Below are 144,179 nucleotides of genomic sequence, written 5' to 3' on the forward strand. Positions count from 1 at the left end.
CAAAAATATTTAGGAATTTCATAAAAATTTTGGTGTTTTATTTAACTTTTGTACACCTGTGGTGTTCCCGGTCAAAAATGACCGGTCATTCAAAAAATGGGTAAAACAAAGATTTTTTTAAATAAAATGTTGTTCAGGCACACATCCATACAACAAATGGACACACTTAACCTCCCAGACCCAATATGCATTTGTGTTTGAGTACATATATGCACACACATACATACACACACAGAATATGATCCAGACGAAGAGACAACCGATGTTGAACAATCTAGTGATGAGGAAGAGGGCCCTGGTGAGGTGGTTGTGACATTCCTGTTCAAGAATGGGAGTTTGTGGTTTGTTCTTCATCACCACTTGAGTGGAGAAGTCGACTGTCGACTGAAAATGACACAAGGATGACCCCAGGGCCAACCAGATATGCCATCTCCCGGGTTGGTGACATAAAATCCTGCTTCAAACTGTTCCTGACAGAATCCATTGAAACCATAGTCATAAACATGACTAACTTGGAGGGTAGATGTGTTTACAAAGACAACTGGAAGGAGATAGACCTGACCAACATCCAAACGTACATATTCAAAATAATCCATATATTATGCTTCTTTCACTCAAAAATGAGCTGCATACAATTGTATCAATGAGGCCTACAGGCCATAAATGGCAAACATAGGTTTAAAACTTGTAATGTTTGCAAGAACTTAAGTTGCTAAAAAGATGTAATACAACATTAGTTGATAATATATGTATTATTATGGAATTATAGTCAGCTATAATGGGGCGGTCACTTTTGACCGGGAACACAAAAGTAGTAACAATAAACAAACACAACAGGAGGGTTAACATTGTCCAATTTGCACTTACCAGGATTTACTGTTGATCTACTTATTAGGAGGTGATTCTTATTCAAAATGCAGCAGAGACTTGGTATTCTCATGTTTTTGTTTATAAATGGGCATTGTCCAAGGTATTCCAGAACAGTTCTTTGAACAGATGTACCTTTAAGATTTAGAACAAAGCCATGGTGACTGGGAGAGAGCACTACACAGTAACAACTTTAAAGGAGTAAAGGGCATGATTGCACAGTTTTTCTTAGTCAGGCTGTTTCAAAGGAAGACAGCATCAGTTCAATATTTTGTGAGTGTTCCCTCCAGTGTTTTCCATCACATTACGCTCATGGCTGTAACCCATGGGACTAGGATGGACTTCAAACGGCATAACAGAGCCACTGTGAAGGTCAATCCTTTGCCACTGAGGTTCTTTTTCATACAATATTCATCAAGGCCTAATAACTGATGAAAAGACATGACATAAAGTTCTTAGTGTAGGGAATGTCAAATATGAGCCCATGAACAAAAACGTTTCCCCAGGGGACATCGTGTCGTGGGTTGTACTCCTCAGGGCTATGTAGTATATACACACCAAGTCTTAGTCTGAAAGAATTGTGTTTTAATCTCCCAGACTGAGAACATGGGCTCTTTTTCTATGTATTGTTTCAATCAGAACAGATTTCTTGTACTGTTTTCTAGAATAACACATATTCAACATCAAACAGCCCCTCCTTTATATATCTTGTATGAGTATACATTGGCAAAAATAATACAGTCTTAGTTATGTTAGTATACAGATTATGACTGCTCTGAAGTCTCATTTTATGTTTGGGTTTTGTGTGTCTACCAGTACAGTTCTTAGGATCTGGAAGTCTGAATACATTCTTCATAGCTAACATTGCTGAAAAACAAGATAGTTTGTCTCCTGCAGACCTACTGATTTGGAATATCAAGACATTGCCATGTCTTAGTGACGTCTTTCCCCCTTTGTTCATGACCTCTTCTTTGAGGAAATGCATGAAGAAAAAGATTGCTATGTCACAACTGATACAGCACAGCGCATGACATTCATCCCATGTACACATAACGTTTTTAGAAGCTGATGTGACATTACAGAAGCTTATACTGAGGGAAATAGTAAATCATCACCCTTCAGTTGTAATAACTGGGTTCTTTAAACCCAGTGGAATATGGTGAGAATGTAAAAAGAAGGCTGTCAGGCCTGATTTTAATTTCTTGTTCGAAGTTGGGTAGTGCATTTAGACTAAAGTAAATACCCTATGGTCCTGAGCCATTCAAGCTCTGATGAGCACATTTCCTCTCCGAGCTAATATTCAGTGGTATAGAAAGGTTATTTTGCAAATGAAATTTTCCCAGTGCGTAAGGTGCTGGCTGTCGAGAGAGATTGAGGTAATTTTGAGCTGTGATTGCAAAGGTGGATGAAATGCTGTACATTTTCATTTTTTCCCATTAATATTTACAGTCAATCTCGAAGGACTAAACACTACAGATCAACATGGTGAGTGCCTTACCTCATGTTTACCAGACAGCCTCTGCCTTGATTCTGATTGCCTCAAAGCGGCCAGCTGGTGGCCCTGTTGATCATCTGCAGTTGTCAAAATACCTGTTTGGTGCTAAAGGAAGCGTCCATGATAGATCCCCTTTCATTTAATATAGACAATGTTGTGTTGCCAATCCAATGCATTCTCAACCCCAAATCAATGCAGACGGACCACAAATAATCAGACCACTCTTAGTTGTCAGTCCTCATTTGAAATGTGAAAGCCAAAAAGACCAGTGAGTGCATTAGAGAGGAAGCAGCAGAGCAAGAGGTGCGTATTCAACCCTTTGTGTTGCTGTGGAGCACTGTGTGCGGCGCCTCGCTCACTGACGCAACTGTCTCCACATTCGCTGCTTTTGAGACAGATAAAGAATGACCTGAGAGCTGAGTCAGGAGATCTGACCGTATGAAATTCAGGTATTCAAATGTTACGGCAGCCATTTCAGTGTGTGTCTGGTGTCAGGCTTTCGCCTCCTTTCCTATTTATTCTCGCATTACTTTCACAGGTGCTGAATCAAGCTTTTGCATTGAGAACGACCTTCTGTGTGAATGAGAAGAGGAATCTTCGATGGCACACCTGCAGCTTAAAAAGTTTTGAGCAAAATGTAGCAGCGTTTTTACATTTTTTTAAGCAAAAAGTTAACCATTTACTGACTATGCCCCCATATTACTTAGTGAGAGACCATGGACAGGACTCAGGAGGGGCCATGTGTGATATGATCCTATAGTAAAGGATGTTATAATCTTCAAAAAAATATGTTTTAACAGCGTTGGGTACAAATAGGAGCATATGGAGACAGACAAGGACATTCGGTCTTCACTTTAACATTGCAAAAGCCTCCATTTTGTTTCCTCCCTGAAGACTGCTGGGAATCAGAGGGAGAAACAGCCTCTACACACTCACTCTGCAGAGTTCATTAATTGTTGCTTTGCCAAAGGCAGTTGTATCACATTCTAAATTTCTAATTTGGTTTAGCCTTTCCAACTGCTCTTAGCCAGTCTTCTCCTCCTGTTTCCAAATCGAATTTAAGTTGGCAAAGAAATTAGCAAATGTAATAATCTGAGGCATCAGGATAAGAATAAGAATGCAAATGTGCAGATCAATCTCTAGGCATGTTCAGAGTACCTTGTTTCTTGTGTTAGTCAGGTACGAAAAATCACCCACATTTTGTTGAATATAAATAGTTACACACTTGTGATATTACTTTTGTTTTACAATATGAATCACATTCCTATTGAGCATGCTGTCTCACACCACTCTTGAGGAGTGGGTAATGCAGCTCCAACAATAAAATACTCTGACCTGTAAAGAGCTCAGTGTTTTGGTGTATACTATATTATAAATGTATTAAATCTTCAGTAAGGTACTGGACTGTACCATGAACTTTCAGCTGTGAAGCACATTCCCCAAGCGGGACTGTGAGGATTGTAGTATTGCTGCCACAGTGAAGCAATGTAAAAGTAGGTCTTTGAAAAGTAAGATGTGAAAGTGCTAGGAAGTTAGAAAGTGAGCACTCGCGAGAATAACTGGTTCACTGAATTCAGTATTGTATATTCAGAGCTATTGCTCTACTGGGGCTCTGCCAATATAAATGACAGCCATCCCTTTGCTGTCAGCTATCATTCTGCCTTCATGAGAATGGCATACAGCATGGTGTTAAACCTTGGGGCACTTCATTATGAGCCATAACACTGTCATGATTCTATGTGAGACTCTGTCTAATCTGTATATTACCAATGTAATTTGCTACAACCATAATTTTACTCACATTAATTATCAGCCATTGCTGGTGTTAGTGTTATTACAGGATCAGCTAAATAAGTGCTAACAACAAGGTCTGAGGACAAATATATATATATATATATTTGTTGTTTGAAAAATGACTCGTTATTGGATAATAAGGAGTCATTTTCCAAACATTCACTTCTTGTAGGAGGGATGAAGTCAAAATGGATCAACTCCAAGAAGAGAAACTCTCACCTCCTGTTGGAGATATGAAGTAGGACCAGATCAATCCAAGACAGAAAAACTCTCATGTCAGAAGACAACAAAGTTCTTTTGCCAGGGGGAATGTTAATTACAAAGGGAACCATCGACATAAAACACTTGTATTATTTTGTTGGATCTCTCAGTATCTCTCTTCTTCCACCGAATGCTGATTAAATTCCTCTGGGAAATAGATCCACCCAATGGCCTACAGATGAGACTAAACAACACACTGCTTTGTTCCAATGTCAGTGTCCCCTAGAGAGAGAGACGGGATGGAGGAGAGATAGGGGAATGTAATGGAGCCATAGAGTTTGTTGTAATTAAACCAGACAATGATTGAAGTTGTTAATCAGGCAGATGAGTGCCTCTCTCTGCTCTCACTGCCTGTCTGCCAGGATGGCTGCTTCACAACACACTCTCCAGGGTTAACAGGTGAGATATGTCTGTACAGTACTCGGGCTATTGCTGTTTCTTGCATGGGCAGTGGGTATTCGTCACACAGCGTGGTTGCTTTTAGCATTTTTTTCTACTTCAAAGGAACATATATGAGATACTTACTGGCAAGGCTTTACATTAAGGTTACATTATTGACTAAGTAACAATACCAATAATAACCACATAGTAGTTACACAGGAAATGCTATTTAGTTACACTTCATTAGAGTTTAGAGGTATTACGCAAGTGAAACTTGATATGTAGGAGGCAACACAACCTTCAACTTTAAATTGTCAACGTCCACTCACCTCTTACACCCTACCTCATACTGTGCCTTCTTACACTTTTGAAACAACCTGTACTGCTAAGACTTAAGACTATTTGATGCCCATGTTTGTACAATATTATTACTATAGGTCTCACTATGTAGTTACACAGTACTGTCATTAATGCAACCGTAATGTTGCCTTTATTTATATGTATATTTACAAAGAATATACGTGTCTTTAAATGACTAAGTCTACAGGCAAGAAAATAATTAACAGTCGTGTTTCTGTATATATTCTCCTAAAAGATCTATTATATGCCAGTGAACATGTGTGACAAGCTAATTTGATATTTTTCTTTGATACCTTATGTGTGTCTGAAGGGCTAATGATTATCTGTCTGAAAGAGACTCATGGTGTCCTTTTGGCTAAGTTCGCCAAACAAATGAGGGCTGAGAGTGTTGTTAGAGAGATGGCTTAATTAGAACAGGAGCAGGAGAGGGAGTCAAATGGTAATCCATTTCATCAACACTGGCTACGCAGATTGCCCAGTGAGTGGTCTCTCCACTCAGGTTATTGATGCCTTTGCCCTTTCCAATGCCCACCCTTTCATGATGTCATATCCGGTTGACATCCCTATAAGACATCTCCATCATGCATTGGCAACAACAGTGTTGAACGGCAAACTGAACAATTTTAAGTTCTAAGTTGACACAAGAAAATGTCTCTCCCCCTTGTATATACACAAACACTCATGGAGAGAATATGAAATAATTTGAAGAAGCCCTGATAGGGGCGAGAGAGAAGAATGAAAAGAAGAGAGAGAGGGGGAGTGAGAAAGAGAGAGAGAGAGAGAGAGAGAGAGAGAGAGAGAGAGAGAGAGAGAGAGAGAGAAAGAGAGAGAGAGAGAGAGAGAGAGAGAGAGAGAAGGAGAGAGAGAGAGAGAGAGAGAGAGAGAGAGAGAGAGAGAGAGAGAGAGAGAGAGAGAGAGAGAGAGAGAGAGAGAGAGAGAGAGAGAGGCATCTAGTGATCAACGTGCAGGTCACATCCTCATCCCTCCGGATCCATGTTTTTTAATCTAATTAGTTGGGCAGGGCTTTGTGTTGACTGTCAATCAAGAGCAGGCTGCCTGAAGGTCAAATCCTTCTTCAGAGGTCTAGCTAGCAGATTGACAAGCGTAAACACAACTCCTGTTGCTATTAAATTACAGCTTAGCCTGCCCCTCACCCTGTAACTCACACCCCCCTGACAAGTCCCCCAACAGAAAACCCTATGGAGTTTACTTATGCATTGGCAACACTAAGACACTGTTATGTGTCATTTCTTTCAGCTACAGACCTATGTTTCATAATGTAATATGTGTTTCAGGCCAGGTGATGTAGCTGCCAATAATTAAATGCAATTGGCATTTGTCAGGGAAGAATTCACTGGGTATTGGTGTGCATTAACTGAACATGATGAAAATTAATGTTTCTGTCCACTCTATACTGTGGCTAATTGATAGATAGACTAATTGATTGGTTAAATCATTGATTGACAGACATATTGACCAGTTGGATACAGCATATTCAGGTTAAAGACATATTATTATTATTATTAGTTATTTTATTTTTACTAAAATTATGACAAGAAAATAACACAGGTAGCTGTGTAGAAGGTGAATGATGTAAATATGACAAACTGTACAGGAAACATCCCAGGGATTAGAAACTCCTCAAAAAAAGTAGGAAACATTATTTCAGTCGATTATTCCTCCCCTTCAATAATACCAATTGGTATTGTATTTTATATCGTTGGAAAGCCTAATTAGTCACCTTTACAACGAGGTACAACTTGTAAGGATCGTGCATTCAGGGAATGAGCAACACAGCTACTAACTGTGTGGGTAGTGTCCCAAAACAAAGTGCCAAAATCCCCTGCAATATTCTTCTGTTGGTATTCACTCTCGTTTCGAGCTTCAAGTGGGATCAGCTTGGGCGTGCTGTATGTCCCAGAGTGACCAACGCAAACATGTTGGCTGACTTGCAACAAATCCTGGTTGAGGAATGGGATGCCATCCCACAGCAGTGTGTGACCAGGTTAGTGACCAGCATGAGGAGGAGGTGCCAAGCTGTTGTGGCTGCGTATGGATCTTCCACACGCTACTGAGGTCCTTGACAATGTAAAATGAATTAAGTGCAAAAACAATACCAATTGGTATTATTGAAGTGGAGGAATAATCGACCGAAATAACGTTTACAAACATTTTTTGAGGAGTTTATTTACTGTCACTGCTCAATTGGTGTAAACAGCCCTCCTCAAGTCCCAAAGCCATCTTGTTTCATAATGAAACCAGGGGAAACACAATGTTTATGCACACATGCAACAAGCTTTTGGCTTGACAGTGGTGTGGACTGCAGCTCTGCTGGCAGGGGGCCAGCACAGAAGACAGCTGTACTGTAGGAAAGAGACAGACAGAGAGACAAAGACAGAGAGGGAGAGAGATAAAGAAAAGACAGAGTGAAACAGAGAGAGAAAAAGAGAGCAAGCGAGAGAGAGTCAGGTCACCACATTACACAGAAATATCTCTTCAAATCCCTGTTCAGTCTCCTCTCTGCAGACCAAGGCAGCGTAAACAACAGGATGAAATGGATTCTCATTTAGCAGCTCCTCCAGGAAAGACCTCAATGATAGCTAGCCGCTCAGCCTGGCTTAGTCTGCTGTCCACTGCTCCCGTCTCAAACTGTACAACCGTCCTGACCACCTCAGAAGAATCCTGTAGCTCTCATAATCTCACCACTCTCATAATGGTGTATTGTACCATGTCAGGAACATGTTTTTACATGTTTAGAAGATTTGTTGAAATGTGAAGGTAACTAGATCCTGAGCAGCTGGTATAGTGTAGATGCCCAGCTGGGTACCTATTGACAGAAAGGAAATAGTTTATCAATTTTCTAGCTTTCTGATTGCATTAAAGAAAATGAAAGAAAGTGGAGGTAGGTCAGGGAATCTTCTGACTCATAACCTTGGAAAGCAGAGGAAGCTACAATGCTATAGGCACTGACATGCCTGATTATAAAGACGTCCTCTTCTAAAGCTTTATTCTAAAATGTTTAGAAACACACATGCTCCTAGAGTTAGACTAGGGTGAATGGATACCTTCAGTGTGCTAGGCCATAACCTAGGCATTTTTGGTGTGTTGAAATATGGAAGATCTCAACTTTTGGCCAGGTTCATGATATTTGATTAAATATATATGGGAATTCGTTTGAAGGCATATTTCTTGAGTAGCAGTTTTAAGGTTATTTTCTCAGGTTAACTTGGTTATAATCTCAATGTCCTTTCAGAATATTTACAAAGAAGAAATGTGTGATTATGTTTTAATTAGGTTGCAAAATGTGATTAACAAAAATCCTTATTTTTAATTGTCGTTAGAGTTGAGAACTGTCATCATCTATTTAATCATGGGTAATGTATATGACTAAATTAGCCTCACAGGAGTCTTCGTAATACATGCAAAAAAAATCTGGCCATTGCCACATTCTGTAATAAGTCCTGAAAACACAGGCTGTCATTCCAGACACATATATCTAATAGTCAAACAACCTTCATGTACTAACATGTCCGTTTGGTTTCTACATTTCCACAATTACATCACAAATCAATAAAGGACCCTGCAAACACAGACAGAGCTTCATTGAGGATGCTGTTAGTATTGCTGAATGCACACTAAGCATAATAATATGTGATGTCTAAGACTATAGGCACACCATAGGGATAGCCATTCTTAACAGAACAATAGGTCCTTGAGAACTGTACTAAAGACAATGTTCATTTAACAGTCCTCTCATTTTGCACAGTTCAGTCTTGCATTTTATTTCACACATCATATCTTATCCCTACTGTTAAATATAATTTTTAAAGAAAAAATAAGCCTTAATCTCATTTCACCACATCAGTATTCTCTGTTGTTGCGCTGATGTTGTGTAATGTTGCAAAGTGTCCTACACGTACTCTTGCAAAACAAATGAATTGCATTACAATTATAATCAAATTCTCCCATTTGGGAGATGAGTGAAATATTGGGGAAAGTCGATGTCCCAAACAGGTAGCATCGGCTTCATTTGAATGCTACAGGCATGAAGCGGTTCACACATCACTGCATTTCTTAATTAGTGTCTCAGTCGAATCACTGTGCTTCCACTCTCTAAAGGATCAGATCAGTGTGCTATTACCAGCCAAGCCAGCCAGTCTGGAACCACACGACGAATCTCACTTAGTTGGCCCTGCGATAATTGCTCAAAAACTTTTCTTTTTCACTAGTTGATAGTACATAATGCATATTCATTATACATTATTTTAGACGCAAGGATATTCTAACAAGTTGTAATGTTCTGTAATTGTAAAATCTATTTAACTGAGCGGCCATCTATAGGCAACTCTACAGGACTGCAATCCGGTATGAACATTACTGATGTTGAGGTACTCAACAGGACCACTTAAAGTTTCAAAAACCTTTATTGCACATTGATGTCTTTATTAATATCTTAAGCCAACCATTACACCAAAAGCTTGTAGCCATCCCTATTTTCAGCTACCATTATGTTTTATTCATTTCACACTATGAAGTCGTACTGTTTCAGAATATTCCTATTAAGATAAAATTGTTGGTTCATCCAATTAAACATTAAACCAGTATTGGCTAAAAATGAGCGTACTGAAAAAGGATAAGGAATTCCAGTACACAGGTTTACACTATGCATTGTAATGAATAAATTATCCATACCTTCTTGGACTTCACATCTGCTGTTTTTTTCCTCAGTACTGGTCACAGTTATCTGTCAAAGCAGTGGAGACTCACTTTTGCTAATGCATACAGGTAGTACTCATCACTGAAATGTGGAACAGCCGACAAATTTCAAAATAGATGCAGACTCCTTTATGATGGGATTTTTTTACACAGAACTTCACTTTCATTCACAGTAACCTTTAGTTTGGTGGTTACAAGCCAGAAAGGGTAATTGAAAAGTATGTACATTCACCCGATCAGTCTTAAAAATTTAAAGAAGTTGTGAAGGGATTCCATTATGCGAATCCAATAAAGCTCATCTGTCCTCATGTGACCGATATTAATGGGATGTAACAGGGGATTTGTTCAATTCACATTTGCTCCCTGACAGGCTTTCATCAGCAATAATAACCAACATTCATCAATAGTTTCCTGCCTTTCACCCCTCACATTTGTCCCAGGGGATCCATTAAGGCTAAAACCATTAGACAGTTTCAACAAATAGCTCTGTCACGGATGTGCTAGCAAATCAACATTGCATTGCATTTGGAGAAAAAAATGAACAGCTTGTCAATGTAAGAAGCAGAAGCTTCTAATGCTATGATGAGGAAGTTCCTTGATTTGAATGTGAACAGACACACAACGACAACTCACAATGCCCCCATGTGGAGAGAAAATCACGAGGACATGTGCCATGCCATCTCACATCCTCATTCTGCCATGATAAAGTCTTTCTGACATCCTGAAGCATTGCTCAGTTGTCCCACTATCTGGCAAAGCCCATAGTTCTAGGTCAGACCGTGCTGCTGTTCAAGGTATTAGTCATTTGGGGGCCTGTGTCCTTCAGCCAGCAAGGAAAACACACAGGAGAGTAGCACCACATGGAGTGGCACTTCCCTGGACTATTTACTATAGGAGCGGGCTGGGAGTTGGTCCCATGCACTACCCTGGACTCTCTGGGATTGGAGAGGAGCGGGCTGGGAGTTGGTCCCATGCACTACCCTGGACTCTCTGGGATTGGAGAGGAGCGGGCTGGGAGTTGGTCCCATGCACTACCCTGGACTCTCTGGGATTGGAGAGGAGCGGGCTGGGAGTTGGTCCCATGCACTACCCTGGACTCTCTGAGAGTGGAGAGGAGCGGGCTGAGTTGGTCCCATGCATGTCACGCCGGGGGAGCGTGAGCTCCCCAGAACAGGAGCTCCAAAGAAGGAAGTCTCCGTCTGTTTCCTATTGGAAGCTCAAACTGCCAACGAAACATGAAATTAAATTAGCATCTGCTAAGGAAGAATTCGAGTGGCACTGTGTAGATCTGAATAGTCAAGGGATATGGTTTTAATACAATTTATTAGACTATACAATTACATAAACAAAGCTTTGTTGATCAGTCTCAACGAAGGAGGTGCCATCCACACAGGTCGTTCGCAGGAGTGATGCCAACCGTCACACATGCACTGCCTTATATAAACTTAAGATCAAATGGCATTCTATAAGGTCAATCAATCAATGTAGCAAACTCTGTGATTGGCTAACTCAACTTAGTGACAGTTTGAAACAATACATCTCCGGTGTGTCCCAAAGTTCTTTGATGTCACAGCTCTCTCCAGAGCAGTAGATAATAAAGCCACAGGGGTTGACCAGTCAAATGGTCAACTGTCCTTTGTGTGACCATCTTCAAACAATACTTTTAATTAACACAAACAATGAAACAGGACACAGTCCTTCTAGCCAAAGTTAGGAGCAACTGTCTCATTGACCCCTTACAGTAACCAGAGGACAGAAGGCCATATAAGATGCTTCACCCATCCCCCAGGGCAAGCTGCCCACAGAGCCATCAGCACCTCACATTCCTTTGAACTCAACTTAATTATCTTCCCTTCCTGTCTCTTACCAATGAACATAGAAGATTATAGATTTCATACACATACATCTATGCATATGACCAAAATTTCCACTACACATCTAAGGTTCTGTGATTCCGAGGGCATGTCTACCCACTAAGAAGCAGGCTTTTCTTTCCCAATGTCTCTAATAAAATGCTTTTGTTATATATTTATTAGTCAAGAGTCTTTATTTCGTAGACATATCCACTCCTCCATGCTCCAATTTTGGACTGTTCAAGTCTTTTATTTGTCAGGTGCACAGAGCAACACAAGGTTAGACTGGGCACTGAAATTCTTAAGACAAGACAACGCAAGCACTTGGCATAACATAACATATAAGTACACAGAACAAATTTACATATATGCTGAGCTTAGATAAGTGAACTTCCTAAATATACAGATAGCAATAAATAAACGACTATACTAACCCTAACACTAAAACTTCCTAAATTACAGATAACAATAAATAGTACGCTATACTAACCCTAATACACAAAATTTGCAAATTTACAGATCAGTGACTTTGTCAATGACCAAACAGGAGCCTGGTGGCGAGGTACAGTAGTGCAATGTTACTGAAGAGCAACCAGTAGCTGAAAGTAACAGTGTATAAGTGACTAGTGTGCAGTAAAAATGTCCATATCAGTGTCCATTGAGAAGCCTGATGACCCTTGGGTAGAAACTGTTGTCCAGTCTGCGTGTGCGCGACCGGATGCTGCGGTAACGCCTGCCAGAAGGCAACGGGGTAAAGAGACTGAAGGATGGGTGGGAACAGTCTCTTAGAATCCTGCTGGCTTTCCTAAGGCAACGTGTGTGGTAGGTGTCCTGTAGGGCTGGGAGCTTCCTGCCGATGATGAACTCAGCAGAACGGACCACACTTCGTAGGGCCTTGCGGTCCCGGTCTGTGCAGCTCCCATACCACACTGTGATACAACCAGTCAGAATGCTTTCTATAGTGCATCTGTAAAAGTTAGTAAGGATGACTGAGTCCATACCAAACTTCTTCAGTCTCCTCAGGAAGAAGAGGCGCTTACGGGCCGTTTTGACCACCTTGTCCGTGTGAACAGACCAGGTGAGGTCATTGCTGATGTTCACCCCGAGGAACTTGAAGCAGCTGACCTTCTCCACTTCCGATCCATTGATGAATAGGGGTGCATGCTCCTCCTCCTGCCGCCTCCTAAAGTCCACAATCATCTCCTTGGTCTTGCTGATGTTAAGAGAGAGGTTGTTGTCCTGACACCATGATGTCAGGGTGTCAACCTCCTCTCTGTAGGCTGACTCGTCACTGTCAGAGATGAGGCCCACGATGGTTGTGTCGTCAGCAAACTTAACGAGGAGGTTGGAGCTGTGCGTAGCCGCACAGTCGTGGGTGAACAAGGAGAACAGGAGAGGGCTGAGCACACAGCCCTGGGGGGTGCCTGTGTTGGTGATCAGTACAGATGAAGTGCGGTCACCGATTCTCACCACCTGTGGCCTCCCCGTCAGGAAGTGGAAGATCCACTTGCAGAGGGAGGTGCTTAGTCCCAGGTCCACAAGCTTGGAGACCAGTCTGGAGGGGATGATGGTGTTGAATGCAGAGCTGTAGTCAATGAACAGCATCCTCACATATGTATTCCCCTTGTCCAGGTGGGAGAGAGCGGAGTGCATGGTCAGAGCGATGGCATCGTCTGTAGACCTATGTAAACTGCATGCAAACTATGCAAACTGCATAGGGTCCAGTGTGGGGGGCAGCGAGGAGCAGATGAATGATTTGACTAGCCGCTCGAAGCACTTCATGATGATAGAGGTCAGTGCTATTGGGCGATAGTCATTCAGACATGTGACCTTGGTGTTCTTGGGCACAGGGATGATGGTGGTCCTCTTGAAGCAGGTGGGGAGTACAGACAGGTTAAGGGAGAGGTTGAAGATGTCACTGAAGACCCCTGCCAGCTGGTCAGCGCAGCCCCTAAGGGCCCTACCTGATATGCCGTCTGGGCCAGGTGCCTTGCGAGGGTTGATCTTCTTAAAGCATAACCTCACCTCAGCTACAGTTAGTGTAGGCACACCACTGGCTTGGCCTTCAGGTAGCTCCACTGCAGGGGGTTCACTGTCCCTCTCAAAGCGAGCGTAGAAGGAGTTCAGCTCGTCTGGCAGTAGGACAGAAGACTGGGTCTCATTGTAGCCTCTCCCTTTGTAGTCTGTAATGGCTTTAAGTCCACTCCACATGCGCCTGGGGTCAGAGCCATGGTAGCTGGACTCCACCTTGGTCCTGTAGGCCCTTTTCGCTGCTTTGATGGCCTTCAGAAGGTCGTATCTGGCCTTCCTGTACTCATCAGGGTCCCCAGAATTAAAGGCGACAGTACGGGCTCTCAGCTTGGCCCGGACCGCGGCATCAACCCAGGGCTTCTGATTTGGGAAAGACCGGACAACCTTCTTGGGGACAACGTCATCAATGCAGTGCTGGATGTAGCTGGAGACAGTGTCTGAGTATTCGTTAATGTCCCCATCTGCTGCGTCCCTGAACATCAGCCAGTCAGTGGTGTCAAAGCAGTCCTGGAGGGTCGCCACACACTCGTCACTCCATAGGTGAACTGACCTCTCAACCGGTCTGACCTGTTTGAGCTTTTGTTCATATGCGGGGAGAAGAAGAATGGAGGTGTGATCAGCCTTCCCAAAGGCAGGGCGGGGGAGGGGTTTGTAACTGCCCTTGAATGTTGTATAACAATGGTCAAGGATCTGGTCTCCACGTGTGAAGAAGTCAATGTGCTGATAGTATTTGGGCAGGACTTTCTTCATGTTAGCTCTGTTGAAATCACCAACAACAATGAAGGCTGCCTCTGGGTGCACATTTTCCAGACCATTGATAATCCCATACAGTTCATCCAAAGCAGCGGCCTTGTCTACCTGGGGGGGGATGTAGACTGCACTCATGACGACCGCAGTGAATTCCCGAGGTAGATAGAAGGGTCTGATTTTTACAGTTAGCAGCTCAAGGACCGGAGAGCAGTGAGATGCTAATACCGCTACATCCGTAGCCCAGAGAGAGTTAACCATAACACAGACCCCTCCGCCCCTGCACTTCCCTGAGTCAGCTGTTCTGTCCTGGCGGTATATGGTGAATCCCGACGGGGTAACCGCTGCGTCGGAGATCTCCGGAGACAGCCAGGTCTCAACGAACGCCAGTACACAGCAGTTCCTGATGTCCCGTTGGAATTTGACACGAGCGTTAAGTTCATCCATTTTGTTGTCGATGGACTGAACGTTAGCTAGTAAGATGGTTGGAAGAGCAGGTTTGAAGCATCGTTTCCGAGTTCGAACAAGGACTCCAGCACGCCGGCCACGTTTCTTCTTTCTCCGTCTAGCGGGTAAACAGAACGGCGAAACAGCAAAGGGCCAGCTGCAGTCCGAGCTCGCACTCCGAGAGACTGCTGCACTAGATTACATAACACAGCACAGATTGGAGAGTGCAAGATCATTATTATTATAATTATAGATATATGTTGTACAGTAATATTATGCAACCCCCATTTGTGCAACAGTATAAAAAAATACAAAGGATAGGTGGTGTAGATTTTTAAATTTTGATTCATCTATGCTACAGAATAGGATAGCATGCTTTCCTGATGTACAACTAAGTATTGTGTGCTTGTTTGTATGTATGTTTCTCCTGATACTGGTATGGGGTGAATCTCTACTAAATTGTGACTTGTCCATTTGAACACCTTACTACTTAATTCCAGCCAGACAGATTTTGGTGCCCTCTTTGAAGTTATTTGGGGTCTCTATGGACACTTTCTTGATGACTTATCAAGATTTTGCATTATTGATGAAGCTTATCTATATGAGGCTATGAAAGACAAAATAACACTTTGAAATAAATGGTAAGAAAGCATCATCAAAAGAATGTGATTTATAAATCCTCACTTAATGTTCATAAATGCAGAAACACGTGTTGTGCATCCCAAATCAGATGAGCGCAGATGCTAAAATCCTCTTAAGAGGATCTTCACAATTTGTTTTTCTTAGGTAGAATTTCAGTGTGAGGAGGGAAATCAATTCCGCTCCATGTCTACGAAACAAATTAGATGAGATACACAAGTTGGAAAAGTTAAACTAGGATTTGAATCATTACTACAGTATATTGTCACAGATTTTTCATGCATTTATTTTTTGAAATTCCAGAGTTGTTGCCAAGAATGGAATAGGCTAATGGCAAATGCCCAAGATTTGTGATTGCACAACCCCCACACAAGTGTGCACACGTACATGCTCACACACACGCACACAAACACACAGAAACAAACACACGTACACGTGCACGCACAAATACGCGCATGTATCTTAAGTGATAGTGAGGAATCACTGATGGACAGTACTGTAAAATTAAATTAGGTTCTTTCAAAATAATTTATAGAGAGTGCATTGTACTGTACAATATACTTGTCTTACCTGAGTTGCTTGTTGGTCAAGGTCATTTATCTAATTGTCACTTGTCAGGCCTCATCTTGACCTGCATTCACACTATGTACAGTTGTTCATTTGTAATGAATTTCTGGTTAATGCAGTGTGACTGCCTCGACTGGCCTCAAAGGACCCAAAGACTAATTGGATGACCTTTCCAGGCCAGGGTCATATGACTATTAAAAAGTCATGCAAGTTTGTGAAGGTGTCATTTATAAATTAATTATTGCTACACAATGACACTATCCAATCTAATAAAAACTAAAAATAAGCATCGCTTATTTCTAAATATGGCAAAATATATTTGAGATTAGAACCATGAGTTACGTAACCAGTGAGAATGACCTTACTCTGGAAATGTGCCTTCAAAAGAATCCTCATACATATTTTATCAAATATCATGAACCTTTTCAAAAGTTGGAAGAGTTCAATATTTCATACCACCAAAAATGCATGACTGTGAGACATGTTGCCTCTTTGCTTTGAGCTTTGGGGTGGAAGTCCGTTTCGAAGCAGTAATTTTTCCCTTTCTTTGCGAGCAGGTTACCCATAACCTGCCTGTCAGATTGCTAGGAAATCCTCAGCAGGGGATTGCTGGCTGTAAAATGTGCATTAAATAGATCTATCACTGAGGACGATCACTCCCTGGAGCTGACAGGGCCTGATTCTATACAATCTCCTTTCTCCCCTTTTAACACACGTTCTTGCTGGCTTTTAAGTGTCAGACAAACCTGAATGGTGTTTTGGAGCAAAAATAATTTTCTCAGAGATGGGAAGTAACAACGTACAAAGACTTTGTTAATGTACTCAAGTAAATCTTCAAAAAATTTCTGACATCTTTTTACTAAAACACTGAAACAGGTAGGAGTAATGATGACTTTTTACTTAAGTATGTGTCAGAGGCCATCCTTCTTTACTCTAATTACTACTTGAGTGAAGGATGTGTGTACTTTCAACATACTTTATTGAGACATAGCATTACTGTTGGAATTTGAGCTAGCAGTAAATACATTTAGTCAGATGTAGAAGTGTCACAATTTCAAGGCTACTGTGTACTTTGCACCAGTGTATCCTCAATAAAGTCATGTAAGTCATATAGCCAGAAGAAAAAACAATGCAGATATGTGAAAAGTTCAAAGGCTTTATAAACAGCATGCTGACTCACCCTTGGTATTGAGACTCTTCTAGTTTTTTGTCAATAATGAATGGAGTGTGTTGTGATACTAATAATAATAATAAAAACACCTTTTCAAGGTGAAGATACTCTTCTTCAACATCCTCATGGAAGGTGGGAGTGGGGGGGGGGATGTTAGTGCTTCTCCAGGAGAAAGACAGATGAAATGTCAAGAACAGATTGCTTGGGAAGGGATATCCTAATTAACTGGCACCAGGGTGAATTCGTTTCCGTGCCGTGTGTGTCTGATCTTTTATCTACTTCCACCACCTCAGCTCCAACAGTACAAGAAGAAGTCGTCTCTCATAAAGTCAATGAGGACATGCCTGGCTGGCTGGGGGTGGTGGGGTATGGTGCAATGCAAAGGTCAGAACATTTTTGAATTGAGTGGTGGTTTGTCCCTGAGGGCTAGTCCTAACAGAGGTGCTTTTACCGCAAAATTTAATTTTCTGGGACAAAATCCCAAGCACTGACAGGTCAAAAAACGCCTCAACACCGTTGTTGTGTCTGTTGTGTTGTGCCTTGCAGGGAGTATGTGATATGGTGTTTGGTGTAAAATCTGAGGCCTGTGGTGAGTGTTTCTCCAAGGTTTGGACCACAGGCTGCCTGGAGGGGGGGGGGCTTCTTATCACGACCCCTGGGGGGAATCTGAAAGATGGATTGGCTCTCTAGCAACCCCCTGCAGTGTTCAAGGATCAAAGCAACCAATTATACGAGTACCCACTCTTTTTTTGGATTTTGATCAAGATGAATACAATGATTTGAATATAGGGCCTTTTGCCTTGCTAGGGTTCTGTCTTAATGTTGACAAGTACTTTAACATGAGCTGTCAATTCAACAAACCCATCGAAATCTTCAGAGCACAGTATACTGAGGCAATGAGTATTGACTTGCAGTATTTATAAAGGTCAACTGTTCGATTAGACGCATTGAGATCAGAAGAAGTTATCCATCAGCCGTTCTGTGTGTGACATGTATGTTCATATGAACACATGCCATCCATCATGCCATGAGGAAAGTTTATTGATGATATGGTATGTCTGCATATTCTTGTAAAAACACTTCACTTATAGAGCTCATTTAAATACATCAATGCGTCATTGCACATATGTCATTGCTTCGTTTCACACAAATGCCTTAATCATAGAGACTCAAGGTATTGTCTTTATTTATTTGTATGTCCTATTACCAAACTGCAATGATGTTGTTGTTATGGTGTAGGTTGGTCTTTAGAAACTGCAGGCCATTAAAAAAAAGAAAAAAAAACTGGTCAGATAAAGCACAGCCTGTCTTATTGTAGCTTCAAGGAGCACTTGATTCAATGAGACCCTCTCTCCAACTATAATAAGGTTTCTATCTGATGTTTATCATTCAACATATGAACCCTTAAAGTCAGACAGGGGAGGGAATGGTTTTACATTATTTGATTTAGTGATTGGACCATGTATTTCCCTGACTTTAAAATTGCATTTCCTGTAACCAAGAATACTTCATCAAACTCTTGTCATTCAATTTACGTCAAAGCCCACTGTTCTGTTAAATAAATTCTCCAAATCTGCAATTTTCTCTCAAATCTGAAGTAGCAGGATGTTAGGCCCTCTGTAAATAAACACCACATGTGTGCTGGGAGGATATGGGTTGTAAGGACTGCTTTGGATTCATATCAGACTCAGTAGAGACAGCTGTTTTTGTAGATTTATGGCTTCAATGGATGTGCGTCACTTTCCTCAATTACTGTATTTCCTCACAAACTGCAATTTTAATACAGTTAGACACATTAGCTTTCTGCTCACTGGTTCTATACTTCATTGCACATATATTGTTTCACCCTGTTATGTAGGTACAGTAGAAAGTGTTTGTATACAACAACCACATGTTCTGTGGTGAGGAAAATCTGGGAGACCGCTTACATTTCAGACAAACATTTGGTGGATTACCATAAGCCCATACTGTATCCGCATCCAGGCTCTTTGAAGGATTCACAAGCAGGATGTACAGCACAAACGGCAATTCCACATTATAGATGTAAAAAAAATGCAAATAGTACCAAGTGTAAAAGCAGCGAGAACTCTGAGTTCACTGAGGTGAAGATCCCACTGTATGAACTCTATGCCCCATTTTACGCAATCCTTGCCTCTTCTCCGTCATTCGACAGAACCTGTCTAAGCTTACCTGCTTACCTGTCTTCATCTCCGCTCCACTTTTTAATCTCAGCTGGGGGTCCCCGGCTTCAAAATCTGCACTGAGAAACTTAGATATCATTGTTTTCTCAGACAATTCACTCCTACCTTTCATCTCTCTCCCTGCGTTTTATCATGACGGAAGTCTTCCTGTGCTGCTGTGAGGGAGAGGTGAGGTGTTTTTGTATTCTACAGATTTTGAAAAAAATTTCATGGCCACCTAACATCTGATGTCATTGGAGGCAGAGGATTGTGTGCAGTTGCACACATCCATGCTATTCTGGGAAACCGCAAGATCCTTTTGACCACCATCTATGTCTCGATGGCGATGATTAGATTTGCATCTATAGCTTTTTTCCAGCCACCCGTGACATCATAAATGGAGCCCTTAAAGGATGAGATATGTGTGCTTATCATACAGGGATTAGTGTCAGGATCATGGGGATAGGAAATCTTAACAAATCTAAACAAAACAATCTCTTCTTGAAAGCGAATGGGAGAAAATAATGGAAAACCTTCAAAGCTAAAACTTTATTTGAGGATTCCTGGATCCATGTACAGGAGCTTATAATCTTTTCATCGATAGGTAATATCGTAATTCATGCTCAACTAACATGCCTGTATTATCAAAGTGTTTTAAGGCTAACATTGATTTGTATCTGTTTATTCTCTCCCCCACAACCTGCCCTTACTATGTAATTAAATATCATCATCAGACCAGGAAAGTATTCATAACTGGGAGTTCGACTGAGAGTATAGACAGAGTATGTGCTAGGGTGTTTGAGGAGAAGGTCAAAAATATGGCCACCAGGTAATTGAGCAAAAGACAAGGGAAGATTTCTCAGCACCACAGTGGTTGTATACTTTTCTCTTTCTAACAAGCAGGAGAAAGTATTTCACTGTGTACATGTTGTAGTGGCTCTTCTGCTTAGAACCATCTGAGCCAGCCTGTCCCTATGAGGACTCTGTGAAGTCTTTCCATCACATATCCACCATACAAGAAAACTGAGGCAATTTTTCCCCAACAGATGTTACTGTAGATCTGATATCCTGCTAGCCTGATCCAGAGCTCTTTCTGCACCAAGCCGATTATCTTTCCTTCACAAACTGGGAGAGTGGTGCATACATGTCCAGTAAACCCCAGTCTCCAAGGGTGCAGTGTTACACCGAGTTGCTCTAGTAAATCCAGCATCAACAAGTCAACAGAAGTCCTTGTGAAAGTGACATTTTTTGACACAAGACATGGTGTTGACAAGCTGTAAGCAGGGCTCCATAGAGCTGTCAGTGGAGCCAAGGCTGTCCAAAGGCCCCCCCAGTCATGACCCTGTCACTGCCCTTTCTGGCTCATCTCAAAACAGAGGGTGCGATAACAGAGACCTTTGCTTTGAAGTGCGTGTAAACGTCTATCTCTGCTGCACACTTCTTGGTCTACTGTATCTCCAAGAACAACATGTATATTCATGACACGAGTACACTCTGTGGCACATCAAGAGGCAGCCTGAGCAAGAGTGACATGGCGATATGAATTACCATGCAGACAACATGTCAGACTCACGGGCAGAGGAATAAGTGTCTGAATTCAACTGTTCAACAGAGCTGCGGTTTGTGATTTGAAAAACAGACCCGAGACGTAACACTGTTTTCTGGCTCACAAACAAACCAGGTGCTGGATTGAAAGCTGAGAGAAAAACAAACTTGAGATTTCCTCCCTCATGTGGTCCAGAGATATCCGCTCAACGGCCAGATGGGAAAAATGCAGATTGAGGTGACGAGTCACTGGGAATTAACTCACAAAAGTCAATACCAAAAAAGATCAAAGTACTGAAGCCTCACAGTTAATACCTGGTGCTTGTCAGTATTTTTATGGGAATTGAATCTGGGCCCACAGACTAACAAACACACGTAACCACGTCCTTATTCCATAAAAAGACTGTTGATTGAGAGTGCAAGTGGGCGGTATTTATACTGGCAGCCAAGTCAACTTGGCTCATAGAGCTAAAGTTTATCTATGACTGTTTTGACTGTTTAGGTTACCTTCTCTCTAATGTGCAAAAAGAGACTGGAGAATTAACTGTAGGAAATGAAACCATCTCAGACAAACTTGTGAGCGTGCTTCCATGTGACTCACAGAAGCCGTTGCCTCACCCCCCTTCACTGCTATGTTGGTCCTACGTTGGAACATAAAGCACTGTGGAAATGGAGCTTCAGAAACGGTAATGGGCCTAAGGTTATACATCTTGAATAAGTCATATGGAGAAAGGAACACCAGCCAGCTTAGGGGGGGAGCCTCTTAGGAGCCTATATATATATTATTCACTTAACTGTGAGGACAAAACACAGATTCCTTTACTGCAAAAGGTGCTGTCAGTTTGCTGCATGCCATTCATTTAAAGTTAACTTTGTGATCTGAGGAGTAAGGAGAATGTGTATTCTCTTTACGAAAAAAGACAGTTATGTTGCATTTCTATTGACCAGAAAGAAGAAAGTTTAGTACGACAGACAAAGGCAGTGAGAATTTGAGGAGGCGCTTTGCCCTGTAGGCAGATGGCAAGATTTGAGTGTTTGACATACAGTACAGCTGCAATCACAATAAATCGTATCATAGCCATGTCTTTTTACCGTTGTTTAAATCTTTGTCTGAATCTAAACATAATCTTAAATACACACACCCACACAAAGTACAAACCGATATGGAGTTAACAATTGAAAATACTGGAGGATGTTAAGCGGTTTGAATTTAAAGCTTTGTTCCCCCTTATGGGTATATCACCTATAAAATAAAGATATCTTTTTTTGGGAATGACATTTTTACTGCATGTAGAGGAAATAATATGTAATAAATGCTTTCAAGCAAGTTGGGAAATGATGTGTTTGGAAAATCTTGCTGTTAATGGTCTATAGATTTAAAAAAAAAGAAATCCATCCAAAGGCATATGTGGAAAGTCGGCTCACGACTCAGGCAGGTCAATCACTGTTCTGTACTTATCACCTAATTGCACTCGAGGACTGACATCTTCATCATCACTCACACCGCGCATAAACTAATTGGGACTTAATTCTTACATCAAATATACATCTTCCAAATCTAAAAGCCATTATGGGCAAGCTGTTTAACATATTATCACATTTCCATGATTAGTCTGTCTCCTAATTTAAACTCAACCAGTGAAACAGGCCGCTGTCAAATGCTCACACTGTGCTCACACACATTTGATTTAAACCTTGGATTCACTGTACAAACCACTAAGGGACTGCCTGAGTGTTTTTGTATGTATTGACAGAATACTTGATGGACTGCGCTGTAAGTATATCGCATCCTTCTCTTACTTGACTTTGCAAACACGTATGGAAGGTTTGAATTGAATTTTTTCACAAACAGCATGTGAAACAAGATAAAATAATGTGTGTGTGGACAAACAATTCCCCTCAAATACACTGAGAAACAATATCCGTAACTTTAAGGGGAAAAATTATGTACAGGATAATATCTCCAAATCATGCCCACTAAACCTGTTATGATAGGCTATAATACTTTATCTCCATTACTATTGAATAAAATGGAATACACATTATTGTCCTGTCTTATCAGAATTTAGTACCGTCCTCCACTAAAACACCCTTTGCCAAAGTTGCTATGGCAACAAGTTGCATAATTTCCTCCATGAGACTTTGGAGGAGTAGAATACTAATCAGAATTCACAAGTAACAAGCTTAATGTCAGTGCTCATGAAATGTTGGATAAACATTTGATTTTGGGTTAATTAACGGACATATGGTCAGGTTGTACGGAGGGAAAAAAACACAACAACAACCTTAGATTCTCCCGGGATCTGCTGACGGGCTGTTATACAAGAGCAGCACACAAGTGACTGTGGGGACAGAAATCAACATGTTCTTGTCACTCTGTAGGAGGTATGAAACAGGACTTGTCAGAGCAACACAAGGACACTAAATCTGAACTTGTGTGCTGAAATGCTAAACAGTCACTAACATGTTAGTGCTGTGTGAGCAAAGAAACTAGATCTTCAGAAAATGGATAAGTGATGGATTACCTGCAGTTTAGTTCATTCTGTTCTTTGTGGCTTTTTGTATGTATTTGTATGTATTTATGTGAGTTCCCAGCATGAAATGTGACGCCGTGATGGTTTGTAGGAACTGAGCTATGAGAACCTGAATAACAAGTCCAACTCAGTCTGAGAGGAAGCAGCTTAGAACAATAACGCCCCCCCCCCCCCGCCCCCCCATCCCCACACACAAACTCCATCCCCCAGTACATCTGTGAGGCCTGGGGAACAGGCCAGGACATGAGATGATGACTCACCACATGTTGCAAGCTTCTACCTCCTTTTCCCACGTCCCCCAAAACGGAGTTCAGGCTCCTGTCAGATCTGCGGCCGAGGGCTGATTGACAGACCATCGCAGAGCGCTGGGCCTGTGAGGGTTCCAGCCGTGGGATTGGAGGAAAGTTGCCCCCGTGCATTCCAATGAGCCTGGCTACTACAGAGGACTATGACTCCCAGCAGCCCAAGGTTAATCTAGATGTCAACACCTGCTGACAGTGCAGCACATTGCTCCGGGGTGACATCCCCTCTTCGATTCCCTCCTGAAAACTTAATGCAGCAGTTGATTCCATCCTCCCTCGAGGAGATCAAGCAGGGTTAGCGTTTTTGGTGAGGTCGTGCATGACTGTCCCTCAAAGCACTCTGTCTGCTCACTCACTCACTCGCTCCCCAATTTTCTAGAATCCTCCTACAGTCTCAGTCATGTTCATGAAAGCAGCTCCATCAATGTACTGCCTGCTGCTGTGCACGAGATGGATCTTGTTCTCATGTCAAAATGAAAGCCAAACTCAGACACACACAACCTTTTAAGCAAAAATAGACAGATCCAGTTCTGTTCCAAGATCCTGTTCAAGATCTTTATCTTATAGTAGTAGTGCCATTGCATTGGACCATTTGATGCAGTCAAAGGTTCAATTGTTAATAGTTATTGTATTGCAATGAGGCAATAGGCAAACATCTAACCCTCACCAAGGAGTACCAGCCTTTATAACCTTCACCAATTACCAAGACGGCCCATCACATTTAGAAGAAACCTGAAGCTTAGAAAACTCATTTCAGAGGCAATTTTCACCCATTCTCAAACAGTGGAGTCACTTAACCCACAGAAACCTTTTGAATCACATTTTCTCCCCACTGTCACAATCTCTTTTGTTTAATACTCCAACTTCCCACCTCTTCTAAATTCTTTTGTCAAAATTCATTTATTGTTCTTGCAAATTGACCTAATTGAGAGAAAAGGTTTCCACGAAAATACATCTTTATTGCTGTCACCATTAATATTATATTCTTAATCTGGGTCATTGAGCACTGATTGGCTGCATGGTAAATGAAGTGGAAATTCACAATTTTGTTGGCCTTTCAAATTTCAAGCACATCCCCACCAGGGAATTAGTGTGCATATTCGAAGAGGTAAACAGTTATAACTGGTCTGTTTGCAAAACACCTTGTTCTTCTGGAGACGCGCAGAGAAAAACGGTACGTATAAATAGCATCGGGCAAAGATAAAGGTTATACTGGCTTTCAGGAACTGGAGGCTCAATTCCATCACAACAGATAACTATGCCTGGGGGGATAAATCGGAAGCGCTCCTCGTGTGCGGACAAGAATTCATGTTCAGAATCAGGTACACAACATAAAGTATGTTTACCAAGCAAAACTCTAACTACAGCTGAAGTTTTAAAAAGTAAAGGAAGAAATAGAGAAAGTAAGTCATTCAAACCTGTCAAACCAACTGTAAGGAAATAACTTTTTTCTTGAAATATTGGATTGGAGGAGCTCAGAGGAACGTTTTAGGAATGAACAAACAACACATTTTGTTCTTCTGTCCTTGGATGAGAAAATACCCATGCATGCTGTTACGTAACAAGCCTCCTCTTCAATTTCATCCCTCTCTTTTTCTTTCTCTCTCTACCTTTTTCTCTCCAGTCTCTCAAACACAACGTGTGCTCTTGTCCTCCTCATTTCTGCATCAAAGAACAAAGCCACAGAGAGTACCCTCTGCCTACACACTTGCGCTATTCACATATCCTGCAAAGTCACTTCATCATCCCTATTACCTGTTATGAAAAGTTTACTTGATGAGGCCCGGACCCCTGTTTATAATTTTGACAGTTTTTTGGGGGTCTCATACTTTATATATATATCGTTTGAGTCATGCAGCACTATAGCAGGTCAAGTCCCTTCATACTTTGTTGGAAATAATGTCAAAATACGTCTTGATACACTGTTTCTAAGAGTTTGGATGTCTGGTTTCTGACACCGTTTTGTGATACTTAAGCTTAGCACATAACAATTACATTATTTTCTATGTGACTGTGTCTAAACAAATTATTGTTTATACAAATATCTAATATCTCAGGGGAGGCTTTGAGCTTAGGGTCGGGCTGGGTGGTCTCTCTTCAATTAGCACCTAATTCACCATGAAGACAGTCTAACCAAATCTAGTCAAGCGTGCAATAAAAAGACCTACATTTGGAGCTATAACAATCAGTGATCATCTTGTTAAAGGCTATCCCTGTAATTTTCTCTCCACATTATTTAGTGAAGCCAAGCATGGACAACAGGTTAGGTCAAGCCTGGTAAACTTTGACCATCTCCAAATATATCTTTGCACTGGAGACTACATACTGGATGTGAGTGGGCCCATTTTCCTACAGATTAACACGTACACACAAACTCATGCAACATCATAAAAATAAATATCATGCGTCCGCTGTATGAAGCTGAAGGTGTGTGGGTGGGTGAGTATTTACTATATGTAAAGTACACAGTACATAATTAACTGGAATTTTCACCTGCTGTTGAAATGGTTACCTATTGCTGGAATGGTTGTCCTCATTTGTGTACAATGACTGTGTGTTTCCTGTCAGTGAAAGGTCATTGTAGAGTATGGATTGCTCAGGACTATGTTTTACAATTGATGGTATTTGCATGGTTATTTCAGTGTACAGAGAAAGGTGTTTGTACTTTAAAAGAGAAACAATTGTAAGGGTTGTAGTGACTGAGTACATCGTGATGTTGCATATATTACATGTTGCAATACAATTTGTAAGAGAGAGATTAGGATAAGACAGGGTTTCTCAAACTCACACATTTTTATAACACAAGACAAAGTGAAAAACAAGATGATCTGATTGTTTGAAGACATTTTCTTAAGAGTCACATTAATACAAAGATCTATCATGTAATACCAGTCTTTTTATATACTGCATTTTTATACCACGTTTTATATACTGTACGTAACATGTGTACATGATAATATGTCAATTTTGTTTCAAAACGGAGAAAGAAAGTGTTCAGTTAGTTCATCCAAGAAAAGAAAATAAGCACAATTAACTTTTGAAACAATATTCAATTCACTGTGATGAAATGATTACAATACCCTGGAGATATTGTCTGTCATTGTCAGAATGTCCTATATTCTTTACCACAGGGAATTTTACAAAACTCTTTAATTTGGGTAACTCAATGACAAAAAGTTTGTTTAAAGGCAGAGTAGGTAAGTTTTGCAAACCCAACAGTTGTAGCTTGAGTTTGAAAGGATTCAGTGACCCTCCCTACAAAGCCACTCCTCCTTCAAAGCGCACTTCCTGACTACTGCTGGGAGGTAGGTAAGTAGACAGACAAGTAGCCTGTCCAATCGTTGCCTTCGGTCCGAATGCCATCCAATCATTAGTGCCGGTCCGACTATAATTAATGGTTGTGTTTATTACAGTCCCACAACACCCACAGATTTCGGATTTAGTTTATTTTACTCTCAAACCTTTAGATGTATTGGTTTTTATCAGGATGTGAAGTTTATTTCATCAAACATGACAAAAAGTGGTTTTCAACAACATTACCTACCCCGCCTTTAAGCTTTGCCTTTGACACTATACAACTCATCACTGTAGCATGTTCATTTGGCATGTAACTTATAATTGCAGAGTAACTCAGTATTAGGCATATGAATTATGGAACTGTAATCAGTGTATAAGCCTTACCATACCACAGATTTTTTATGCACAAAACAGAACAAAACTAAACTAAACTTATAGGGTAAAAAGCTTAAATTAACCTCCAATTAGGTGAACATGCAAAGGTCACGGGAACAGGATGAGCGTTCGAGGGGAAGAGAGTCAGACATTCAAATTATTAAATTATTAATAAATATAAATGAGAAATACTTTGGAATAAAAAATCATGTATCCGATCAAAAAACAAGCATCCAATACAGCTCATACTGGATGAAGATTAGGTCATGTGAGACTGTGAAAAAGTTTATCTAAAATGACAGTATCTATTTTTCCCTACAGTATTGTGAGTCTTTATGCTGTGTAAGTTACACATGTCTAAAATTCATCATTAATATTCTCTGATACGAAATGTATTTTCTTAAGAATTGATCTGGGGTGCGTTTCCCAATAACGATGGATCGTAGCTGTTACGAGGGTTCTCTACATGAAAATAACGATCCATCGTTATTTCTTACGTGCGTTTCCCGAACATGCTCGTAAGGAGAACCATCGTACGTATCTCTTAAGTTGCACTTAACAAGACGCTGTCCATTGTACTGAAATGTGATTCTTCTGACGCAACTTGAAGACTTTAAAATTAAAACGTTAACCAAAATATTTGACAAATTACGGTACACAAAAAAATATTTTCTGTAGCTACAGAAAACTTTACATTTATTATAGGCTACTTATTTGAGTACTTTTCAATGTGATGCTATATGAAGGTAAAGACAATAAGGTGAACGTGCAAACGATGCTGCATCTGAGTTTTACACCGGTGTTAGGACCTTGCAATCAGTGACACAGGATGCTAAATACCAATAAGAGGCCTTGAAATTAAGTGGGCTTGTCTCCAAATTGAGGTGAGGAAACTTTTGTTTGAAGAGATGAAGTTCACAAGGCCCTCCATTTATGTGCCTATTCTTCTGCCCAATCAACAAGGTAGTGTCACATTTAGGTTACCTTATAGCCTAAAGCATACAATGTTTATTTAAATTAAGTAAAGGCTGAATTGTGTATTGTATCATATATTCGGTGTTGCCTGTCCAATCCTTACATGTTTACCTTATAGATCCATGTGAGGAGCAGGAGCAGGGAGAACAAACTCCCAACTATTTCTCAAATTACTTGTGCCTTGGTTTTTAACTCTTCTTGGTACTCCACTTTCCATAGGCATATATATATGAGTCCTATATTTACTACTTGATTGAACTACAAGGTTAAAAACCATGCATATGAATGGTATCACACATGGCATGTCCCAGCTAGCATCCTAAACAATTCAATGTACAAATACAAGCATCTCAATCCAACATATTTACTGTCTTATTTTCTAGTGCTGACTATATCTACAATCTTGCATAGGCCAACAGCTTCCCAAGACCATGTTTGCAATCTCATAATTATCACATATTGGCCAGAAATGACATTGTGACAAATGACAAACACATAAGTAATGAATACCCCATGTCTTCAACAAGGAAATCATTGTTTCTGACATGAATAATCAACTCTACTTTAATTGATGGTTGATCAATTATACTCATTATGAGTGTAAGATATGTCAGATGACATCATGATATCATGATGCTCCTGAACCACATAGAAGCAGACCTGCAGAGGCTAACAAGGAGGTCCTTTGCACTGACCCCTGTAACCCAACTACTGGCAGTGTTAAGGTTCTATGCCATTGGCAGTTTTCTGGAGGTTATTGGAGATGGACATGGGCTCGCCAAGGCCTCAGTGTCAAGATCTGTGCAGGCTGTCACAACTGCATTACTTTGCCACATCTCAGACCACATCCAATTCCCCATATCAGAGGGGACAAGTCTGCAGTGCAGGACTTAGGCTATCTTCAATGGCTTTTATGATTTTCGTACGAGTTTTCACTCCCTCCCAGCCCCTTCACCCTGTGTGACTTCCTAGTCAACCCTGTGGAGTCTTTCCATTTCCTGGGCGCCACCATCTCCTAACATCAGGCTCGGCTCTGCCACCAGCCTCTTCATCCACCGGGCTTGGCGTGCTACCAGCCCTATAATTCTAATAAACATTTTCAATGTTCAATTGTTGTTGTGTTATTGTACTCGTAAAAGCGTTACGTTAATGCATTTCTAGTTTCTATTGCACATTACAACAGCCATATTTCAATGTTATAGAATTTTGAATAAGACTGACATTTGTTTTTTAAATACCTTCATTGCATGCGCCAAACCCACTAAATCAAATTATTTTGTGTAACCTAAATTTACTTGAGGATAAACCGGATTCTGATATTTTTTCGGCAGTTAAACTTGTATGGTTCACTAAGAAATATCCCAGTTCCAGCGTAACTGGTGTAAAAAGAGGACCAAAAAAATCTTATTTTCCATCGGAATTAACTTTCAGCATGAGTTTAATGTAGTTTTCATGGTCGGCCTACGCGTGTCTCCACTGAGTCTCTGTGCTACGATGCACTTAGCGATCTACGACTGGTCTGGAGCTCTCGTTGATCTACGACAATTTTCAAGTGCCTCTTTAGCTACGATGGTTTCGGGAAACGGCCCGTACAACTAAGATCCATCGTACGATGGACTCTACGATCAACTTAGGCTTACGATGCTTTCGGGAAACGCACCCCTGGACAGTTTTACACTACATAGCATGGAAATCACAACAACAAAAAATCTAGGTGTGTATGTATGTTTGGAGGTGCAGCATGAGTAGGGATGGGATGAAAGACAGTACTTATCATCGCATTATTCTAGTCATAAAAAGCAAATGAACTGGAAAGTTAATATAAGATTTTATCACCTCTTGGCAAAACATAATTTGGAGTAAAGGCTCGGCATACTCCACACTCTACAAAGTCTCTCTGTCGTACGTCCTCCACTGTAATTATAATTCTCTGTGTAAGTTACACAGTGACAAAAACTATCAACATTAACATATATTCTCCCTTTTTCATGATTTAAAACATATATTTCATATAATATTTAGAAAACCAAGTCCATGTTCCCCACTGTGTCAGTAAAATAACTAAAATAACCCCAAAATAAAATAAGTTAACATAACACACATTGAAATTTACATTATGTACATTCATTTAAATTAAAATCGATTTGTTGACTGATTGGGTGGTTTCACAATTGTTTTACTGATTCCTTTTTAACCATCCAATGTTTGTCCTTCATCAGCATAATAGATTGGTCTCAGCCAATCAAACAGCAGTAAGGCTTTCTTCATCAAGTCCCTGCCAGCCATTTGTCATTATTAGAGGGCATTCCTCACACAGGGGCAAGCCCTTATCGACAGACATGGCAGACTTTTTGACACCTTGAAAAAGAACTAAATAAATAGAAAATATACTGTATGTAATATCTATGTATATTTATAAAATGAAATACAGGAAATATTCTTCCCCTGTCGTGCTGTCGCCATACCAAGAGCAAACATCACTGTGTCTTCCCTTTTTTTACATTTACATTTTTAGTTTATTTTTTGCAGTTTTTCAGAAACTGTATAACTATACATCATATATGTAAGTAAACAAAATGTAAAAGTGCGTCTTTTTGATACTTTTTATCCAGTATATCGAAAAGTGTTGCAGGCACTTAAGTCCTTCCCAAACTTGTAGGTGTTTTGACAGTGGCGCAGTAAGGTACAGGTTGTTTGGTTATTCCTGGTTTGTGTTTGTCAGTCAGTCAGTGTGTCTGTCTGTCTGGCGAGGAACAAACAAGTCTGACTAGTGTTAGCCAAGGATATCCAGATAGACAGGTGTGGCTTTGCCCATGGCGAAGAGGACCTTCTGAATGTCCTTTATATTAAGTCGCTGTTGGGGTTCCCTCTGCCAGCACCCTAGCATGATGTCATACACCTCCTTGGGACAAACACGAGGTCTCTCCAGGACACGACCCTGTGTTATACACTCAATTACCTGGGAAACAGAAGGGACATAGGTCAGGTCATGTAGCAATTTTTAAGCACAAATACAGTCTGTAGCTGTATGGATAACAATAAAAATGCCACAAAATTAATAGATTTTCTTTTTCTGATGAATGAACAAATACAGAAGCAATCACACAAAATCACAATTTCAGCAAAGCTAGTCTGGAATATACAAACACTTCACCTATGCTACTGTCATATACAGTATTTTTGAGGGGCACTATGGAAATTGGTACATTTCTATTTCTGTCAAGATCAAGAGACGATCGATGTTTCAATTGCATGAATTACGAATGTGATGCGTGCCACTTGCCAGGTTATTTTTTAAGGTCAATTTAATTTTCTTAATACGCTTGCTTTACAAGAGTAATCCTAATTGAATCCCATTGATTCTGTCCCACCCCATCCAATGAAAAAGCAAACCAATCATGGAAATTATGTAATAGTGCATCATCTCATGGCACAGCATCAATACATCATCCCAGTGGGTTGGACTGGTTCAGGAATAAGTGAGAAGCGATAGCTAGCTTTAGATTAAGTCCTAAATAACCAGTTTTGATCAAAAGTGCCTCGACAATATTTATTGTATTACAGTTGCTTAGCGGCATCTGCCAGATTCCTCACCCCTCCTGCTGAAACACAAAGGCGCCAACACTTCCTTGTCTTAAGATGTGATTTACTGTATTAGGGTAAAAGGTAGTCGGAAAAATTCGAAGAAAACATCAAAATACCAGACAGTCCTACCAATCCACTCAATCGATAGAAGGAGCATACCTCGTTGTTGGCCAGCTGAAACCAAGGCTGCTTTCCGTAGGTGAAGATCTCCCACATGATGACCCCAAAACTCCACACATCACTCTCTGTGGTGAACTTCCGGTACATGATGCTTTCAGGAGGCATCCAGCGGATGGGTAGCATGGTGTGTCCTCCCACCTGTCAGAGATAAACCCATCAGGACAACTCAGAGGATGATTATCCCTCTACCTGGAACTTATATTACACTTAGCTTAAATGTCCATTGTACTATCAGAACTGGCATTAATAAAATGCAGAACCCCACTTTATCCTGACTGGCACCTGTCCCTGTAGGGTTATGCATGCTCCTTCTGGTTGAATGACAGTAACAAACATGGCCTAATACAACTGAAAAAACATATACAGAACAATTGAAATATCAACAAAGTATCTCAGTATGAAAGACCAAGACACTGTTCCCACACATGGTCAGTCAGTACAAAAACAACGTTATTGGCTTACTGAACTTTAAGTTAACTGGTTTGACAAGTGTATCAGTGTCCAGAGGGAGATTTTTAGTATGGGAGCTATCAATTCTGTGATAGTTGACATCTTTAAACCAAGCTGTGCCTGTAATGAAGTCTCTTTCACTGCAAATCTTCCGAAGCTAGATATTAATCGATTAAACAATCAACCATTAATCATCCCAGCTCTCAGCTTTCATTAGCCGGGATTATTTTAAAATCTATTTCCTATTCATGTCAATGGCTCTGCTTTAATCATACCCATGACAGACTGAACAAGACTGATGTTGCAGTGAGCTGCAGGATATTGCAACTCTCCTCTGCAAGAGAGTGCTAACCAGCACCCTGTATTAATTACAAGGCTCATTGTGCAGTATACACCTGGGGTCAAAGTACAGTATTGACCGAAAATTTAAATAATAATACTTTTTATTTCACACACCGCTAGAGACACAGCCTATTTAGAAACTGTATTTAGCTTGAAGCTTTTTTGAGGAAATATGGACCAATGGGGGGATAGTGAATCCATTAGCCTTATGTTGCCTTTTAGCGGTGGCCTTGTCAACAGCAGACAGATCACTCTTAGCTACAGCATATATACCTCAGCCCGAAATGATATTTTTGGCTGTATAAAAGAGTAAATAAATCCATAAACGCTCCCAATTGCACAGGGAAGTCTATTGTCTGTTTTTGAGGACAAACCTATTTACTAAGGTTTATGGACAAAACAGGCCTCAACCATGAATACAGCTATTATCACTATAAAACCTAAATAAATAGCAGCATTCAGTCTTAAGTTGCTCGTCTTTCTACACTCTTGGCAACACTGCAATCGTGTTCATTTATAGTCATAAGTTCTATTCCCCGATTCCACTGAACAGCTTTGGCATCTGTGTGAGTGTTGTATAGCATTTTAAGTACCACAAAAAGATCAGCTCAAGTCTTGCTAATTACCTCCCAGTCTCATAGCACATTTCCTTTGAATGTCAAACACATCCCCCTCTCAATCTGACACAGGGTGTAAAGAATCTGTATGTTTTAAAGAAACATTAGTTTTGTCAATCTGCCAACAGCAACTCCTCCCTTGAATGTAAAATATAAATGCCCTCCAATTTTTTGCTTAAATTAAACCTGCTAATTCCCAGATCTTGATGGTTTATAAAAGTGAGAATTTGGTAGGTAACACAAAGTGTTACATGATGTAATATTTATGCACAAGGCCTGAAGGTCAACCTTTTCGCCAGTATTCACCAGTGTGCCTCTTACACAGCCATAGATTGCATATAGCCTGCTATAATTGTTATAAAACATAGCCGTTTTACTATCAATTTCTCCATAGTATTCACATAGCCTGACTGCATGAATAGGGTCTTTAGATTTGCCATGGAGAGAAAAACATTTGTGACAAACAAAGTCCAAATCGATGTCAAGGTGGAACTATCAAATTGGTGCACAGCAGTTGCAGGAGCATCTCCTTCCCCATGTTAAACCTCCCTTCCACCTTACACACCCTAGCCTTGCCAAAATGAACACCAAATTAGCTAGATGCATCTCAGATAGCCATGAATGGGAGGCCAGTGGCTTAGTCCTCAAGCAGTGGGGAGATAAGAAGACATGGCGGCAATCAAGGCAAACCTAAATGAGGGACATGATGTTCTGTATCTCAGAATCTAGATCCTTATAACACTCTAGTCAGTCTTTATGTCAATGGCACAGCTCTTGTCCTTCAAGTCATTTAAAGCAATTGCATTTTGCTAGCTGTTCGTTGTATTTCTTATATGGCCAATCAACTTCATTTCCCAGGATGCACCTGAATGCTTATGGTCATAGTGGCGCTGTTTGACTTAAGCATCACCTGGACTCATTTAACACAAGACGTTTTAGTATTGTACACATCATTAGGCTAATGCTGACATTAAAAGCACTGTGGGTTACGTGTTAAAATCACTGGGCCGAAGTCAAGACCGATAGGTGGGCTTAAAAGAGGTGATTGAGCTGGCATGGGCTGTATACCCATGCGTCCCCTTGTGAAGGTTTAGAAAGATTAAGCAAATTAATTAAGTTCCTGTTAGTCTAAATGACTTATCTGAGGTCTACACTGCCCACTAAACGCAAGGGTAAACCTCCACAGATGCATGCAAATGATCCCAACGCCTCTGCGGGAAGGTGGGAATTAAAATTGGAGGTGCATCCTCCCTGAGAAAGACACCGCACCTTGGGCTTTGTGGCAAGGCCGTAGCAATTAACCAGCGTGGTGAAGGGGAAAAATGTAATAAATACATTATAAAAATATAATAATTGCCCCCTTAATTATCCACACATTTCCCATTCAATGTCATATCTCTCGCCATGCACGCCCCTTGGGGAGAGAGGGAGGAGTCAGGCCGTTTTTTTTGTGGTGTGCAAACTGGATTAGTGGCCTGCCTGTCCCACCGTGGCAGGGAAATGATTGGATTAGCAGCGCGGAGAGCAGAGCGCCATGGCAGGGGATGGATTACGGGCCCAGTAGGACTCCTTCACTGGGCGCTTTACAGCCCACAGAGAGCCCAGGAGGAGCCTGTAGATATCTTAAGGGCCACCGATAACCATCTATACACTCTCACTCTTTCTATCCCTCTCCCTCTCTCTTTCAACCCTCCATACACCGAATATCTCCAAGCTCAGACGTTTGCAAACACAAATTCACTTTTAGAGTCTATGAGGCCCATTAGGGTAGAACCTGCTGAGTTGCTGCCAGGAGCAGATAAAGTGGGACTGTAGCTGCACCACACTACGGAAGTGTGTTGCTAAACTTTCCATGGTATTTTCTTCTTTTTTCTATTGGTCGACAGTAAATAAATGTAGTCTGTGTGCTAGTCAGCACAGAGTTTTTCCCAGCCCTGTTCCTGTTGGTGTAATAAATTATGCAGGGGGATGCTTGAGCTACAGTAGTTTAGTGTCTACTGGAAAATCTGCCACCTCTTATCTTCAAAGGGAAACATAAGTTAAAGGATCTGAGATACTAAAAGCATCTGAGATGCTAGCAAAGGACATCATGCTCTTATTTTTTTTATTGCTGCAGTGACTATGGGATTTTCAGTTTGTAAATAATCAAGTTAGTTTGCATGAAAACCTACTCTGGTATTCACAGAAATGTCTGTTAAATCGTTGGGTAACAAACTGATATAAGTAAGGCACTTGGACATGTTTCATTAATACTGTAGATATAAATAACACAATCTGGCTTCCATTTCATGTTGACAGAAAGCAGTTTCTCATTGACAACACACCACGCCAGAGATATCTGATAGAATGAAGACACACCTGTCCCCTTACAAACAGATTCCATAAGAGATTGGCAGTTGGTGAAATGTCTTGAATCTCATCTCATCTCCGTTTTTCAGTACTCTCCTCTGATGAGACAGTGTCTCCGGAGCCCCAGAGTACAGCAGACGTCAATATGACTAGTCAGCGATGTGAGGATTGTGTAGTTGGCATGGTCTTCTCTTCATAATCACTCCACACAGGGAATGTGTCCAATACTGTTAGGGCCTTCTAATCTCTGGACTCAGTCAATATTCCTCTCTGTGTAGTCTAGCAGAGATGCTATCAGAACCCTACCCTACCCGGCCCTCCCCTGCCTGGCAAACACCCCCACATCCAACTGCCATCAGGGACAGACATAGTCGGTACTTAGCTTCCTCTGCTAAGATCTCTCTTCTGTTTGTTTGTTGTTTGTCTGGACAATAGTAACTCTAAAGTTTTAGAAAGTGTTTGAATTTGGCCCAAATTAATACTTGTTTATGTATATATGAATAAAACTATATACAAAAACTACTGTTCCATTTCATCCAACATCAGTGTGAAAGTTTAGATGAATGTGAAAATGGACTGTTATCATGAAATAGTTCAATAGAAGCCATTGAAACACATATTGTGGATTCAATGCAGTTCGGAGCACGGTTGCATGTGAGAACAGAAATGCTGTAATATGATTATAATGATGATCATTACCTTGTTTGGGGAACAATCCACTTGTTTGATTTATGCATTTTGAGTAATTTATTAAAGAAAGAGAGAACGTCAAACAATATTGTCTTCGTTCTTCCTGGATTTGATTACCTTTTCACCATCCTGATGCATTTAAAGGATGAAATGGGCAAAAGTTTTTCAGGTGCCAACAGAGTATACATTTCAAAAAATACTATTTTATCTCAACTCCCTCACTGTGTGATGGGTTGGCATGTAAACATTTACAAATCATCCAATGCATGTGCATATTGAAGTGTATACACATTATGTATTTATTTGACCATGCAGAAAAAAAACACAGAAATACGAAATAAACAGACCTGGGTTCAAACACCATTTGTTGTCCCTCAACTACTTTAGGTACGCTTAATTTCGCTTACACAGCACTTACCCAGCCAGTGGCATAATGTCCAAATCTGCCCACCTGTCACACCAGGCAAACCAAATCAAAGACACCTAAAGCAACTGACTGATCACAAATAGCATTTCCCCCCAGGCCTTTAACCCAACATTCCTATTTCCAGCCTTACCCGGTAGTAGTCAGTGCTGTAGATATCTCTGGACATCCCAAAGTCTCCAATCTTCACCAGCAAACCGTTGCCCACCAGACAGTTGCGCGTGGCCAGGTCCCGGTGGACGAAGTGCTGGGAGGCCAAGTACACCATCCCGGAGGCAATCTGTGTCCCGATGTGAAGCATCTGAGAGAGGCCCAGCTCCCCATTGGACTGCAGCGGCTGGCCGTCCACCAGGATCATGGCGTCAGGCCCATGAGCTCTGCAACAGGAAACCCCCAATCACAAATCACAAACATTCACCTTTTATTGGGGATGCTCACTTGGTCCCCTATAGGGTTGTTTATAAAAGATAAAATAATACTAGATTATGTACAGAAGTTTCTATTCACCACAGTTCACAAACTGTTAACCATCCAGGTAAAATGTTACCTAAGTTATTTTTCATAACATAAACTAATCTTATCTGAATGAGTACATGGTTCAAGCAGAAAAAAACTGTTGTTAGCCATGCTTGGATAAGCTTTAGATCAAAACACTTAGTCACTAGTCCACTTCTAGTAGCTGGAAAGCAATCATTTCAACGTTTTAAAATAACCGTATTGGAATATCAAAAAATCTCTGTACCACTTTCACATACTTTTCTCTCTGTTCATGGATGAAAACAAGATTTCTCTCAGGAATTACACACAAGTACTTTTTTTGTCCTCATCAACACTGAGAGAATAGAGCCTTTGGCTGATTGCAGAAGTGGCACCATGGGGGGACTGCTCGCTAGTTTGCTCTATCCCCTCTTTCTTTCTATCCTTTCTCTCTTTATTTCTTCCATTTTCCTTTTCTCTCAATTTCTCTCTCCACCTCTACCTCTCTCACTGCTGGGTGTCTCACTTCATGCATTCTCTCTGTGTCTTTCTCTCTTTGTACATAAACACACAAATATATTATATGTATCAATGTATCTATCTATCTTTCTATCTTAATATCTCTATATCTAGAGGCACTATTATTGTGTATTGAGGTAAAATAATCAAGAGTAAAAATGACATGTCAAATACATCATCACAATTAAGGTGTTGAGACTGGACTGATTTTTCTGCATATGGATTAATTGGAGTCCGGGATCAACAAAATAAGATTATAAGAGACCAGAAAAGAAAGATTAGTGGCGTCTTGCTCGTTTAATGAAATGATTTCATCATTCAAGGGATTGCTTTTCAATTCAGAAAAGATTCATAAAACATTTATAAATACAATTTAAATAAATAAATAACAAAAAATTATATAAAAGTATCGCAGTAAGGGACACACAAACTCAATCATAACATCAGTCTTCTTTTAAATTATTTCCATCACAGACATCAAACCCCAAACCCCCAAAGACTTAAGTAGTGTATTCTGATCCTAGCAAATACCAGCAAATTCACTCTTTTATCTGTCACTTGTACTGACTATTATGTTAGATAACAAGTAACAAATAGCTCTATGTTAAGGAACCATTCAAGTATTTTAGTAATTCTGAGTGTGTGTACGTGTGTACAGTTACCTCAAGAACTTGTTAAGGTCTCCGTGCTTCATGTACTCAAACACCATGATGAGCGGGTCTCCATCCACACACACGCCGTAGAACTTAACGATGTGCTCGTGTTGCAGGTTGGTAAGGAGCTCCGCCTCCCTCTGGAAGTCCTTCCTGGCTGACAGGTTGGGATCTTTCAGGGTCTAAAAGGAAGGAAGCATTTTGTTGTATTCATGTACTCTATTCACTTGTCTTGTTCCATGCATGGACTGTACAGTACTGTATTTAGTGGAATTTGGTGACAGTGACTGTAAAATTGTACGTGCTGTATGATTTGACAGATTATAAATCAATTACCTTTTATCCTTAGCCTTGACTGGGTATTGTAGTATGTAGATATACTATATACCTCCAGCATAACATGAGTAAGACAATAAATGATTTAAGAAGAATATACTACAGGAGTTGTAATTCCTGGGATTTATGGTACTGAAGGTGCAATCTTAATAGTCCTGTCATATACTATCTAGTCACACATCACCGCCATCTGCCTGAAGGCAGGACAGTCACAACGCTCCAGTATAAATAAATAAAAAAGACCTTGACTTGATTCGTAATAGGATAAAGCAGATAGAGCATGTATCCCTTTGAAGTGGAGTACATTTAAAATGTAAAATCCTGATGGGTTGTCATCATTGCCTGCCTGCACCACAGTGTCCCCAGCAGAACGTCCAAAAATTATAATAACATGATAATAACATGTTTGATTCTCCATGAAAAACTCTTGACACTTTGTCACGGAACAAAAAATACATAAGTTCTCTCACTTGATCTTTTCTGCCCTTGACTTCCACTCTCTTTAGATCCCACTTTCATTACTATTGGGCTTGGCCTTCTGAAATGCCTTTACTTTACAGTATACATGCTCTTCCTCTGCATCTCTCAAGGATACTAGTGATAAACAGTACTGTAAGTAAAAGCTCATAAAATTCTATTATAAAAATCGACTGGGAGTCAAACGAAATGTTTCATCTCTGGGCGCTACTCCAAAATAATAACTCCGAGTGCTCCACCAAAGAAAATTGGAGGAGCACTGATGACTCTTTTTCTCTTCACTGACCTTAAGAATGTATTCCGTGCACACCCTCTGAGAAGATGCACACGGATATGGAAAGGTTAGAAAGCAAGCACAAACAGAATCTTAAATTGAGAGAGAGAGAAAAGGAGCAAGAGAGTGAGAGAGAGAGAGAGAGAGAGAGAGAGAGAGAGAGAGAGAGAGAGAGAGAGAGAGAGAGAGAGAAGAGAGGGAGGGAGAGAGAGAGAGAGAGAGAGAGAGAGAGAGAGTGAGAGAGAGAGAGAGAGAGAGAGAGAGAGAGAGAGAGAGAGAGAGAGAGAGAGAGAGAGAGAGAGAGAGAGAAAAGAAAGGATGTCCAACGTTTACTTGGTAGTTGTGAGGTAGACTCAACCTCTGCAAAACTTGCAGATATGAAGAGCAGAAAGGAATTGAAGTGACTTTACCTTGAGGGTTTCATTGTGTGATATGATGAAAGTATGATGAGATCTGCATGGTCGAACACACAATGCCCTCCATAGATACTGCACACACTCAGTACACAGACTCCCATCATGGCTGTTTTGAACTGAGACATTCACAGCTTGGTCTATGAAAGTAAAGGTCAAGGTTGTAGCTTTCCTACTATTAAGAATGTGGATGATCCACAAATCGCATATTATCTCCACCCCAAAACCGTGTGTGACCTTTTCATGCCCGTTATGTCACGGTGGGCTTTCAAGAGACTGTTACAGCTTTTACTGTATAATGATGTCCGAGCAGCATGTGGTCTTCTCCCTTCCTAATTACACCAGCCGGCCCAGGATCCTTCCTTTGAACCACATGATCCATCATCACTGGGGGGGTCTGGTCATGGCGGGGGGATCCACCACCTCTGGGGGGGGATGGGCATAGCTGAGGGATCCACCACTAGGGGGGTGGGGGGTTTAGACAGATGGACAAGTCTGGAGGGGTGCAACCCCTAGAAGGTTGTGTATACGTGCCCACCCTCTTCAGCCAACTTCTCTTGTGGTGGATGCTAGATCTCCATTCCCTAGAGACCTTGACAACACCACCTGACGTGAGGAATTCCCCTCCCGCCAACATTTGCAGTTGTGCACGCACTGATGAAGAGGGATGATGTGCATGATGGTGGTGCCATCATGATGAAGAGAATCTTAATTTGTCATGAATGTGAACCAATACTCTTTAGACACAGCTCTTGAAATACTATTTGTCACAGAACGTATCAATGGTCAAAAAAGCTTCCCGAGGAGTGATGGTTCACCATTCAACCTTCCTGAAGTATTGCAACTTGATAGTCACTCTCACAGACATTTCTCAAGCTATCTCTCCTGAGAATTTGACGCATGTTTTGCGGTACAATGCCCCATTAGGAGTTATCTACTTTCTGAGATAAGGGTGAACACATGGTGAAAGGCAGACCTGTAAAGACACTACTGTGTCTAATTGAGGGATCATCATTTCACTTGACATCCACCAAAATCATGTCCGGAAAAGAGAGGAGGGGAGGGGAGAGGGGAGGAGAGGAAAGAACAAGAAAAGCAGAGTAGAGGAGAGAATAGAAGAGTAAAAGAGGAGGACAATAAAGGAGGAGGTCCATCTCTATTACCTTGACAGCCACCAGCATCTTGTCCTTGGTTGGGCTCAGGTTGTAGCACTCCGCCAGGAAGACCTTCCCGAACGCCCCCTCTCCCAACTCACGCTTCAGGATGATGTCACGTCGTTTTATGTGCTGTACGTCTGCAGTGGAGAGAGAGATGGGGGGACCAGCACAGATGGAGAGAGTGGTAGGGGGAAAAGAGAGAGAGGGAAGGACGGAGGTGCAGAGGAGGGTGGAGAAAAGAAAGTCAAAGGGAGAGAGAAAGTGAGTGGGAGAGAGAGACAGAGAGAGGGACAGGGGCAGGGGAGGGGATAGACAGACACGGGACACAGGGTTTGAATATGAGCCACCAGAGAATGTGTTTACTTCTGTTCAAGGACATCTAAGAGGATGCTGTGAAATCCATTGGAATGGAACAGCCAGGCCACGTTTGCCCAGATGGGACACTGACAAGATGGGCCCGATGCTGGAGCATGTAATGATCGTTGTTGTCTCAATTGCCTTATTGATACAGAGAGGGCCTAGGGACTCTTGCCCAAAACACTGCAGCTAGATAAGACACCCATGGACTTTTTGTAAAGATTGAAACTAAAAGAGATAGGCTGAGAGGTATTGCAAAATGTTTTTGTTTTTTTTATGAGATTGAGTCTCTGGCACACAGTTGGTGTAATTGCGATCTGGGCTTTGCCACATTGCATTTATGTGCTTTTGAAAAATCCACCAGATAATTGAATGGATGGAGAATAACGTGAAAGGACATAGGGAAGGTAAATAATCAGTTTGCTCAGCACCTGTTCAGAATTCCTGCTAGCATTGATTTGGGAAGAGTATGTTCCATATGGCTAGCTGGCATTCTAAGAGGCAGCTAGTACTGGTGAGAACTCTCGTTGAGGCCTCTTTGAGGTTTCTTCACTGACCGCTGTCCTGTTACCTGATTTATTACCTAGATAATTCTCAGTACATTCTCATCTGAGTTTGTTAGCCAGTCATTCACTTGCCTCCAAAGATTCAAACTTGAAGCATCTTGCATTATGATTACACAACTTTCGTATTTCTGATTAATTAATTGTTGCGGTTTAGCATGTACACATTTTCGGTGTTTAGTTTAGTGTCTGAGGATGCACTGAAAGTTAGTTGCTTCTTACCCACCTGCTTGGATCTCTTAACACTTATCATTTGGCCTTTGAGTAAAATATTTTTACTGGACAAAAATGGAAGCTTGTGACTCCTTAAAATGCAGTGCTAGCTCAAGAAACAAAAGTTCACTTCAACAGCTGGTGAGGGCTAGGTGGGTGGGTGAGAAAGTAACTAGCTACAGTACACTGTAAGTACCTCATTTCTCCCAGAACTAAAAACATGACAGGTGGTGCATTTAACATGGGTAGAATCAGTGAAAAAGTAGGGAGCTGAATGTTTTTCCAATTTAAGTTTGTTGGATATACATTATTTTATGATGACTACACTTCTGTCTTTATCGATTTTTTCAATTATAGCACAGATTATTTATGAAATAAACAGTGCCTCTATATGAAAGAAGTTAAAGTACAACATAGTGTATTTCTTTTTCATGCTGACTCAAGAGGTATTTGAAAAGCTGCACAGCACATATACAGTGCCCTCCAAAAGTATTGGAACAGTGAGGCCAATTCCTTTATTTTTGCTGTAGACTGAAAACATTTGGGCTTGACATCAAACGATGAATGTGAAACCAGAGATCAACGTTTCAGCTTTTATTTCCAGGTATTTACATCAGGATCTGATGCACAAATTAGAAAATATCACCTTTTTGTTCGAACCCACCCATTTGTCACGTGAGCAAAAGTATTGGAACATGTGACTGACAGGTGTGTTTTGTTGCCCAGGTGTGTCCTATTACATACATTATTCAATCAATAAATACCACTGAATGTCTACACTCAGGTTCAGATTGGGTAAGATAGGTTTTGTCTATGCAGACTGTATTCAGAGGTGAAAACAACATGAAAACCAGAGCGCTGTCTTTGGGTGAAAAACAAGCAATTGTGAGTCTTAGAGAAGATGGAAAATCAATCAGAGCCATTGCAGAAACATTGGCCATAGCCAGTACAACCATTTGGAATGTCCTGAAGAAGAAGAAAACTACTGGTGTACTAAGTAACAGACGTCGAACAGGTAGACCAAGGAAAACATCAGCAGTTGATGACAGAAACATTGTGAGAGCTGTAAAGAAAGACCCTAAAACAACTGTTAGTGAGATCAGCAACAACCTCCAGATGGCAGGAGTGAAGGTATCACTATCTACTGTTCGCAGAAGACTTCATGAACAAAAGTACAAGGGCTACACCAGAAGATGCAAACCACTCATTAGCAAGAAGAATAGGAAGGCCAGGCTGGAATTTGCCAAAAAGTACAGAGATGAACCTCAAAAATTCTGGGACAAAGTTTTATGGACTGATGAGACAAAGATTAACTTTTACCAAAGTGATGGAAAGGCTAAAGTTTGGAGAAAGAAAGGAACTGCTCATGATCCCAAACACACAAGCTCATCTGTGAAACACGGTGGAGGTAATGTCATGGCTTGGGCTTGCATGGCTTCTTCTGGGACGGGCTCATTAATCTTCATTGAGGATGTAACACATGATGGCAGCAGCAAAATGAACTCGGAAGTCTACAGAAACATTTTGTCTGCCAATTTAAGGAAAGATGCAACCAAACTGATTGGCAGAGCCTTCATCATGCAGCAAGATAACGACCCAAAACACACTGCCAAAACAACAAAGGAGTTCATCAGGGGCAAGAAATGGAAGGTATTAGACTGGCCAAGTCAATCTCCAGACTTAAACCTTATAGAGCATGCATTTTACCTGCTTAAGAGGAGACTGAAGGGAGGAACCCCACAAAACAAACAACAACTGAAAGAGGCTGCAGTGAAAGCCTGGGAAAGCATCAAAAAGGAAGAATGCAAAAGTTTGGTGACGTCAATGGGTCACAGACTTGCTGCAGTTATTGAAAGCAAAGGATTTGCAACTAAATATTAAGTCTTATTCACTTAAATATGTTTTAAGTATATCTGTTCCAATACTTTTGCTCACATGACAAATGGGTGGATTCAAACAAAATGTGATATTTTCTTAGTTGTGCATCAGATCCTGATGTAAATACCTGGAAATAAAAGCTGAAACGTTGATCTCTGGTCTCACGTTCATTATTTGATGTCAAGCCCAAATGTTTTCAGTCTACAGCAAAAATAAAGGAATTCGCCTCACTGTTCCAATACTTTTGGAGGGCACTGTACCTCATGATTAAACTACAGTATGAAGACTTGTTACAAGATGCAATAACAAAAGTGAGGACTGCCCACTCTGTGCAGAGGAAACAGCTAGGGGACCACCTAGCTAGGGATACAGCCCTCTCAATCAGCATGCACCCTGCAGACAAACACACGCACACCTCCATACTCTCAAACACACACACACACACACACAGACGCACACACACATACCTACGTAGACGTACGTACCCCTGAGCACAAGCGCACACACACTCCAGCACACCTCCACGCGCACTTAGCATACTCCCACCACTCTCTCGACTCAGGTGTTCCAGGTCTCCATCAAATACAAATAACAATAATGCAAATGTGATTCCTATCCAAAAGCCCTCCTTTGTCTGCATGCCATCTGTGAGGGACCCACCTGGGGCCACAGTCCCCACCCCCTCCCCCCACGCTTCATCTTTTTTTTTTCATTTAATCCACAGCCACTATCGTGCATCCCAAGCAGAAGGATCGGTCCCCGTAGACACAGACAGCTGATAAACAATAGTCAGCGAGCGCTGGTGCATTGAGCCATGGGTGGCTGTTGAAGGGGGAGACGATTTGGCGGATTCAGGCAATTATCCATTGAAAAGAGGTGTGTGGATGAAAAGGTTAGGGGTAATAAGTCTAATTAAATCATTCAGCATGTACATTTGTAGCACAACACTCAGTCAATGGAATTATTGAGAAAAGAAAGTTTAATGAGACCTTCTGACAACCTTCATACTGTACTGTTTGCACTATATACGATTGCTCTACAGCAAAGTCATGCTATGTTAACTATGTTGTGGGTATGTTCCATGGCAAACTCCTAAAAATGATGTCAACTACTTGCATCATCTGAGCGTAGACATGGCCTCCATATTCTGATGTCCAGTGCCATCCTGACTCAGCCCCAGAGCATCAGCATCAGATCTAACACCCTCAGCATGACCTTCCGCCAAGAGGCAGCAGGCCCAGCTGCTCTGCTGGGGACCCCAGCCTCTCTTGGTTTAAACATCTCATCTATATTCACTTATTCTGTCCACTAAGTGGTGTGTGGCTCTGTTTTTTCCTGCCATCTCTCTGGTCCCTCAGACAGCCATTACAGGTTGAGCTGCCGTCGTAGACTAGGACATGCTACTCTAACCTTCAGCTTCCCTCTGCAGGCCCTCTCAAGCTGCATCCAGCAACCTATTTACACAGAGCGGCTGGGTAGAAAGCCCTGAGATTAAAGCCACTGTCCCCGGGCTCATTCATTTATCCTCCCTCACCTGAGACCCCCCTTCCCCTCCCCCTCGTACTCCCCAGTGGCTTAGAGGGGAAATAAAAGGACGTGCGGGTGAGATTTACACAGGTGATCAGGTTAGTGTGTATTCGTGTGTGTGTGTATATGTGTGTGTGTGCATGTGTGCGTGTCTGTCTACGTACACTACTGTATTCCTGAAGGAGAGAGTGTGTGTGTGTGTGTGTGTTAGCTACCGTCTGTGAGACCAGATTGATGCACAGAAGCCCATCCTGTCTCTGAATGTGAGAGTGTAACTGTGTGGGTTGGGGGGATGGCTGGGGGAAGATGTTGAGAGCGCTTTGTGCCCTGTCTCCTCTCATACGCCGTCATTGACAACATGCCAGGGTCGTCTGCAATGCTGCAGACGGCAGTGACCCCTGGCCACAGATAAGCTAGCTATGAGGATCTTCTAGGTCATTTCATTCTAGCCACTACCGGTAATGTCGAATAATTGGACTTGTATTGTGCACCAAGAGACACTGACATCAAAGCTCAAAATATTCTATTGCCTCCCTGTTCTAAGATATTCATAAGATCCCACTTCTAGCAAAAGCCTTTCAAACGCGTAGAGCCCTCATACATTTGAATTGTCAAATGAGTCACTGGTGCCTCTGTAGGAAACATTTTCATCTTCAAAATATTACCTTGAGGTTCATTAAGGTTCCATCATTTAAGGCAGAGTGGACAAAGAAAGGTCTGTACTGGCCACGCCTGCATATCACTACTCAGGCTATTAACATGCGTATAATGGAAAGGGCTTGCTCTCTCCTCCAACATCAAAAGGTATTGTTTAATTCCGCCTAGCGGGACGTGACAAATCCATAATTAAAATTGCAGAGTGAGTGATAAAACAAAAGAAAGTTGCTCGGAGACAGAAGAGTTAGTTTGATAGGGATCTGTCATTAGGGCTGAGGAATTGTCCTCTGCCATTCTCTCCTTATCTTCTTAATAAGGCTACAATTCTCTGGGTTTGGCCCGTTAACTTTCACTTGGGGGGAAAAAACCTCTGCTGATTCCACACGTTATTTTAATCAGGCAGGATTTCCTGTTTACAGATTTGTGGCATATAGGAATCTGGTTCACCCAGAGTTCCTCTTTCGGACGACAGGCTTGTTTTCTAGCATACGGCATGTTTTCACATCCACGTAGCAAGAATGACTGTTTTTACTTTTTACATCTGGCAGCTTGGCCGAGTCCAGCTTTGACAGAACGAATCTGTTATGAAACTCACATTTGTGTGTTCGAGGATATGTCAGAATTCCTCTCTGATTCATATTTTAATGAGCACCCTGGCTTCAACAATAGCAGTCAAGACATGTGTACCTTGGGCCTTTTCAGGGACCTACACTATGCTACCTAATGGGAGGATCCCTAATGGTGTGGATGCAGCCCAGCAGTGTACAGGGTCAGGGGCAAGGTCCAAGGACATTAGAATTGTAGATTGCTGGCCCTCAACAGAGACATTTGGCCTGACTGAGAGAGCCTGTCATGTGTGAGCTTCTCTTCCCCCTTATGTGGTCCCCTACTCCCACAAGGCTCTGAGGATACTTTATTTGAGTGACACCCTGCATTCTGTGGAATGCTGATGTGCTAAACTGTGATGGACATAAGTAATGTCCAGGGCATGTTGTGGGGGTGGTGGGGGATGGAGTATGGAGTGTGTACGTGTGTGTGTGTACGTGTGTGTGTGCGTGCACCCCCATGGAGGGTTGAGAGCACATGCATTTCCGACCCCTCAGCACAAGCCCTCCAGGCAACAGGATAAGAAGCTTTCAAGTAAATGAATGAATAAATTATAGATCCATGGCCCAACATCAATAATTAAACCATATTTTACCATTTGAGCGGCTAAAAAAGGTTGCAGTTTGACACAGAGCATTGTCCATGGAGGTCTGGAACTATCATGGGGGGTGAGTGGCAGGTGTGGGGGCTGGGAGGCAGCAGGACAGGCCTCCGGTAGTGGCCAAGGCCCCAAGGCATGCCCTTAGGCAGTGTAAGTGAAGTGATTTATCAAACGGAAAGTAGAGTAGAGCCAGAAGGCTGGCCAGCGTGCCCTGTTCTCCATGTCATCTCCCCTCGAAGCCCTCACAAGCACCTTGGGGGGTGAGGAGGGCTCCCAGGTCCATATTTCATGTGCAGCAAAACGGACACGTGCTAGAGGCCACGGCTGGGGCCGTTTGATTTTCACCCTTACAGGATGTTGTTCTTGACAACTTGACCTTGTGCTCCACCCAATGATGAGATCAGAGGTCAAGTTATTTACCGTTCCCTAAATATCTGGATGTGCATGTGAAGTACCATCAAACTGAAGAATATCATCCATATTACTGATGTCAATTTTAGAAGGCCTAACATTGGCTCTCAGACTGCAAAACTGGTGTTTTAGGCCTGATCTGATTTTCAATTCCAGGTGCATGACAATGGCAAAAAGTTCCATTTGAGCCAACTGTCATTTATTCATTAGTTCCCAATCAGATCTCCTGTGGCAGGCATGACGGGATATAAATCAGTCACTGCCTGAATATTAAGAATTCATGCCATTCATAATACATAAGTAGACTCATTTATTTATCACCTCTAAATGGGATTTCCTTCCTTCTCATTGGCTCCCTGCTTAAAGACACGTCCTGTATTTGGACGAATGGCCATTTTGAGTCAAAGCGTAAACAATGACTCCTGTTGGTTTCGAAGGCAGTAACAGACATCAGACTTTCCTGATTGTTGGCTGGCACTGCTGTTTCTAATGTTTCTCTTGAGCAGTTGATGTAATTGTGAGTAATTGGGCCTTAAACAGATCTTGTCTTTCTCCAACCTGGAACATGAGTCCCAAGGGGGCCCGTCTGAATGCCTGGAGCTGGCTCACAAAAGCCTGTTTTTGTCTAAACAGATCAAACATAAAGTGCCTGGTCTCTTTGCAACCAGATGCGACCGCCATATGATCACTTTGCCTCTGTAGATTACTTTCAATTTTACATCGCCTGAGGGCCAGAGCACGTCCTTAGATAGGACACTTAACCACGGAACAAGACAAAACCCAATAAAATCATCTTTAAAACAATATTCCCTCCTCCTTTCATGAAAGGCTTCTATTTTTACATCTATTTTCAATTAATTCCAATCAAAATGGAGGCCGGCAGCTTAACAAGATCTCTTTTAAAGCTGATGCAGAGAGATTAAAGTGTGGCGAGGATCAATGAGCACCCCATTTTGGTCTTCAAACATCACATTACTAAAGAGTGAAAAGGGAGGAGATCTGAAAGTCAGAAGTAGAATCAGATAGAAATAAGTGGCAGAGCACTATGACTGTGGAGAAGTTTATACTTATCAGACCACTCAAACAAAACAGTCAGTCTAATTATGTTAGAAGTATATCAAAAGGTTATACATACAGTAACAACATGTTAACTTTTCCTCCACAGCATTCCTTTGTATATATTTGTCCTCGCTAAAATCATACTCATCGAGTATTTACACTAATGATGATTGCTGGGTACAATGTATAAAAAACAGCACACCTTTGTGAAACTCTATGTTGCTACTTACAGGTGGCAGGCTTGTTGCAGTTATGTCCGTGCCGGAAGTACTGAGGATTCTCTATGACTGGGATGCGGGTCATCCCTATGACAACCGCATCAGGACCAGCATCCAGGGTGCAGGGGGTGATGATGCCGTGGTTGACATGATGAAGGGGACTGGCGGAGTCTTCCTCACCACTGATCACTGCCACTGGTCCTGAGAGGAAGGAAGGCCAACAAGAACATTTGATTACTGCTTCACCCCCTATAGATACTGAGCCTCTAGAGCCAGCAGAACAACCAACTGTAGACTGCTAAGGTCAGGCATTGGGAGACAGTTTTGGTAAGGGGATGTGTCGGTGGAAGTTAATGTCATATTTAACGTGCTGGAGCAACTCTTCAGCAGATCATGTTCTATTGTCCACTTACCCACCTGCCCTCTCTGATCAACCAATCATAGCAGTATCAACTAAATGTGAATTTTGAGTTAACCCTGTAACAACCTAATTTGAACTTACTACACAGTACTTATGCCAACACCACAGCTTACTTTTACAGTTTCTGCCATCTCACATGATATTCTTGAGGTCATGAGCACATATTAGAGAACCATGATTTTTGGCTTGTCCTCCTCATTTGGTGGGTACTCAATAGTTTTCAAATCACTCTTCAAAAAACAAAGTCAGGAATGTGCATCCACACACATAGTTAATACTTTACAGAAGCAAGTCCTTAGCTCACCAGTGTGTCAAAGTCAACATCAAGTTTTTTGACAAGCTCAATCTTCCGAAAGGTTAGGAAATAGCTAAGAGACAAAAAGTCAACAGTTCTGGGTCAACAGTGTTGATATAGTAACAGTGTGTTGGGGGAGCTATTTACCCACAAAGTTGAGACTCCTGCTCACCTTGACAACACAGTAAATAACAATCAATATCCAGTCATATTAAATTATAGTTCCACGGTTGGAACAGGCAGCCAGAGAAACTGAGAAGGAACAGACACACCACACACACTCACACACCCAAGAATACTCACTCACAGTACACATGCAAACAAACACACACACACACACTTACACACTATCACACACACGTACACAACACCCACACAAACGCAAACACCCACAAACCTAAAAAATTACAAAGTCAGTTATGTGATGTGAAGTCCTTCCTTACCCCTTGGGACTGTGTTTGAAACATCAGCACAGATTGTCTTGAAATGAGTTATGCCCAACAGAGCGGCACTATGAACTGTGATAAAAACACTTTCTGCAGTATCTGAAAGTGGCAAATGAAGAGACACCTCAAAGGATGCTTGTATTGTGATCTCCCTTTTAATGCCACATGAAATGAAAGACAAGCGGATGTCATCGCCTGCCAGAGCCACTGAATGGATCCCCGTGGGCGTAGATGGCCTCGCTCCAATCTAGGCTGAGAACTACAAAATTGGTGCAGAAGTCCCTGGGAAGTGAAGTTTACTGAAAAGGGAGGATATTATTGTTGGTGGCAGGGGCTGGGAGGGTAAGTAGGGGGGCAAAGGGGGTTATTGTTGGTGGCGTGGGGTTAGGGCTGGGAGAGTGCCTCTTGACTGAAAACATCCAGAAAATTGCATTTATGCCACCTGACTGATGAAAACACCGAACGATGTCTGAGAGGATTTTTTATCATCTGAAAAGGTTCCCCTGGCTGCGAACAGGCTTCCAGACGGCATGTCTCCTGATGAAAATCTATCAGAGCAAAGTTCCACTGGTAGATCAACTGATTTATTTAAGAGAAACTGCAAACTGAAAAACTTTCTTTCTTCCTCTCCCTCAAGTACCCAGCACAACTTCAAGTCCAACTAGTTTAAACATAAAGAACTCTTTCTCAGTGTTCCACTGTTTGTCAGTGACAAAGAATGTGAATGCTTTGGTATGATGCAGGAGCCTACATTGTAGGTGCATTAGCTAATTCACAAATTCAATTGATCACAAGTGACATTTGTGTCATCTATTTTGTCAGAGTTTGGAGGTCAATCTAATTTATTATACAAGAACAGAGATGTAACATCATTCCCCCTCCTTTGGGTTTTAAAATGGACTCATTCATTAAGATATTGTCAAAGTGTCGGCCAGGGGCATCAGTGTACTGTGGGGGAGTGATAAATTGGGGGAGAACGTGATTATGGATTCGAGGGACATTTTGATAGAGAACGAAATAGATGTTATGTTCCCTAAAAACAACTCAAACACACACTCTAACACAAGAGGACCCAAGAAAATGTCAGCAAATCGACATATAAACCGAGTATAAAATAACTTTCTATGAGTCAATTTTAGCAGTCAAATGGAGTAAAATACGTTCTAGAGGAGGCAAAATACAATAAAACCTGCTGAAATCCAAAGTAAAAACACAATGAAGTCTCCCTCTACAACACAGCACTACAGCAGGATGCTTTTTTGGTGATGTTTCCACTACTTAAATGTTCAGAACCCTGCAAAGGAAATGAGTAAAGGTAACACTCAGCAAAAAAATAAGAAAAAAAAGAAAAGTAGTTCCGCTGTAGGTTTTCCCTGTGGTCAGAAATAAATTGCGTAAAGCTTGATTGCTTCCGCTACACCCCCACATGGTAATTATCCCACAGATTATTTTCAAAGGTAGTTAATTAGGATTTGAATTAAGTTGAGGACATGCTAAATGAGCAAATAACACTGCAATGATACATCACTGAGGCAAGGCCTCTCTTGTACTTTAGCCAGGACATTTAAACAGGCTTAAATGAAACTACTGTAGGATCTAGAACAGGGGATGACTAATGTATAGACTGACTCACAGTAGAAAAAACTAAAGAAACATTAAGAATGTATTTTATTGCTCTTATTTACATTACACATTTAATCAGAACTGTTTGTGGTACTGGTAGTACTGCATCATTGCCTCTTCATAAATGTATCACAACCAAGAATAATTCAGCGTTCGGAGTGGGGCAATCACCACACGTCTGAGATCAGAAGAGATAGAGGCGGGAAGATTGCGCTCTCTTCAAACAGCAAGTCACATAACAATCTTCAAACCTAACTGACATCAAATGGCGTTCATCAACACCAGCCTTAACAAGGAAAGCCTCTGAGGGGATGACTAACATGAGGTGTCAAATCAAGTGCTTTCAACTGAGAACTCACATCTTCAACTTTTATGGTAAGGGCCCAGGTATTTTTATATAGTGGGCAAGCGTGATTATGAGCTGTAATGATGGCTAGAGTACAAACTTGTTAGCTTGTTTTAGTATTTAGCTACTATGCTAACATAAAATGGTTTGAAGTTAAATGAAAAAGTGTCATAGCATTTTGTGGTAAGGGGCAGAGGAGAAATTAAGTGAAAGCCCTCCTTCACAGCATACATTTCTGGCATGCGTGCTGACTGTACTGAATGACCAAAGTACTGTACTGTAGAACATATAGCAAATGTTGGTTAACCTCATTAACAGAGAGTGTGTGCCTCAGGGTATCTAAACACAAGGTGCGTTCAAGAACAAATCACCTCAGGACGCCAGTAGCTCTTCCTTCCTAGTTAGTTGTATCCAACTGTGACAAATGCTGAAAGCTAAGACAGTCGATATTTATGGTGCTTCCCAAAGTAGGCTATCGAGAATTTATGGTTGTCCCACAAAAGCCCAATGTGCATTTCCTTTATTGCTACATAAAAATGGTGAAGACTGAAGTAGAAGGGCAGTGCGTGTGGGAGAGACGGAAATAAACCCAGTCCTGAAACGCTCTGTAAATCAATCTGTTGGGAAGAGGAACCCAGAGATTTGTCACTTGTGTAACTTGAACCCCCTCTGGAAATACAAAACTTGCCTCTGTGTTTCACGGTGTGTTATTGACACTGCTCAATCGTTCAATGACCAATTTTTGTCATAACCAGTGTTTGTCATGTTTACACTGACAGTTTTTTGACTCAATGTTGAAACCAAGCAAATTAGGCAGTTAGTGGATTTGTTGTCCCATTCAGTTCGCACTGCTTCCTCTCATGTCTGCATCTCTTACATCACATTGCTACATAATCTCCCAGAAGAGAAAACCACCAATTTCGCTCAAGTTTCAAAATGATTTGGAATGACATGATTTCCAAAACAAGACATCACAGGTCTATTTGTTTACTCATTATGAAGAGTGGTTCAGAGAATCAGGAGAGAAAAAAATTATTGTCCTGCTAGAAAAATCCTAGACATATCCCCAGACATGAAAACATCATGTCAGTTTGAACATGTCAGTTTGTTTCTCATCCTTGATGAATTGCAGAAATCATAAGCCATGAAAGAGAGAGACAGAGAGAAAGAGACAAAGAGAGAGAGAGACAGAGAGAAAGGAGAATGAGAGAACAAGAGAAAAAGAAAAAGAGAAGTGGAGAGGGACACAGAAGAGCCTCGCAGTAACTTCCGCACATCCTTGAAGCTTTCACTTCAGGTATAAATACAGTGCTTTATATCCCCACAGGGCTGAATGAGGACACTGCCTTTCTACTCAGCACTAACACTCAATGGTCATATTTCACATAGTAGCAGGCACGCTCCGGAGCGGCTCTCAAACGCAAAGCGCCGGCCGAGACGAGCATGTAAATCAGAGAGAGGAGTAAGAGCCTCATGCATCTCCTCCAGACACAAAATGGCCCCCTGATTGTGTGCATCAGCGCCGCTGTTTCCCTGTAGCACCAGGGTTTGATTTGGCCCTGCATGCTGATGTGAGCCGTCCATAGGCAGGAGAGACATCAGAACCAGTAGAGGGTGAGGTGTGTGTGTGTGTGTGTGTGTGTGTGTGGAGAGAGTTGGGGAGTGGGTTGATGGTGGGGGAAGGACGGGGGGGTGTAAAACAGGGGGGAGATTAAAATTGATAATACTGGATCATCCAGATAGCTGACAGTGAACTGTTATTGAGGCCATTACACATTTACCTTTGTTGAACATGTGTGAGAAAAAGTACAAATTCATGCATAGACACACACAGACGCACACAAATATACACACACACACAATGTCAAAGAAAAAAGACCTGCTCTGCAGGCCTGCAGGGATAGCAATCAATCAGGTGTCAATGGAGCACTCTCTAGCCTTTCTCAAGACCCCTCCCCTCTCTAAACCCCAGCCCCTATCTGTCTGACTCTCCAGTCCTCCTTTCTCTCTCCACCTTTATGCTCTCATATCTCTCTCTCTCATACATCTCTATTAGTTTCTCTCTTCATCCACCACTCCGTCTCTCTTTTATCCCCCCCTCCCTCCCATCCTCCCTCCCCTGCACCTTTCCCCTCCATTTATCCCTTCCTACTATCCACTATCCCTCCTTCCCCCCCCCCCATCCCTCCCTCCTTCTCCCTCTTGTTCCGTCCCCCTCAGGGGTTTGGGCTCCTTCCCCACCAACTATCATTCATAGTTGCCTGCCCCCACAGACGGGAGCTGGCCAAACGAGAACCGATTTTCAGCAAATTGTCTGTCTGTTTAGTGTGGGGCTGGAATGCTGGGGAGCAAGCTAATTAGAAAGCTACCAGAGACACGTATGTGGATCACCCTTCACACTCTGGATGAATGCTATCTGCCCCATACAAGGCATCATAGTCCTTGTACTTTAACTACTATCTACACAATACGCATGATTTTTCCAAGTGATGGGGCCTACAGTACATTAAGAGATGTATCTATACATTACAGCTTGGTGGCCACAGGTGCTGGAATGTGTGGTGGAGAAAGCAATCAATTTACCACAGAGCTGCACAAGAAAACAGTGCCAACGGGACAATAACCGTCTACAGCGGGGTATCTAACCTATTGTGGTCCAGCTTGAGTGCAGTGTGTGCTGGATGTTCCCTGTAACCGCCAGAGCTGCATGCTCTAACAGGAAGCAATCACAGCACTTACAGAGACTGTTGAGTCATTTTGCTCCAGAAAACATGATTGAGAGGTCATCTCTACCTGTCCTTGTTCCATTGTACTGTAACTTCACATTGTACTGTACCATCACACAATCGTTCAACAGTGATACAAGTTTCAAAATGTTCAAAGTCATGACGTCCACAAGGAGCTGAATACTAAACCTCTCAGTATGGTATGGTGTCTTTCAACTGGCTTCTATACAGTATGTTGTGGCAGTGGAGAAGGTATTAGATACCTGTACCAGCTTTGTGAAGACTACAGCTCAAAGTAACTCCTCACCATCTGAACTGCAGTTTTTTCCCATGCTGTTTAAGCTAGTTGTTTACATTGCCAAACAAAGCTAATTCCACTGAGTGAATCCATTTGTCAGTCTGGCGGAGGCAGGGACAGAGGAGTAGAGTGATGGCAGACCTGCAGTGTGGGCATGGCCACCATCCAAGGTTACCTGTTCCCAAGCTAACATCGATGGCCCTTCATTAGGTCCTGTCCTGCACCCAAGGAGATCCATCACCAGCATAAGGAGTCAGCAAACGGCCTGCTTCACTTCCTGCTCCGAGTCTAGTTCTGGAGAGAGGATGACGCTTGCTATCCTGAAACAACAAAGCAGTTCTATACACGGTGGACCGTTGTAACCACGGAAGAAGTCTGTTCTCAGTTTGAAGCCGATTTGCTCCTTCACACGCGGTTTGGAACCAGACTTTTTTTTTAAATTTTCTGACCTGAAAAGGGTTCTAACTTTGTTATTTTTGTTACAAATGGTTCTATTTATGTATAGTCTGACAGGCCAATTTCACACTTAAAGCTGCACATACAAAGACTGCTTGAGTCAGCTCTCCAGCCTGGCTTTCTTCTGTACATGCACCAACATCTCTTCATCTGACAAGCATAAACAATCACTGAATCCTTGTTGAAATCTATGATCTCTTTATTGGTCCAAACCAAAGACTTGAGTGGGGAACTACAGTTTGGTACTCTACCAGAACTGGCACACAACACAGAAACGGAAGATGACATGAGGAAAGACCGGCAGCACTGCATCAAGATGAAAGACAGGCAAATATAGAGTGCCTAATCCGGTTCACCATGACTGGAGGGGCGCTGAGGAAGGAGGGAGTCAAACCAACTAATGGGGCCAATTAAGCGCCCACCGTCCCCCCCATCACACAAGCACTCACACACACCCTACACATCCCCTTTTGCCCGCTACATCAAAGTGCTGCCATAAGCATGTAGAAATGAAGGACCAGAGATAGCTCTTAAATGGTGTGGATGCAGACATGAGACGGGAGAAAGCAACTGTCAAATGATGTTCCGCTTCAAGTAGAAGAGAGCTTGGATTTGAAAATCTGACTGGCTGGCTGGCTGATTGGCTGGCTGACTATCTGACTAGCTGACTGTTTGGCAAGAAAAAGTTATTGCCTACAGCTCAAACCTAAGAATGGTAACGTTGAAGTAAAATAGCTGCATTAACAAATATCGAGGTAGAAGGAGTGGCAGGGTGGTTGAGCATTGGAACATCTACAGCAGATAAAAGGTTTCTTTCTCACAGTCCCACACTCGCAACCTCGACATGCTGCTGTGCCTTGTCGGAATGTTCTAGGCATGGCTACAATCACACAGTTGGAGAAGCAGAAATCATACGGTGCCCTTCGGCGCTCCTGGCGGTTTTTGTCAAGTCCCGTTGATACACGATTTAGCAAAAATGTTCAGAGCACAGACTTGTTCTGAGCACAAAATTGGGAAGCACAAGCAGAGAACAAAACCTCAATAGGGGGACAAGCTGGCAAGACAGGACTTTTGTATATTTCAAGCTCCAGGTAACCTTATTTTGGACCAAAGAACTACAGAATCCCATTACATGAAATGTATTTGGGGGATGTATTTCATGTACTTCTTTCTTTCTTTCTCTGTCTTTCCTTTCTCTGTCTCATTCAGACTTTTTTGCATACAGCATAGTTTCAGAAATCATCCCTCTTCTCGTCCCGTACCTTATTTTCATTCCAGTGCCCAGCTGCTTTGCCCCCTGCCAGGCTCCGCAACGGGACAACTTCCACAGCGATCTGAGACCCATTTAAATAAACATAAACAGAAGATGTCACATGGAGGGCTGTGAATATTGCCAGAGGCTTATCTGTTGTTTTGGAGGGAAAGGAAAAAGAGGGAGAGAGTGTGTGTGTGTGTGTGTGTGAGAGAGAGAGAGAGAGAGAGAGAGAGAGAGAGAGAGAGAATACTGTGAAAGATTTTTTTTTAAATGGGGAGGGGTGAAACCAAAAAAGCAAGCCGTTCTTTTTCTTTGCCAGATCCAATTCAATAAACACCATCTATCCATCACTCACTGTCTATCTGTCTTTGAATAGCCCAGACAGGCCCGCCAGCACAGAAGCATTCCCTATGGCACTCTAGGACACTCTGAGGTTTTGGACCTTTGATTAGCTAAGGCTGCTCAGCCCCAAGGGGATCGGCTGAGGTTGTGATCTGTGATTGGATGGGACTCCAACTGCCATTTGAATATGAGTCTGTATGAGGTCAGACCATCCTATGCCACACAAGCTAACTAGCATCCTAGCTAGCAACTCTCATCCCTATCCATCCTCTCATCACTTCTGCTTGTATTTGTGTCTGTTAAGCTTTTGGCACGGGTTGTCCTTTAGTTTGATAAGTGTCAATTCCAGCCTCCCCCACCTTTCACCTCGGGGATCAAAGCAACACCAGAAGTGAGGATTTTAAACATGAGTGGTTACTGTTTACAGCGATAGGGCTGAGGACCGGGAGGAACACTCGCTCTCCTGTCTGATTGACACAATCAGACTACTGCTTTCTGTTTGAACCCAGAGGAAAGAACCTATAGTAAACCTATGGTAAAATTAAAAGGTGACTCTTTATCTACATGTGGGATTATCCAGATTGGAAAGTGTCTGTGGCAGGTCTGGGAGGAGGCAGTGAGGAGTGACATTTACATCGTCGCTAAGTCAGAGGAACCTCCAGTTAAATGAGAAGGCTTCTGTGCATACTCTATGCCTCCTGTTTCCCTTCTCTCATGATAAGCTACATGTAAATAGGTTGTAAACTGTACTGATTGATTCCAGAAAATGTCTTCTCTGACTGTTCTATGAGGCAAAGAGTATTTTCTGGATTTAAATGAAAATGATCACGGCGGTACTGAATCACAAGGAGGGTGATGTCATGGTCTGTTAGGATTGAACACTTGGGGGGACGTACAGTAGGTTGTTGTGGAATTACATGTGACATGTTTTTAATGGCTTCTGCACACTTTCCTCAGGGGAGTGTTAGACATTATTCAAACGTCCCTTGCATGTTTCATTCAGCGAGATATTCCCATCCCCTGTTAACAGACCGAGCTACAGTCAGAGGGAATATGTACGCGCACTCCAAAGTGACAACAAAACTGGCAGGCGTTTCCTCTCATACCCCAATGACGTCAGGAATGATAATGCTGATGTTCAAACATTGGCCTACTGAAATTGTGTCTTTAGAAGCTTCAGCTAAAGCCATAGTTGATCCCAGCATCTTTGTTGCTTTCCACACAGCCGATCTTCGGGAGCCACCAACACACACACACACACACAGTCAGAATGGGTCGGAAGATAAGGGTGTAGGGGGACATCCTGGCCATCCCTCCCTCCGGTAATGGGGGTCAGACTGCACTTTTCCGCATTTCTACCCACATTAGCATCTAGAGTTAATTGGCACCATTTGCTCAATGAGGTTCCTTGAGTTTGTAAATTACTTTTACAATTGTCACTAATTATCAACCTCAACGAGTGGAATTGGCCCGATTGGACCCCAGTGGAGCAGAAAAACAACACAGAGTATTAGTCTACGGGTATCGGGGGAGACAGAGGGCATGAAGGAGAAATGGCTGGCAGGGAATGGACATGCTAATCAATTTGTGGCTCAATGTGGATTATGTAGTCTTCTCCCACTTTTAAACTGTAATTACCAAATGTACTGTAATTACCAAACTGTATTTACATTACTGAGAGAAAATACTTTACTGCACAAAACACTTACACAAAAACAGAATCTTAGGCAGCCAACCTTTCCAAAGCAGGGGGTCAGAATGACAAGAGACAACCTGGTCGAAAGTGTGTTAGCAACCGTGCAACAACACAGCACCAACTGCGCCGTAAGCTTCAAAGTGTACCTGAAAACGTCATATGAAATATTAATTGTAAAACACTGAGCTTGAATGAGCTGGATAACTGTATGCAAGGTACAATTGTGTGAGTCAGTTACTTCCCATTATGTACTAGATAGCTCAGACCCCAAAATGCCAAACTATTTTAGCTCCAAATGTCATTGTGTGTTGTGAGAAGAGCAACATGATATAAAAGGGAGGTCGGGCAATAGACAGACAAAAGCTAGGTTAAATATGTGACATATGCTATCAAACAATTACTTTCTGGCCACCCGAAAACATGACACACTGAAAAAACTATATAATAGAACTGCATGCACACTTTGCACTATCAGAATACACACAAAGATAAATACTAATCTCTCTCAAAAACATTAATCAATGATTAAAAAAGAACCCCTCATTTTTTGTTTTCTCTGCGGTTAGGAGGAAATTGGATTTTGCCCTCCTGCACAATGGCAACATCAGATTGTGACTACACCCGCATAAGCATCTTATCTATGCCCGCATGATTTGTCCAAAACATATTGCTGAATTTCTCCCAATGGAAAGAGGCTTACACGGCGCCTTTCTTGCGGTGCTGCTCAGGCTCTGGAGAGACACACTCTCATAAATCTCTAAGACGCCGCCGGTCACGTGGCTGAAAAAATTGCCTATGGCGGCATAGGAGAGGAACAGTCTTAAATCACAGCATCAAGGGTTCTAGGTTGGTTTAAATCAATGGTGGCCTCACGCTGCAGACCGATTCAGAGGATCAACATGTAGACAGGACACATCATTGATACAAAAGGAGGTGCCACTACAGCCTCTGTTCCTGTGCAGCGTAGCGCCCATCGCCAGTGACAAGTGTAACAACTCACCGTGACCATTTCAGAAATTGCCTGTTATGACTGACGGCTCCGCTGAACCTAACTCACCAAATGTTCCTGCTTCCCTGAAATCACTGGCACAGTCACGGTGACGTATTTTGAGACATGAGTCGCAGGGGTACACAACAAACATAACAGGCACACACACACACACACACAGACTACACTATACAATTTGTGTGTGTAAATGTGTGTTATTTTAGTTAGTGTAAACAACATATAGATCTCCACAAAAAAAGAACACAACTTCAATCTTTTTTTATCACAGGTGACCTTCACAGGGATCTGGAAGAAGAGTTTACACATAACACAAGAAGTTATCTAATGACAAAGGCCAAGTCAAGGTGGCCAAATGAGCAAGCAGAGCCAGCCAATAGCCAGTTATAGTCTATTTGCACAGGAGCCAATAAGCCCATTAGATAGTGCAGCTGCAGCCACCTCCAGTGAAGTTGCAAGCCTAGGCCCCATGGTATCCTTCCGTCTGTGTGTGTGTGTGTGTGTGTGTGTGTGTGTGTGTGTGTGTGTGTGTGTGTGCAGTAACACGTGCTCAGCAGATTGGGCTAGGGTAGCCTGCTAGCCTGTTTGTTTGGCTCTGATCAGCAATGCTCCCCTGGGCACACAGTACGAGCTAAGGAGGTCTGATCTTCCTGGAGAATGCTTTGGCACGAAGGCAAACAGAGAAAATAAAGCTATGTGCTGTTCAAAACACCAAAATGAGACATTACATTAATGAGCTACTGCAATGGAACGCTCAAATGTTTGTGAGGGGATTGTTCTAAATTATTGTCTTAACTTCATGCAGGATGAAGAAATAAATTGTGATATATAATTGACAATATATATAAATCATTCTTACATTGCAAGTGGAAGCCAAGTTGAGAAAGGTTGTTTTGTGTCTTCTAACATTTTGTGACATTTACAAAATCACTGCGACAAACTTTTAATTTAGTGAGCAAGATTATAAAATGACTCCTTCCGCACTCAAAGCCCTGCGAGTACCACGGTGCCATCTGGCTGGAGCCAGTCGATGCCAGCTACAACATTTCAGTTCATGCCCGTGAGTATCACATTTTTAACGCACTCTTAAATTGCGTCACACTTACCCCCAATGCATCTATTATTGGCTGTTAGGTGTTCCGGTGGTAAAAAAAAAAGAAGAAAAAAAAAACCGGCTGACCTGGGAGTGTGTGACCCGTGAAATTGACATAATCTGCTGCCTTTGAAGAGCCAATAATGACCCCTCATCTTGGTGTGACACACACTCCGTCTTCATTTCACACCCTCTTAGAGCAGCACAGATGGCCTTGGCATTTCCTTAACAGCCATCGCTCTCATGTCATTTTTATTATTATTATTTTTCATCAGCCAGTATGTGCCATGGGCCTTCACCACCAAGCTTACAGGATCTGGCTGGAGATCCACAGGGCAGTGAGGGCAGCAGACTTTGCATTTTATGACAGACCCCCGTCCCGTCTCCCCCGTCTACCCCATTCCCCCAACCACAAACACACACATCACACCATACCCCCATGCCAGAATTTTCGCTGCTTGCATCATGCATTCATGATCAAGGCAGTCTATTGCAAATATCTTAAGTTGTATTTTGTATTACACAGACTCGCTAATTTTAACGTGGATGCTGTCTTAAAGAGGACTGTTTTATCTTCAGAGAGATGCAGATACACATGAGCATAAATAACTATGTCACATTAATGTCACAGAATCCCTAGCTCTTTCAAATCATTTTATCATATAAAACTGTGGTAATTGTTAAGCCTTTGGTGCTATAGTAACTTACATTGGTCAGATATATTGCTATATTTCTAGATAGAGAGAGATGAATGGGAGTCCCCATACACTGGTGGGAGATTTGAACAGGCCCCTCCAGAGAACGTTATGCTCCAACCGCCCCTGCCCACCCGGCCAAAGAATGCTGCTACCATCAATAATTAACTCTATAGTTGTGATTACGTAACAATTACTTTCCGGCCCTTAAAGTTTAACAGCGGATCTCATAAAAAATGGAAGACAGGTTGTCTATCTTTAATGCAAGGGCCCAGGTCTTGAAGTCCCATCGGTGTGTGTAGTGTAGGGCCAAGGAGGCCATTGGGATTCTCCTGGGCAATTTGTGTGTCTTTCTCCAGACACAGTGGGAGAGAGAAGGGTATGACCAGAAAACAAATGTATCCAGGTTCCTCCCATAGACCAGGGATGAATTTAGAATTACTAAACTGCTGCAGCAAGATTGTTTCATATCAGACACAGGTTGACTGAGCAGCATTTAAAATGTAGGGTTGAATTACTGTACGAGCATATGGTAAAATGTGTATTTGCACAAACAAATTTGGGCGCGGCACACTGGTGGAATTACTATCATTTTAAAAATTCTAGCAAATTAAAAAAAAAAATTCCCACACCCAATGTCATTACTACACACCTATTTCCCTAGTGTATAACAAGGGTAAGTAAGAGTAAAAAATCAGTAAATGCCACACTTTGGGGATGCATCTTAAATGAACTGTGGTATATAACCTGCTTGATTCATATTGGCTGGCACGGATGTAAAAATCACTTCATCATTTTGAGCCCTCCGTGTAGGAGTGAGTATATGGTGGCACTCCAGGTGACTGTTACATAACAAGCCCTTACATATGTGTGTTAGCTCTACTTCACACTGAAATAACTAATGGTTAAAGGTAGGGTAATAGCCTTCCAAGCCAAAAACCTTCTCTCTCTGAATCTTTTCAAAAAAGAAAAAAAATGAAAAAGATTTCTACTATCCTCTCAGCGAGACAGTGCAACTGTGGGAGCAGCATGCCATGCCTTCCTATTTACAATTGAATACATACTGGAGTTGAGCAATGCTACCAAAGGGAGAAGCTTTATACAGTATTTAAAGATGGACTGTCTATCTCTCTGGATTCACATCCTGATCTTAGATCTTTGATGATGAGAGGAGAATTTTCCCTTTTCAAATTTCAGCCAGAGGCCCTTTATCTGTTATTCCCTTTTCATTAGCAGGCAATGTTAGGCCTCCCTTTTTCTTAATCACAACGACTGTGCCATTAAAAGTATGTCATGGTGGAGATGGGAAACTTAAAGCAGAAAATGCTATTGTACCATTGCACTTTTGCCTTACTCTCCCAAGTCCTTGATGATGTGGAACGTGTACTTATGAACAGTTTAGATAGTTTAGAAATCAAATACAATAAAGTACAGTAATCAATATACAGTAAGTAAAATATAATAAATAAGTATATGAATCTCTCATTCAAATGGATCCAATCACAGCCTCTTATTAGCTCTAACGTGTTTCCCCGGCCAATAGGAAACAGAGTGCCACGAAGAACAAACAATGAACAACAGCATTTAGATGTTTTGTTTTGCGCTAGCTAGCCTCCTCCCCATAGGACGCTGTTAGAGTGAAGCATCGGCAAGCCAAATATATACCTTGCGCCGAAAACAGCCCCCCAAGAGGAACCACAATAACAAACAGAGCTCTATGACGCAGCACTTACATCTGCCAGCATCTGCCAAGAAGCCTTGTAGGTTGTTTGCATCAGGCTCTTAGGATCACACAGCACTGTCCCAAGCCTCCTTTCACCCATTCCTTACCAGGCCTAAAATCTATATACAGCAGAGTGACAAAGACCAAAGACATGCTCCTGAGAAAGACAACTCATACAATTTTAAAGTGGATGAATAAATAAAAGAGATCTAGGACTCTTCTTTCTTTTTTTTCCTCCAGGTGGAAAGGGTGTAAGGGGCGTTCAGGAGCATGTAGCTTGAGATGGTGCAGTGTTTTGAAATCCTCACAGACTCCACTTAGAGTGAGGGGTATTGTATCCGGGACACCAAGTGAGAGTGAAGGATAAACTTTTTGGAAACCTTCCTTGTTTTCACGTAGAGAAAATTGAATCAACATTTGGGTTCTTCCTCTGGCTTGCCAGTCACTGCTCCTCAGCATCGCCCATCTGTCTGCGCCACTAAGAAGAATGATTTAGCACCAATTAGCACAGACTGGTGCTGTACCAAGAGAACAGGGTAAACACATTTTGTGGAAGGCAGACAGGAGGCTGGTGAAGCGTGGGTCTTTGTCGGTCGAGTTGTTTCTCTGTACAACAGCAGCGCTCTGTCATTTCTGAGGGGCCTCAAGTTGCTGGTGGAGGCCAAGACAGTCAGTCATGCGTACGATTCTTGTGTTCTCTAGTGTGTGCTGATCATCCCTGGGCTATATTCAGGTAATGTAGCAGAGAGGAGGTTAAACCCCTGCGACAGACGTGCCGGAATCATGGGTGGGAGTGTTTGGAGTGCACCTACACTGGTGTGTGAGTGTCCGTGTGTATGTGTGCGCTGATAATAGTAAATAGCAAAACCAGACAGGAATGGCTAAGTGAAGGTTCACTGCCAGGCACAAAGGCCCGGAGGTAACCTGTTAGTCATACAACTATGGGCTAGACAGTAGTTGTGTCAGTATCATAATGAAATGCGCTCCATGCAGTATCATTTGCCTGGGGTGAAGCTTGCTGTGTGAGAGCACAAAAGTCTGCATTATCTACAGGAACCCCCTCCGAGAAAGGATGGTACATCCCAGAGGGGTTTTATCAACCTGTCAATCAAAATGTCAGAGAAGAAACATGGACGCCCACAGACAGACAGAAGAGAGAGCATGAGGCCATGCATTTGGATTCAGTTGCATTTAACGGAGTGGATGGGAGCAGAATCCTCTGTGGCAAACAGCTAACTCTACCTCTAGAAATATATTTATCTTTCTCTTCTTTTTCTTTTTTGCTCTATGAAAGATGAGCAACCAACAATCATTATTGATCCCCGGACATAAACCCTCTTACGAAATAGCCCGCTAAAAGTGTGGAAGAAAAGAGGAGGCATGAATGTTTTCACAGAGCTAAATGGACAAGGCATTGAAAAACAGGTCACAGGTCAGACTTTGCCCCTCATCAAAATCAGCCTTTCTTTAGAAAGCTTGTAATTGCTGAGAGAGAGAGAGAGAGAGAGAGAGAGAGAGAGAGAGAGAGAGAGAGAGAGAGAGAGAGAGAGAGAGAGAGAGAGAGAGAGAGAGAGAAAAAGGAGAGAGAGAGAGAGAAAAGGAGAGAGAGAGAAAAGAAGAGAGAGAAAAGGAGAGCGAGAGAATGAGAGAATGAGAGAAAGAGGCTGAGTAAGAAGGAATGGCTGAGTAAGAATAAAAAAGTGAATACAAAATAAAGAAAGAGAGGACAAGAGCAGTGGGCCTCACTACATGGCAGTGGGGCCTGAAAGGCGAGTAAATCAACTGAATGTAGTAGGACACGCCACGGTGCTGCCTCTAATCGCAATCCCAGGCCCCCTTAAAGAAAAAAAACATCAGGATTTTATTGGATGCCCAAGAATAGTTGGTGATCAAACTACAACAGCCAAAGAGCCGCAGTGATTTAGTGGAGTGAAAATCCAATATGCTTCATCCAAGGAAATGACTTCTTTAGGCTTCCAGCTGATTTTCAAAGAGGGGTTGGGGGTGGGAGATGGCAGTGGAGTTGGAAGGAAAAATATAGGACAAATCAGTCTCCTGTGTTGGCTCTGCGCCGTGAAAGAGGCCACACTGGCATTTCTGTGAGTCTATTCTTCTGTATACAATTTCCGCCACTCACAGTAACGGACAATAAGAAGATGCTTCACTTAAAGTAAATTGGCTCACCTTCTCCTGCTCTCGCAAGTGGAGGTCAGTGCAAACAAGAAGAAGAGGGTACAGAGACCCAATGTGTTACAAGTAATGACAGGTCTTGTTGGAAAACACACTCTTTGGTATGTGACAGTCGTGACAATATGTTGGAAAAAGCTCTCACCTTTTGAACTAGAAAATCACCTTTCTCTATATTTCTCCCAATTACCGGTCTGGAGTGTTAGCTTTGCAACAGACATTAGCATGTTTGTGTGTTTTGCGGCCATCAGAAAAACGACATGCAATACAGTGCACAGGAAAGCTCATCAACTCCGCTCCCAAAATGTAAATGAATTACACAGCGCATCGTTCATCAGAAGAGACTTTGGGGTGAAGCAATAATTGCCACCCATAAATGATTATGCCACAGGAATTCTTTATTGAGGTGACAAACCATTTATAATCCCAGTAAGCAGCTAATTACAGGGGTGGGGAGTGGGCTAACACTATACTAGGCTAACAAAATGCAATTGAATAACTTAGAGAGCGTTAAAGAGCCTACTATCAAAATGTACTCTGAGAAAACTAACAGAAAGCCAACTGGGACCTCTCCTCTAAATTGCCGTAGATAGGAGATGAACACAGCAAACAAAAACATCTAACATCTGGTTAAACTGAGTCAAAATCAGAGATTAGAATCTCAATCCCTTGCTGCAAGAGATCCGCCTATTTATGTCTGTAAAACCTCTAAACAAAGCAGCTGCCAATGCACACGGCGTGCAGACGTTGGGGACCCAACAGTATCAACATTGGTGATAAGAACTGCTGCACAGGCTCCCTCCGCAGAGCGCCTTCCAAATCTGAGGCCCCCAGCTGCTTCACTCCCACACCCATGACTCAGACGCATAATGCTCTTCACCAGGGCCCGTCTGGGCCCCCGGCTCCCTTCTACACTATGCCAAAGCCCCAAGATAAGCAGAACCTGGATCTGGCCCAAAATCAAAGCTTGCCCCGTGCACAAAAGCCGTGTTCATTCCGTTGAATTCCTCAGCATGATAGACAGACATGAAACTAATTAATTCAGGATCCCATCTGTGATAGCCCAATGCAGCCCACATTATCAGGACCAATGGCTGGTGTATTTCGGGGGTTTGTTTCGGTGGGGGATGTGGAAGGGGGGGTAGGGGGTAGGAGAGACCTGGCCAGAGGGCATGAATTATATCAGGTGATGCAATTGTCGGAAAGACCCAGACAAAGCCCAGTCCTGTATGAACAGCTGTACATCTGTGCCGACTCACCTTTCATTCCAAACTTGGAGCGGCGGCCATATTTGTTGATGAGGACGAACAGAACGATGAGCAGCACACAAGCAAAGCCGGCCAGGCCCACTGCAATGGACACCTGTGGAGGAAAGCAGAGGAGGTGTTGCTACTGTTTTAGCTACGATAGCTACAAATCTATCTGTCTATGTACGATGGCTGTACTAGCCGGCAAAGTATGTCTGGATGAAACAGAGAATCTGAATCCTCATGAGTTGAAAAGAGAATGTAAGTATTTTTTGAGAGATTAAACTATTGCTTGATCTCAGCTTTCCTATTGCCACTGTAACTGTTGTGAGGTATTATATATTTTCATCAACATCGTTAGGGACACTAAGATTTCCTTTTGAACTCACGCCAAAAGTATCCTCTTCTGGTCTGTTAGACTCATTGTCCGATGGCGTGGGGGCAACTGCAACACAGACAACCCAATGTTAGAGAACTCACAGGAGACTAAAATCCAATTTCTTCAACATTACCCCACAAATCTCTTCAGCTATAAGTCTTTCTTAAAAGTCTATAGAGATATGCTTGATGGTCCAAGAGAGTCCTTTGAATAGAATATCTCTTTAAAACAGGGGCATTTTGCACTGATAGCTCTGAAAAACAGGGACATTAAAAGGACAACCCAGAGCAAGTGCACTGAAGACAGACACACAACCATGAAATTGTCCCCCTCTCTTTCTCTCTCGGGCTGATGGGGGAATTTCAAGTCTGAAGGGCTGGAAAGTGGGAGATCAGAGAGTAATTGTGGCCAAATTAATGGGCCCATGGTAGACTAACTGCTACTGGCACAGCCGTGGAGTACAGTGGAGCAAAAGTGTGTGTGTGTGTACTGCCCTCCCTCACTCACTCGCTCCAACCTTCCCTCCCTCTCTCCCTCCCTCCCCTAGCACTGTAATAATTAGAAGTGCCTTGCCTCTCCAGCACTTTCATTGAACTCCACAATCCCCATGCTCTACTGTTATGACAGTAGCTGTCTTTGGCTTTCACCACCTTCCCTGTGTAGCAAAGTCCAACCTTTTCTCCCTCCTTCTCCATCCCAGGGGTGCACGTGTGTGAGGGTGTTTGGGTTTGTGGGGTTGAGAATCTGTGTTCGTGTATGTGTGTGTGAGGGTGTTTGGGTTTGTGGCGGTGAGAAACTGTGTGTGTAAGTGTGTGTATGTGTGTATGTGTGTATGTGTGTGTGTGAGGAAGGGGCCCTATGAGAGCAGATCTATCTGGTTGTCCTCTAGCTAATGTGGGCAGGGTAGAGCAGAGCGGAACCGCGCTGGGTGGATCCATGGGGCCCCGGTGTCCTCAACCACAGCTCAGCCCTGCCCTCCTGCCATCCCACTTCATTTAAACCCAGACGTTTCCAATCCGTCAATGTCCACCCGCATATTCAGACTTCATAATCCATGGCAGATTGTAATGGATGGCCTCATATGTAGTGGTAGGGGAGGGCGGAGATGAAGGTCAGAGATTATGCTGTCTACTTTGTTTAAGCTCCTAAATGTGTGGGTTGGGACATGTTAGGCTCGTCATGACACTGCTTACCAGGGACAGAGGACGTCACCTGGTATTTCAGGGTATTGGAGAAATGGAAGGTTGTTTTGGTCAAAGGAAAAACTCATATGAAACTCTGATAATGGAATCATTGCTACAGTGTGTTTATCATGGACTATGCGATGGATTTCTTATCCTTGATAGTAGACCCCAGCCTGAGATAAGCCAAAGGAGAAAGACATTGATATTGAGGATAACCACCAAGATGAAGGTGTGGGACTGACTGGAGCCAAAGCAGGAAGGCACTGACCATTTTCTTCAAACGGAGGGGCCGTCAGGAAGTGTCCGTAGACTGTCTTGGTCACGGTGCCAAGGGCGTTACTGGCCTCCAGTGTGTAGTTGCCGTTGTCATAGTGAGTGGGGTTCCTGAAGGTTAGGCATCCCTCCAGGTAGTCCTGGTAGAACTCCATCTCCGTGCGGATATAGGCATTCTGGAGGATCTCCTTCTGCTTGTGGTACCAGCGCAGCGTTGGGTGGGGGTAGCCCCGCACCGTGAACTCTATACACGTGTCATGGCGACGCTCTGGCTCCGCCAGTTTCAGGATGGTTGGTTGAACTGTGACAGGGGAAAAGGAAACTGTGAGACTCTGGGACATCATGGTGCCGCTATCAGTTTGACGACTCTTCTTGCATAGGAACACATACAGCATACAGAATAATAATTATTCACAACTTTGGGTCGGTACGCATGCATAGCTAAACTCAAAAGGGTGCTAACACGTCAACAATTCATCAACTTAGTATTACCAGATGCATTTAATCAACTATTTTTGCAAACACTGTGTGTGTTTGATGAGTCATACTTGCAGCTGCAGCAGGGCAGAGCATTAGTTGGATCTACTGACAAGAGGCAGGTAATATCCCTGTGGTCCAGGTATCTATATTCCTCCCCCCCACCCCCCCCCCCCCCCCCCCCCCCCCCCCCAGCCCACCCCTAAAAACAAGATTAATGGGAAATGCAGTGTGGTGCCATTTGTTTGTTTGCGTCTGTAACAGATTTTAATAAAGCTTTTAGTCTTTGGATTTCCTGGAGCTGTTGTTCCCGCTTTCCTTCTGTGTGGAGACGAGTGAAGGAGTTCTGATGATAAATCTTCCCAGTAGAAACAGCAAGGCACTCAGCCGCCAAAACAGATGACGCGCGTGTGTGTGAGCAGTGTGAGTGTGTAAGAGGGGGTAAAACAGCACGAGAAACAGAGAGAGAGAAAGAGAGAGGAAAAAAACGAGCGATTGAGTGTGTGTGTGGGTGTGTGTGTGTGTGTGTGTGTGTGTATGGTCTTGCGTGTGCATGTGTTTGTGTGTCACATCAGCATGCTGCAGCACCCTTCCCCTGCCCTGCCTGCTCTCTCATCTCCAGCATGCCTGTCATTGAGTGAGCCCTGCAGCTGCCCGAGGCAAGCCCGGTCTGCAATGCAGTCCCTCTGAGACGGAGACAGGGAGGGGACAGAGAGCAGGGAGGGCGACTGATGGTGTGTATTTGAGCATATCTGCGTGTGCGAGCGTGTGTCTGCATACATCTCAATGTGTCTCTCTCGGAGAGTTTGGGCATGTGAGTACGTGGGTGTGTGTGTGTGCATGGGTCTCAATGTGTCTCTCTCTGAGAGTTTGCGTGTGTGTGTGTCTGAAGGCGTTAGGAACTGAGGAAAGAGAGCGTGAGAAACACGGAGGGAGGGGGAATCACTGAGGGGAAAAGAAGAAGCAGAGGACGATCAGGGAGCTCAGTGCCCCCCCCCCCCCCTCCTCCTCCCCTACCCCCCACCTACTCTGCTTTACTGATGGACACGTAGGGACAGATCCATTTTCTCCTCAATGTGCCGCTGTCATCACATCATCTCCCCGGGTCTCAGTCGATACAATAAGTCATTATATCCCTCCATGTTGGACAACAGCAACACTGTGTCCTGGTAATGTCAACATGAAGATGACGGGCTTTGATAAACCCCACGTCTTTGATGAGAGCCGACATGCCATACAAGCATACAGTACTTCTAGAATGTTATCTAATGCTAACACATATCTTCTTTTCAAAGCGAATGAGGTTCCAACAAGTTGATGCTAGAATGTAGGCTGCAGGCGACAATGGGTTGCGATCTGCTCTGTTGTACAAAATAACAAGTCACACTGTTGAGCTGTCGAGTCCTTTCCCTGTGGAGTCCAGTATTCTAACCAGCACTGCATTTCATAGAGGTACGCCTGCTAACTCTCCACAACACACCAATAATAAAAAGCAAGTTGACTTCAAAGAAAAAACCTGCATGAAATGTGAATGTGAAATAAATAAAAAATGATAACGATTCCGGGACCTCCACTGTTCTCTTGGTGAGGAGAGAAACGTTGTGCGCTTTTGGTAGAGGACAAAGTAGTGATCTATTGAAAACAGGAAGAACAGTGCTGTGAAGCTTGCATAGTGGATAATTGCAGACTTGCTAAACTTGCTAATTCTGACGACTGTCACACACGACGGAAGCCAGACTCATTTCTCTGTAAGTCATCCTCCATCCTCAGAACAGTAGAAAACCTATTTTATGACATTTCCTGAGACAATAGGCAGTTGCAGAGGAGGAGATGTAATTACCACAAAAGCATGTGGTGTAAAATTGATAAATTAATCTGCAGCACCAGGAAAAGAGATTAACAAAAGCCACGAAGAAGTGTGAAGCGTACACTGGCAGAGAGGTACAACTGGTGAATATCTATACATTTTGGTGTGTGGGCAAACGTCAATCTTATATAATGACGTAACAACAGAATACTCTCTAGTAAGTCATTATCTGATCAGAACTCTCCACAATAGGTTGAATAATTGCACTCTCTCACAATATGCACCTGTTAAATAGTATAAATATTTGGTTTTGAGTCAAATCCTGAAGACAAAGGCCCTCTGATCAGAGCTGGCTTTTCATAAAGGTTGACACGTAAGGCTGTGAGACATGCAGTATTTATGTGAACATGTTTCCTGATGGTGATCTAATTATTCATTTCATTACAGTGATAGCTGTTTCTCTTTTTTCCCCACCTATTTCCACTTTCATATCTGCGGTGTGCGGTTTCACACAGGCTAGAGGGTGTAGTGTTGCTAATTGGCGACATCAATTTCACTCCATTTAGAACCATGCAACACCTCATTGCATTCTAAATGTACCTGCAGAAATAGACGGTTTCACCTGATAATGGATGGATTTTCTCTTTATTGAGAGAGCAGGGCTGTAAATTATTCTCTGCACTTGTCAGTGACATTAATAATATATAAATATGTATTTCAAATCCTGATCATTCACTAACAATACATCAAAACAAAGTAATACATGTATATCATTGGATGCGTCATAAAAGATGCATACAACTTTGCAACAAACCTTGCACCCTACAACAGAGGCACACACAGCCATCCTTTGAAGTCGACAATACATCCGTTTTCCTTCTGCCTTCTTATTTGCTCATTACGTAAATAACATCCCTGATTGGGCCTCAGACACCTGGCAGTTTAGCTCAGTTGCGAAGCGGAGAGTAAGGAAGCAGGAAAGAAATCTCAGTCCCTGTATTTAAATAACCCCATTCACTTCAAACATGCTGGATATAACACAGATAAGATAAGACAAACCAGAACCTACACTGAACATTGAGCTGGATGGAAGAGTTGGTCATCCCCACCACGTTCTCAGCGATGCAGGTCAGCTGGAAGAAGTTGTCGTCACGGCTGACGTTGACCAGTGTCAGGTTGATAGAGTGGATGTTGGGCCAGTATACATTGGACTGCAGGAACAGAGCGTGAGGGAGGAGAGAGAGAGAGAGAGAGAGAGAGAGAGAGAGAGAGAGAGAGAGAGAGAGAGAGAGAGAGAGAGAGAGAGAGAGAGAGAGAGAGAAAAGGAGAGTGGGAGAGTGGGAGAGTTTAAACCAGACTTTGGACAACAGAGGAAGGAGGAGGAGACAGACAATGGTTGGTCAGACTCACCAGATGTGTGTTGATGGAGTGTAGACCACCAACAGTCCAGTCCACCTCTGGGAGGGGGGCTCCTGATCCATTGCAGCTTACTGTCACATTGTCCCCCTCCATCACTGTCAGGTTAGAGTGGCTCACACTGATCTCAGGCAGGTCTGGAGAGGAAGAACACACACGCACACAAACAGATACACACACACACACAAATCAAGACATAGCTGGCATCCACGGACACTCACGGACATGCAAACAGTAACACACAAACACACAGTGAGTGACACTTGTAACCCGTCACCCCGAGAACATGGGTGAGGCATGTACACCTACCACAGTTGCCAATGTACATGTGGCGGAGCTCGATCTTGGAGGCTCCGTTCCTGCAGTACAGCTGCTGGGTGTGCAGCCCTGCCTCCCCCCTCTGCTGCCACAGCTGGATCCAGCGGATGTCACAGCCGCACTCAAACACCACGCCATCCAGCCTCCTGCAGAACGCCAGGACAAACAACAACAACATCAGCAACAGCAACGGCAATCAGCCCCCATGAATACCAAACAACATAGTAGGTGGTTCAGATCAATCAGGCTGGCACAGTGAGGCCCATTTGAAGGGAGTTTTGAGCTTTTGTGTGGAAAGAGGAATGATTACGCTTGAATCGAGGGAAGGTCACTGAGAGATATGTGATTGGGTGATCAATCCTGGGTGTGTTTCAGTGTAAGGCTTGTGTCATTCTATTTATGTACGTGTTGCTTGAGAGGGTATGTTGTATAATAAAGAGACGCATTATTCAACATTCCAGGAGTCAGTGTTTTACATATGCTAATGTATCTTCACCGATTGGCCGGTTTTATCAAGATGAATGACCATCCGAACGTCCTTGATAAGGGTCAACCTTACATCGCTGGTAATCATAAATTATGCATCATATCCACGGTTCTCTATAAAGTAATTTGATTGAAATATTTCACAGGTGGATTACAATTAGGTAGTCAGGTTCTTCTATCATATTCAAAACAAGCTGTGACACATTTTCATCATGCTAATGGTTAAAAAAACTGGGTCAAAAGCAGTTCATGCCCAAACCACAACGCCTTTCAATAGCCAGTAACAGGTGACGCTCATCGCTTATTAAATTGCAAATAAATTAATCAGCATGGGTTGTAAACCAGTAATTATTTCCCCTCTGTTCCCATGATACAGTGCCAGAGTGGCAGCCATGTATTCTTCCTGTATAATGAGTCTGGGCCGTGCGAACCGGGGTCCCTAAACTGGGCTGCAGGGTTCTCAGGGAGAAGGTTTTCATTAAACACTCGACTAGCAACAACTCATCTGAGACTGGCTCAGTCTTCACCGGGGCCTGCATGGCCAATCACTCCCCCCGCCCTGTAATTATCATCATTAATATAACCACTGGCTCCATACGCAGGCTTTTATTCATCTGTGAGGAGTTAACACAGACAGATATGCAAATATGCTGGGTTGGCGGGAGCGCTGGTGAGACTGGACGAAAGAATCCAAGTGGAAAAAGTGAAATTTTCTGTTCTCAACATACAGTTTAACATGCAATTAGATGATTAGTTGCTTGTTTTGGGGGAATGCACACTATTTCTTAATATGCCAAGAGTATCAGCAGCAGCAATGGCTTAAATGTGAACCATTTGCAGGAACCGTAAACATTGTTACATGACCCACAAAACAGAGCTTGCAGCGGGATTTTCCTTGAAGCTAACAATCGGCTACGGCATTCAAGAAGGCCTAATGATCAACAACAGATGCTGGTTGACTGAAAAATCACACACAGGTGCCTGTGCAGAACTGAACTGGCATCCGTACAACAATAGGATATAGAGTAGGTTGTTACTCATGGGCTTTGATCTCAGCTTGAATAGTCTTCAATATCCCTTTTACCATGCATAAAATTATATTAGCTTTTAAATCCTGCTCATTTCCTAAATCCCCCCCCCCCCCCCCCCACACACACACACACATACTCCTATTTTACCCACATTTAACACAGGCAACATCGATTTTGTGTTTGGTATTTTGGTTTCTGATACTTGTTTTACTCTCACTCTCTCTCTGTCTTTCTAGCTCTCTCTGTTTCTCTCTCTCTATTTCTCTCTCTCTAAATCTCTCTATTTCTAGCTGTGTCATTACTTCTGCCTTGTTCCAGGTACTCAACTTGTCAGTTTTTCAGTGTCACTTTTATTGGGTCCAGATGCTGGGTGGTTGGTGAGTGGAGGTGGAGGCCATGCATTTAAGGTGCTAGAGAGATAATGTAGCTGTCAAGTAGGCAGCCTGCCAGCCCGTTGCCACAGATTGCCTGCAGACAGTCCCATTCAAATAGCTCTTACCAGCAAAACAGGGCTCAATGTACAGTCGTTGTAAGAGCTTTCACGTGAGCGGTGGAACTGTTCCCCAGATTCAAGATTGCCTCCTATTACTTTCCAATGATAGATAAGGCCTACCATTTCCGATGTCTCAGAGTCTAATGTCTGCTCTCTGGAGAATGTTATCAGGATAATGGACAATGTTTTCAGGTTAATGTGTTCAGCAATACAAAAACAAATAGTGTGTCCTTCAGTCAATCAGAGCTCCGGCTTCCTCTGTTATGTTTTCCCTATTCAGTGTAGCAAACACCTGGGTTAGCCAGACTCCCAGGGGCTCTCACAGTGGCTAGCTTTCTTAAATAACTATGGCATAATTTGGCTGGGGAAACCAGACCTTACTTGGCTTATCCACAACACCACCTGCACCGCAATCATTAGACATTTAAGAAATGGGAGGCAGGTCAGATGAGTATTTAGGAAGTAAGAGTCAAACAAAGTTGCAGCTTATGAGGAACTTTTTTTCCTTCTCCTGAGTAGTTAATCTTGGGCTCTACAGCCACCTTGGTGTTTTCAGATGTGTGAAGTACATTAACAAGACTCCAAGACTGCAGGTGCATATTAACAAACTTTAATTATCTCACCTCGTCTATCTCTTATTGGCTGCTCAGGTGGCCCCTGGGCTCCCTATAGAAATCCTTCTAATCCATGACAAGACCCATCAAAAGCCTGGCAAGTTTTATCTTTCCATTTTAGTCAAACGGAAATCCCTTTCATGGAGAGACGCATAAATGTTTGGATTTGTGGAGCCCTCTGCTTCATGGAGAGAGTAGGATTAAAGTAAAGTCAACATAATAAAAGGATTGAGGATGCACACTGCCTCTGGCAAACGGGTTTAGTTGCAAACAGAAAAAGAAAAAACCTTATATATAAGTGATAGGAGGTGGGGGGTAGTGAATGAGCTTGCTTGACAGTGGATGTGCTACTCAAGCATCTCCAATCATAGTACCCTTGGAGCAACCACAGCATATTTAGCATTAAGCAACCCTTCACCCTGATACAATTCACAGGCTTACGATGGGTCAGCATGTGTAGCAGGTCTGTAAACTCTCCTCCATTGGCTGAAGGGCACAGACTGACAAAAAGCAACATGAACTAGATTATGAGCTTGACTTCATTGTGGAAAACTCAAAGCCTTGTTAGGCCTCTTTCAACAGAACTACAAAGAACCTCAGGTGACTGAGGACATGTTATATCTGTCAGAAAAAAATGAAGAAACTGTCGTATTGACACTCAACTGGCTTTGACAATTAGCTCTTGATAACTAAAGTTGGATTTTAGCGGATGTATATGAGACTAGAGTAAGGCAGATGCTTTCGTCTGAATCTCATGATTCTCTTCTTTTGTTTTTCCCTAACGTGTCTTGAACAGTATTCAGGAATAATGTCATTCACTGCAAACAAACAGCTCTCATACACTTACAATTGATAGGCCTAAATCATGTTTTGCAAAGTACTTTAAAATCATGTTTCAAGAACAATCTCCACCTTAAATATTTGAGACCAAATAAGACCAAAAGGCCAAGCCTTCTCCTCATGGTGGGAAACAACTATTATTTCAGATGATTTAATGTGTCTGTTTATATATAAATTGGATGTGGTTTGACGTGCTGGGACACATTATTCAAATAATTGCAGACTAAACATTCACACCACCTGGTAGATGTGCTTACTGTAATGTGGAGTGATTGACTTGCAGTGTTAATACACTTATATTAGAATGATCATTGCAGTAATGTGCCAATGTCTCCATTGGATCCAGTGATTCATTTCCTTTTAGCTCAGCTTGATTCCACATGGCTTCTTTCTTATGTAGCTCAGTGCCATGCCTCTGTGATCGTGTTGACACCAAATCACGCCCCTTATACCAAAACCCAAGCCTCAATCTCCTATTCTTGTAGAATATCAGATATGAAATGTTAAGTTGACCGGCAAATCCCCTGGCGTCCTTTGTCCTCCATGTGGAACGACAAAGAAAAAACTGGGAAACATCTAGACTGTAATTCATCGAGAGGGAGGCATGGAGAGGAGAGAGGAAGGCGGGGGGAAGAGGGGGGGGGGGGGGGTGAGGTAGCAAAGGGCATTGTGCAATGTGCACAGGCACAAATATTCACCTAGGAAGTCCAATAGTCTGTTGGAGACAGTGTGACATTACCGTATGACCGGGCTTTCTTTTCTCACGTCCTTATCTATACAGCAGGACTACCACGTTAGCATTATCACACCCAGTAGTCTCCCCCCCTACCCCCACTCACCCCATCTTTCTCCTCAAAGGATGCCCTGCTTCTACCTCTGGAAATAGCACAATAAGGAGGGCTGCTTTAAATAGGCCTTCCCCCTACACCCCCCATGTGACCACACCCTACAGCATGGTGTCATCAGGCTGGTGTAGAGGCAGCGTTGGGCCGAGCAGGGAGGATCCTGCCCCTCCACATGACAGGGCAGGTCCGCTGATGGACAGGGCTTTTATAATGATGTGCAAATTACAATGCCGGTCTAGACTGAAATGTTCTCCTCGGTGGTGAAAGAGCAAACTCATTTTATAAACACACTGATTGCTCAAATATTCATGACAAACAAGAAAATGAGGTCAGACTCTCCCTCCTGCAAAACCATTACGTTTCCTGTGCGTGTCTTAATTAAGTCGGGTGTAAATGACTTTGAAGATCAATGTGCCACGACACCGCAGTTAAGTTGAGGCTGAGCCACCTTCCATTTTTTTTTTTATCCTCCATCTCAAAAAAAATAAGAGGTTTTGCACAACCCAGACAAGAATTATAATAGCATTTACTAAAAGCGATTATTGTTTGGGCAGAATTGTGTGTGAGAATAATGCTGATTGCTGATGCTGATCTAATCTAAACCATAACCTTTTTGTTTATCTTGGCACGAGGCAGATGAAATAAAAGAGCAAACTTACAGCTCAGATAGTTGTAGGTTCTGAAACAGCTGCCATGACAGCGTGGTCAGGGGGTTCTTTGCCAGGTTTCTGCAGATAAAGAGAGAGAGAGAGAAAGGTAAAAAAGAGTGAATGTTAACCACAGGCAAGTAAGGACAGACCTGAATGGAAATAGGGCAAGAAACTGCAAACGGCTATCGACAAACCAGAGGAAACAGGATCAGCTACTGGAATCGTGCGGTTCAGGCAACTCAATAAAACAAACTTGGCCATTTTCAAGTCAACAAATTCAATTGACTTAAGTAAACCCCCAGGGGAGTGTAAAAGCCACCAAATTCAATAGGAATGGTCGGAAACCTCATAAGTGATCTGACCAGAACACTTGAGGTCAGTTTTAATATAAAACAGACTTTATTTCAGATTTGATCTGAGGTTCCATGATGATGCTATAGATACTGATGTGGCGGCCCACTATAAGATGTATGAGCACAGTTAGTATGAGCACAGTTAGTATGAGCACTGACATAGATGAATACAATTAGGGCAGAAGCAGAGAACAAATTGTATTACGTCATGAATATTTCATTTGGGTTCACTCTGCCAAAGCACAGCTTTTACAGTCTGCTTCAGTGCAATCTACATGGGCTGTTACGCATGAGGCGCATGTTACATTTGATTTGAAACATATGCATAGCAAAATTCATAATATGAACCCACTATGCAATGTTTCAGCAACAAGCAACGGTATCTGTTCACACCAGATCGTTGGTAGTAGCTCAAAGCATTGCATTGAATTTCAAACAATGAAAGGACTACGCAGGCCTTAAAGGATGTTCCTTACCATATATAAAGTGTATAAACATATTTATCCTTCTACACTGGTATATTGGTACATATTTCTCAACTCTCTAATTTACATACCTTTCAAAAAGTACAAATATGCCTATCTTCCCCCACACTTTCAGTTACGAAGGACACACACATTTTATCAGTAACTTATGCAAACAGGCATCTGTGCCGTGGTTGCAGATGTTGCTCCACTGTTTGGCCTGCCTTTCCTCCCAGGCTTCTTTAGAAAGTCGTCTAACAAGCAGCGCTCAGTGATAAGGCCTATTTCCATGGCAACAGGGAGCTAAGGATCCTGCAACCTTTCTCATTTCCTGTGATACTCGGGGAGGAGTTGTTGGTTCTGTGGGTTATCCGCTGTCAACGCATGAAGAGACCTGTGGGAAGTCTTAACACACATCCTCGGTTCACACACACACACACACTCACCTGGAGACACAACAACACACCCATACTGACACAATACACACACACATCCAGTTTAAACACAAGAAACACACAGACTGACACGTACAACAACACCCATATCTGAGTCATCCCTCTTACTGTCTCAACGGAAGGCAGCCTCGAACAGTTTGGAAGGTTTCAAAACAGAAAAAGGCTAAATGCTTAACAATAGCATCTGCATTAATTCAACAAAGTCCAAATCCACTCTCCCCTGGTACATAGACCCAGACTCAACAGAGAGTAACAGAAATGTGTGAATACAGTATATAATGAAACGGAATATTCACTGACATTCCCCATGAAAAAGTACTCCCAACGGGTACAGACTCGGTGCCACAGACTGAATAAATTAGGGAAATGTTACAGATTGAAAAGAAGCCCTTGCAGGTCCTCATTAAGCAGGGTGCAGCGCATGGCTACAGGGTAACACTATACGCTTGCACACACTTGTTCCATTTAATAGACGTGTGTTTTGTAGAGCTTTGGAAGCACCAGCACGTGTCCCTAAAGTGCTTGTATGTGTTTTAACGGACATGTTAAAGAGTTGTGTTTGTCACTGAGAGAGGGGGAGAGAATGAGATAGAAGGGAGAGAGATACAAAAAGATGTAGAGCCTTGGTTGATTTCTAACCAGCAGACGTTAGTGTCAGTTTTAACCTTGAGTGGCACTGCAGTCAGACGGCATACGGATGAACATCTGCACCTGAGAATGAGCTAGGACTGGTCTCTGATCTGCTAACCAGAGGCTAAAACAAACGCATCAGTGATAGAGCATGAGCAGGGGAGAGAATCAGCTCCTTCTAAATGGAGCAAGGACTCTACCCTTAAGTCTCAAGATAGCAGTTGCACAAGCGCCAGCCTGAGCTCTCTCTCTCTCTCCCTTTCTCCCTTTCTCTCCCTTTCTCTCTCTCTCTCTCTCTCTCTCTCTCTCTCTCTCTCTCTCTCTCTCTCTCTCTCTCTCTCTCTCTCTCTCTCTCTCTCCTCCCTCTCTCTCTCTCTCTCTCTCTCTCTCTCTCTCTCTCTCTCTCTCTCTCTCTCTCTCTCTTTCGTGGATGCTAGGTGGGCAGTGCTGCATGTATGTACTCCAACACGAGGGGGAGGGTGTGAGCATATTCGGAGACCTCTCGCCCAAAGCTGGCAGGAAGTGTTCTTTCTCAAAGGTCATCCTTCGCCACTGCAAGGAGAAATGTCAGCTAAAAGTGGATTTGGGGGGGTGGGAGGGGGCCAAGGTAAGTAAATGAATAAATAAATAAACAAATAAGCAAATAAGCCATCACAGCTAATGCAAGGCTAAAAAGACTAACAGTGGGTGGAAAGGTGTTGATTATTAAACTGAAAAAATTGAAGTGTAGAAAATGTATGGGTTTACTTAACAGAGAGGTTGCATCCGTTTTTACATGTTTTGAAAGGACTACAACCCAGTAATCATCTCAGAGAGTTTCCTATCAAGACAAAAACACTCAGGCGGAACTAAATCACTGGTTCCAAATCATAAAACCATGCGTTCCACACACTTCTTGCATGGACCTTTTTCCACATACAAGTTTAATAAAGTTGTAAAAGCGACGTGCAGTGCAGTTGGATCCACCTAGGAGGTTAATATTGATGGAAACCAGTCCCTGCATGGAGTGTGGGGGTGAATATCAAGCAGCAGCATCCTGTGTGTTAGCTCTCCTCCAGATGAAGACAGAGGCTCTGGGGGCTCTGGGGTCATGAGGGGCCTGGGCTTCTTCAATAATGCTCTTTAATCACATATGTCAATGGGAAACTGTGGCCACGTTTTGGAAGCCACGCTAATGAGAGCTGAAGCCACGTAGTTATCCATTCTGTTGAGGGAACAGCACCAGAACATAACTTTACAGTGGATCCCTGCTGAAGACGAACTGTTTTGGAATTGTGAGTATGGTTCGATTTCTCTAGCAACTTGCAGGTACAGTACCAGACCATTATAATCTAACTGGATCTGTATCCATGCTTGTGTTGATCAGTGTGTTTGTATATTTTACAGTGAAGTTTCATGCCGTCAACCATCTTAATTCTCAAAACGCAAAGACACTGTGCCCGATTTTTTCCTGACACCACAGTTAGAAACTTTTTTTACTTACAATATCTCTCAATGTGACTGAAAGGTGAAAAAGTCCTGTCGTTTATTATCCAACAGGGATCAATGATAGCCATCGTAGCTATAGCAGCAGTACATGTTCAAGTTAGAAGGTGGCCATTTTAATTGTCTTTCACACCCGTTCTCCAAGGTTGGAACAGGGATATCCCTGCAATCCTCACTGCATGGAAATGAAATGGGTTGAAATGAAAAAAGGAATCAATTATTTTTTTCCTCAATGAATTTCATATTCTTGAAACGATTCTCATTTCCTGAGGTGAGCCAGCCGATATCCCTTTGTTTAAAAAAATCACCGTAACTAATGGCCTCCCTGTCTGAGGTCTGGATTGAATACAACACAACGTTTTTCAGTAATAGACTCTCCTGGGGTTGAATCCTCTCTGTTCATATTCAATAGAATCTTGTGAAATGACGGTGTCTTTGGTACAAAGTCTCCCACAACCTTTTCTGAAACCCCTGGAAATATCCCCTTGTTACTGGGGAAGAACAATTCCCTCTACCTCTGACCTTATCACTACAAGCTATGGATCAAGTATAAAGGTCATAGGTGGATCTCTCTATCAATCAATCTCTTCACCAATCAAAACAGCCATAGCATAGAGTACAAGGATTGTATTCTATAGCTTCTCGTAGATGCTAACTTTTTTTGTTTTCACTCAGCTCAGTGCTTCAGTCTGACTAGCTCAGTCCATATTTCATGAATCCACCAGTTCTACCGCATATTTCTCGACACTGTCCCCAAGGTTTTCAAAGTGCTTGTGTGTGTGGGGCGAGGGGTTTGTAAACTCTATAAAACTCCATCTATCCCAACTATGGTGACATAAAGCCCTCTATGAGCTCCTGGATCTTTGCATGCCCAGGAATTTTTTCTGAAGACATCTCAGAACTTCAGATTATCGTCTCATACAGCTGTCGAACATTTGACTTTTCAAAGGACAGCAGAGCCCTCGTAACGTCTGCCACATCTATCATTCAAAGACAGGCTGGGTCTAAAGACGCATTGTGAATAATTCACTAATGTCTGATGGAGAGAAGAGCTGTGCTAAGTTGAATGGGAGTTTTTGAGAACCAAACAGAAGTCATGGTGTGTTGGATTGTATCCACACTAAGATCTCTGCAGTGTTATTGATAAAGGATCAAAACTAATCTAGTTCAAATCTATTACCTCTGGGAAGAATCTATCACGATAAAAAGCAGGAAGTGCCGTAATATGAATTCATCACTGCATTCAATTCAATTAGTGAAAACAGTGGAGGAAAAAACTTCAAACAGGCTTCACTTCATTAGAACAAAAGATATTGTTCACTATAAATCTGCACCAGTCCTAGGTATGGTGGGCTCTGGGGAGCAAGGCTAAAAATAAGGGATTCTTTTATCTCAACAAAGATTCTCTCAATGCCATATCTTTTCTTGTGTATCTCTGATCTTAAACTGGCGATTTCAGAGCCATTAACCTCTTTGAGTTCCTCATTCCTCAGTGAGCAGTTAAACCAACGGAACGTCAATCACTCATACTCTTATAAAATAGATCGCTTTATGGCCATGACAGATACAGTTTTGTCAGTGAACAGGTCTAATCATTTTAAAAAGCTACATCTCTAGTTACACGCAACTACAAAGGAATAACTTAATAATGATGTGACGAAATACATGCAACTGTATTCACAGCGAATCAGAGTGGTCTACAGTTCACGCGTTCCCAGTGTTTTTCTATATCTACTGTAGTTACAGTACCACCATGAAATACACCTAAATTACTGTAACAAGACCTTAGGGCTTTGAAGTGCCAGGAGCTGAAGTCCCTGACCAGCTATACCAAGTCAACCTTCTCTGGGTTCCAGTTTTATGAAATCTTTTTTTCCCAAGAAATCAATAAAGAGGTAGGAGTAGATTAAAGCAGCTATAAAGACAGTGAGGCGTGCAGTATTGTACACCCACCCCCACTCACTGACTCTCAACACCTCGTTACATAGCTTCTAGATTCCCATCACTAGCCTTGGATCTATCAGCACAGTTCTGGGATAAACTGTCTATAGAAGGTTGGTGGACTGATCTAAAGCACAGAAAATTGTGCTTTCAAGTATTCTTTGGTCAGATGGTAAGAAAACACTTTATCATATGATAGGGAATGTTAGATCCACTATGAAAGCCTACAAACAGCCCAAAGTGGGTGAATGACAGTCTATCAGAGTGTGAACTACCCAACATCAATCTGAAAATGAGTCGTAGTAATGGAGTAGTGGAAATGTACTGGCTTGAGGTTGATGAAATTGGTAGCATGCATTTCACACCTTGTCTAACATCGGCTCTTGGTTAATCCTTTGGTATGAGCAGAACCAGGGCTTCCAGGGTCAACATGCTAACCCCAGGCTTGGTCTGCAGGTCTGGAGCACGGAGACTATACATGTGGTTCAACTTATATATAGCCAGGAGACATCCAGCATCCCTGCAGGACTGGGAGACAGTAGTGGACTCAGACCAAAAACAACCCAGAATTCTTTGTTTGTTTTTGTCCTCAGCTCCGCATCACACAGAATGGATTGAACATTGTTTGAGTAATTAAAAAGTGTCCACGGAGCCATCAGCTGGTGTTAGGTTTTTGTCTTTGCACAATGAGTTTTTTCTCACAGCCAAATATTCTGACAAAAGCTTGGGACTGCAGCTGTCCCAAAGAATGGACACAACTCTTTTCATCAAAAGAGCTGCATGTGCCAAGTCCACAGTTTACTGTAAACTCTGTGTGGACAGGCGGGATAATTTGCAGAGGTCAACGCCTGAAACATCCCACATTCAATATAATGTCACAAAACATTACAGTAAAGCCAACATGAGAAAAATTACAACAGTTGAATGTTTGCAATCAAGGAGAAAACATCTGTATTGCCAGTAGTGTGTGTGTGTGTGTGTGTGTGTGTGTGTGTGTGTGTGTGTGTGTGTGTGTGTGTGTGTGTGTGTGTGTGTGTGTGTGTGTGTGTGTGTGTGTGTGTGTGTGGGTGTGTGTGTGTGTGTGCGTGGTCTTCAGTATCCTTCTGCATTAAATTTCTGTCTCCATGGAAACAGCCAGAGCAACAACTGCGGCAAGCGGGGAAATACATCTAATTGTACATTAATCAAGTTATTGAAGAGGCTAGGTAATTTATACAGAAGAGGAAAGCGCTCACAAGCATCCATTGTCATCAGATCCAGTTCCCTGTTCTGGAGGCGGGGGCTTATGTGGCTGTCTTCAGCTCATGCCTTTCACAAGTCGCCATTCAGATGCAAAGCAAAGGTCATCAGCGTTCATCATCCAAATACTGTTGTTCAATGTCTTTTAACTGTTATACGGCCACAGGAAACATGTTCTTAAGCCATGTTGACATCTTCTGTTTGGAACCTCTGCTAACACATGCTTTGTTTACAACTGTTAGTATACATGTAGCATGTGCATTCATACCCATCCAAGTTTGTCGAAAAGTTCAAACATTACTTTAACACTGCCTGACAGATGTTGAGTTTTCAAGAGCTGTAGTAGCTAGAGTAATTGATGCCGTTTATTTACATTCAGTTGGTTGTCCGTACAGAGTAATGTTATCTCACAATCTGTGGTTTTCTCCTTGACGGCGCAGTAACAATGGTTCAAGGACACTCGACTGACTCCAGAACAACACAGGCTGGCGCAACGATGATGCAAATTTATGGAAATGTAGAACGAGGTGTTGGTGTGGGGAAGATTTACTGTCTAAGCATCTTTAGAGAATATGTTATTTAAAAAAAGATAGGCCTGAACTCACACCTTGATAGATGCTGCATGCGCAGTGCACACTTGGCGTGAGATACAGGAAGTCAGCCATGTATGGCCGATGCCTTGGGCAGGCCTGCCAGCCCTCACAAGTGTAGCGCGAGACTACCGCTGTGCGTCTCTGTATGCATTAAGATGGAGATGTTCTTGGTCGGTAACGTATTGTTTATTAGCACTTGTTGGCGCACACGTGTGCATGTCAAGGTGAAATCCCACGCTGGTCGGCTGGTCAAAGTCAGCAACTATGGTCTGTGTTGGTGTTGACTCTTACAAGGTCAGAGGATATGCACATCAGCTGGACTGAACCAGCTGACAGACATCTTGAGAAGTCAAGAAAAAACAGGCAGCGTCTGCATTTGTTTGCCATCAAAATGGAAAGAATTCAACTCAAAACTTGACTATAGAGCTAGCATAAAGTAGTCTGACACACAATCCAAGTCGTGTGCTTCGTACTTCCTGAAATCCAACTCTAGCATTACCTAAAAATACACATCATTATTTCAAGCATGCACAGTGCACAGTTGGAATTTGATTTGAAATGAGCAATAATATTAATCAAACGAGGGGCGTTTTTTTAAAAGCAACAGGGTTCTGACTCAAACCGTATTATATATTCTAGAGCCAGTCGATTGGAAGTAATTACTTAAACAACTCACACCATAATGTCGACAATTGCCCATAAAAGCACAATAATAGCACTTTAACTTGTTGTGTTCACTACTTCTGTATTCCTCTCACTCTATCAACACAATATGCCAAAAGTGAGTAAGTCTCAGAAGCATTTGAATGTATCACATTAGGGTAGGCATAGAGACAAAGTGAGTCCCCCCAGTTTCCCTGGTCTCCCAGTGTTGACAGGAGCTCATCTCTAATGTCCACCACTGATTGCCTTGTCTTTGATTCATCCTCATTGTGAGTTGAACGACCGTAATGAATTCAGGGGGCCAGACCTCATGCCTCAAACCCATAATCCTGGAAGGTGACAGCCGACTCATTCTCCCTCTATGCTAGGAGAAATGAGGAGGACCACATTCCAAACATGAAAACGCTGCCACCCCCGACCAGGCCGAATCAAACAGCGCTCGCTCTAGTGCTTTTACAGCTGACACCACTCAGTAGGACTGTTTTCTGTGCTGCCTTCCTCCTCGGTCTCCCCTTATTAGACTAGAAGATCCATTTATCCTTTCATCACGTAGCACTCCTGCACCAATAACACAATCATTGTCTGTGCATCATGTGTCTGGTCTGTTTTGGAGAGGTGATGCTCTTCTGGTCCCCTGGTAATCGCTTTGCCCCTTTAAAGGGAGGAGGCCAGCGGGATGGGGGTGCATGGCCGTTAATCACACCAGCGTACAGCAGGCACTTGGTGGCTTGATAGCCTTTCCTGGTCAAAGTGAGGTGTGAGCGGGTGCTGATGTCGGAAGCGGTGGGAGAGGGAAAAGAGAGAGTCGGGTTGGGGATGGAGCGACTGGTGGGCTGGTGGTGGGTTATTAGCTTCAGCCCGGGCCCCGGCTGGCTGATAGCCACCTCTGCATCGTATCTCCCAGCAACCCCCTCTGCTACGGCTGTCATGCACTGCCACCTGGGGCGGCCATCTTGACTTGTTCTGACGGGCACTGCCAGGACTGAGCCGCCGGAGAAGAGAGGGGGACAACAGCAGATGGTCCTGTAAAACTGGCAGGGGTGACATGGTTGGCATGGAGCCAGGCACCCCTGTGAATCTCAAAGCAGCAGGATCCTACCTTGACCCAATGGGTACTGCCAGGTCCTAATTCCCCTCTCCCCTTTCCAGACCAAAGACCAAGCCCTTGAGACAAAGGGGCAGGATTGAAGGTGGCCAGAAAGGCCTGTCTCCCAATAACCCGCTGGTTGTTACTGCACACTCAGCCAACTGCCCCATTAGAAATATTTGTATACATCTTGGCTCTGCTTGCCAACGGTGGCAGCAACAGCAGTAACCTCGTGGCTAACCTTACAAATGTGCACATGAATGAGATCAGACAGCACAGGGAGATGGTCAAAGACAGTGCCAGCAAACTGACAAACAAAAATCTTGCAAATGGTGCTTAGTATCCCTCCGGTGACTAGGCATAAGTATGCCTACTTGTCAAAAATGTCCTTCAAGGGACATCAGCTTTAAAAGTCACATATTACAACTAGAGAATGCCTATTTTCACAGATTTATATGACATCCATCCACATTTGACCATCTACATCTAAAATACACTTTGTGTATTATAACATTTCGACTTTTATCTTTTCTATCATGACATCTATTGGCTGATGGAACAAGCCATGGTTCCACTGTCCTGTGACCTGTGGTTTTCTGTGGTAAATACAACAAGGAAACTGGATGAAGTTCCAGTAGGAATCCAGCAGGAGTGGTGGGAAAGCATCAGAATCAGAATCAGAATCATTGGGAAAGCATGCATCACATCTAGAAACAGCAGAGAAGGGACTTTTATTCATCCAGTGGCCATGAGCTGACCTGCAGTATTCCCATTTACTGTTTCTGCTCTTTCACATCCTCAGAGGTTTGTGAAAGACAGTCTTCCCAGACTTTTTGTCTTTCACACACACAGACACACAAGGAAAGAGGATTAAAGTGTTCAGCATCTATAGGATTAGGGAAGGAGCATGGATAAAAAAGTGGGTGCAAGCTGTGGTAGAAAAAACAGAGACGTGTTCTTGTAATCAGGCGGGGCACTGTTCAAAACCAAGGCTGTGTAAGCTGCATTGTCGATATGCTCCAAGCTAATGTGCAACACAAAGGCAATCCTGTGAGTTAGCCAGTTTGCCAGTTAGCAGGGCCAAAGAATGCTATGTCAATGTTTTACTGTCCTCTGACATCACTTAGTGAAAGTGCCATAGCCTTTCTTTAACTTCCTCTGTTTTAATTAGATCATTAGCTGAACAGATTTAATTACAGCACAGGGCAGAATGGTTTGTATTAAATTTGCACCTGGCAATCTTGGTCACCAAAACCCCCCCACACAAAAAGCAGAAAAAGAGAGAGACCTGTTTTTCAAGGACAGGCTGCACATTAGGCCGGTCAGTTCTGCCTTGACTGTCCAGACTTATTGCTGCAAATATATACATCCCTGGGGACTTTCCCCTCTGTCAAACATGGACACTTTTCGAAGAGTATTCTTCTGATTACTCAAGAGCAGACATTTGTGGTGCAAAAAAAAAACTAAAAACATTCCATCAATTCAAAAATTTGCCTTGAGGATTTGAGTGCTGGAGACACTTGGGAACAAAATGTCACTGCTGCTAGGATATGAGTGTTATATTATTTTAATATATCTTCATGACTGTTTTCAAAGACCTATGACTCCAACTGTAAACAAAGCTTGTTTCCAGAGGAGGCTTCCACACTTGATTGGCAGTGGACATGAGACAAAGTAATAAGGAATGGAGTATTCAACACAAAAAAAGTATTTATTTTAGACCGAAAGCCTCCACAGAAGGATTTCTGTGCATAAACTTGCCACGAGGCAGCTTGACAATGTGACAGTAGCTAACTGAGGCATCCCACTGCCAAAGAGAGACATCTCATTGGCACCCGCCTCCACAAAAACTCTAACCCCCTTCCCCCTTCCTGTGCCTCACCCCCGCACTACCTCATCCCCCATCTGGCACCACAGGTAAAAAACAACAACATTGAGCTGTCTCTTTCTGTCTATGTCACAGTCGAATCAGCCAGCTGACAGCATTGCTGGGTGCCACCGGCAGAGCAGGGTGGGCCGCCCTACAGTGGATACCATCGGGGCGAGGTGTGAAGAGAATATCTCAATCCAATCCCAGAGCAGCACGGTAAATAGCAATCTGTGAAGGCAGAGCAATCCTCATCCTCTTGTCCAAACAGATCTTGGTGGTTTCTCACCCCCCAAACTTTGATTGACAAGCCCGGCCGTTGCTAGCACTGTGTACATAGAGTGTCAGGCCTCCGCCAGACTGCTGTCTGTCAACGGACAGGTTTTGGCATCGGGATGGAGGAATAGGGGGATGAAGGGAGGAGGGCAGGACAGGAGGCCGGGGGGGCTGATGTTCCATAGAAATGAAAGACCTTTATCTGACCAGCAGCGACTCCTGAGCTGGCGTTTCCTCGAATTGTTTTGGTGAAACATTAGGCACAATTCACTCATGTCAGGATTGTATTCGCCTTGCTGCCTCCCACTAATCACTATGTTGCTGGGAAGTACCCTTACACTGCATTTGGCAGACCATACACACAAATGCCCCATTTAAATAAAAGCATTGCTTCGGCTGGATAAACAACAGTTATTTTAGTTGTGCCGGCAGTTTTGTGACAAAAAAAACAAAAAACAAAAACATCATCTGGGAAAAAATGCTACACGGACAGAAAAGAACGTGTCTGTATCTGAGCCCTTTAGAATTGCGTTGAGGTAATGCGAGCAGGCGGGGTCACGCAGCCCTGAACTCTCTGTGTTAGAGTTGAACTTGAGGCTGCAGAAAACAGCTCGGTTTTGCAGCCGATATTGATCTGGAAGCCCTGTGTCACGCTGGTTGACAGGGAGCCCCCTGGTTGTCAGGCTGCCCAGTCCTGCTCTGCTGTGTAACCACGACGATTAGCCCAGCACCCGGACTGACTCTGAGAACAGAACGAGCGTCATCAAGTTTTAGGATCAGTTAGAGTGCTATGATTATGGATCTAAAGATGGGCCTGGTCTGGCCTGGCCTGCATGCCAGTGTGGGGCCGTGTCTTTGTCAGTCTGTCTTTCATTGTCTCTGTCTTTCTCTCTCTCTCTCTCTCTCTCTCTCTCTCTCTCTCTCTCTCTCTCTCTCTCCTCTGTTTCTCAAGCAATCTTTGTGTTTTTATGTTTTCACATAACACTTATTCTTCTGCAAACACACACTCGGAGAGTGATACCCCAAAGGTACATGGGAAAAGAGGATACTGATTCTTAATGATTCATGCAAAATGTTCATGTGAGATATGTTAAAGAACTCCTACAACCATGCATCACACACTCCATTGTTCACATTAACATGTACTGTGTGGAGAGAACTGTAATTAAGATGGCCTTAAGTGACAGACTCCACACCCACACAGTCGACTTCACTTACCATAATTCAGTTGTGAGAAAATATCACGCTGAATTTCATGTCCTAGCAATTAACTCATCTGTAATGATGATCCTGTTTCCATTGCAGTTCTTCCAACCCAACTCAGGGGAACTGTTTCTATGTTGACCTACATACGTATTTGCTATACTATATGTATAAAATGTATTTTATTGCTAACATAAACCTATCAATGTTTTCATAGAATTTTGGTATTTGAACAATTCCCCATTTTACTTTTCCAATTTCTCAACAATTATCTGCTATGCACCAAACTGTTAGAAATGCTCTTTTGGAAGGACCTTTCCCTGCTAATATCTTGTAGTCTCACTCTACAATATACCATCTTTAGTGGGTTCAACCCCTGCATTTCATATTCACTCAAACAGCCTCACATTTACTGTTAGTCTAGATTTAGATTCACTACAATATTACAGGCTCTGCCTGGAGATAAACTCTGCATACTCTACAGGGCAGTGACATCTCCATTCAAAACCAGTGGTGTCTACTCAGACTGTGGGCAGCGGACCCAAAAACCTGCCGGCTTGTCTGGCAGATATCATGCTTCGTAGCCCAAGTATCTGGTCCAAGCCGGCCATGTTTACGATGAGATTAGCCCGGAGCATCCAAACATGCTGGAGAGGGATGGAAAGTAAATAGAAACTCGGTATGATTTTCATGAACGTGTTTATTCAATTTGGGCATCCTGTTTGTTTTTCCAAACTTTCATGCACTGCAGTTGAATCGCCTCCAACTGTGCCCACTTCTGTCTTCTTCTCATTTTGTATCCGTTACGGGCAGCTCATCAACATCTCTTTAATAGTGACGATGAAATAAGTGGAATAGATTTGGCTTGAGACTCAATCTATTTGAGGTTGAAAACATGTCTAAAGGATGTCTATGTGACACTAAAAAGAGATAAGAAAGCACACTGCCAAGACAGAAGAGATCGTTTACCATTTCCAAAGCTAAAAAGTGACTGGTGTGATGCATTGTGGGTGGGAAAGGTTTTCAAACAGCGGGGGCGGAGTGGTCTACCATCAGAGGAGAATCCTAAAGCACCCTTCAACCCCCAATCATCCTCCACATCCACACGGGCTCTGGCTAAACCCTGGAGCGGATCAAGCTAACTGTTGCAGAAACAGCCTGGTCTGTGGGAGTACATTAGTAGATTGCCAACGGGACCACACAACCTTTATCCACAGAATAACGCCAACTTTCAATTTGACAGACTCTGAATCACCACAGCACCCACACAGAATGGAAACTAGCGTGAGCGTGAGGTGAATAACTGTTGAATCATTAGTTTAAAATGTGTGTGTGCGGAAACATGAACATTTACTCACACACTTACTGACCAAATCAAATTAAAATCACACACATAAACACACACACAAACTGAGATGACTCAGGTGAGAAAGAGCTGTCTAAATCACATCCTCATAACCATATTGCCACAGACAGGAGTAAAATCAATGGTATGCATGCCGTTACATAGAGTTTGGCACAAGCACATCTAAATCTATAGTTTTGACATTTATCCATGATCTATGTGGAAAGCAGCATCCCTAAGGCGGTTTGCACAGCATGACAGACTGCTGCAGTGCAACAAGATACAACAGAGCAGGCTAGATGAGCAGTGTATTCACAACCAAGGACATTTGTTAGGTGGAAGGCACAGTCTTATTGCAATCCCAACATGTAGGCGGATCATGTGGTTCGGGAAGCAATAGCATTCTGTGGCTACCACATACTCTTCAATATCACACAAGGTACAGGATTCATTTGCACCTTCAGATTCACTCATCTATTTATGCTTTACTGTAAAAGCATCCAGCAAAAAAAGACACCACATCAAAATTCCTTGCTAAACCAAACCAACACCATCACAGCCTCTAAATTAACTCATTCCCCCAAGACCTCAATAACTGCCGAGGGTCCCTACACGAATTTCAGGAGCCTCACTTCAGACGAATTCCCGCGAAAGGAGGGTTTTCAAATCCAGGCTGCACAAACATAGAATAATCAGATTTTAATTGAAGATGGGCTCATTCCGGAAGACAGCCGGTGTTAAAGTGACATTTCCGTCTGGAGCGTCACGTAGACTGAGGAGATTTAATGAGAGAGACTTCCTACTTCGTTCCTCCCCTGGACCAGCTGACCTTTACTACTGCCCTTGTGACAACAGCCCCTCCAGATTTATTGGGTCTCTCCGTCATATGTGGAATAGAGTGGTGTGTTGTCTGGCCATCCAGACAGACAGTAACCTTTAATTTGCCGCACACACACACGTACGCACACTCACACTCTCACTCAAACGGGGACACACTGGACGCACATTAAAGCCGGTGCTAGACCTCCGGCATTAAAAGACCCGGGTCGGGTCAAACAAGTTGAAAGCCAGAGACCTTGTTTTGGATCTCTTTGTTGTTTAAACCAATTTCCATAGGTGCTTTGACCAAGCGAAGGGTGAAGGAGTGAGAACTGAATGGCTTGGTAGGATGATAGATCCCTGTTTGTTTGTAGTCCCAGACAAAGGAGGGATCAGAGAGAGAACAGACACAAACTCAGTCTAGTATGTTATTTCATAACCAGGGGGATTGTTTACAGGAATTATGACTATGGATTTCTAGTAGGCTAATTGTGGATTGATCCTGGTCTGCAGCATGGTCTTGCAAGGCACACAAATTGATACTATGCCGATGAAAGAAGGTTCTAGGTTGATTGTGAGGCTTAGTCCCCTGAGCATTCAGCCTCTCAGTTGAGTAGATCTCCAGACAGAATGGCTTCAAAAACAAAACAGGTAAGTGATGGAATCAGATGTCTCTTGAGGTCTCTAAGCTTGTACGCTTTTAACAAGTAAGGGAATTGGCCACGTACTTCAAACATTATCATCCATCATTAGGGACGCAAAATATGTACAGAAACCATTCTCAAAGCCTAAGAAAAGACTGCACTGAAGAAATAAACTCATAAATAACTGATTGAGTTCTTCAGACTCCATGCAAACCGTGATGACAGCCTTTCCTCCCCAAGTAGGCAGTCAGCTCCAGAATAGAATCTTTACCACAGCTTCGTCTTCCCTCTTAGAGGATCTGCTTCCAGCCCTCAGCACAGAAGTCTCCGCCCCTTTCAAACCCACAGTCCCAAGGAAGACATAAACCATCATCATCTTTGTCACAGAACACCCATCCCCATTTTTAATGAGTCCACAATTAGCATGTCCATCTGCTCCATTTGTGACTCAAGTGAAGGCAGCCTTTTAATGACTTTTATCCCATTCATTAAATGTTGATGAGCTACTTCGGCTGAGCCAGTCGACTCGCTAGGCAGAGCGAGTGGTTCCACCCACTCCTTGTGGAAAAGCGCACACATGCATATAGAGTACCTTATCAAACACAAGAGGGCCGAATGTCCTAGTCAAATAAATAACCCTTTACAGAAATACCTTAAGTAAACCAACAACATTTGGCGTGCTTGAACTAAAAAGATTACACCCTTATGCAGACACATATATCTACTATATTTAAACTGTAAATGTAAGTCTGTGAATTTGGCTCTGGCAGATAGTTGATACAGTAAATGTGGTCTGTTCAGGTGGCAGGCAGAGATTCACTTTCTCTTCATGTTTACTCCCAGAAAAGTTAAGAAAACATGAAGTAATAAAGTGTCACATCTGTCTTTGTTAAATAAATTATCCTTATCCTTCCCGCATCTTTCTGGTACTTGGGTAAAATGTGGACACTACCTTGAGGCAAACTAAATTGAACTGCATTTTTGATGTGTTGCTTTCTGCACACAAAAAAACTAGCAAATATGATCTCAATTATCTGTGTTATAAAATGGTGCTGTAATTGACTATGTGACATGGTGAAAATGGAGAAATACCAATGACAATGTTGCACAGCCTAATATCAGTACAAATCAAGTCTCCCATGGCTACAATTCATCAGGCAACATGTACCGGTAATCACCTTGCCAGCAAGTTCAGAGGAGTTGTTTTCAATATAGCAGATAGTCAAAAACAAGGTTTGAGTCAAAAAACAAGTTCCAAGTTAGTTGTTACTTGTATAACTGACTCTATGCTGTATTACAGTATTCTTCCACTTTACAATGTATTGTGGTCTAACATACAACGTAGAGCTGATTCAATTACTATTTGCAAATAATTAGATTTCTTCATAATCCAATACCTGGGTAAGGATAGCTAGTTTGCCACTGCAAACAAAAAACTATGGTCTGAACATTTTTGACTTTGAACATTTTCAAGCGTATCTCAATTAATTTCTAAGCGTGTCATTAATGTCTGAAATTGGCCCAGGTATAATATAGATCAATAAGAAAGCAGCTGCTCAAATGTGTAATCTCCCAGGAAACAGATCATTTCGATGCTGGGCGGCGACACTTTTAAACCAAGTAAGGGCAGTGATCACAGTTCAATGTATGTACTTACATGTAGCGTAGATGAGGGTTCTGAGCGAACACCCTTGGCTGAATCACCCGCAGATTACAGTTCATTATCGTTCTGAAAGAGACACATACACACTCAGTTTAAGGTTTCAGCATTAGTTATTATCTTAATTTTGATGCTGAAAATCTTTACTTCAAAAGAATCTATGCATTGGTCCTATTCAGCTTGGAGGATCCTCCTCTTCTATGCAATGTTTAAAATGATTGGGGTTGGTAGTTACTAGCTATCCAGTTTAGCAGCATGCTAATCCAACATACTTAACTGTCAATCAATACCCTTAAATAGAATCATGGATTGCTATTTACCTAAGCATTTAAATTAACTGTAATTTACTGTTTGGTAATTTAGAGGCCTGTGCTAACGATAATATACGATTGTATATGTGCTGTTGGGGACAATATTGCTGGCCTAGCTAATGCACTATTGGATAACTCACTAGTGCTTGGCTAAGAATGATGCGAACCTAGCTAATGAACTGTTGTATGTGCAAGACACTCTTTTATGTGATAGCCTATAAGTAATGCTAGGCCAGTAATGACATCTAATCTGCTCATCTCCATGTACCATTTTCTCTTGAAGAAGTCATTGACATCATTGGGAGGCCCTGTAACACAGTATGCCCATCTACTTTAGCTGTTGGTGCCAATTATCGTTTCTCCTCTGATCACTGCTGTTCTGCACTGATCTCGAGCCATTCATTACTGAAATGGGATGTAAAAACTGATTACTGTTAATACACTTTCTGTTGTTCACTGAATAGTGAACACCCAGCGACAGCCCACACAGTGAGCTATTTCAACATATTCTGGGTGTACTTTACAATTCACAATAGCTGGGAGGGTTTATTTAAAATAGATCAGACCATATATGGCAAGCAGTATTATAAATAAAAATGCCTGTTGGCTAAATTGTTTGTGTGAACTCAATCACCAAACCTCTAACTGATGGATTATTTTGCATTCATAGTGATTTCTAGACCGAGCATTTGCATAGCTAGCAATGTGATTTTAAGCTTATAGTAACGACATGACATGGTTTCAGTGGCTACATGGTCAGATTGAGCACCTATTATAAAAAGTGCTCCCCAACATTGAAAACAGATTAGTGGTCAAGGACAGTGACACAGATAGGACAGGGCCTACCAGACTCCAACAGCCTCTGTGAGAGAATTAACACCGGCCCTGTGGCCTTGTCACATGTCCCTGCAGTTGTTTATATTCAAATGTCGCTCTCTCCGACAGAAGAGGAGATTTGAGCGGGGCCACGTTCGGCTGACCGACCTTGGTGGCCCCTGCCAACGCCACGGAAGCTCTGGGTAGCCAGAACGGCATCTCCAGGCGTAGGGGGGGAGTGTCCCGATGAGAGGCGGCAGGTGAGAGGAGATGGTAATGAGAAAAATGCTAATTTATCTGTAGGGATATTGCACTTGGCCTCCCTGATGAGGGATCAAGGAGAGCGGGGGAAGAGGCCAGCTTTGTCTTCAGGGTGCAGGAAAGGAAGAGACGGATGTTCTTAACAGGGGAAAGGGGATGGGAGGTAGAGAGGAGGGACATGGATGGAGGAGGGTGTAAGGACACAGTGTGTGGGTAGAGTGGAGGGACATGAATGGAGGAGGGTGTAAGGACACAGACAGTGTGTGGATAGACAGGAGGGACATGGATGGAGGAGGGTGTAAGGACACAGTGTGTGGGTACAGAGGGATGGAAAGAGGACAGGGTAACATTGCTTTAAGAAAAAAAACAAGGAAAGATAAAAAAAAAAAAAGAAGCTACGCAGCAGCAAGGGCCTCCTTAATTCAATTTTACCCGCTGCTTTTTAGCATTATTTGATCAGTGGCAAAGCAAAGCGAGGGGGATGTTCTGCCTGCGTGTGACTGGGTGAGAATTAAAAGCTTGTTTAAAGATCAGCTTGTATTAGCATCAGTTATACAGTCACAAACCCTCCTCCCCTCTCGCCTCGCCTGCAGACTAACACCTTGTCATCTCCTGAGAGAATTAGCCTGGAAAAAATACTGGCCATGAAATCCTGATGTCTTGCTTGTGATGCAACAGCCACATGTGCTTATTCCTATGGCTGCTTCGCTGTTTCCCTGTGGGCAGCAAATATTCAGCTCTCTACTGCAGTCAGCTTGATCGCAAACACTGATAAGGCACAAAGCAGGTTACAATGGCACTTCCCACTTCCCTGGGCTGCCTGCACCACTGTGAGTGCAATGCAGTGAAGTATTCATCACCCTGGCACTATCCAAAACCAGCTCCCACTCACAAACTCGCCAACTACTCCCTCAACACTTTTGTAGATCTGAAAGCCTGGAAAGATCTAGGCAAGCCGGTAATGGGCCTCTTTCTCCCTCCGATGGGCTAGATTAAATCTGTCTCCCAAATTGTTTAGACCTATCCAAAACAAACAACTAGGAATAAACACAAGGGCCCTTGGAGGGCTTCAGTAGTTACACTCACAGTCTCTGTAGTCCAGTGTAGAGCTCCATATCCACATCTTTTAGAGTCTGCAGGCCCGTCCAGTTCTCTATATGTCTGCAACAAGGAAAAAAGATATAAGTCATTTTTATTAATCTGTGAAGAAAAACGAAAATATGTAGTAGAAATAGCAGCATAGCAGAGATTTGTCTCTCTCTCTCACCAAGTTTCTAAGTAGACTTCAACCATGCAAGGGTATTTTCAAAGTTTTGTGAATCCATACTCATTTAAATTGCTAGTTCTGACAGAGCGTGCTCTGTTGGCTTCTGATAGATTTAATTGCCCAGGAGACGGTCTCTGAAGCTTTATATAAGTGTGTGGGAAAAATTACAACTGCAGACAACTTTACTTATACAGACGCTACAGTATCAGCCCCCCACAGAGGACCCTATAACCTAATTGTCATGGGAGACTAACATGAAAGGCAGTGCCTCCAACTGTGTGCATACGCTTGCAAATTAGCTTCAAGGTAAGAGAGTATTTGTAAATGATTTGTGTATAAAAGCACTAAAATAGCATTGGGTTGGAGGAGGTAACCAGGGGGGTCTTGATGATACCAAAGTCATGGTGACTGCTTTATTGTCAATAGAGTGAGGGAGAGAGAGAAACAGAGAGAGAGAGAGACAGACAAACAGAAAAGAGAGAGTGAGAAATGATTAAAAGCCAGAAATGCACCTCTATTCACACGTTCAATCCTAAATATCATATGTCAAATCAATCTCTTTAACCCATGTCAAAACACTGAGTAATTTACATTCACCAAATGTCAGGCCAAGCTGCCTGAGCTGATTGTCTATTCAGAAGGAATCTGGTAGTTGCCAAGCAAGACATATACATCCAGAGGACATCGGAAAAGTGTTCCAACCAAAGGCCTCCCCAAGATCACCACCATCTTTAAACAATACCCAGCAAGGTAACAACTACAGTATCCTTGTTACTTTCAGCTGAGAGAGCAGTGATCTTGTGGCAAGTAGCTGAGCAGTGATGTGGTACACCATGAAAAAGGGCTAGGGGTTTTTCCCATACTCCTTTTTGGTTTCTCACAGCATTGGTGGGATCCTGATTTCCCAGCAGAACACAACAGAGGGGTTGGTTGGCTGCAGCACTGCAGTTGCCACAGACCAATGCACACAAGAAATGAAGCCTGCACATTGGGAGCTCATCCGTAGAGCACAGAGAAAGGATCTGTACACCTGTGTTTGTGCAATTCGTACGAGCATGATATGTTAGAATTGTTTTAGCATGCGGTGTATCGTTTTCACAGGGAAATTTGAGGCTTTGTTGTGACAAAGGAAATGCACCAAATGACACAGATGTAAAGGAAACACTGCCACTAAAGGAATTCAGACTCGATTGTTATCTCTATAAAATTATGAACTTGCCTGTGAACTAAACTTGAATTTTCTACTCAGAATACTGTTCAATGGGGCTGTCGTTACTGGTGACAAGACACTTTGGCTACTTCCCAAATCAGATTCCTAAGTAATAGCCAACTAATACCGCAGTATGTGCTGTGAATTGACAACAACGCCTTGAAGATTTTATTTTATTAGAGTGGCCTTTTCCAGCATGAAAACCTTGAAGATATAAACAGCACATATCAAGATCACTGCGATCAGAGATGAAAAGCACAAGACGGCTGTTATGCAGTAAAACAAACCAGAAACCACGTTAACTCCAATTAACGAGGGAGCTGGAAACGTGGGGATTGAGTTTGATAATGCCTTTACCAGATATGTTCCTTCAGAAGACAAATGTTCCAGTTAAAGAATAAAGACAAATACAACAGAAATAGAAGAGCATCCCCACTCCAGCCACCTCAGAAGAACACATTTGATGCACAGGGTGGCAACACATGGTGAATCTATTTCAAAATCTTGTCAAGAGACTCTCTACACAAACATCGAAGAGGCCCCAAATTGTTTTTCCCGTAATCTCCCCTGATTCCCCCCATTGTTTCCAATACTGCTGTCTCTCCGTGATTTACGACTCTGTTGGAATGATGTACAACAGTTGTACTCCTTCCTTAATGGGAAAATGTTTAATAAAATAGAATGTCTTGGGAGTGCTCTCGGGACATTGATCTACATTCTTTTCTCCCTTTGCTGTTTCCATAAAGGCCAGAAGCAGTGAAACACTGCTTCAGTGTGGGTGGATGGTAGTGAAGCTCCAATCTAGATTAAAATACAACCACTAGCATCAATCAGACCACCCATTGTTCTACGAACTCGCTTTGCTATAGAACCATGGTAAACACAGTCTGAGGTAGCCATTCTGATTATGTAAAAGAAGGCCATTGAGAAACACGTTGTGACAGGACCAGGCCCGTTGGTGGGAGGGTGGCTAGCGTGTGTAGGTCTACAGATTACAGTGTGTCTGGTGCGTTGGAACAAGTCATCCTCCAAACCAATCATGAGGTACATTAGGCATTCAGAACTTGTAAATGGGAATCGAGTATTACACTGATTCCTTCGTTTTCTCTCTCTCTGTGTCCTCCACAAAAGACAAAAGCATGGCATGTTGCATCAACAAATGCAAATGCAATCACACCCTCACCCATACACACTCAGACAGATGCACAGGCTTCCTTTCTAATGCATGTGCGTATGAAATTATATCTGCCTCCCATCTGTTAGCAGAATCAGTTTGGAAAATGGCCTCCAACATTCACATTAATATACAAATTCAACTGGGACCCCTGTTCACATATGAATGAGAGGAGCTCAATCCAGCTCCAGCTACATGATGCCAGCTTCTGGAGGAAGGTGTCAGGTCTCACAGAGGGCTGTTCCATGATCATTGATATTTGACACCAGGCAGAATATGGTTTAGGACTTTACCTGGGTGTTGACATGTATTTTGGAACATGAGAAAGGGACAAGAACAGACAATGATGTATAAAGGTGCCTGAAACAACCCCCACCACACACACAGGTTTTAGACACTAATCATCAGACATACCTTATATGGGAAAATATAGACTGAAAACATTAACGAGACACATTTAAGAAAAGTATGAAAAACTGACCATGCGAGCTGTAAGAATTCTTCTCAATTACTATATCACTAGGCACTGCTGGGTGAGGAATATGATATCGATATCAAAGTGACAGTCAAAATTGACCAAATTACGACTACATTAGAAATGATTCCCCCCTCAGAAGCTATGGATTCAGCACTTAAGATAATGCCCAAAATTCACCAGCAATCGAGGTTGAAAAAGTGAGGCAACTGTGGAATAGAGAGAAAGAACCACAACAAAGAGACTTTGAATCAATACCAACAGAAATGAAAAATGCTGAGAACGAAATTTCAATTGATTGGTTAGCTCCATTGCAGGTCTCCAAGGGAACTATCCTATGGGAGACAAGTACTCAATTGGTCAAGTCCACTGACCAATGGACCCACTGACCAATCAAATTGTTTGCGTGGAGTTATATGTACTACCGGTAATCCAGAACCATTCTAGTATATTTTATGTGTACCGATCAAGATGTCTACATCTATAATATAGACTTTATAATATTATTATAAAGAGGGCTTCTCTGCACTCTGTACAGCAGGACTGAAAACACGTTACTTGTTATATTTCTGGGATGCCACCTGTTGGTCTGGTCATATCACATGACAGACAGATCTCAGCCTGCCAATTCACATCAGCTAAATGCCCTTTGACCTTCCTTCCCTGCAGGAACCCTGGATGCTGCCAACGCTAACTGTGTGGTCTCGGCATCATGTCACCATTTTAACATGGAACTCTTTACACGAAATAGTCAATGTACTATACAGTCAAGCGACCGAGTACAATACAGTTTGTCATATCACAGCCATGCTGTTTGTTGATGTAAGGAGCCGGTCATTTGTATGGTATTGTGTGGCATTACCCTACCAACAATGAAACAGCAGTTTTCTTGCCAATTCAAAGTCTGATAATATTTTGGGGGGAAATTCCTGTTTCTTTGAATGCATACTCTGAAATGCAATGGAAGCAATTGAAAAATCACAAAAAATGTCTAAATAAATCAAATGTGTTGTCATCGTCCTTTGGTTGGCCCAAAAGCTTCTGTCATTGGTTTACAGATTGGGATTTAGGTGTAAATACCTAAACCCCTGAGCGTCACCCTCAGAGCAGGCTCATTCAATCGTGAGGGTAAACTTGGCAGTACTAAACGTAGATGCGGCGAGGCGTGCTCTGAAATGTATCTACACTCTGCACATGACTAAGCACTGGTTTCTGCCCAAAATGAAAATGACTATAATTAGCTTCCAATTTGCCAGGAGTCATCAGACTATGATCCCCCCGCCCGCCGGCTTCCCCCCCCCCACCCCCCACCCCCCGCTAAAGCTTTGACATGCTGAAACACAAACTACTTTACATCTTAAACACTTCTACTCAACTGCTAGAGCTTCAATAGATTTCAACACTGACTACATATTTAACCAGGTCAAAGGAGCATTAAACAGATGATCAATGATCTCACTAGTCAGTCAAATCAAATTGTATGTAAATGATATGACTGCAGGTTAAAAAATAACACGGCAACCACAACTAATCGCTCCCGAAGCATCCTTCCCTGAGGAAGAATGGGTATATGCTTGTTTTGTTTACATGAGTTACACAGCCAGCATGTGTGGCTGGGCCAAACCCCTCTGACAGAGTGTTGTAGCGCTATATTCTTGTTAACACTACTAATTTTATTTGCCGTCATGAAGCAAACTCTTAATCATATTGGGCACACTCTGCCCCTGAAAACAGGGCCCAGGAGCTTGGCTTCACATCCACTGCTTTCCCAGGCCCAAGACGTCCCTTCTAATTACCCATCGCAGGGTTATGGTGAGGATAAAAATAAGGAGTTGCATTTTGGCTGCAGTGTTTATCAGGTTACCATGCAGAAGAGTTTCCATGATTTTAACTGTCAAGGCTCAGTGAAATTACAACTACTATATGTAGGAGAACCCTCCTCTGCCAGCCAGTTTTAAGAAACCTAAATACTTACGTTGGCAATCAGAACCCTCTAATTCTCAGTAACATCATTTGATGGCTTCTGGATTCCTGAAGAACATTATAGATTTTTGCTTGTCATAACAAGCAGGTCAATTTCAAACAAAGCGTATTTATTAAGATGGCCTCAGAGAGGTCGACAGGCTCATAATAGTGGGGCAAGGGTGGGGAAAGAAGATGCCTCAAACATCATATTACTTTAGTCTACATTTGTATTAATTTGTGTTCTCAATCAGCAAAGTGAAAGACTGAGAAAATAAATGTTAAATACTTTTGCTCTCTACATTTAGTATGTTTATTGATGGATTACATTTCTTAATTTAAAAGTCAAGACTTTCAAAGTAGTCTGCAGGAAATCACAGTATTGGAGAAAAACAGGAATTATTCTAGTATTCATTAGTGAATCCTACCCCCTCACCCTCCATTTCTGACCCAACTAAATGTCTAAACTCCTTCTCTCCCCTGTCCGAGGCAGAGCTCTCTGACCTCATTCTCTCTCATCGCCCCACCTCCTGTCCCCTTGATCCTGTCCCCTCCCCTCTCTTTCAAACCATCTCCCCCTCTATCATAACTTTTCTGCTCCATGTTCTAAACTCCTCTCTTACCTCTGGCACCTTCCCCTCTGCCTTCAAACAGGCCAGAGTTACCCCTTTACTCAAAAAACCCTCCCTTAACCCTGCCGTCCTCCAGAACTACAGACCGGTATCATTGTTGCCCTTCTTTTCTAAAACAATTGAACGTGCTGTATCTAACGAACTGTCTAACTTCCTTTCTCAGAACAAACTGCTCGACCCCAACCAATCGGGCTTCAAGACCGGCCACTCCACAGAGACTGCCCTCCTTTCAGTCACCACTGCCCTCCAGTCTGCCAGAGCGGCTTCCAGGTCATCCGTCATCATTCTGCTGGACCTTTCTGCGGCGTTTGATACGGTTAACCACCAGATCCTGCTCTCCACACTTTCTGAGATGGGCATCACTGGCACTGCACTCCAGTGGATCTCATCCTACCTGTCGGGAAGATCCTACCAGGTCTCCTGGGGAGGCAAACTGTCAGGCCCACGCCAGCTCTCCACTGGTGTCCCACAGGGCTCCGTCCTTGGTCCCCTCCTCTTCTCTCTGTACACCACCTCACTTGGACCAATCATCACCTCCCATGGCTTCTCCTACCACTGCTACGCTGACGACACGCAGCTGTACCTGTCATTCCCTCCGACCGATCCGGGGATCTCAGCTAGGATTGAGGCCTGCCTCGCAGACATCTCCGCCTGGATGACTGAGCACCATCTCCAGCTGAACCTTGCCAAAACAGAACTTCTCATCATCCCGGCCAAACCCTCCATCTCCCATGACTTCTCAATCACCCTGGGATCTGCGACGGTGACCCCCTCATCCTCTGCCAGGAACCTTGGGGTGACCATGGACGACGAGCTCTCCCTCACGGCCCACATTGCTGCGGTCTCCCGGTCGTGTAGATTCACCCTCTACAACATCCGGAAGATCAGGAGATACCTGTCTGAGCACTCCACCCAGCTGCTTGTCCAAGCACTTGTCCTCTCCAAGTTGGACTACTGCAACTCGCTGCTCGCCGGTCTCCCATCATGCGCAACCCGCCCTCTTCAGAGAATTCAGAACGCAGCGGCCCGTCTGGTCTACAATCTACCCAGACGCTCCCACGTTACCCCGCTCCTCATCTCCCTCCACTGGCTACCCATAACGGCCCGCATCAGATTCAAGACCCTGGTACTGACCTTCCGAGCAGTGAATGGAACTGAGCCCGACTACATCAAGTCTCTCCTGCAGCCTTACACCCCCACCCGCCACCTACGGTCTTCTTCAGACAACCGCCTGGTGGTCCCACCTCTCAAGACCGCCCGGTCCCAGCACAAGCTCTTCTCCTGCCTGGCACCCCAGTGGTGGAATCAACTCCCCACCTCCATCAGAGACACGGACTGTCTCTCCACCTTCAAGAGAAGGCTCAAGACGCACTTGTTCCGGGAGTACAATGGTACTTAGGAATGGTTTGCTGAATCCAACGCTAGTTTCCTCAAGGTTCACAATGACTCTTGCTTAGACTGTTGCTCTTGTTGGTTAGTGGTAGCTGATTTAAACTGTTGTATTCTTCTTTTTTAGTTAATCCTATTTTTATTGCTTTCCTACAGGTACACCTGCACTTAGAGATCAATGTTGTGTAATTTTAACTTGTTTAACTACATGCTCTTATGGTCTCTTCCCTTTAGCACTATTTTTTGGTTGTTCACAATATGTACTTCTTGTCTTTGACTACCCGCAATGCTGTGGGGCTATCTTGTTGTTATTATCAGTGACCTATGCACTTTGTGAAGCTCTCTCTTGGAAGTCGCTTTGGACAAAAGCGTCTGCTAAATGAATAAATGTAAATGTAAATGTAAATGAATCTCTGATCTGGGGAATGAACCAATCCAAAGACCTTGACATTTGTCAAACTGCCATTATTACTTTGAGGGTTCATTGACCATGCCAACGTAATTGGATGATTGAGGGCAAGTTTTCCAATCCGTGACCAAAACAAAAACATAACAAGATTAATCAGGTTTTTCTGCTGTTGTCAACGTTTTCATGTCAACTCTCCTTCAGATCATGTCCTGCATACTGCTGCAAGCTACATTTTAATTAAATAAGTGATTCTATTGTTCTGGATTCCTGCCAAAATTGTCATGCAGCATGCAAATCTCTAACCTTTAACCAAGGATATAAAATGTGTTTAAAAGACCTTCCATCTGGTTCGACTAATGATTGAACGCAAATGGATAAAACATTGTACAGAAGACAATCAGAGGGTTCAAATATATGAAGTCGTCAAATAAACGTAATAAAAGATTTATCCTTTAGTTATTGAATAGAATAAAGTTGAACACAATCCCTTGGATAATGTGCTTAGATTTTATACTTAGGATGAAACTTTAGCACCAATCAAACAATTTGCTTATAATTCCCTATTTCTAATTATATTTCAGTACAAACAAAAGATTCAACTTCCGCATGATCTTCCACTGTCTTAAGCATGTAAGGATCATTTTATCACTTCCTAAGGATGCAAATGCCAACTTTGTGTCATCAGTCACGAGAAAGTTTTATCGTCACCCTGGCTGTCTAGCTCCAAATGATGTGTCTGCTGACGCACTAAGATCCCTGATTCATCTGTTTGTAAGCAGTCAATCTGGTTAGTAAACCAGCATTTTGTCTGCCCTGACACACTTGTGTCTTTGCTTTGAGAAAGAAGTAAACACTTGTGTGGCGAGAAACACAACTCAAAGAAGGGCAGAGTTATGTCCAAAGCTATTACTCACTATTAAATAGAAAAAAATGGGCCTGTACACTATCCTTGATATTCAAGGGTAAAATAAGTGGACACTTTTCTGATTTCAAATGACAAGAAGCAGTCATGTCCATTTGCTAAATAAGCCTCAATGCACTTGTACCAGGTGAAAAAAAACCTGGAAATCCATTTTCACAAAGTAGAGACTTGATTGAGAAGGTGTGCCATTAGGTGCATTAGGAAGGAAATGGTGCAGACAACAATGCAAACAGCTTCAAAAGGAGGTCACACAGTCCAGAGCTGAGGTATTTGGTATTGTGCTGTATGCAGCGTCTGCTCCAGTTCATCCTCACCTAATACTGCAGTACAAAGCACACTTTCAAAGGCTGTGGAGCACAATGGGATCACAAGATCCTGGCTTGATTTTCCCAGGAAGAACGAAGGACCATGCATTACTACTCCACAGATAAGACTTCCTGAGTGCAGCGCAGCTTCTTCACATTAGTAGTCTCCCCCAATTTCGGGATATGATCAATTTACAGCTATGGGGTATTTCTCCTGGGGATTTCAATTAGGTTCAAAACTAGCAGGATCACAGAGATATTACGGAACTGATCAGAGAGGTTCTCAGTAATGAACTATGCTACCTTCCATACACTGATGAGACTCATTTCACAGCCAAGGAGTTGATGGGCTCTTAGTTCTGAAGTCTTAACTTTTAAAAGCTGTCATTACAGTATATTGTGTGTGTGTTATGGAGGGGGGGGGGGTACAATGAGTAGTACATGTAGTCCTTAAGTGCTCAGAGAAAAGATTTGGCAGACCTTGACATTCAAGACACCTGCCAATTTGTCTAACCTTTTAGGATCGTCTGATCTTCCACTCCTGGCTGGAGATGATAGGGGCTTCGGAACACCCTTCTGGAATCAACGCCCCACCAAGAACACAGAACTCCTTTATGGTTACAATATCCATTTCAGACCCAAGTGTATTGATGACACATGAATTGAAGATTCACATGTATTGTGCACATCAATTTATGTTGTTGGACTCTCCATGTCAGCACGTCAAAACCAACCCTGTGGCTCGTTTTTTGGTCCCCATTGCCTTAAGTTGTGTATCTAACATTAATGCCAACTCATGCTTCTCACACTTTTCCCAGACCAGCCTTCATTTTCCACCTTGTAGAAACTCCACATTGAATGACACTGATATAGTAGTAGTCAGCTCAGATGTATGATTCATGCAGTCGAAGACCCCAGGGACAACACTGCAAAACAGACAATAATGCTTTAAGGCAAGAACTTGTCGATCTGACATCTTATCCCAAGAAATTATACATACAGTTCATGTGGATTTTATCCAACTCAAAGATACAGCAGAATACCAAAATCAAAAATGAAGTTATTAAGAAAGTCTCTAAACCCAACGCATACTGTGCATTGGGTCTAAACAAAATCTTCTGAAACATGGTGCTCTGAAGGGTTACAAAACACCACTGCTTCAAACATGGAGTGTTGTTGTGTTGTTTTTATGTGGACTACAATCTAGGCTTGGGGGAAATCAAAGTGAAAGGTTAAACAGAATCTTGTGTGTATCACTCCAGCACCTGAGTACTCATATCTAATTAAACCACTAATGAATTAGCATATTCATGTTGACTGAAAAATATGACCGGAGACATTTTACACCTGCAGGAAGAGGGGTTTGAGTTGAAAATATGTTTTGAATTTGACTGTATTTATCCTGATGTCAAAATAGCAGCTGTTTATTTCAACGCAAATACCAACACTTGGAAAGTGGGCTTTGTGTCCAAAAACTGCTTCCTTCTTCCTGCTTCCAACTAGTTACATCCTCCCCCACTACCAAAATATTGTGAACAGCACCTCCTCAAACACCAGAATGGGACAATATTACGTAGCATAGCCTCAAAAAAGATCAGAGACACATTTGTCGAAGGACTTAAAGTGTTCAATATTTCACAAAAGAGAAGGTCCTAAAAAAAGAAAAAGAAGAAAAAAAAATAGGGGTTGCAGGTGCGGTCTCAACAGTAAGTGCTGTGCTATGGTGTCCTTTCATAACTGCCCCAATGCACTCTGGGTATATTGCAGCAATAAAGACTCAGTGAAGGTTACATCTCCATAATCCCATTTCCTAGTGCAAATCAATGCACCTCAACTCTCCAGGTTTACTGGGACACAAGCAGAAAAGAGACATGGAGAAGTTGGAGGGGGGTGGGGGGGGGCAGTGGATTTTCTGCATTGTAGCCTTGAGTAGGATTAAGCCTAACTGGGTTTTTTGGAAAATGCACCCAACATTTTTGTATTTGTTTTCTTGGCAACGATGTGGAATACTACAACACCCTCTCATCACACTGTATTCACATCCAATAGTAAACTGTCAACCAATTACCTTAGAGAGGGATTTCAGAGCCTGCAGGTCTGGAGAGGTATATTTATTTGGCAGTTCTCTCTCTGACATGCAACAATGCACACACCACACACAGGAACACACACGCATGCATACACAGGCACACACACCTGCATGTGTACATTTACACAAAACTAAAGCACACCCAATGTACCAAACATACACCTACACAGACAAAGCTATTCATCGAATTCAGCATATCTAACCTGTTGCTACAACAAACAATCATGCATGAGTTCCAAAACACAAAACTCGTCTGCTCATCATTCAAGCTGCACTCAAAGTGACAAGTGAGTTGGCAGCAATCCTGGCACACTGGATCTTCTGACACTATGGAGCAATTGAACACACACAAACATTTCATGTAATCCCTCACTGTGCAGTCAATGTTGTAGTTTTTGTCTTTAAGCCACTGTACACCAAATGACTACAGGAAGTGGCCTGTTTGGAAAGGAGAAGGCATCATGTCTCACGCTGACAGAGCCAGACAGCTGTTGAGGCCGGCCACTGTATATGATTGATCAACCATGCCGCGGTTCCATCAAGGACTAGTCAAAACAGAAAACAAGCAACCATGTTTTGTAATTTGTCAAAGTATTCAGCTGACAACTTTAACAAACAGTGCATCTGTAATATTTGATCAAATAACTCCTTCCCTTGGCCTTATCCACAAAAACAAATTACTGCCCTGTCAGAGTCTCACAAAATATTCAAGACCCCCTCAAACTCCCCAGTCTCATCCCACTTTGCAAAAATATTTATGTGTACCACCAAATTGTCTCCCGCTCAAACTGTACCCCAATATAATACCATACCAAGTGTTGTAACACTCAGCCTGAATTAAGGACAATAACAGCATTGGGCCAGTTCCTTAAAATGATTTAATAATCATTGAATATGGTTGAGTGGCCCTTCACCCACACTGTGTGAAGGTACGAACGTATGCCAACAGAAGACAGAGCAGAACAAGAATCTAAATCAGAAACCATCTCTACGAGATCGATAGAAATGTGTTCTGATGCAGCCTGTCACTGTAATAAGATGAGACACAGAAGCTGTGTTTACGCCAAGGTGGGTCATATGTCCTTAGTGACCCAGTCATTGATTATGTTACCCGTCGGAATCAGGTCGGGTCCATTACCTTTATCAGGCCTGTTTACCACCAGAACCATTACTACTCATCCCATCGATATACAACACACACACAAATACTCGCACACACTCACTCAAACAAATTGCCTTAATACATCCAAAGCCTCACCATCCATGAATGCACGCAAACCCACAAAAACCCCACACATGCAAACACTCACATCATTGACACTCACTTTCAGTGCCCTAAAGCCAGAGCCTAGACAGGAGAAGAGAGATGTGGACCCATAACTGATGTCCATTGCCCTGCTTTCACTAAATAAATCTATAATATCACATTAGTAAGAGGGTTGTAGCAGCAATCCACCCAGGGCTATTCCAATATCAGGGGACATTATTCATATTATTGAAAATGATAATGCATAGTAACTTGGTGTGAGAGCTCACACAGGGCATCCTACTGGACAGTGAGTGCACTCCAGACACAATGACAGCTGTCATTCAAGGTCACTAAGGATAGAGGACAATTCCGGCCTTCATAATGCTAACAGCAATGTTTGCACACAATCAAGTGAAAGCTCTTTAGTCTTGGTAATGTAATTGATAAAGAACCATATACACACTGTTGTACCTTTCTGAAATGTAAAAGGAACATCCACATTGTCCAAACTATGCACTCACACTCTACAGACACAGAGGGGTATGATTCATCATAATTGCTAATGCCCGATGATTGATATTTTCAAATGACAAAAACAAATGAATAGTAATTGAGGCTTAAACAGGCATGAGGACGGTGGAGGAGACAGGGTGTCATGCACTATTTAAGTGTATGCTGATAAAGGCTATCATGTGGGCGCCGGTGGGGGTGATTCATACTTGGAAGGTCACCCACACAGTCTCAGCTTCAGGGGAGGTTATCTTGCAGGAAATTAAAGGTGATAACAAAGGTCTCCAACCATAATTTATCTCCAATGAAACCCTATACAGTGTGTTATCTTTCTATAGTCAATGCAATTAGGGGTGAGTGAAGAGTAGCTGAACGGTTTGTGTTGCAGAACAGTCTCTGTGGTTTTAGGTAGGTCTTCAATTGTAGAATTAACCGAAATCAGAAGACATTACAGTGTTACATATCCAAGAAAATTGTATAAAAAAATCAACAAGCTAAGATAGAAGTTCACTGATCAGATTTAATACATTTCCTAATGAGGATATCTTAAAGGGATTGTCTAATCCGCTCTCAAACAGTGTGGCCTTGGGGCGCCGGCTGGCTTTCTCACCCCGTGGATCCTCAATGCATCTTTTGATTGTTAAAGGAGAGTTGCTTCATTAGTATGCTCCTTTAAAGCAGAGGAGCACTGCAGATGCAGAGGGTGCGTGGGAGAAAGCCGGGTCAGTCACATGGCCAGGCCTTTTCATTGCGTCTCTGCATGCCAGGGATCCAAAACGAACACACTCCTCCTAATTCTCTGATGGCGGCCCTGACCTACTTACCACAAAGACAGGCTCATGCAAACTTGATGATATGCTTATGACATGAAGAACCTTCAGTGCCTGAGTAACATCATGCTTAGCACAGTGGTAGATGAGGTCCACCCCATGTCCAGCTACGCCAAACAATATGGCTGACATACAGGGCTACATGCTAGAGACATCTCCAGCAAACTCGGACCACGGGGGGTTGTGTTCCCCTGATTGCCCAAATATTGGTCTTGGTTCCCTTTTGTCCCAAGAATTAGAGCAGAAACAAAGAATATTTGTGAGAGAGTCTGTAGACTAGTCAGTGTTTTGTGCTTGCTTTGAAAACAGGAAGATGAATGATAAATGAACTAAAACAGAATAGGATTGATGACAGCATATGGGTACAGTAACAACAAAAAGATAAACTATACTACATATTTCAATCAACCAACAGATTTGTAAGGGGTTGAAAACTGAGCAAAACAACCAATTTATTGTTTTCATCTGCCCATCAAATGAAAACCATACCTTCGTCATTACACATAAATCTTTCATGTTTCATGTTCCTGCACGACAAAGAAAATAAAAAGGTAACTTTGACAAATAGATTTTCCTCCAAGCACAAATCTCCTTCTCCAGTTGAGGTTCCACCTCTAAGACCAGTGAATGGATAACTGCAATGGAGATGTCACTTCAAAATGTGCTTCAAAAAGAGGAATTATTCCCAGGATTTCATCCTAGGTGTTTCATAGAGTCCCCTTTGTACCGGATGCCTCTGTAATAAGCAACGGGTTCTCTTGTGCAGCACTACAGAACTAATAGAAAAGGCCCGAACTTCACTACAGGGCTGTGAAAAGAAAAGATGGGATCTTTTCATTGGATTAATATATCAACCACACCTGCAGTCGCACTCTTAGCAAGAGACCTTCATGGGAATGTCAAATATTTCAACAGCCTTTACTTTCTATTCCATTCCAGTTGTCATTGGAACTATTTCACACACATACGCAGATCACTCAATTCATGACAAATTCATTGTAATTGTGAAAATTGAAAATTATTATCAGACTGCAGTGGTTATGTGAAATAGAGTTGTCTCTATAATCCTGTAGCTACCATGTTGTATTCACGCCAATTGTCACTCTCTCAATTTCCCTCAAAGAGAAGGAAAAAGCCTTGATGGCTTCAGTGGCATAGTTCAAGGGCGCTGGAAAATATATGCATTCAAACCAGAAAGGGAAGTTGATGGGGGAGGGAAAGAGAAAGAGAGAGAGAGAGAGAGAGAGAGAGAGAGAGAGAGAGAGAGAGAGAGAGAGAGACTAATCCTGCTGTTCATGGGGCCCGGTGCTGCAGACAGCCCAAATGCGAGGCCGTTCCGCCGTCTCACCGGGAGCTGTCCAGCAGACATGGTGCTGACAAGCAAGACGCTCTTCCTGCGCGCGAGCTGCAGGTGCCAACACGACAAGTAAGGGACTGAGCCACGCAAACAAGTATAACAGCATGGGTTGCTTAGCTGTTGACACGGTCATTAGATACACAATTAATCTTTGGTCAATTACGTTATATAGCTTCAGGCAAGCACGAGCCATGGCACGATTTCACGCATTTTCACAGATGTAGTATTGTACTTTATGCTGAATGTTTTCCATTACAGAATACCATGGTACCCTCTACTGGCCCGGGAAAGCAATGATTAAACCACACACACAACTAGTTGTCCATTAAAATAAAGACGAGGTTAGAGATGGCTACCACAAGCGGCGGAATGATCAGATATCATGCGAGAAAAACCCGCAACCTTCAGTAGGCCTTATGCAGAAACGATTTGGCACAATTTGCAGATGCAATTATTAAAGAAACCAGTGTACCCCGTCAGCTTATGTCTATATCGCATAAGACAACATGCGATAGGGCTAATTAGCTACTTTTAAAGAAAGAGCTCTGTGATGTTGGCTGGCAGGAGGGTCAATGCCAGCGCGCCGCTCAAACGCATCACACAAGAGCGGAGGAGGTAGGCGATGCAGAGATGGTGAAGCAGAGTGAAAATTCACTTCTGGAGGGGAAATTCACGTAATCAGTGCTGTGCTCTATTTAAAACGGACCATTATTTTAAGACATACTCCCTGGATATAAACGGGGGGGAGATTAATCTTTAACCATATACTTCTTACATGTGTGCCTTATTATACCTTTTTTATTCAAATTTCTTGGAGTGGGCTATTCATATGAAAATGTTTGTAAAAAAAATTGCTTTAGATTCATATAATTTATTGTTCTCTTAGATAAAGTTTGTCTGGTCACGTTCAAGCTCATCAAAGCATACATTTTGGCATTTCAGGCACAAGTCTGCTTTAAAAATTCAGATCACAAACCTTTAAGATGTATCTTTAATGCATAGTTGTATTTCCGCAAAGATGTGTATGGAAATCGTTTTTTATAGTAGCTAATGAATTGCACTGAATTGTTGTGAGTTGACTGTTGGTGTTCTTGCAGGTGTATTTAGCCAGTTTTGTTACCCTTATATTTACAGCAAATGAAGGACTTTCATATGCATTGAGACTCCACACAGAATTTCCATACTTACATGGACGTGATATTCTTGAAAAAGTCTTCTATATCGACACTTGTATTGCCACTGCTTCCTGTATCTTGAAGAGCAAGCAAGGGGAAGAATTTCCCATTGTCGGACTTATTGCAATATATCTCTGTTGGTGAGCAGCTGCAGGTTGGCGGGCAGTCCAGCATTGAGCTCAAATAGTCTTGGAAGATGCTCATGAGAAACAATACCCTCCACCAGCAAATTCGGGTCGAACAGAACCATAGATCCATGTCTCGATCCAAAAAGGTTGACGTCCTTCTTCGTAAAATAAAGATATGTTATTAGTGTGTTTGTGATGATGTTTTTAATGTGACCGCGCGAATACGTGACTGTGCTTGTGAAGGTATGACTGCTGTAGATGCTAGTGTCCTTGTATCAGAAAATGTAATGTTAAGGAAAAGGAAGAAAAAAAACGTTATAGGCTATATCAGCGTAAAATTCTCAGCCTCCGCTCGCTTTTTCACTTTCAACTGCATTGTAGGATCCGCTACCGTGTCCACTGAATTCCAAGTTGATGTCGTCGCGCCAAGAAGGACTAGGGCGACTGGCACTCGAATGGGAAAAGCTCAAACGAGAAGTTTGCGCGGAGCATCAAGTCCCTCCTACACAGCATTATCATATCTTCGATCGGTACCTACCTGCGAAAGCTATGGACATAATCAACACTGACCATATAAAGACAACGTCATCTCTTGCACTATGAAATTGCGTAGGCTACATATTTTCGAGGACGCTATATCCACATAGCTTGGCAAATTACTTCGACGTTCGAGGTAGGCTTGTTCATGATCTAAAAAAAAAATGTTACTTTCACCATTAAAGTAAACTACTGTCGATGTTTATTCTGTCTTGAGGAGATTTGTTGTCTGTCAAACTGAATATAAAAGACAGATAATGTTGTGTAATTTTTAACTTGTTTAACTACATGCTCTTATGGTTTCTTCCCTTTAGCACTATTTTTTGGTTGTTCACAATATGTACTTCTTGTTTTTGACTACCCGCAATGCTGTGGGGCTATCTTGTTGTTATTATCAGTGACCTATGCACTTTGTGAAGCTCTCTCTTGGAAGTCGCTTTGGATAAAAGCGTCTGCTAAATGAATAAATGTAAATGTAAATGTAAGATAATATGTGTCTAGCATTTAGTCTGTGAATTTAGCTTGGTTTGTTTAATATTGTATACATTCCTCAAGTTATACTGCATACCCAATCTGCGTTTGAATAGGGATCCTTAAATCTTATGCATGGAGATTTCCAGAGGTGTTCACCTTTAACTTATGAAAATGTGTTCCCACACAATTCCTGCCAGTAAAGGGTCTCCACAGTTTCAATGAATGGGCCCATAGTCCTTTTACCTCATTACATTATGACGTCAGTATCACTTACTTAGAAGTTTCCCTCACGACAAGCACCTGTCATGGACTTTTCTCAGTTAGAATTTTTTTCCAACACAAACTAAACATAGATCAAAATCCCTACATATTATTTTCAAGCATCATTCGCACAGCCCCCCACCCCCGACCCCCACCAAAAAACTGTGATTGGTCTGTCAGAAATCATTCCTTCCTTGAAGTTTCATTCTTCTTCTTTGTGAGATAGTCCATTAATCAAGTTGGAGAAACTCATGAAAGATTGTATCAGGCACATCTCATACTTCCATCTCAGTCAAATAAGAATGAGAGAGTAGACGCCAGTCTGGTCCTTTCAACTCGTCTCGGCTATCAGGGGCTTCAGAATCTCCCGGGCTTGCTGTCCATCTTCACTTACCATTTCAAACACTCTGTCATGTGAACGTCTGTCACCTAGTGAACACCTTCCTCTTTGGGACTGCCAAGCCAAACCGTTTCCCTGTCATCAGGTGTATCCCTGTTATCCAGATCCTTCCGCCTAACTGTCTACGTCTCTATCAATTATTTTTCTTTTCATCTCATCGCTCCACACAAAGTCTCTCAAACTGTTTGGCGTGTAGAGATCCACCTCTCTACTTGAAAGCCCAATTTTTTTGCAGAGTGGTCCAATCAAAACCACCCATGTACTTATTGGCCATTCAAAAGATGGGGTGTAGGCATACCAGGTTGCTGGTGGAAATTAATTAAGCAGAAGGGATTTTCTCTCCACCTCTCCAACAATTGAGGATAGATACGACTTCTCCTCTCTCTCTCTTACACAGAGACAACACACTCTAACCTTGTTTCAGACAAGACATTATAGGCAGTGACAGTGAGTGTGATGCTTCAAATGGCTGATCCTATTATATACTGTGATTGGACACATGGCCTGTGTATTGTGGCCCCTGTGTATTGACAACCCCAGGTAAACGTTCTAAAGAAATGGGAAAAGCAATCAATTCAGATGGGCTTCACAGACATATTTAAGAATGTGCCTATTTGAAATTGATAAGATCTAATGACATAAATAGTTTCCACTGTGTGTGAGATTCACATCTGCAATAATCAAGTACAGGTTTTCCAGCATTCTCTAAATTGGCTTTTTGGGCCTTTGACTGAATAATTGAGTATATTTGATGCTTGTATGTAACTCCTGGTGTGTTTGTGTGGGAATCCTTGGTGTCTCATAGGTAGTCATCAGACTGAGATCCAGTAGCTCGTCTTCCCCCTGACCCCTTGTATACTGTAGACACAACACTCCTGGCCTTTTAATTCACCCCAACTCCAGCAAGAAAACTACATATGTCAGTACAGGTGGAGAGGTGAATAGGGCACATCACAAACATGCTAAGAAGTCAGCAAAACAGGAGATGTTTACCCATCAATTCCCTAAGACTAACATTGTGCAGTGACATGAATAAGAGAGGCTCATAAAAAAATTACAACTGACTCAACTGTGAAAAAGGTGTCCAAAGCTTTTTTTTGTTGGCTTTGTCAGAAAATAAAATATTCTTGTACCTTGGACTTGAGCCTTGAGGATCTCACTGTCCCTTCAATGTTGTAACCTTCCCTCTAGGTCTGACTATAACAATGTGTGTTCCATCACTTGAACTACTCCCACAAATAACACATCCGTATTCTGGAACTGGTTCAAATATATCGCCTATGGATGTTGGTGTTTGGGGGAACAATTTTATTCAGCGCTTGAGGAACTGGTGTAGCCTGAAAACCCACTGCCATGGACAAGCTTATGTTATTGAAAATCATAACAATAGAGGGCTTCAGTACAGAAAAGAGGGTTCAAGACTTTCCCTCAGTGCTCTGGAGGACTGTTACCTCCTTACAGTACACGACACTACACTTTATTCTATCTCTGAGAGAACTGTGTTTGATGAGTAAACCTCACCACCCATTTATGATACTTGGGCACTCAGGCTGAGACAGGCTAGAGTGAATGGAACGGAAGAGATGTTCTATGTAAAAGCTGCTTTTGAAGGACAGCGCATGTCCATGCTCTTTGAAAACCAGGGGAGCAGGAAGGCGGTTTGCCATCCGCCCCCACAGTGTAGGAGAGGAGCCACACTCCTGAGAGTGACAGAGTGGGAGAGAAACGTGACAGCCACCGAGGCAGAGAGCGTGTATCTGACGAGATCAAGGTTTTGTTCTCTAAACAATTCATCTACCAGCCATCCCGGCTGCATTGAGATTCCACACCCACTCTAATGTTGAGGATGCCGTCTCTCGCAGTAAGCTGTCAATAGATAGTCAAACCCCCCACACTTAACCCCACCGCCTACCTCCACCACACACAACCCCCCACCAAAATGTTTTTAGGTTTTCAGATGCATTCCGTTTTTTGTTCTCCTCTCAACACTATTCAAAATCCTATACTCAATTAGTCAAGGCAGATTACACATTACCATTCTGACCCGAGTATTAAACCACACGGTTTCCTTTGCTGCGGCAGGATGGGGATGTAATCCCTGGATGATAATGCAGATTCATTTTTGCTCTTCTTATTTATTCATGAATTTGAGATTTTTGCACATTGCAGACTGACAAGACATCACTGTTGCCTATTCATACTCCTCAGACTTCTGCTTAAGAAACCTTGAAAATGTCTTAGGCTGCTTGATACAATTGGAAGTCAGTCGTCAAGACCACAGAAGCATACAGAGCTTCCGGAAGACATCTGAGGTCTTGAAGGCTAATTTATTGTTTTCCAGGATTTTGTCACTCATGGAAGCCTGTATACAAAAGACCTGTGTGAGATTCCCCTCTTATGTTCTCTCATACACCCCCCACCCCCCCCCCCCCCCCCCAAGAAAAAAAAAACGCAACAAAAGGCCTCTTCTATTTTCTCCTTCTCTTTTCACAGACCATCCTCTTTCAAACCGTGACTCCAGCCCAGAGGACACCGGGGACTGTGTGGATGACTTACATTTATAACAATAATACATTCTCCTGACTGGCCCCCTCCAGAAAAAGCAGTCCGTAATGCGGGGAAATTGTATCTTACTCTCCAACATTATTTTGAAAGGAGCCTAGCAGTTTTATGGTGGCCATTTCTCAGATAGATAAACGCAGAGCAGTCTGCTTGGTTACACTGTGAAATGGATGTCCCACCACCAGTGTGTTTCCCATAATGATACACAGACCCTGGAGGGGGAAAGAGAGATAGTTTGATAGATCGTCCGTCCGCCCTTCTATCCTTTAAAGTCAAGCTGGTGCATCAGATGGGTATTGAAACATTGTAAAAAAAGAGAAAAGGCTATTTTTAAGGCCCAAAGGAACTTAAACTCTCCCCTGATTGCATTCACATCTCAGGTGACCTTCACATCTCCTGTGCATGTCATTACAACTTGTTGTCTGAATCTTGATGGAGGGGACCTTGGCCGGAGTGCACAGCGGCTTTAGACGTCATCTTCGGTTGAATGAAACATCAAGGGATACCCCTGTCAGCAATGATTAAAAATGGATTAATCAGGTTTTGATTAGCAAAAGAACAGTGGAGAGATTTAATTCATCATTCAGAGTCTATTTAAAATGTAATTAAATAACCGCCCTGTCTGATAGATTTGAACAAGGCACAAAGGTTTTAGGATGTTCCAAATTAGCACAGCCCCTCAGACATGAAGTCTTATTGTGTCTTTTTCTTTTTTTCTTTCTCTCTCTCTTTATTCTTTCTTTTCTGTCTCTCTTTTCTTGTGAAAACAGCTGTGTCCTTGCCGGTATATCTGTGTTCTGATGGGAGGTGCCACCTGCCTATTAGGGCCCGAGACAGGATGACAGGGCAGACCACTGCAGCGCTACACTCCACAGGTGTTCCACATCTCCTCGTTAGACAAGATGACCGAAAATAGCAGCGGCCGTAAGCGTTTACAGCGCATGCAAGTGGGCTTGTTACAGTGGTTTGGTTTGGAGAAACAGGGATTGTGGTGTATGCCTGGAAAGAAAACATCCACCAAGCCATGTCTCTGTTGTGTCTCGTGGGACAAAGATGATTGACAGAAAGCTGGTATGTGGAGATTGCAAAGCGGGGTGTGTTGATATCCATCACACATGTGGATCTGCCAACAGCTAGTCACGAGTGTTGAAGATGCTTTACACTGATACCTACAGTTTTTACAGTGTAAACTGTAAATCAATTTTTGCAACCAATTTTACAAGGTTTGGGCCTCATTTTATGAGACAAAACAAAGGGTATACTGTTACATGAATAATGTGGACTCATTTTCACTGGGGATATTATGTGTATTTTCATTGTCTTATTAATTATTCATTGCAAATATTTCTTCGCAGGGAAACATCTTTTTTATGTTTGAATATTTTATTCTTCTTTTCATCTTTCATTGAGATCTTTATTTGACGGTGTAAAATAAAAATAAAAAATGTTAAAACACATCATGGCATTCCTCAGGCAATGATATTAACAGGTCAATGCTTTCTAATCATTAAATAGATCTGAGACACAACACTGTTAATGAAGCCTTCCCCTCATCACGGAGAGAATGTGGGGCTATCCTTGCTCTGTCATGGCAAGAGAATGAAGTTGGAGTTGGCCTATTGTGTTGCTGTGACAGGCCAGGCGGGCGGGCAGACAGCAGAGGATCACTGCTTGATCCCCTCGGGCCGAGGGACAACTCGGGTCAGTCCTACAGAACCCCAGAGAAAATAAAGGAGTCAGACTTCATTTGTTTTGGCCCTCTCCTCCCCTGGGGAATCAAAGGAGAAGACGTTTCCAGCCGTCTCGGCTGACTGAGTCTGATTCAGTTAAGAAGTCCTTTTGCCTCCGCCACACACCCTCTCCACCCCCCGCGAGCTTTGTTCACATCTCCGAGACGTGGCACTCCGGACAGAGGAGGAAAAGACCCAGTGAGCACTTCATGGGGTTTTCAGGCTGGTTCTGTTGGAAGGAGTGAGAGTAGGGGTGGTCGGTGCTTCTTGCCAGGGTGTCAGCCGAGAAGCCAGCTCCTCTCCGAACAGTGCTGTGGAGAGATGAGAGGACTCATTATAAGGGGTTTAGATGGAGCATAGGACCTTTTTTGTTTCGGTTGTGAAAGCATTGGCTGCTGTGGGCTTTGCACGCGCGTGTGTGTGTGCGTGCGTGTGTGTGTGTGTGTGTGTGTGTGTGTGTGTGTGTGTGTGTGTGTGCGTGCGTGTAGTGCAGGATTGTTGGATGTTTGAGTGTACATGCATGCATGCCTGTGTGCATTTACATGTCACCTGTCTGTGTCTATGACTTATAAATCCATGCAATAATCAGTGTTAAGATTCTGCAGCGCCACTGCACCTCTCACACCTGTTGCCAAAAGACCTGAGGCTTGTATTCACAAACAAAATCTCCATAATCCAAAATAAAAAAACTGATGTTGCTGGGATTCACACCAGATGGACAGTGTTTTCATCCTGCCATAAGCTGAAGTCTTGTGATGCATTTTTGAAAGACAAAATGCATGAGATTGGCCAACACATCCAACCTGGTGTGACCTTACAGGGCTGAAATTAAAACTGTACGACAATGCAGGAAGATGGAAAATTCTGGTGACAAATTCCAATATGCCAACTGGATTCGTATTAAGATCAAGTGATTATTTCACGACATAGCGGATATGCCTGTATATACAACCACAAGCAGATGTTTATAAAATGCATTAGATGAGTTTTTATCCCGCCTCAGAGTAAACAGTATCTAACAAACCATTCATCACCGGACAGAATTCTAAGGGGGTTTAAAGTAATTCAGCAGATTTACAAAAAGAAAAAGGGAAAAACTGTTATTTCTGACATGATAAATCCACAACCCCATTATATAAGTCACATTCTATATTAAAAAGATGCAGTTTCTCATTTGTGCTGCAGTGCCTATCCCAAAGAGGTGCTTGTTCAGCAAGAAGACCCAGGAAGGAATTGGCCTGCGACATGCAGACGAGGAGACAAGGTGTAATCCATAGATAAACACTGTCAAGGAGTGCACACACAAGAAGCCTCGATGACTGGAGCGCTGGAGGGGGGGGGGGGGGGGGGTTGTAAGGGGGTAGGGGGAACATGGGGGAACGTGGGGGAAGGGAAACTGGTAAACCAGGACAGCTCCTGAATTTCATTTCAGTTCATTGATACTGAAAGGGCATGCAACAAATGCCCCTTAATCATACAAAATACACTGAAGCTCAGCATCAAATGTTTATGATGCATCGTATAGCTCTACCCTAGGCGTACATCATTGTATATCATTCCATATTGTTCCTCCCAGCAGATGCCTTACAAGGGGCTTAAGGAGTGTGATGTCATGAAGTCATTCTGCCAGCAATACTAATGTGTATGAACACCAAAGTACAGTCAGATAATTAGGTTATGTAGAGGTTATGCAGAGCTATCCTGATCGTACATAACTAAATGCAGTATTAAGACAGCTTTATCGTTTTTATTTTTCTCACATACTAACCACCATCCTCCTCCCGTTAAAAAAGACTTACCCTGGTCTGCATATTTTTGGGGCTAAACGCGGATATTCACACAACCCCGGCAACTCTTCCTCCTCTTCGATACGATCAGGCAATGAGGACATGCAGAGGTGTGGCTGGGCTGGTCTCAGGCCAGCCGAGTGCATTAATAACTCATTAATATCTCATCCCAGGGTTCCCGGGTTAAGCTGCTCAGAACAGGCAGTGTGAGGAGCCACAGTGACACTCAGCCATCGTCATTTGAAAGAGCTTCTCAGAAAGACAAACTAATGGACCTTGCGACGGCTACTGCAGAGCACAAGATGGCTTATTACCCCAGCAAAGCTAGACAGTTGTATTATACTTATATGTATACTAATTATCTATGTTGGGATTTTCCATCAGTATCCATCAATGCACATGCATGGTCACTGAAGGACTGTGAAATAATGTTGTAGCCCACACTGCAGCAATATGACAATTGATTTGAACTGTTCTAGTGTGCCGAGGGAAACAAATTTAAAGTTACTTCCTACCCCCTTAAAAAACACGTTTTGTCTTATGTATTTTTTCTTGGGGGTGGAGTGAAGCTATAAGACTGATTTTGGAATGCAAGCGAGTTTTCACACACTGTGGGGGGACTATTACTCGATAAGCCAATCACATCACGCCAAGCGGATTACATTCTTTATCATATCTCCGCCACCAGTCAGGTTAAGTATGCTGGCACTTTGTAACTCTTTTTAATAAAGCGCGATTTTAAATCAAGATTTTGGTAAAGCCACCCACTCAGTTAATTGGTTTCTATTATATCAGGGTGGGATAGCATGGCAGCTAACTCAGTGGGGTTCGGGGCTAAAGGAAGACTTGCAGATGCTGAGTCACTTACACAGTCCTCACACACAGGTCCCATTTTCACCATCATTTCAATGTGACTTGTGTCACAGCTAACGCCGCCTGATGACTGTGGAAAGTCAGAGAGACAGGCTTAGTGGAATTCAATATCATTATTTGGCTCACAGAAATCTCTTCATGCTTCAGTTTTTATTTATTTATCTAGTTTCTATGACCTCACATCAATACAGGTGATCTGAAGAAAAGACCAGCAGAGTTTAATGAATAGTTCACTTCAAAATGCAAATCAATCACCCAAATGACCAGAGGGGTCATCAGCAATCATCATCAGCAGCAGCAGCAACATTGTCATCATCACTTTCGACGTACTTTCGACGGATCTTTTCCTGTGTTGATCTGATAAGGGAACTCTATACGTTTCATAAATGGTTTCCTCTTATTCCTCCATATTTGATGGAATGCAAGGAGCTTACATAATTCCAGTGAGTCAGAAAACCAAGGCTTGTGATTCATAGCTGTGTGGAGCTGATCTTAGCTCCCCTTCCCCCCTTCAGTCAGACCGCAGGTAGCTCTAAAGTGGGCACGTCTATTCACAGTGCGTCACTCTTCTTTAGACCACACAATTCCAAGGCCTGTTTTGCTATTTTGAGCCATGTTATGTAGAATACATCCAAATAAAAAACCTTCTGTATTTTTTTTTATAAATAAGAAAAGCATTGAATGGACAGCAATGGTAAATCAGAGAGTTTCATTATTGACTGACTTCTTCTAGAAGGTGTGGAGATATGGAGCAGTGGCGTAATTGTCTCTCCTGGCTAGAAATTAATCAACGTCAAGAACAAGAGTGAGTTGGGGAGGTCAGAGGATGCTGACTAACCTTCAAACATCTCGTTCAAGTCGCACATATGTCTGACTCATCAAATTGGGCGGGAGGGTCTCAGAGGAAGGGAGGAAGTGACACGTGTTCTGCTAGGCTGTACTCTAGCAGGAGTTCCTGAGACAAGGTGTCCTGAACACAAAGGCTATTCTTGGGTCCAAATACAGAGTGGAATTATTTCAGTTAGTTATCTGGGCTCAATTGCTCAAGCCTGGAACAATTGAATCGATAGGTTTGTCCCACAAATCCAAACTACAAGACATCTAATTCTCCAGCGGTGCATCCTTTCCACACAATTTAGTGTGGTGAATACTATATACACACATTCTATATACAGTAGCACGGTAGTATGGTCATGGTTATGATTATGCTTATGATAGACACACCGCCAGGTATACTGAAGAATTACAAAGGAGGTTTTTCCTGCATTTCCGCTTAGATCTGACGGTAGTTTGAGTATATTTCTCCTAGGTCCATGGCTCCTAACCACTGTGATGGTGGTGTTTGTTATACATGATTACATATTGTAACTGTGTAGAGTCTGTTGTATTGCTATTAACAATACCTGTGTGTTGTTTATGACTTGTTTTCTTTTATGAACGTTAAATAGAGCACACGGTAGAGACTTGAGTCAAAGTTCTCCCAGAGTACTTTGATGTGGGATGATCCCAGTAAGCATGTGGGTGGATTTCAAATGTGTTCTCTGCAGACAGTCAGGATGACTAAAGCAGGAGTTTTCATCTGGATAAGAAGGAACACAATCAGTGATTTATCACATTAGTAAGGATTAGGAAAAAAGTAGCATCGTTCTAACTTAATAAGGGTTGTAAATGATTTTGGTGGGTAATATCTGGTCTTCTTTGGGAATGTATGTGCTCAAGGTCTGAGTCAAAAAGAACAATTTAGATATTTGTCCCAAAGTACAGTATTTGCTGCTGTTAGGTGTGATTCTTTAGTTATACCCACTAGGCAGGTCTGAAGGGAACTAGACCTGGGGCTATTGATTCAACAATCCACCGCAACTTTATCTCTGCAGTCTACTGCTTTCATTTTGTCCTGCGAAGAACAGAGAAATGAGAAAGCTCTCAGAGGACATTGCAAAAATCCGTCTTCTGGCCGAATCACATCAGCAACAGTATAACTCTGCCCAGAGATGACAGCTACGGCAGGAGAAAAGGCTTGTTAAGGGGAGCTTATCTGATCATAATCTATTCTGTGCCCTTCCTATCTCCCTCATCCAAAATGATGGAGGGAGGGAGGGAGGGAGGGAGGGAGGGAGGGAGGGAGGGAGGGAGGGAGGGAGGGAGGGAGGGAGGGAGGGAGGGAGGGGAGCAGGATCTGGTGCAGTCTGAACATAGCCGCACAAGCCCCAATTAGAGTAATGCAGAAACAAAGGAGGTCCTGGAGAAGGTGCAAACGAGGTCATTCTCTCACTCCCTTTTTTCACTCTCTCTTTTGTCCACCCCCTTCTCTCCTTCCTCTTTCTTTCTCTCTCTGTCCCTCTCTCTCTCTCTGAGATATTTACTGCACGGTCAGTGATAGGCTAAAAAGAATGGACTTCCTATTTGGTGAGTGCTGAGTTGACAAAAACCTCTGTCGCTTACAAGTGTCAGAGAGCAGCTCACCCCAGATACATCACCTGAGCTAAGGGAGATATTAAAAAGTCCTGATGCCTTACGGTCCAGGAGATGATTATCATATTTCTGCATTAAATAGCCTCTATTTCTCTCCACCAAAGATCTAAAGTGACCCAAAACCTTAACTTTCCCATCCCTCAGTCTTCCTGCCTTCTCTCGTGGAGTACACACGGGGTGTGTTGGGAGTGTTTGCAGGGATCGCGGTCTCCTCTGTTAAAAGGGAGCCTTTGATGTGGTGACAGAGCTGTTTTAATGAGACTTGTGACAGGGGATCCCTCCCATGGCAGATTCCAGGGAACATCACCAACCTCTCTGAACACAGAGCCGACTAGGATCAAGACACACGGCAAGGCAGTCATTTCGAATGCTGTAAAAGGGTTTGTATCGCCTTTACTAAAGTGTGCCTTTCAGAGGACACAGCACTTGAACTCTGCATCAAAAGGATCTATTCTATTCTACAACAACAACAATCTTCAAAATTGACCACATTTTAAGAATAGAAACGTATTTTATAGTTTCTTTCAAATACAGTAAGTCTGTTCTGCCTTGAGAAGTACTGTGATGAAGCTATAAGAGCTAAGAAAATCATGTCAGGTCAGTGGAGCTTGATGGTGTGGTGTGGGTTAAGGAGACGCTACGTGGATTCTATCCTCTGTGCTGTGTGCCAGGGCAGAGTGGAGACACCAAGAGGTCCAGCTGTACACAAACACAATTATATGTACACACATTCACAAACACACACACACACACACATATGGGCAGACACACAACAGGCAGACACACAAGCACACACACAGAAATACCTAAATACACACACTGGCAGATACACCCAAGCACACCCAGCAGGCAGGTGAGAATGACAGTGAGGCAGCTGAGAAATGCACCATGCAGGTGAGAGGTCAAATAGTGCCAGCCTTGCCGGGATAAAAAGCTGACCCTCAACATCCCTCTCTGATTAAAATAGCTCTACATCCCCCATTTGTTGTGTGTTGGTGTGTGTGTGGGTGGGTGTGTTTAAACATCACCTAAGACATACAGGACACGTATGACTCATTCACTAAATGCCAGCTCGTCATCAAATTATACAAGTTAATGTTGCTTTTTCTAATATGAAGAAAGTACAGTATGTAACTATTGAACAAGAGGACACTGCTGCAGCCTTGAACACCAATCAATTCACTGGGCTATTAGGTGGACTCTGAGGCTGCATTAACCAGTGTGCAATACACAACAGGATGCAGTCCCCAAACAACCATTAAGCTTTTAACCCATTCATAAATAATGCAAAATGTTTTAAACATTTGCATTGTTAAGTATTCCATTGTTGGCCCACTTTGCTTAATGAATAGTTCTGAACACAGAGCCATCACTAAGAGGAAGTTCCATTTAAATGTCCTCTTGTCTGACATTGGTTTAGCGAGATTGTTGTATTGTAACATCTAGCCTAGCTAGCTGCTACACTCAGCCTGTCTGACATCGTGTTTTTCAAGCCCGGTAAATTGTGTTGAAATTGCTCCCCAGAGAAGCATGAACATGACAAGGGTCTGTGGGTTGTGAGCACTCGTACAATGACAACCGTGTACAGGCTAGATCGCCTGCTTCCTTTGAATAAGGAATTCATTATTCATACGCTGGAAGCAAAGAGAGCAGAGATAGTAGACATACAAAAAGCCAGAGAGGAAATCTTCTCTGGGTATTACCAGAGGCAGGAATGAACGCAAGACATTAGAAGATCAAAAAAGTGTGAAGAAAATAGACAGGGCTGTGTCTTTATTCAAACCTAAAATGCCCTCTCATCCTACTCGATTCAGGACCCACATCAAAGCTGGCCCCAAAATATAAGATCTGTTATAGAGCGTAGAATTTGACAACAGCCCCCCCCTTCCCTCCCCCATTACGACAACAGGCTGTATCAGATCAGCTCTCTGTCAGCTATTAGCTATAGCTGTTAGCCACATCATTTATTTCACTGTGGGGCTGAACAGCCAGAGGCTGCACAGTTATTTTGTTATCATCGTCCTCCATGAGCCATCACCCCCCCTGAGTCTCGCTCCTTTCTCCCCCGCTCCTTTCTCCCTCGCTCCTTTCTCCCCCCTTACAAAGCCCCCCCCCCCCCGCCCCGCCCAAGCACGCCTGGAATCAGTTGACAGGAAGCAGTGAGCAGCCAGCTGTGCTGGCGACAAACAGCTTCACACCCCCTACCTGGCCCTCGGAGCAGGACGCCATTGACCTCAGGCAAAGGGGAGGGGGGCCAGGGGGGCCAATGAGTGGGTGGCCAGAGCTCTGATAGGGGGATCATCCGAGGTGTGGGAGCGTAGGAGGGGAATTACACAGCAAGGAGCGGAAGAGGGGGATATAAATACGTACTGGCCGCTGACTCAGTGGGCAACCTACAGCCAGGTTCCAAGTCGTTTCCATAGCAGTAAATGCCATTTATCTAATGTATTGGCCCATTACGACCTCTCCTTTATACGACACTGCTGAGGGAGCCCCTGCAGTTTCCCAGCAGGCCGCGGCACAACGATTGATTGGGGAGCTGTTCTATTTCTGCCGACGGACCCTTACTCATGCCACGGCCGCTCTCTCTCTCCTCTCACCCTCCTCTCTCTTTCTCTTAGTCTTTATCTCGATCTCTCTTTGGCGGTCTTTTTCCCTTTCCCAAAAAAACTGCAAATGACAATTTTCCCTCATTGTCCTTTTTTTTCTCTCACTCTCTTTCTTTCCCTCTCAACTCTGTCCCTCTCAGGGCCAACAACAAACGCCATTGTCGGGCCGCACCTCCAGATTGATAATATCATTCTAACTCGAGCTGAAATCAAAGGCAAGGGCTTGGGCAACCTATTTCTCTAAGGACTATCATAAACCCATGTTTTTCCCCACCGTTTATTCTGTTACTTTGGTCATTTTGATTACCTTTGGAGTGTTCCTCTACTTTTTAATCGCATTTACTGGAAAAGTTAACAGTTGTTCAATTGTTAATATGATAACACTAAACCTAATGACATTAAAACATGTTTGTGCCGTTGAATGTCAATTTAGTTATCTACAGTAGGATAACCAACTGGACTCAAATGTAAATCAACCCTTCACTAAGCTAAGACATGTAATAGGCTATATTAAGTAACTCGCTGGTTTCAGACAGGTCTTTTTAAAACAACAAGAAAGATGAGAAACCCAACTCAGAAGTGCATTAAGTCACTGTGTTTATTCCATTACAACCCTAGTAGAAGCATCCCCCTAATATAATGATAGAATGTCTTCACCAGAGTTCCCGTTCCCTGTGGCTACACCTAATGACTAATGTTGTTCCTACAGTTGGACCAAAAAAACACGTCAGCAGTTTTTGGCTAATCATGCCATTACGCCAAATATTAATTCTCAAAATGGGTCTGCAAGAGTGGTTTTAGACTGCAGGGCAACACTCTCCTGCGCTGTTAATGTGGAGCTTTGATCAGGTTAGCTGTGCTTAAGATACTTTGTGGTTTGTTATTCACTCTTCGCTGGTTGTAGTTGGATTACATGATGTCCTCATGCAACACTGGGAGCTGTTGTTTTCTTTATAATGAAAACATGTCTGCCATAATTCCTGGACCAACACATGTCTGCCATAATTCCTGGACCAAGCAATCAATTGGGGTCATTTTGGGTATTGGTGGGTGGTGTACAGGGGGAGAGTGGAGGGGGATGTTGTAATGGGGGTTCTAAGACTGATGATAAATGCTCTCCTTTGTCCTTGGGCTTTGGACCTTGAAGTCCAAGCTCTTAACCCAAGGATCAATCCAGAAGGGTGATGTCTTAACGATTTGGTCCAGCTACACTGCACACCTCAACTGTGGCCATGATGCCTCTCACGCATTTCCCATTACTGAAACAGACCTGTCACTTACACATCTAAAAGAACTCATAATACGTGAAGGCACGTGAGGAAATGTTTTTTCCAATACCTGTTACTCTCAGCAGGGCATACCATGGTAATACATACTACTCACCTGACCCAACACACAAAATGACCACCAAACATTAGTTTTCTAGACTATGTATTGTTATAGATTAATGCAATTAATGTAATTTGATTATTGATTTAAGCAGAAGCCGTGCCCAGACAAATCTATCCAGTTGTCTGCAATAACCACTTCAGCTAATGAAGTCCTAGTAGCAACAGGTTAACTAGCATTAGCTCAATGCCAAACAAGCAATTAATCATAGACAGCCCTGCTCAAATACACTAATACGTAAACATTAAGGAGAGTTGGGAGTTCAATCAAGGGTTTAGTTAATGAAAATATTGTAGTTCTACAGTAAAAGTTCTTCTCACCGACTGTTAGATGACTCTGAATGTACATGTACCAAAGCAAACCTGATGTCAGTTTCTTCCAAGTCTCTCTTATTGAAAGACTTGTTGCTCTTGTTGGTTAGTTGTAACAGATTTAAATTCTTGTACTCACTGAAATATCTTTACTGTTGATTGTTTTTCTACAGGTACACTTGCACTTTTTGAGTTTCATGTTATTGTAACTTGTTTAACTGCATGCTCTTATGGTTCTTCCCTTTGGCACTTATTGTTTTTCACAATGTATGCTTGGCTTGTTTTGGCTGCTCGCAATGTTGGGGCTATCTCGTTGTTATGATCAGTGACCTATGCACTTTTGTAAAGCTCTCTCTTGGAAGTCGCTTTGGATAAAAGCGTCTGCTAAATGCATGAATGTAAATGTATACGCTCTCAGAAAAGGCATGAGGTTTTGGCTCCTATTACACACCAAAACATAACCTTTATTTTTACAGGGTAGCCGTTTCTTATCATTACTGAAGTGGAACATGCACGCTGTCCCCTTCTTCTCACAGCACATCTAGGGTTGACTAAATCATGGACAACATCTCCAAATGTGTCAGCCAGGACAGACACATCGTTAATATTTAATCCCAGGTAATTTATGTGGTGAGGTGAGATGTCTCTTTAATGATTGTAACAATACCCATCCCCTGGTCCATCCATCATGTACTGTACTCCATCTCTCTCTCCATGTCTCTATTTCTCCTTCTCTCTATCTCTCTCTCCATCTCTCTATTTCTCCATATCTCTATCTCTCTATCCCTCTCTCTCTTTTCCTCTCTCTTTTCCTCTCTCTTTTCCTCTCTCTCTCTCTCTCTCTCTCTCTCTCTCTCTCTCTCTCTCTCTCTGCTCTCTCTCTCTCTCTGCTCTCTCTCTCTCTCTCTCTCTCTCTCTCTCTCTTCCTCTGTGGGCCACCATCCTCCTCCTCTGACACCTTCCATTATGGCCTTCCTTGTTAACCTGAGAACCCTGCTGCTACACCAGTGGCCCCGCTTTTAATTAGTAGAGACAGGCCCCTGTCCTCTCCTCCATCTTATCCCTCTCTTTTGTCACCACATCAAATTTGTCTTCAGTTTTATTTGGCCTAGGGGATGTATCCAATGCCATTGAAAAATGTAAAACAACCCGCAGCCCTGCACATTAAGAAAATTAAGGCAGAACTTTAGTTTTTTTGTTTTCTTCTAAATGATAACTACTGCCGTTTGGTCGTGAACAGTCCTGGTGTGCCAAAGTGTTTGACAAAACACGTGCTCCTTTTCTTATCCTTTATTGCAATCGCAATTTCTTGTTTCTGTAATTGCAGTTATTATGCTGTGATTGCGTTATGTAGATTACACACCTGTTATAGGCCCCCTACAGGCAATTTGAATTTGACTGAGAGCAGGAAATTATACAGCAACCTTCATTCAGCAAGCTTGGGTTTGGTTTATTTAAACTTTAGTGTAATCACAGAGAGAAAGAGATTGACATTCAAATCTTCTGTTTAGACATCAAGAAGGCAGAAGCTGTGCTTGCCGAAAAGACAAGAGCAACTATATGAATCAAATGTGTAAATAAAGTAACCTTTTGATGGAGGATCAGTGCATGCCGTAAGAACACGGAAGCTGTATAACAGTGTTGTGCACTGGATTGACTTAATGTGTTCTGATAATACCACATGATAATGACTCATAATAATGACTCACGATAACAACTATAAATAAACCAAATATCTTCTTTGAAAATTAGCCGTTAAATGAAGATAATCTATCAGATTCCATCCGTGCTGAGGCCAGAAGGTCATAAATGAACGGTCTGCAGCTGATGTGTCAAAGCCTAGCGTGTGAAGTCATTAGCCCTGAGGTCAGAGCATCAGCTCTGCTGAGGCCACGCCCACACTTAGCCCTAATCAGCAGTGGCCTAGCCACAGGAGTCCTACCTCACTTCCTCTGTTGAGCTTTTCCTCACACAGACTCAGAGAGAGAAAGAGAAACCATATGGATAGTTCAGAGAAACAGAAATCATGGTACCATGGCAATAGCTATGTTTAATGCTCTGCGCCGAGGGCATGATGAAATATTGAAATATTGAACCAGATATTTTGCATCGCCAATAGGCTGTTATCTGTGGAGACCCTGTTCCCAGTAATAGGGGCCACACTGTTGCAACATGTACTAAACAGGATGGCGAAATTATATCTGCTACAAGAAGCCGGGCACTAGCTATGGAATGAAAAGATTGAAATGCGGTATTTTGAATGTTGAGCCTTGTGCATGCTCACTAAACCGTTGACAAACTGCCCTTCAGAATAGGGAATAGCCTTCAGTATAACATTCAAAGGACAGTATAACATTCAGTCCTGCTGTCTGCAGGCATCAAAGCAAAGCTAGTTTAGAGGGACTAAACTTAAAGGTTTTCATAGAAGACATAGGTGGTGATCTGACCTTTATCTCTCTACGGTCGAAAGTTTGAAGGGAAACTACTTCTGTGTTCTGCACAGGGGTCACGTTGTTCAAGTGTGCCGTCGGAGTTGCATAAGCCATCTATCTCGATTCTGTCTCTTCCCTTTCTTGTGTTCCATCTCTCTTTCTTTCTCTCTGTCTGATGATAATAATGATAATTGTGAGCTTAATTGCAGAAGATGCATTTGCAACCACAAGTGCATAATCGCGGCTGATTATCGTCAGCGAGAGCGGCGAAGGTCTGCGAGTGTAGGGAACGGTGAACATTTGCATAATGTCCTGGAGCATCTGACTCAGGTGAAGAGCCCAGTCATTTAAAATGGACAGCACTGCAGTGGAGCTGCCACTCACCAGAGCCTTTGGAGTGTTGGACCGGATTGTTACAGACGCAAGGAGAGAATAAGTGAAGGCTCAGTAGGTCATGAGTTTCTCCTCTGCACTGTCATTGGCCAGCGAACACAATGGCACCGGCAGAAATCTGACACCTCTCTTTCTTCCCTTGGCAGGAAAAACAGCAGCTTCTGCGAAATCTGTCAAGTACACATCTCTCCTCCTTCAATGCAACAGTGCAGAATGAGAAAAGGCCTGCGTGTATTTATATCTATGTTGTTGCCAGTCTATGATGTCTGTACTAATACAAAGACATACACAAAAACGTTCACACATAGCATCATGGTTTAGTGATCCCCTTAAACCCCATACTGTACCAACAGTCTGTACCATCTGTGTCTAACGCTTCACTGTCTGGCACAACCTACAGGACTATCGGATTAGTAGAGCAGGAAACATCCTTGCTTAAACAGGCCATAGATTCAAGGTGATTTGCTCTGCAGTGAGCTGTGACCAAACAAGCCCACCATGAGAACAGCTCAGCATATGTGGTTGACCCACTCTGCACCCCAACAAACAACCACCTGACTTTTAATATGAAATGTTCAGTTCATAACCTTGAAGGGGGGGAAAAAAGCCTGTGCAGAGTTCAGAGGGAGCAAGGCGAGTCCTTGGAGAGAGGTATCCCGCCTGGTCCACAATCTCTCTCATCTACAGCAATCTATCGATCCACAAAGCTTGTCCAATCAATAGAGGAGAAGGGAAAATAGGAAACAACATTAGGGGAGAAAATAACCTGTTTAAGAAGCTCAAAAGGGCAATGTCTGGACACCATTGTGGACAATTCTAGATAGGCCAGGTGTATTCTAGGCATGAACATCAACAGCTGTGAGAGGAAACCTTCAGAGCAAGATGCCAGCATATTTTAAAGTTCCTTCCATTGATAAATACATACATCCCTTTAGTAAATTCTTTACCGTTTTTAAAGCGGAAGCCAGGTGATGTATTGAGGAGTTAGTTAAGATGAAATATGACCAATGCCATAAAGCATAGACTTTATGGAGAGGCTGTGTCATTAATGGTTAAGTGGACATTACACTTTTTTGCCCTGAGCTCAGTTAGCTAGCTCTGTCGATTGATCAGCATGGAGTGCTGCATGTAGTAGCAGTGAAACATAATGTACACTTTGGCAGATTTGTGATGAAACCAGTCAAATCAAATCAAATCAAATGTATTTGTATAGCCTTTTTTACACGCGCGTCACAGACAGACAAGCATGTCACAGAGGGCTTCACATGCGCCCATAGAACTGCCCCTCAACCAACCTAAACCCTCAAGGAAGACAAGGAAAAACTCCCAGAAAAAACTCCCACCGGGAGAAAAAATTGAAGAAACCTTGGGAGGAGCAATTCAGAGAGGGATCCCCTCCTCCAGAGACGGTTGGTAAGAGAGAGGAGCAGAACACAAGCTAAACATAGTCATACAGTGTCAATGGGTTTTGAAACACCAAAATCCATTGTTCGGCTTTATAGACGTTGGATGGGACCGGGAAACTCGCTGTTGGCCGTCATGGAGACTGGATTCCGGGTGACGACCTGGTTCAGCGTAGGCAGACCGACGACCAAGCAGGTCCTGACAGCTCAAACCCCCCACACCACAGGGAATGTGTGGGGGGGGGACAGAGAGGAGAGCAGGGATTAGAGAATGCCAGGAGCAGCTAACAGTTACAGTCATAATAGAATGAGATCCCCACCGGTCACCAGTCTTAACCTCACGGTCTCTGTCTTGGCTTTCCCCAACACAAAATTCAAGATGAACTAATGTATGGGATGTCATGTGAGGTGATGGGATCTATATTATGTTTGAATCGCCATGAGGATAAAGCAGGCTTGAGGGCATTACATGTTGTTGTGTGAGGTTTGTTAACGCTATGTAAACCAGACATCAGACGCTAATAATAGATCCACTTAGCAAATGTACTAGTTTTCTGGAGCAGTTAATGTACTGCGTAGAAATACAAGTTGTAACTGTTCCTTTGTGGTCATTAGCCATTTAATGCTTGCAACAACATATATGGCTTTCTTGGCTATTCCTGCTGATGCAGGAAAATAAATGTTCTTCGAAAATCTTTCAAGTTAAAACATTGCTAGAACACATTGACTGATTAGAAAAGACAACGTTACAGTAATTGCATAATGCAAACACTGCAGTACCAAAACATCAAATCACGTAGCTTTTATTTCACCCTCTTATCATTGCTTTCCCAAGAGTAAACATGGTAATGGAGAAACACTTTATCTGATTTGGTCTGTTGGCATAAATGTACTGACGGAATCTCACTGCTTTGGGTTATTTAGAAAGCTGGTCATCTGGGATAGATATTGTATCTTACATTTTACAAGCTAGTTAAAAAGAAATAGCCAAGGAAATCCATGGACAAAAGTGCAACCACTCAGATAAAGTGAAAGTGGACTCAGGGGAGTACTGGTGTATTCATTGGGAGACCTGGAGTCGTTATGAAAACTCACAGAGGCACAGAATAACACTTCTGTCTATAATCAATAGACGTACTGCTGATATGAGGCAAACTCTACCCTGCCATGCATGAACGTGAAAGTGGATCCATGTAGAATGGGCTGTTCTACAGACCTGTGAATGCATGTTATCACCCTCAGAAAAATGCACATGTAGTTACCTCTACAGGGTACACAACACCAAAACCAAGCCAGCCTGTATCCTAACTTAAGGCCCCGTCACACCACAACGTTCTGGTCAACGTTCTATAACGTTAGAGGAAACGTTGGTGATCGTCTATGGTCGCTGGTATAGCGCTGGTATAGCGCCAGAAGAGCGTTGTGTGGACGCTGGTGACGCTGGTAATCGGCGGTAATTGACGGTGATCGTCGAAGAACGCTGGTCCAAAAAAAAGTTTTGAACATGCACAAAAGTTCTCATGGAGACCAGCGTTCTTCAACGTTTAATTTTAAATGCTGGATAACGCTGAAGAACGTTTATGGAACGTTTGACTAATGTTGCACGCGTTTGGCTATCGTTAGTCAGTCGTTACCCTAGCGTTACTTGGTTGTTATTCATCGTTTGCGAAAGCAAACGTTGTTTTCATTGTTTGCTTTCGTCACACGTCGTTGCGACCCAGTGACACGTCGTCACACGCTAATAGTTTTCAGGGGTGTCTTACATGGTCGCTGTTACACGCTCCTCATGCGTCAGTCCCATGCTAGTCATGCGTCATAGTCACACGTTACTCACACGCCAGATGTGTCCACCTCGCCCTCGAACGCTCGGAATTGAACGATTACAACTTTCAGAGAACGTTAACCAGAACGGTATGGTGTGACGAGCCTTTACATCCTAGCCTACTTCCTAGACTTTGACTCATAGCACATGTAACACAAACTGATCCCTCTGTATCCTCTTCTAACTTCACACTCCATAGACCTCAGCCCCCCTCAGTCCTGAAGCCTCCATAGTCATCCATCATTGGGAGCAGGAGATGCATGCTTCCTGGGGGCCCCTGATAGGCTCGCATGGCTGTCAGCCATATGATTGATGGGTGGGGTTAGGGGAGGGCACATGGGCCATGGCGCCCACATCACCCAGGGAACACGGGAGCCCACACTACCAGCTGGGTGCTGCTGAACTCGACACCAGCCGCTCATTACTACACTCAGGCACACACACACACACTTACAAAACACACACAATCACATAATACACACAACACTCGTAGGAAACTCCCACACAGATACAGAATCCATACCAATTGATGCACGACCAATTCAGGACACACTGACAAGTAATACCAAGGTACAGAACCTACTGGAGAAATACGAATGCACAGGAACACGCCCCGTTTTTCTCAGTGTGACCTCCTAAGAGTCTGGTTCAGTAGCATCAACAAACAGAGCAGTCTCAGTGCCTCTCAGGATCTGTTGCTAGTGCAAACAGGTGTGCATGTCACACACTGCTTGTATCCCCAGTTAGTCATTGTGGTGTGTCGATGGCGCTCACCATCAATAACGACTATATTTCTCTGTGTGTCTCGTTAGCGTGCTCCACAAAGGCACATATTCTTGCACACACACACACACCTACAGATTGTCATTGTGCCTGCGGGTACAGGGATGGGGTTGGGGGGGCACAGATGGTGGGGGGTGAAGGGGCCATGGATCAGAGGGAATCATGGCATGGCACAGACAGTTAAATCACTCACAGCCCATACAGTAGGCATCTGTCCAGAACATAGATCTGAGGACAGAGAGAGGAGGGATAGAGAACACCACTGATGAATACTAAGAAATGATGTTAAAATACAATGACATGATGCTGTGAGATGCAATGTTGCCTGGGGTGTGTTGTTTTACATCATGTCAAAGTCGGTTAGTATGATCACATGACATCACAATAAACCATAGGTCTGTAGTGTGTTCTGTGGAAGAAAATGGGATTTATTGTGTGCTTACATTATTCATTAATCAATAGAACTAGCCATTGGATACTACTAGTTAACATGTTCTCATGTGAGCTTGCTACTAATAAGAGTAGATTTTGTGTCAGGGTTAATAGATGGGGTCAGGAGAAACTACTGGGTAAACGTCCCTCGAGGAGAGCTCCAACTATGATCTCACTAGTCTGAGAGTGGTCATGGTTTGGGAGCTGGGAATCTCTTTCTCTGAGACTGTTGTAACGTCATAACTGCCGGACTGTCACTATCTATGTTTACATTCTTGTGCCCTATAAAAGATGGTCCTCTGGCTGAGAGAGACATGATTGAGACCTCAGCCTGGTGTTGTGTTGTCATTTATTGTCAGAGGTCTGGTTTTCTCTCCCAATCTGCAGATTGATCATACTTATTAAAACCCAGAACTCAACTTAACTTAGTCACTCCGTTTATGAAGTGACGGACACAACACTCAGTTCCAGTACAGGCTGCATGCTTTTTCTGTGTATGTTGTCTGCTGCCTGATACATGACTGACACATAACTGCAGTATTTTGTCATGGGGTGAATAAGTCAAGTAGCCTGTGACAACAGTTTTCTCCTGTCTAAGAGAACTGCTGGTCTTGCAAGGTCAGAGCAGGGCGATGACCCAGGGGTCGACTCATACCCCTTTTGATGTTGATGCCAGTCAAGTTGACATACACTTACTCACCAACACACCCTCACACCCTGCTGTAACTCTCATTCAGATCCTGTTCAGCCAGGTCAGGGAGGAGGAGGAGGGGGAAGGGCACACTCCCCTGCCCCTCGTTCCACTGTCCAGTATGTGTAATTATGATGGATGGAGCAATTTCCAAAGGCGCCTTTCGCCGAGAGGATCAAGCCTTCCTTGCTTTCTTGCGGCTTTAATGACTTTTTAATAGAGCTCACTCACAAACCTACATCAACGCTGCACCAGAGAAAGGGAACCTATGGAGGACGACAAATCACCTGCTATTAAAACAGGTAATGGTACACTGAGAAAGGGTGCTCTGGGCCCAGCCAAAGGGCCTACACTGGTCTGTTCTCCGCTGGAAGGGTGTGACTGTGAGTCTGTCTGTTACGTCCGCTGCTGTTGCTGCCGCCGAGGAAAGAGAGAGAGCCTATCTTGGCTGTGCTCTCCTGGCTTTCAGAGATGAATGTGCTGACGCAGGTGCAGAGGTTATTACACGATTATATCTCACTTCGTGTCATAAATGGAGTATTTTGGTGAAAGATTCTTCTTTCCACCCCTTTGTCTTCTCTTTTTCTCTTAATTGAAATGTGAACCCCCTTCGTATGCTCTGTCTCTCTCTTACACACACACACACACACACAAACACACACACAAACACACAGACACTCGTATTTCCTACAGCTCCTTCTAAATGGAAAACTCTGCCACAAAAACTTCACTTCCACATCATGTATGGACATGACGTTCCATTCCATCACCCCAGATCACATGACTGTGGTCTGGTTATGGAGGGGATGGGGAGATGGAAGCTAAAAGCTTCGGTCAGCTAATTGCCTTGCCCTCTTCTCAACCACAATGCTGAGCTCTGGACTTGTGGCCAATAAAGGAGTTTAGGAGCAAACAAACACCCCATTTAGAGGCATCTCTCTCCATTTTACCCCTCCTCACTGCCCTCCAGCCCCTAGCTCAGCACTGAATTATGAATCTAGCTGTCAGGAGACCCTCTGTTTATGAGCTGAGGGGGTCATTTAAATTTAATTTGAAAAGGGATTCTGTTTAGAGTGTCTGCTCAGCAACCTCTAGTGTAATTTCTTCATCTGGATAGGGGGAAGGGGGGAACAAGTTGGGTAGACAAATAAATAATAATGGATCCAGGCACTTTTACCCTAGGTCATAGCTCGAAAAGTAAGGATAGTGTAAAAACATCAACTGAAAAAATATTTGGAAATTGTCATTAACAGAGAAGCTAAGACAGAGAGGTTACAACTGGTGGAGGTGGAGCTCTTGCAGACATCTTGCATAAGGTGCTGATCTTCAGCTCTGGGCTAGCACGGTCCTAATGAGGGTAGATATCATGCACAATTGAAGACCTCGCCCACTCTGCCATCATCTGACACGGAGGAAAGTCTGCAGAGGGCTGTTCCTATTTCTAGTCCCCCCTCACACACACACAGCCCATTCGTGTTAACTACAAAGTACGTTTGAGTAAGATGAAGAGACACAGTGAAACAATGACGCAAAATGAAGCTGGACCACACAAGTGAGATTCCAAAACATGACATGACACTGTGTTCAAAATCATCCTTCAGCAACCTCCGGACAAAACTTTTGACTTTCTAAGATTTAGCCAGATGTTCCGGCCACCTGTGACAGCTGGTGTCCCCACTCCCCAGGAGGCCTCTATCAGTCTGGAGGAAAAACTCAACTCAAAATCCACTGTAAAGCCATTGATCGCCTTTATAAAGGCCTCTGGAAGGATACCCTTTGTAGATCGTACCTCAGCCAAAATGTCAAATTTATCACTGTTAGACACCGTTTCATTTCTCTCTGGGCTTTTTTATGATCTCGGAAATGAACTGACAGAGAAGGTGCCGTCCTTTGTGCTCTACAAAGCTCTCCTGAAAATCTCAAAGGGATGCTCCTTTCTTTGAGCATATGCTAACAGTGACCCGGGAGGTGAAGGGTGTGTGTGTGTATGTGTTGGGTTTCAGGTCCGTCTGGTTCTAGGATCAGCCTGCCATCGGGTACAGGGATCAACTCCGCCTTGGTGCCTTCTCTCACCCTGTGGGAGGTGCCCTCACGCCCCCACTACCAGTCTGTTCGATTGACAGCTCCCGTCATGTGATTCGCTGCCAAGTGGGCGACACATCCGGCCTGCAGAGTTCAGGGGTCGTCCTGCGAGCTAGCGTCTGTCAACCTCCAGCATATGCACGCAGTGTACACACAAACAAACACACACACAACAGAGGACAGTAGAGGGTGGTGGGGGGAGGGACCTGTGGTGTGAAGTCATGCTTGTCCTCCTGTGCATGCAGTATGGAGGAGAGCCTAACAGGCGGGTCCTCGTAGGAAGGGAGCAGTGGGAAGCAGTCTGCCCTTGCTGATGGTTGTCATCGATTCAAGATTCTAAAGAGACAGGCAAGGTACCTGACCTGTGCCTTTGGACAGTTTACCCTACTCACTGCAAAAATGTGTTTGACGTTTTCTATTTTTGTGCTGTGCGATGACAAAAGATGATTTACAGTTTTCAAATTAGGTAGATAAGAAATGTCTACCATGGAAAGTTCCATGAAGAAAAATGTCCTCCTATGATTTGTTTCTTTATTCTCGTTTTTCTGATCACTCATGCTGGTGCTACACTTTCATCTGCAGCCCAGGTGATAAGGAAGGAACCTTGAACAAGGGGCAGTACTGTCCAAGGTACTCCAAGGAATTTCCCCCCATCCGATGACAATCATATAAGCCACAGGACAAAGGTGTTTGGAGCAGATCCACGTCGATGGAGCTCAGTATGCCCTGGTTCTGGCCTCTCTGCTAGATACAGTACAGGGTTGAGAATCAGATGGCTCACAGCTGCTGCGCGGGAGGATGTCACACCCCGTCCAGTACAGTATGACGCCTCCCTCCCTGCAGCAGAGGACCAGATGACAGCCCTGCCAGCCTGAGCCTGCAGGCAGCCCTGTTCTAGCAGGAAGTGTTGCTTCTGTTATGTGTTTTCACATGTGTTATGCTGGGTTAATGGAATGTCATGAACAGTTGTATTCCTGTAACCCACTGATTCACTTGGGATTTGTGTTGGGGGACTCCAGGAAAGAGAGGATCGAAGAGAATGAAGAAATGTGTTTTGATTTGTATTTTTCAATGTTGATTGAACCTTACCCCCAGGTTATTTTATGATAATTTGTTTATTTAAGACATGGAAGAAAGCGCTTGTTGGACTTGCTGTCATGAAGGTGACAGGTTATTTTTCTCAGTAAACTTTGCCTCAGGCACCAACGGTAATCTACCCACCTCTGGCTGCAACACAGAGGAGACTGAATTCTCTGACAGTTCTAAATGGCCCTGTCCGTTAGTCGTGACCTTAGAACAACACCAGCCTCTTAGAACTGTCATGCACCTACAATCATCCAATCACTGGGTCGTTTGGTCATTATGGCAACTTAGCTAGAGGCTTTTAGCAAGCATTAGATTTTTTTGTGGCAAACCAAAAAGTACCTTCAACATTTATGACAATCTCCTTGTCCTCGGACACAAATAGCTAATACAAGTTGCTTCTAAAAGAGAATGGGTTTGGAACACAGAATTGCACTTAGGTAAAAATTCAGTTATTTAAAAGGCATCAGATGAAGGAAGAATGTTTTTATTTCAACTATCGGTGACATAACATTTATTTCTCTGTTTTTTCTTAGAGCTCAACTGAATAGAGGAGCTGCAATTGTATTTATTTGACTCTCCCTGTATAACTACTGCTCTCAAGTGGAGAAACAGAAAATGTCACACATTGCAAAAATATTTTGGGGAATGAGCCCCCCCCCCCCCCCCAAAAGAAAAACACTATAAAACCTGAAACCAATACAATATCGATACCACTCAAACACAGTGCATTGAAAAAATGGTAATACTTTAATCATATCTTATTTCGTATAGTACAGAGATACACAAGTTGTTGAATTGGTGGGGGCGGGGGGCTCTGAACAGTTGCTATGGGTGATTGAATATAATTTCCGGTGGCTGTTATAAAGATATACGTCTGCTCCATGGACAGCCTCTCCATCACACGCCAATGATGAAGCGATTGACCTTCTCAAAGTACGCTGGTTTGAGATAATCCTGCAGTTCACTCTTTTTTACCCACATGAAAGGTCCTTTTGTAGCTGACGCGAGACTGCCGTCTGACAGGATCGCCTTGAAGAAAAACACCTTTGTTCCCACATTGCTCTCCGTTTGAGCAACTTTAGGCAATTTGTACTTATAAACTCCACAGGGGGTGTTGCCAAGGAACGTTGCTTTGAAATTGGATTCTGTAATCATTAAAAATGTATTTTTCTTATTAGACTCACGCTAATAAACTACAGTTGCAAGCACATTGACTGGTAAGTGTTACAATTTTTTAAAACAACAATAAACACATAATATTTGAAAGACTCTCTCGAGGACATCAAAGAAAGTTTTAAAGAAGAATGAACCGTTGACTAACCTGGCAGGCTAGCAAGGGCCCTCTCTGCAGTGTGTCTCAGGGTTTCTCCAGACTCCCACTGCAGTTGAGGTAGGAGCCACAACTTATCACTGCCGACTGTCTGCTCCACCAGCAGGACTAAGCTGTCCGCAAGATAACGACTCATACTTCTTGGGTCCTCCTCTCCACTAGCTGAAGAAGTTAGTTTACAGGTCAAATAAAGTGTGTATGTCTAGAGCACTGGGATACATTGTGGTACCTTTTTTTTTTTTTTTTCAGTGGAAATGTCTGCTTTTTTGGGATGGATAGTGAAGAAACACAGGACATGTAAGGGAAATAGATAGACGATATGCAGAAAATGGTCTGGACTGGATTCAAACCTCAGTAAAATTTCAGCCTATATGGTAGTGAGCCATTGAAGTGCAATGGCTCGACAGTTTTAAGCGTGGGTGTACATACTGTAATACAATGTAATGGTCATTTGCCCATCAAGTGAAGTTAGATTTGGTTCAATTTAATATTGTGACAGGGCTATGAGTGGTGGATGTTGACAGCGAGTTGAGTTGGATGAGTTTAAAGTTGACTTGTTACACAGACCTGTGTCTCTTGGGGTGGGTTCGAAGCCTTTCAGCTTCTGTTCCCAGGAGTCTTCCAGGTCCTGAGCAGTGACGATCTCCTCGGCACCGTAATTCGCCTCTTCATCGGAATCATAGTCATCAGCCTGTTTGCGACTCAATCGCTCTGCCTCTTCGTGAAGCCTCAGCTCGTGCCTGGAAATCATGCTTCTCTCCAGCTCCAACTGAAACGTATAACTGTTTTAAGTATTTTACTAACTAAATTCCGTCTGACATTGTGGCTATTACATAGCCAATGTATATGCGCATGAATTTGATGCAGGACTGTGTATGGTATACTGTACCTGCAGCATGAGTTCTGCAAATTGATCCTCAATAGGGCTTTTTTTCTGAGATGTGACGGGCAACCTTTGCAAGCACACGGCTCCCATTAACTTCCATGGTGACGCTGATGCGACGTTTCCCACTGTGTTTTGGGTCTGAAGCGCAACACGGGCAGGGTAATTGAAAGATATTTTACGAAAACATGTCTTCGTCAACCGAGTCTGGCCAACATTTGTAATAAATTGGCAGAAAGGGTGCGTTGCCATTCTTGCGCAGGGGGCTGCCATTTTGGTTTCTTTCTGTGGTGGTACCCACAATGCTCTGGTGTTAGGGTGAGATTATTCTGTCAAAAGGGGGGTACATGGAGATAAACGTACTCTATATTTCGGCAGGGCAATGTTGCTTGCGTCTATCATATGTTTTTATATAATCTCTGAATATTTGTAAATTATTACAGAGTAGCCTGCCTACTATATTTTACCATCCCCTAAAGTATACAATTATTGTCTTCCGGATTAGCGTCAGTACACCAATGTGTAGTGAAACTGTCGTCAATAACATTTCCGGTTTTAAGAATAAGAGTCTGAGACGCGTAAAAGTGGGAAATCGGTGGTGCATTTCGTGTTCTCGCATCAACCAGTTAGCTTGGTTGACACCATTGTATATATTATTATATATGCCATTATATCGTATTATTAAATAGAACCAGGTGTAAACTACGGTGGCCCTGAAGTGCAAATGACACCCCCTAATATGAGTACGTCCCCCAAATGAAAATACTCCCCCCCAATACGAGTCAACTCCCCCCAAATCGGATAACTTGTTCACCTCCCCCCAAAAATGAAAATACTCCCCCCCAATACGAGTCAACTCCCCCCAAATCGGATGACTTGTTCACCTCCCCCCAATACAAAAACGCGCTCCCCCAAATGGAAAACGACATTACATTAACTCAAAAACACATTACATTAACTCTGAACGGAAAGGGTAGGTACTACACTTTAGCGCTGATTGGATGCAGTAGGCTAACTAACAAGAAATAAGAAATTGATCAACAGAAGTACAAAATGCAATAGCCTGGCAGAGTTACGTGCACCAGAACATTTGTTTGGCTATCGAAGAATGTAGCAAATAGTAGGCTTCTTAGGCAAAAGTATTTCGAGATAAATGTAAAAATCGATAGCCAAACTACTATCCTGGTCCACGTTACTCTGTCATTGTGGTATTTCATACTTTTGTAGTGGACTATTAGTTTTTTCTTCTGAAAAGTCCTGATTCCTTCAACTGCGTTTTTAGCGTGCGCATAGGCTAGGCTACTTATATTGTGAAACGTTAACAGCAGATCTAAGATTATTTCATAGGAATTACCCTGATTAAAATAAAGAGTAGTGTAATGACTCTGAATTGTAAACATTAATGTTTCCTCTTTCCTTCAAATCAAAACGATTATTTTATGATAATGACAGAGTTACGTGGACTAGTTGTTTGGCTATCGATGTTTACGTTTAACACGCAATTTATGCTTTTGCATACATAGCCTATGCTACATGCTTCGATACCCAAATAAATGTCCTGGTGCACGTAACTCTGTCAGGCTGTTGCATTTTGTACTTCTGTCAATCAATTTCTTATTTCTTGTCAGTTATCCTACTGCATCCAATCAGCGCTAAAGTGTAGTACCTACCCTTTCCGTTCAGAGTTAATGTAATGTGTTTTTGAGTTAATGTAATGTCGTTTTCCATTTGGGGGAGCGCGTTTTTGTATTGGGGGGAGGTGAACAAGTCATCCGATTTGGGGGGAGTTGACTCGTATTGGGGGGGGAGCGCGTTTTTGTATTGGGGGGAGGTGAACAAGTCATCCGATTTGGGGGGAGTTGACTCGTATTGGGGGGGAGTATTTTCATTTTTGGGGGGAGGTGAACAAGTCATCCGATTTGGGGGGAGTTGACTCGTATTGGGGGGGAGTATTTTCATTTGGGGGATGTACTCATATTAGGGGGTGTCATTTGCACTTCAGGG

General features: G+C 42.9%; 2 protein-coding genes across 2 annotated transcripts; both read right to left on the reverse strand.

The window, feature by feature from the left end:
- Window positions 1–30,146: 30,146 nt before the first annotated feature.
- ntrk3b (neurotrophic tyrosine kinase, receptor, type 3b) lies at window positions 30,147–113,945 on the reverse strand. The gene is made up of 16 exons (XM_047042843.1): window positions 113,319–113,945; window positions 97,437–97,511; window positions 94,960–95,031; window positions 78,248–78,316; window positions 73,271–73,425; window positions 72,956–73,098; window positions 72,615–72,756; window positions 69,257–69,562; window positions 67,815–67,870; window positions 67,438–67,540; window positions 49,583–49,771; window positions 41,487–41,617; window positions 38,833–39,005; window positions 37,308–37,551; window positions 32,282–32,440; window positions 30,147–31,496 (listed from the first exon to the last, which is right to left on the reverse strand). Exons 1-16 carry the CDS (start codon window positions 113,561–113,563, stop codon window positions 31,311–31,313), a joined length of 2,448 nt encoding a protein of 815 aa, XP_046898799.1. The 5' UTR covers window positions 113,564–113,945; the 3' UTR covers window positions 30,147–31,310.
- A 26,745-nt stretch (window positions 113,946–140,690) lies between these two features.
- Window positions 140,691–142,714, reverse strand: mrpl46 (mitochondrial ribosomal protein L46). The gene is made up of 4 exons (XM_047042036.1): window positions 142,182–142,714; window positions 141,860–142,061; window positions 141,284–141,454; window positions 140,691–141,107 (listed from the first exon to the last, which is right to left on the reverse strand). Exons 1-4 carry the CDS (start codon window positions 142,446–142,448, stop codon window positions 140,860–140,862), a joined length of 888 nt encoding a protein of 295 aa, XP_046897992.1. The 5' UTR covers window positions 142,449–142,714; the 3' UTR covers window positions 140,691–140,859.
- Window positions 142,715–144,179: the final 1,465 nt, after the last annotated feature.

Source organism: Hypomesus transpacificus, chromosome 19 (assembly GCF_021917145.1).
Source record: "Hypomesus transpacificus isolate Combined female chromosome 19, fHypTra1, whole genome shotgun sequence".
In the NCBI taxonomy this organism is placed as follows: domain Eukaryota; kingdom Metazoa; phylum Chordata; class Actinopteri; order Osmeriformes; family Osmeridae; genus Hypomesus; species Hypomesus transpacificus.

Excerpts from the sequence above, each read along its gene's own strand:
- ntrk3b (XM_047042843.1), bottom strand. The coding sequence starts at position 113,563 with ATGGATCTATGGTTCTGTTCGACCCGAATTTGCTGGTGGAGGGTATTG. Across the intron at positions 97,512-113,318 it reads TTCAAGAATATCACGTCCAT|ACATATAGAGAACTGGACGG; the intron begins GTAAGTATGGAA and ends TCCTTGTTGCAG. Across the intron at positions 37,552-38,832 it reads GACCTTAACAAGTTCTTGAG|AGCTCATGGGCCTGACGCCA; the intron begins GTAACTGTACAC and ends TTCCTGTTGCAG.
- mrpl46 (XM_047042036.1), bottom strand. The coding sequence starts at position 142,448 with ATGGCAGCCCCCTGCGCAAGAATGGCAACGCACCCTTTCTGCCAATTT. Across the intron at positions 142,062-142,181 it reads TTGCAGAACTCATGCTGCAG|TTGGAGCTGGAGAGAAGCAT; the intron begins GTACAGTATACC and ends TATACGTTTCAG. Across the intron at positions 141,108-141,283 it reads GGCCCTTGCTAGCCTGCCAG|AATCCAATTTCAAAGCAACG; the intron begins GTTAGTCAACGG and ends TAATGATTACAG.